The sequence below is a fragment of the Leptomonas pyrrhocoris genome (genome assembly GCF_001293395.1).
Source record: "Leptomonas pyrrhocoris isolate H10 chromosome Unknown, whole genome shotgun sequence".
Lineage (NCBI taxonomy): Eukaryota > Euglenozoa > Kinetoplastea > Trypanosomatida > Trypanosomatidae > Leptomonas > Leptomonas pyrrhocoris.
Window position 1 is genome coordinate 1 of NW_015438378.1, and position 127630 is coordinate 127630.

The 127630-nt window shown below is 56.1% G+C and overlaps 48 protein-coding genes across 74 annotated transcripts in view; 44 read left to right on the forward strand and 4 right to left on the reverse strand.

Moving 5' to 3' along the window:
* Positions 1–2177, reverse strand: ABB37_08041 (hypothetical protein; the record flags this gene model as incomplete). The annotated part of the gene is made up of 1 exon (XM_015806891.1): positions 1–2177. A coding segment is annotated over one exon (2177 nt), but the record flags the coding sequence as incomplete, so codon positions are not given.
* A 60-nt stretch (positions 2178–2237) lies between these two features.
* Positions 2238–2645, reverse strand: ABB37_08042 (hypothetical protein; the record flags this gene model as incomplete). The annotated part of the gene is made up of 1 exon (XM_015806892.1): positions 2238–2645. One exon carries the CDS (start codon positions 2643–2645, stop codon positions 2238–2240), a length of 408 nt encoding a protein of 135 aa, XP_015654287.1.
* A 1188-nt stretch (positions 2646–3833) lies between these two features.
* Positions 3834–4145, forward strand: ABB37_08043 (hypothetical protein; the record flags this gene model as incomplete). The annotated part of the gene is made up of 1 exon (XM_015806893.1): positions 3834–4145. One exon carries the CDS (start codon positions 3834–3836, stop codon positions 4143–4145), a length of 312 nt encoding a protein of 103 aa, XP_015654288.1.
* Positions 4146–4517: 372 nt separating this feature from the next.
* ABB37_08044 (hypothetical protein) lies at positions 4518–4946 on the forward strand (the record flags this gene model as incomplete). The annotated part of the gene is made up of 1 exon (XM_015806894.1): positions 4518–4946. One exon carries the CDS (start codon positions 4518–4520, stop codon positions 4944–4946), a length of 429 nt encoding a protein of 142 aa, XP_015654289.1.
* A 2528-nt stretch (positions 4947–7474) lies between these two features.
* Positions 7475–7819, reverse strand: ABB37_08045 (dynein heavy chain putativedynein heavy chain point mutation; the record flags this gene model as incomplete). Its single annotated transcript, XM_015806895.1, has 1 exon — positions 7475–7819. The coding sequence occupies one exon, from the start codon at positions 7817–7819 to the stop codon at positions 7475–7477; it is 345 nt and encodes a 114-aa protein (XP_015654290.1).
* Positions 7820–9626: 1807 nt separating this feature from the next.
* On the reverse strand, positions 9627–9956 carry ABB37_08046 (hypothetical protein; the record flags this gene model as incomplete). Its single annotated transcript, XM_015806896.1, has 1 exon — positions 9627–9956. The coding sequence occupies one exon, from the start codon at positions 9954–9956 to the stop codon at positions 9627–9629; it is 330 nt and encodes a 109-aa protein (XP_015654291.1).
* A 1347-nt stretch (positions 9957–11303) lies between these two features.
* Positions 11304–14665, forward strand: ABB37_08047 (hypothetical protein; the record flags this gene model as incomplete). The annotated part of the gene is made up of 1 exon (XM_015806897.1): positions 11304–14665. The coding sequence occupies exon 1, from the start codon at positions 11450–11452 to the stop codon at positions 14663–14665; it is 3216 nt and encodes a 1071-aa protein (XP_015654292.1). The 5' UTR covers positions 11304–11449.
* A 515-nt stretch (positions 14666–15180) lies between these two features.
* Positions 15181–18395, forward strand: ABB37_08048 (putative folate/biopterin transporter; the record flags this gene model as incomplete). 2 transcript variants are annotated; one of them, XM_015806898.1, is made up of 1 exon in its annotated part: positions 15181–18395. In XM_015806898.1, exon 1 carries the CDS (start codon positions 15498–15500, stop codon positions 18393–18395), a length of 2898 nt encoding a protein of 965 aa, XP_015654293.1. In that variant the 5' UTR covers positions 15181–15497. The 2 variants fall into 2 exon arrangements, with proteins under 2 accessions (XP_015654293.1, XP_015654294.1); XM_015806899.1 differs by having other exon boundaries at positions 15390–18395.
* A 401-nt stretch (positions 18396–18796) lies between these two features.
* Positions 18797–20064, forward strand: ABB37_08049 (thymidylate kinase-like protein; the record flags this gene model as incomplete). Its single annotated transcript, XM_015806900.1, has 1 exon — positions 18797–20064. Exon 1 carries the CDS (start codon positions 18979–18981, stop codon positions 20062–20064), a length of 1086 nt encoding a protein of 361 aa, XP_015654295.1. The 5' UTR covers positions 18797–18978.
* A 464-nt stretch (positions 20065–20528) lies between these two features.
* ABB37_08050 (putative mitochondrial ribosomal protein l35a) lies at positions 20529–20963 on the forward strand (the record flags this gene model as incomplete). Its single annotated transcript, XM_015806901.1, has 1 exon — positions 20529–20963. The coding sequence occupies one exon, from the start codon at positions 20529–20531 to the stop codon at positions 20961–20963; it is 435 nt and encodes a 144-aa protein (XP_015654296.1).
* A 413-nt stretch (positions 20964–21376) lies between these two features.
* ABB37_08051 (hypothetical protein) lies at positions 21377–22655 on the forward strand (the record flags this gene model as incomplete). The annotated part of the gene is made up of 1 exon (XM_015806902.1): positions 21377–22655. The coding sequence occupies exon 1, from the start codon at positions 21621–21623 to the stop codon at positions 22653–22655; it is 1035 nt and encodes a 344-aa protein (XP_015654297.1). The 5' UTR covers positions 21377–21620.
* Positions 22656–23147: 492 nt separating this feature from the next.
* ABB37_08052 (putative transmembrane protein) lies at positions 23148–23768 on the forward strand (the record flags this gene model as incomplete). The annotated part of the gene is made up of 1 exon (XM_015806903.1): positions 23148–23768. The coding sequence occupies exon 1, from the start codon at positions 23280–23282 to the stop codon at positions 23766–23768; it is 489 nt and encodes a 162-aa protein (XP_015654298.1). The 5' UTR covers positions 23148–23279.
* A 1133-nt stretch (positions 23769–24901) lies between these two features.
* Positions 24902–25479, forward strand: ABB37_08053 (putative transmembrane protein; the record flags this gene model as incomplete). The annotated part of the gene is made up of 1 exon (XM_015806904.1): positions 24902–25479. The coding sequence occupies exon 1, from the start codon at positions 24991–24993 to the stop codon at positions 25477–25479; it is 489 nt and encodes a 162-aa protein (XP_015654299.1). The 5' UTR covers positions 24902–24990.
* A 1487-nt stretch (positions 25480–26966) lies between these two features.
* Positions 26967–27544, forward strand: ABB37_08054 (putative transmembrane protein; the record flags this gene model as incomplete). The annotated part of the gene is made up of 1 exon (XM_015806905.1): positions 26967–27544. Exon 1 carries the CDS (start codon positions 27056–27058, stop codon positions 27542–27544), a length of 489 nt encoding a protein of 162 aa, XP_015654300.1. The 5' UTR covers positions 26967–27055.
* A 1427-nt stretch (positions 27545–28971) lies between these two features.
* On the forward strand, positions 28972–30784 carry ABB37_08055 (mutt/nudix family protein-like protein; the record flags this gene model as incomplete). Of its 3 annotated transcripts, none has more annotated exons than XM_015806906.1 (1): positions 28972–30784. In XM_015806906.1, the coding sequence occupies exon 1, from the start codon at positions 29789–29791 to the stop codon at positions 30782–30784; it is 996 nt and encodes a 331-aa protein (XP_015654301.1). In that variant the 5' UTR covers positions 28972–29788. The 3 variants fall into 3 exon arrangements, with proteins under 3 accessions (XP_015654301.1, XP_015654302.1, XP_015654303.1); XM_015806907.1 differs by having other exon boundaries at positions 29311–30784; XM_015806908.1 differs by having other exon boundaries at positions 29659–30784.
* Positions 30785–31320: 536 nt separating this feature from the next.
* On the forward strand, positions 31321–32437 carry ABB37_08056 (mutt/nudix family protein-like protein; the record flags this gene model as incomplete). 2 transcript variants are annotated; one of them, XM_015806909.1, is made up of 1 exon in its annotated part: positions 31321–32437. In XM_015806909.1, exon 1 carries the CDS (start codon positions 31442–31444, stop codon positions 32435–32437), a length of 996 nt encoding a protein of 331 aa, XP_015654304.1. In that variant the 5' UTR covers positions 31321–31441. The 2 variants fall into 2 exon arrangements, with proteins under 2 accessions (XP_015654304.1, XP_015654305.1); XM_015806910.1 differs by having other exon boundaries at positions 31329–32437.
* A 536-nt stretch (positions 32438–32973) lies between these two features.
* ABB37_08057 (mutt/nudix family protein-like protein) lies at positions 32974–34090 on the forward strand (the record flags this gene model as incomplete). Of its 2 annotated transcripts, none has more annotated exons than XM_015806911.1 (1): positions 32974–34090. In XM_015806911.1, exon 1 carries the CDS (start codon positions 33095–33097, stop codon positions 34088–34090), a length of 996 nt encoding a protein of 331 aa, XP_015654306.1. In that variant the 5' UTR covers positions 32974–33094. The 2 variants fall into 2 exon arrangements, with proteins under 2 accessions (XP_015654306.1, XP_015654307.1); XM_015806912.1 differs by having other exon boundaries at positions 32982–34090.
* A 536-nt stretch (positions 34091–34626) lies between these two features.
* ABB37_08058 (mutt/nudix family protein-like protein) lies at positions 34627–35743 on the forward strand (the record flags this gene model as incomplete). Of its 3 annotated transcripts, none has more annotated exons than XM_015806913.1 (1): positions 34627–35743. In XM_015806913.1, exon 1 carries the CDS (start codon positions 34748–34750, stop codon positions 35741–35743), a length of 996 nt encoding a protein of 331 aa, XP_015654308.1. In that variant the 5' UTR covers positions 34627–34747. The 3 variants fall into 3 exon arrangements, with proteins under 3 accessions (XP_015654308.1, XP_015654309.1, XP_015654310.1); XM_015806914.1 differs by having other exon boundaries at positions 34635–35743; XM_015806915.1 differs by having other exon boundaries at positions 34744–35743.
* Positions 35744–36287: 544 nt separating this feature from the next.
* On the forward strand, positions 36288–37396 carry ABB37_08059 (mutt/nudix family protein-like protein; the record flags this gene model as incomplete). Of its 2 annotated transcripts, none has more annotated exons than XM_015806916.1 (1): positions 36288–37396. In XM_015806916.1, exon 1 carries the CDS (start codon positions 36401–36403, stop codon positions 37394–37396), a length of 996 nt encoding a protein of 331 aa, XP_015654311.1. In that variant the 5' UTR covers positions 36288–36400. The 2 variants fall into 2 exon arrangements, with proteins under 2 accessions (XP_015654311.1, XP_015654312.1); XM_015806917.1 differs by having other exon boundaries at positions 36397–37396.
* A 544-nt stretch (positions 37397–37940) lies between these two features.
* On the forward strand, positions 37941–39049 carry ABB37_08060 (mutt/nudix family protein-like protein; the record flags this gene model as incomplete). Of its 2 annotated transcripts, none has more annotated exons than XM_015806918.1 (1): positions 37941–39049. In XM_015806918.1, the coding sequence occupies exon 1, from the start codon at positions 38054–38056 to the stop codon at positions 39047–39049; it is 996 nt and encodes a 331-aa protein (XP_015654313.1). In that variant the 5' UTR covers positions 37941–38053. The 2 variants fall into 2 exon arrangements, with proteins under 2 accessions (XP_015654313.1, XP_015654314.1); XM_015806919.1 differs by having other exon boundaries at positions 38050–39049.
* A 469-nt stretch (positions 39050–39518) lies between these two features.
* Positions 39519–40729, forward strand: ABB37_08061 (hypothetical protein; the record flags this gene model as incomplete). 2 transcript variants are annotated; one of them, XM_015806920.1, is made up of 1 exon in its annotated part: positions 39519–40729. In XM_015806920.1, exon 1 carries the CDS (start codon positions 39620–39622, stop codon positions 40727–40729), a length of 1110 nt encoding a protein of 369 aa, XP_015654315.1. In that variant the 5' UTR covers positions 39519–39619. The 2 variants fall into 2 exon arrangements, with proteins under 2 accessions (XP_015654315.1, XP_015654316.1); XM_015806921.1 differs by having other exon boundaries at positions 39552–40729.
* Positions 40730–41863: 1134 nt separating this feature from the next.
* Positions 41864–43279, forward strand: ABB37_08062 (dehydrogenase-like protein; the record flags this gene model as incomplete). The annotated part of the gene is made up of 1 exon (XM_015806922.1): positions 41864–43279. The coding sequence occupies exon 1, from the start codon at positions 42038–42040 to the stop codon at positions 43277–43279; it is 1242 nt and encodes a 413-aa protein (XP_015654317.1). The 5' UTR covers positions 41864–42037.
* A 747-nt stretch (positions 43280–44026) lies between these two features.
* ABB37_08063 (hypothetical protein) lies at positions 44027–44891 on the forward strand (the record flags this gene model as incomplete). Its single annotated transcript, XM_015806923.1, has 1 exon — positions 44027–44891. The coding sequence occupies exon 1, from the start codon at positions 44184–44186 to the stop codon at positions 44889–44891; it is 708 nt and encodes a 235-aa protein (XP_015654318.1). The 5' UTR covers positions 44027–44183.
* A 561-nt stretch (positions 44892–45452) lies between these two features.
* Positions 45453–46829, forward strand: ABB37_08064 (WD-repeat containing protein; the record flags this gene model as incomplete). Its single annotated transcript, XM_015806924.1, has 1 exon — positions 45453–46829. Exon 1 carries the CDS (start codon positions 45627–45629, stop codon positions 46827–46829), a length of 1203 nt encoding a protein of 400 aa, XP_015654319.1. The 5' UTR covers positions 45453–45626.
* A 569-nt stretch (positions 46830–47398) lies between these two features.
* On the forward strand, positions 47399–49197 carry ABB37_08065 (hypothetical protein; the record flags this gene model as incomplete). Of its 2 annotated transcripts, none has more annotated exons than XM_015806925.1 (1): positions 47399–49197. In XM_015806925.1, exon 1 carries the CDS (start codon positions 48103–48105, stop codon positions 49195–49197), a length of 1095 nt encoding a protein of 364 aa, XP_015654320.1. In that variant the 5' UTR covers positions 47399–48102. The 2 variants fall into 2 exon arrangements, with proteins under 2 accessions (XP_015654320.1, XP_015654321.1); XM_015806926.1 differs by having other exon boundaries at positions 47805–49197.
* Positions 49198–52167: 2970 nt separating this feature from the next.
* ABB37_08066 (hypothetical protein) lies at positions 52168–52605 on the forward strand (the record flags this gene model as incomplete). The annotated part of the gene is made up of 1 exon (XM_015806927.1): positions 52168–52605. One exon carries the CDS (start codon positions 52168–52170, stop codon positions 52603–52605), a length of 438 nt encoding a protein of 145 aa, XP_015654322.1.
* An 864-nt stretch (positions 52606–53469) lies between these two features.
* Positions 53470–55947, forward strand: ABB37_08067 (putative mitochondrial hypothetical protein; the record flags this gene model as incomplete). Of its 2 annotated transcripts, none has more annotated exons than XM_015806928.1 (1): positions 53470–55947. In XM_015806928.1, the coding sequence occupies exon 1, from the start codon at positions 53629–53631 to the stop codon at positions 55945–55947; it is 2319 nt and encodes a 772-aa protein (XP_015654323.1). In that variant the 5' UTR covers positions 53470–53628. The 2 variants fall into 2 exon arrangements, with proteins under 2 accessions (XP_015654323.1, XP_015654324.1); XM_015806929.1 differs by having other exon boundaries at positions 53488–55947.
* Positions 55948–56817: 870 nt separating this feature from the next.
* ABB37_08068 (putative mitochondrial DEAD/DEAH box helicase) lies at positions 56818–59436 on the forward strand (the record flags this gene model as incomplete). The annotated part of the gene is made up of 1 exon (XM_015806930.1): positions 56818–59436. Exon 1 carries the CDS (start codon positions 57031–57033, stop codon positions 59434–59436), a length of 2406 nt encoding a protein of 801 aa, XP_015654325.1. The 5' UTR covers positions 56818–57030.
* Positions 59437–60328: 892 nt separating this feature from the next.
* ABB37_08069 (hypothetical protein) lies at positions 60329–63655 on the forward strand (the record flags this gene model as incomplete). The annotated part of the gene is made up of 1 exon (XM_015806931.1): positions 60329–63655. The coding sequence occupies exon 1, from the start codon at positions 62534–62536 to the stop codon at positions 63653–63655; it is 1122 nt and encodes a 373-aa protein (XP_015654326.1). The 5' UTR covers positions 60329–62533.
* A 2687-nt stretch (positions 63656–66342) lies between these two features.
* On the forward strand, positions 66343–69778 carry ABB37_08070 (putative mitochondrial hypothetical protein; the record flags this gene model as incomplete). Its single annotated transcript, XM_015806932.1, has 1 exon — positions 66343–69778. The coding sequence occupies exon 1, from the start codon at positions 67529–67531 to the stop codon at positions 69776–69778; it is 2250 nt and encodes a 749-aa protein (XP_015654327.1). The 5' UTR covers positions 66343–67528.
* Positions 69779–71224: 1446 nt separating this feature from the next.
* On the forward strand, positions 71225–73878 carry ABB37_08071 (putative nucleoside phosphatase putativeguanosine diphosphatase; the record flags this gene model as incomplete). The annotated part of the gene is made up of 1 exon (XM_015806933.1): positions 71225–73878. The coding sequence occupies exon 1, from the start codon at positions 71779–71781 to the stop codon at positions 73876–73878; it is 2100 nt and encodes a 699-aa protein (XP_015654328.1). The 5' UTR covers positions 71225–71778.
* A 544-nt stretch (positions 73879–74422) lies between these two features.
* Positions 74423–75859, forward strand: ABB37_08072 (putative leucine-rich repeat protein; the record flags this gene model as incomplete). Of its 4 annotated transcripts, none has more annotated exons than XM_015806934.1 (1): positions 74423–75859. In XM_015806934.1, the coding sequence occupies exon 1, from the start codon at positions 75140–75142 to the stop codon at positions 75857–75859; it is 720 nt and encodes a 239-aa protein (XP_015654329.1). In that variant the 5' UTR covers positions 74423–75139. The 4 variants fall into 4 exon arrangements, with proteins under 4 accessions (XP_015654329.1, XP_015654330.1, XP_015654331.1 ...); XM_015806935.1 differs by having other exon boundaries at positions 74431–75859; XM_015806936.1 differs by having other exon boundaries at positions 74925–75859.
* Positions 75860–77361: 1502 nt separating this feature from the next.
* On the forward strand, positions 77362–79311 carry ABB37_08073 (hypothetical protein; the record flags this gene model as incomplete). The annotated part of the gene is made up of 1 exon (XM_015806938.1): positions 77362–79311. One exon carries the CDS (start codon positions 77362–77364, stop codon positions 79309–79311), a length of 1950 nt encoding a protein of 649 aa, XP_015654333.1.
* Positions 79312–79807: 496 nt separating this feature from the next.
* ABB37_08074 (hypothetical protein) lies at positions 79808–80674 on the forward strand (the record flags this gene model as incomplete). Of its 3 annotated transcripts, none has more annotated exons than XM_015806939.1 (1): positions 79808–80674. In XM_015806939.1, the coding sequence occupies exon 1, from the start codon at positions 79946–79948 to the stop codon at positions 80672–80674; it is 729 nt and encodes a 242-aa protein (XP_015654334.1). In that variant the 5' UTR covers positions 79808–79945. The 3 variants fall into 3 exon arrangements, with proteins under 3 accessions (XP_015654334.1, XP_015654335.1, XP_015654336.1); XM_015806940.1 differs by having other exon boundaries at positions 79823–80674; XM_015806941.1 differs by having other exon boundaries at positions 79829–80674.
* A 532-nt stretch (positions 80675–81206) lies between these two features.
* Positions 81207–83188, forward strand: ABB37_08075 (mitogen-activated protein kinase putative (MPK10); the record flags this gene model as incomplete). Of its 4 annotated transcripts, none has more annotated exons than XM_015806942.1 (1): positions 81207–83188. In XM_015806942.1, the coding sequence occupies exon 1, from the start codon at positions 81962–81964 to the stop codon at positions 83186–83188; it is 1227 nt and encodes a 408-aa protein (XP_015654337.1). In that variant the 5' UTR covers positions 81207–81961. The 4 variants fall into 4 exon arrangements, with proteins under 4 accessions (XP_015654337.1, XP_015654338.1, XP_015654339.1 ...); XM_015806943.1 differs by having other exon boundaries at positions 81215–83188; XM_015806944.1 differs by having other exon boundaries at positions 81309–83188.
* Positions 83189–85152: 1964 nt separating this feature from the next.
* Positions 85153–86585, forward strand: ABB37_08076 (putative phosphatidylinositol-4-phosphate 5-kinase; the record flags this gene model as incomplete). Its single annotated transcript, XM_015806946.1, has 1 exon — positions 85153–86585. The coding sequence occupies exon 1, from the start codon at positions 85461–85463 to the stop codon at positions 86583–86585; it is 1125 nt and encodes a 374-aa protein (XP_015654341.1). The 5' UTR covers positions 85153–85460.
* A 1361-nt stretch (positions 86586–87946) lies between these two features.
* Positions 87947–89632, forward strand: ABB37_08077 (putative nucleolar protein; the record flags this gene model as incomplete). Its single annotated transcript, XM_015806947.1, has 1 exon — positions 87947–89632. Exon 1 carries the CDS (start codon positions 88187–88189, stop codon positions 89630–89632), a length of 1446 nt encoding a protein of 481 aa, XP_015654342.1. The 5' UTR covers positions 87947–88186.
* Positions 89633–90832: 1200 nt separating this feature from the next.
* Positions 90833–93200, forward strand: ABB37_08078 (hypothetical protein; the record flags this gene model as incomplete). The annotated part of the gene is made up of 1 exon (XM_015806948.1): positions 90833–93200. The coding sequence occupies exon 1, from the start codon at positions 91854–91856 to the stop codon at positions 93198–93200; it is 1347 nt and encodes a 448-aa protein (XP_015654343.1). The 5' UTR covers positions 90833–91853.
* Positions 93201–93494: 294 nt separating this feature from the next.
* Positions 93495–94704, forward strand: ABB37_08079 (hypothetical protein; the record flags this gene model as incomplete). Of its 3 annotated transcripts, none has more annotated exons than XM_015806949.1 (1): positions 93495–94704. In XM_015806949.1, exon 1 carries the CDS (start codon positions 93805–93807, stop codon positions 94702–94704), a length of 900 nt encoding a protein of 299 aa, XP_015654344.1. In that variant the 5' UTR covers positions 93495–93804. The 3 variants fall into 3 exon arrangements, with proteins under 3 accessions (XP_015654344.1, XP_015654345.1, XP_015654346.1); XM_015806950.1 differs by having other exon boundaries at positions 93624–94704; XM_015806951.1 differs by having other exon boundaries at positions 93629–94704.
* A 1503-nt stretch (positions 94705–96207) lies between these two features.
* Positions 96208–98172, forward strand: ABB37_08080 (hypothetical protein; the record flags this gene model as incomplete). 2 transcript variants are annotated; one of them, XM_015806952.1, is made up of 1 exon in its annotated part: positions 96208–98172. In XM_015806952.1, the coding sequence occupies exon 1, from the start codon at positions 96538–96540 to the stop codon at positions 98170–98172; it is 1635 nt and encodes a 544-aa protein (XP_015654347.1). In that variant the 5' UTR covers positions 96208–96537. The 2 variants fall into 2 exon arrangements, with proteins under 2 accessions (XP_015654347.1, XP_015654348.1); XM_015806953.1 differs by having other exon boundaries at positions 96250–98172.
* A 2532-nt stretch (positions 98173–100704) lies between these two features.
* Positions 100705–102401, forward strand: ABB37_08081 (hypothetical protein; the record flags this gene model as incomplete). 2 transcript variants are annotated; one of them, XM_015806954.1, is made up of 1 exon in its annotated part: positions 100705–102401. In XM_015806954.1, the coding sequence occupies exon 1, from the start codon at positions 101082–101084 to the stop codon at positions 102399–102401; it is 1320 nt and encodes a 439-aa protein (XP_015654349.1). In that variant the 5' UTR covers positions 100705–101081. The 2 variants fall into 2 exon arrangements, with proteins under 2 accessions (XP_015654349.1, XP_015654350.1); XM_015806955.1 differs by having other exon boundaries at positions 100860–102401.
* Positions 102402–104861: 2460 nt separating this feature from the next.
* Positions 104862–107876, forward strand: ABB37_08082 (hypothetical protein; the record flags this gene model as incomplete). Its single annotated transcript, XM_015806956.1, has 1 exon — positions 104862–107876. The coding sequence occupies exon 1, from the start codon at positions 105414–105416 to the stop codon at positions 107874–107876; it is 2463 nt and encodes an 820-aa protein (XP_015654351.1). The 5' UTR covers positions 104862–105413.
* Positions 107877–108636: 760 nt separating this feature from the next.
* Positions 108637–109620, forward strand: ABB37_08083 (putative mitochondrial hypothetical protein; the record flags this gene model as incomplete). 2 transcript variants are annotated; one of them, XM_015806957.1, is made up of 1 exon in its annotated part: positions 108637–109620. In XM_015806957.1, the coding sequence occupies exon 1, from the start codon at positions 108715–108717 to the stop codon at positions 109618–109620; it is 906 nt and encodes a 301-aa protein (XP_015654352.1). In that variant the 5' UTR covers positions 108637–108714. The 2 variants fall into 2 exon arrangements, with proteins under 2 accessions (XP_015654352.1, XP_015654353.1); XM_015806958.1 differs by having other exon boundaries at positions 108661–109620.
* Positions 109621–110102: 482 nt separating this feature from the next.
* Positions 110103–110771, forward strand: ABB37_08084 (hypothetical protein; the record flags this gene model as incomplete). The annotated part of the gene is made up of 1 exon (XM_015806959.1): positions 110103–110771. The coding sequence occupies exon 1, from the start codon at positions 110379–110381 to the stop codon at positions 110769–110771; it is 393 nt and encodes a 130-aa protein (XP_015654354.1). The 5' UTR covers positions 110103–110378.
* An 866-nt stretch (positions 110772–111637) lies between these two features.
* Positions 111638–114799, forward strand: ABB37_08085 (hypothetical protein; the record flags this gene model as incomplete). The annotated part of the gene is made up of 1 exon (XM_015806960.1): positions 111638–114799. Exon 1 carries the CDS (start codon positions 111752–111754, stop codon positions 114797–114799), a length of 3048 nt encoding a protein of 1015 aa, XP_015654355.1. The 5' UTR covers positions 111638–111751.
* Positions 114800–115289: 490 nt separating this feature from the next.
* On the forward strand, positions 115290–122325 carry ABB37_08086 (hypothetical protein; the record flags this gene model as incomplete). Its single annotated transcript, XM_015806961.1, has 1 exon — positions 115290–122325. The coding sequence occupies exon 1, from the start codon at positions 115495–115497 to the stop codon at positions 122323–122325; it is 6831 nt and encodes a 2276-aa protein (XP_015654356.1). The 5' UTR covers positions 115290–115494.
* A 672-nt stretch (positions 122326–122997) lies between these two features.
* ABB37_08087 (putative mitochondrial Isocitrate dehydrogenase [NADP], mitochondrial precursor) lies at positions 122998–124474 on the forward strand (the record flags this gene model as incomplete). Its single annotated transcript, XM_015806962.1, has 1 exon — positions 122998–124474. Exon 1 carries the CDS (start codon positions 123167–123169, stop codon positions 124472–124474), a length of 1308 nt encoding a protein of 435 aa, XP_015654357.1. The 5' UTR covers positions 122998–123166.
* Positions 124475–125974: 1500 nt separating this feature from the next.
* The window catches only part of ABB37_08088 (hypothetical protein), a gene marked incomplete at its 3' end in the record, with an annotated part of 2789 nt that continues 1133 nt past the window's right edge, over positions 125975–127630 (forward strand). The window contains exon 1 of one of the 2 annotated variants that reach the window (XM_015806963.1): positions 125975–127630. This exon is cut by the window's right edge and continues 1133 nt beyond it. In XM_015806963.1, coding sequence (XP_015654358.1) covers positions 126604–127630 — 1027 coding nt within the window. In that variant the 5' untranslated portion in view covers positions 125975–126603. The other variant, XM_015806964.1, reaches the window with a different exon arrangement.

Sequence of the window (127630 nt, forward strand, 5' to 3'; positions counted from 1 at the left end):
GCATTGGCTGCAGCTGCCAGCTTCTGTAGCTCCGGGTCGCGGAACTGGGCGACGTTGATGGGCTCTGCCGTGACAGCCGCGGCGAGCCCGTCGGCCATGACGTGGTTTTCGACCTGCTCTACCTGAGCAGGCGGACGAAAGGCCACCGAGTGTTGACGAGCCTCCTTGGGGCTCTTGAGCGCTTCTTTGCGCTGGCGCATCCTTGGCGCCGGCCTCGAGACTCTGGCCACCTCCTCGCTGGAGGAGTGCAGGAAATCCATCACCTTTGCGAAAGGATTGCTGCTGGCCTTTTCCGGTGTCGTCAGAGGCTTCGGTACGACGCGTACCGCCGACTTCCATAAAGGAGGAGATGCCACCGTTGCGCTCTTTTGGGACTGAAGAAAACGTATCACTCCATCTATCGCGTCTTCCTCCCGAGGCACAGGAAGGCCGGGCGCTTCGCCACGGCAACGGCCACTTTGCCGCTGTTTTTGTTCTGGCACCACTCGGGTGCCCGAAACCTGTGCTCGCCGCCCTGGCAAGGGATCTCGACTCCGTACCGCGAGCGTTCCAGTCACGCTTTCTTGGAAGCCGGCGCGTTGCCGTTTTGACCGCTTGCGGAAAGTGGTCTGCTGCGCTATGGCGCGGTAATGGGTTGTGGTGGGCGCCGTCGTGCACCGCTCAACCAGAGCCGCCGCGGGGTCCTGCAACTGATCGCCGTACACTAAACGACGATATTCATTCAAGTTAAAACTATTTGGCCTACCTGAGAGGACCAAGTTTTCCCGGAAAAGATAGTAGAGCTCCCAACCTAGGAGCTCGAAACTATCTCGGGAGGGATTTTTTATCAAATCCCCGTAGTACGTGAGGATTCTCTGCATCCTCCGTACATTGAAATTGGGCTCGTGCTTGATGGTGCCCACCAGCTGGGCAATCGCCGCTCCTGGGGTTGACGCGGCTATCGTGCGAATAAACATCGGGTAGGTGCCCACCTCCCCGATGATGTCAGTCGAGGGACGACTCCCGGCCGGAAGGTCGTTCGTCATCCCGTGACGCCAGCGCCCGATCGGCGCAAACTGCAGCCCTGGTTCCGCCTCAACGTCCTCCCCATCGGACCACCGTTGCGGGGGCGGAAAGTTTGGGCCGGAGGAAAAACCGTGGGCAAAACCGCCTCGAGGGGCCTGTGAGGCCGCTGCGAAAACCCCTCGCTGCGGCTCAGGCTGCGGCACGCGCATTGGTGGGACTCCCGATTGGGGGCCAAAGGCAGACCGGAAACGACCCGTCGGTGGGGGGACTCCGCCAAAAACAGCTGAGCCCTCCACGGGCCGTTCAAATCGCGGAGGAGACCAGGAAGTTACCGAATGCGCAGGGGACGGCGGAGCCATAGGCGGAGCAGTAGGTGTCCGCTGTGGCCGCTGCCTCTCTAGTAGGTGCGGCGAAACAGGTGGAGTCAGCGGCTTGTTGCTTTCTCTGTTCAGCCGCCTCCTCAAGGCGATACCCACCGGCACTGAAGCCTCTGACACACTGCTCGTCTCTGAGTCGTGTGGAGATGATCGAACAGGGGAAGTGGGCTTAGACCTCTTAGCGAGTCCCTTCTGCAGAGCCGCTCGCTTCAGCAAGGCATTCTCGGCCTTTAAACCGGCGTTTGCTTCCTTGAGGTGCGCCAGAGAAACTTCTGTCTGAGTGCAACCAGCGGAGGCGACGCGCTCTTTCTCGTCGAGGGGGTCCCGCTCCTTCTGGAGCTTTTCGATCATCGCCTGCATCGACGTGATTTTCTCTTGCAGGATCTCGTTACGTTGCCGCTCGCTCCGACTGGCGTAGTTGGCCTCGGCGATCGCCTGGCGCGCCTCTGCAGCTGCAACGGCCGACTGCACCCTCAACTCGGCTTCCTGTCCGCGCAGGTCTGAACGACGCAAAGCGTCATTTACGTCCAGAGAAGCAGCCAGAGCGGCCATTTGTACACGCTGCCCCGCGTCATCGCTCCTCAGCTGTGCTTGTTGCCTGATCATCTCTGCGCGGCGATCCGCGTCGACCGTGTACAAGTAAGCCTCGCCCGTCTGTAGCCGCGCCTGCACCTCGGCATCTCGTATGCGCACCGATGCCGTCTGCTGGTTCAACGCGTCCAGCTCCGTGACACGATTGTAGGCATGAGCCACAGGAGCATCAGAGACGTATTTCTCCGCCGCGGCCCCTGCCATGCCCTCACGGTATGCGAGACTCACCTCGCGCTGGGCCAGTTGCCCAGCGTGCACGCGGCTCTACTGCGCCTGCTGTTGTAACTCGGCGAACGTATTACCGAGCGCCTGCGACCATTCGGTCATCTGCTGAGAGATTCTCCCGGTTACCTCAAGATGCGAAGACATATATGTGGCGACCAGCTGAAGGAACTCCACGCGTTCCGGTGGAATGAACTCGCCGGTTTCTGTCCGCAGATACTGAAAATAATGCGTCCCGCTAAGCATGTGACAGATGACGCTCCCAGAAGCGTCCAGACTCGTCTGCACCGTGAACGTTGAGTAGGCATCGCGCGCATCCTTGGCAGTAATCCTGATTTTGGCAGGGCCATACATACGGGTGAATTCGCGCAAGGCCTGCTCCCAAGCGTTCCACTCGGGCTTTGTGTAAATCTGCACCGGGCCGTTGGGGCCAATAGTCGTCATGGACATCTTTGTGAGAGTAGGTTAAAGAAGGAGGGGAAAACGAACAGAAGAGAGAACAAGGCGGAAGTCGAAGACTGTCCGTGGAAAAGGAGAAGAAAGTAGAAAGGAGTCCCCGAAGATGATATTCACTTAGATTCCATTCAAACCATACTTCACATTCAATCATTCCTTTCACAAGCTCCCAGAAAAGAAGACAACGTACGGCTTTCCATTCATCTCCCGACGTTTTTCTTTTGTTCTCTGGAGCTTGCGAATAGAATGACCTAGCCTGAAGAATTATTCCTCCTACCTCTCTTTTCTTCTTTTCCAACTGCTAGAATTCAGCAGTTCTTCCATCTTTTAGTTTTCCCCACCCGCCCAACCCTGAACTCCCCGCCCACCCAGCGGGGAAGCGTAAGGCGGGCTACCCACTTCGTAGAGTCTGTTGAATAGTTTGTTTTCTTTGCATGTATTTAACTATCGATATTTACAGTGTGTTGTAAAACCAAGAAAGATAAATTTATGTAATTCTCATGTAAAGGTTTGACCTGTTGGTAGGTGATGATTTGTAGGGTGTGGGTTATTCTGAGGCGCAAGCTTTCAGACAATGCCTCCGAATAGTTGCACTCGCGACACTGGTGACGCCGTATGAATGCAGTGAGAGTGGTTGAAGGCGACGGCCATTATTGTTGGGGTGCAGACCGTCACTGTTCGTGGTCAGCGCTTCATTGTGTTCATTCAGCACGCCCTTCTTTCAATCGAGGGCACTCTTGCAAAAAAATACATTGTGGCTGTTGTTTTCAAAGTGTTCCACCGTGAAATTTACAGATGCAGCCATGCCTCGTTCCGCTCTCAAAGCCATCACTCCCGCTGAGTTGCTTCAGCAGGTGATGCATGTAGAACCGGGTGCACCAAACGAGGTATCTTGTCTTAGGGAAGAAAAAACGTTTGAATCGTTGGAGCGGTGAGCTCCCCTTGGTCGGGAGACACCATGACGGAAACGTTAAGAGCATCCTCGTCGCATTTCACACGGACCCAGAGATACGTGCAGAGCTGGAAAACGACAGGCCGTTGGGGAGATATTCAAGGATTGACGGCGGAGGTTTTCTTGCTGGTGAGCCCGCAGTAAATTGTAAAACGCTTCACGCGGGAAAGACACTATCACGGAACCCTTACAAGGCTTACGCTCTAGTTGGGGTCGAGGACGCAAACGATATGGGGCGAATCGCTCAAATTCTCAGCAGCCGGAAAGCAGACAACCCAGCATCGACACGGTTCACAACAATGAATACGCATCAGATCATCCGCGAGCTGAAACAAGCAGACCTAACACTGATAGCGCACTCAATCAAACGAGGCGCGTTGAATTTCCTCACAGCATACGCCGCGCAGAATCAGCGCAAGCAAAAGTACATTCCGCTGTTAGCAAAGCATGGCGATGGCAAAGCCACAATGCACAACACGATTCGCTACATCACCGAACACGTGCCGTTAGCGAAAGTGATCGGAACCCAAAAGGCAACATGACTCTTACGAGTTATGAAGATGGAGAAGAGTGAGACGACCTTCTCAACATCGCGAAACGCATAGCATATCCCTTTTGGATAAGACACCGGTAAACACAAGAAAGGAACCTGTCAACTGATGAAAAAATAGACAGCGGCAACCCCGCAAGGCCAGCCACGGCACAACGCAATCAAGACCAGCTTTATCAGCTTGCAGACACATGCTATCATCTCTGCACGGCAATGAAGTACAAAGAAAGCGTGGCAGGTCGCGGCGGCTATCTCGGTCGAGGCGCATGGAGACTGAAGAAAGCAGCCATCACGGAAGAAGGCTTCCAACATCCGTGGTGCGTCGGAAGTTGCGCCTCTCAACTTTCAGAGAATTAGATCACGCATGCGACCAGAGATCCCCCAGTGTGTGGACGATCTCCTTCACCTCCTTGGAGCAGACTGCTTTGCACACAGCCTAAGCAAACAGCAAACATCAGTTTCTGATGTCAGGAAAAAGAGCAATGGCTATTCGGACGCACAAGGCTACCGCCCAGACGAGCCACTTCTACACGTTTCGATACACCTCGACGCAGTGAACGCCGAGATGGGTAGCGTACACGACCTGAGGGCCAGTTTCTTTCAGGTCGAGCTCCCAGAAAGAGATCAAGAAAGCTCCGTCTTACCAGATCCGAATAGCGGTACACAGTGGTGCTTGACGCGGCCTCCGATGGGACACTTGGCCTCACCGGAAATCGTGCAAATCCTCACGTCCACCGTGGCAGGCCGTCCGAAGTGTGCGGGCAAAAGGATCACCGTGAACGGCCAGCCCTGACCTCAATCGACGTTTGGATCGACAACATACGCTACGCAGACACGCGTCAAGCACTCCAAATCAGCATTTCAACAGGATGTGAACCACCGCGCAAGAGTTCCCAGTCTTTCTTCACACCGACGAGAGATACGCAAGAGAAGTCTCTGACTTCATAGGGGGTATATTTCAACCACGCAGCTCACAAAGTGGGAGCGGCAGATCACACGATCCAGAAGATTGATGGTCCGACGCCAAGCATGACGGGCGGTGACTTGGAGCGACTGTACGCACAACTCCTCCGCAGCTCGTCATTCCTACATATCCGCACCGCAGAGTTCTATTGGGCGTTGAAGCCCATTAGACAAAGGCGGTCTCCGCTCAGCCGGACACCTCTCCTGGTGAAAGAGCCGGCCTGCACACGCCCAACGGCGCATGCACAACTTAAATAGTGGTACGACCTGGCTCAGAAGAACCGCCCACGAGCGGTAGCGCCGGCCATGGCAACGAGAATGCCGACAATGACCCTCTACACCGGTGCCTCTGGAGTTGGTTGGGGAGCGGTGTTGATGCGGCACGAGTCCCAAGAAATCATGAGCGTTGGAGAAGCATGGTCCGCAGCAGAGCAGCATCACATAAACACGCTGGAGGGGAACACCGTGGTTCTCGCGGTAATATACTTGCGGCGATGGATTCCCGCAGGGTTGAACCTTCATATAAATATTGATAGCACGACGGCCTTAGCCGCCATCAAGAGAGAGCCGTATCGACAAAGGCGCCCAAGGACATTGCACTTCGCACAGAGAAAGCTCTCGCAAAAATTCAGATTTTTCCCCTCAGTAGAATAGGTTCCTTCCAAAGAAAACTTGGCTGAAGCGCCTTCACGCATCTTTTCCATGAAAAGTGGTCCATAAACTTGTCTCTTTTGTTCTTCTTTTTGGACGAGAAAACAAGTCACGAACGACTCTAAAGGATGCCTACAACACAACAGGCTAAAAAATATATTTTCTATTATTATTATTTTGCACCTCAGAAAACCCAAAACGATTCTCTTTTACTGTTTTACTCTCTTCATTCCTTCTTTTCTTCGATACCAGCTAAAAGGGTTCTGAAAAAGGCAGTCGAGGTAGGCTCCCGTAAAAAGCTGGCAGGAGACTATTTTCTTTTCCTTTCAGTTAACCTGTCTAGCTTGGATCCGCTGTCTGCCCTCATCGGCTCGAGTCAAAATGAAAAGGAGACCTTCTCTTCGGAAAGCCTTTCCGGAGCAACAGCTCTTCATGGAACTTATGAAAGGGTCGAAAAGGGAAACTATCCCTGCAATTAGTTGCGCTTCTCAAAAAAACGAAAATGCCTTTCAAAATTCTTCTCTTCTACATCCTTTTTTCTGTACCGTCCTCGTGCGTAAATGGAGAGTTCTAACCCTCACCCACACCTCTCTATTCTCCCCTTAACTCCATAACACAACTCAGGTGGAGACAGCAGATGGTGATTTGTCGTGCATAGGACGCCACTAGGAATCAGTTTTCTCGTTTGTGTGTTCCGTACAACCGGGAAGGCACTGGTACGGGTTGTGGGGGAGGACGCCTGAAGTCGGGTATCCCCTCGTGTGCGTGGAAGTGACCTCAGCTTCCTCTGTGTCGATGAAAACTTACGGAGCGAGACTTGCAAAACGGACGCTCCTGGGGACAGTTTAAGAAAGAGAAGCAAATCGGTCAACGCTAGACAGACCACACGTCACACGGGGAAAATAAGAGAGTCATTTAAAAACGTAATGTAGATGAAGCAAAAGACGCCGTTGCTCCTTAGTCGGAGAGGCGCGGCACAGACATGAAGCGCAGTACCGGCTGATACGCACTCCCCAGAAAGAGAGGCTGGAAAAGAACGGTGTGACCAAGTCCCTCGCCCAAGAGGCACCAAATACTAGGAACAACACATACTTGATATGAGTGCCCCTTCCCGGCTTGCAAAACAAACGCCGCCAAAGAAGCACATCGTCATAGCATACACAAGCACCTTCACAAAGAAATTAAAGAAAACAAAAGACGTGAAATGAAAGAGCAAGAGAGAGGTACAAAGATACATATGTCCTCCAAAAGTGGCAGATAAAGTGAAAACTAGAGACACCCAGGCAGAAAAAAAAGCTCGGTAAAACAACACAAGAAGAGAGTAGCGCGATACATAAAAAGAAGAATCCGCAGTCACTGGTCATCCCAGTTTCTCCAGTCATGCGAAAAGACGTGGTAGCTCAGGGAAGAAAGCTGGACACTCAGTTGCGCACTTTCTCTTCACTACTTCATGCAGGTAGTGTGACGTAGATTTACAAATAGAGCGCAGAGACTCTTCACTTCACAAGGAAGCATCTTCGTCAAGTCGCGCGACAATACTGGTGACCTCTCCAGCCGCCTCGCTAACGTGCAGCTCCACAAAAGCACACTCACAATAGTTGATTTCGTTAACAGTTGAACATCGTAGAGAAGAAGAAAACACAGAATGCACATCGTACTTTTGATTTACATCGTACCCATCGTTAAGGTAGAAAGGAACAACGAGACTCAGTATTCCAACTGGGTGAAGAGTGCAGTGCCACGCAGCACCCAGTGGTTCTCCGATTGTTGCGGATCCCGTGGGAGATTCACGGTGAGGATGAAGTTTGTGGAGTGTCCCGTCGTGGAGAGCACGCCTTTTCGGTCGGTTGTCTTGTAGCATGGGCAGGCGTACACAGGACACTGTATCGCGTTGTCCGGCACCAAGGGCACCAGCTTCATCACAGGAAACGAAATGAAGAGCTCCTTGGGTTCGCTCTCGGTAAGCACGCCGCTAGCCCAGTCCACAGCCTCCAAGTAGAGCCCGTTGACGTAGCAGCCGTCCTCCAGGCCTTCGGTGAGAAAGCTCCGCATCCGCGACCGGTTCGGACAGGGAGGACTGCAACAGGTTTCTCTTGAGTCCTTTCGGTGGTTCCTGCATCAGTTTCACGACGTTCTGCAAAATGGCAATCGGGAAAACGTCACTCGGTAGCGACGTCAGCCACAGGCGGTAGTTGCGGTGCAGTCACTTCTGGACCGCCGCATCGCTGTAGTCCTCGATCCTGCGCGACAGACGCGGCATGAAGTCGGCGTAGAGGTGGCAGTTTTGCAAAAACACCCAATGTCCTTCCTTCGTCCCGTATCCATCATCTCACAGGCAGGCACGTCTTGGCCCTGGCCGCGCGAGAGCTTGAACAGCTTGCTTTGCGCCATGCCTCGCAGCTCTGCGACACGGTCCAGCTCCGCATTCGGGTCTGCGCCGGGCGAGAGCACGAGGATAGTCGGCACCGAAGGGTCGTAGGAGAGCTCGTCCACCACCGTCTCCAACGCGTAGAGCGGCGGCTCGACAAAGTACTCGCCAAGCGTCTCGCTGACGTAGTTGCGGATGGCTGGCACCACCACTTTCACCCCTCGCCGTTCCCCTCCGCCCTCCCCCCCCCTCTTTCTTTATTTCATACGCGCAGTTCTATTTTTGACTTCATCTGAGCAGGTAATAACTGAAGCAGCGACTTCAACGAGCTGAGGAAGATAGCAGGACAAAAAGGTGGAGACTAGCGCTGGCTTTCACAGACGACTGTACATCTCTAAATTGCCATCTTGAAGGCCAGCTTCTCTCTTCGTCTGCAGAATAACAGAGAGCGCTCTGTTTTTGTTCGAAAGCCGGAAACTGAGGCGAAATTCAGTGCCTATGCGTGTTTTACTCGTTCACGCTGCCGAAGCAATTAGAGGGAAACTGTTAACACCGCCTTTTTGTTTGTTTCGACGACTCGTCTGTTGGTGCAATTGTATGAAAATTGGAAGAAGACACAGTTTTCTTTTCTATCTTCGTGGCAGTCGGAACTCCTTACCTATTGTAACATGCTCGCCTTTTCTTTGTTCCCTGCAGGATTCGAGTGACTATTTGCGTATCTGAGTTAGCAATGAGTAAAGGAGCTTTTTTGCCACGCTAACAACAGAGGAGTTTAGAGCGAATCTGTGAAGCGTCTTGGTTTTTTTTTTTTACCTCTTCCGGTTAGGTAATTCGCAGCGATCTATGTTCTCTTTCAGTGTTCTTGTTGAAGCAAGTATTGTTATGCAGCTGTTCTCGGTCCCACCAGCGTGCCTGCAATAGGGCAACGTTCCTCACGGAGATAGGCGCTTAGCAACAAGTAAACACGACATCACCATTTCCTTCTAATGCTGTGATGTTTTTCTAAGCAGATTTCTTGGTGTTGTGCTTCCTGTTCTACTGAATTCAGTTTATGTTAACAAAAGAGAGAAATGGTGTCGTTCGCTTGTGGTATTCGCAGGCACTGTTGAGGAGAAGCATATTTTGTTGTAGAGATGAGGTGCTTTCACAAATGATTTGCTCGTAGTCGTCCTCAGTGTCTCCTGTAAGTAATGAAAATGCACAGTCTTTGAAGAACCTTTGCGAGTATTGCAAACCACTCAAGATGATAGTTGTGTTTCCTTCTATAGGCCTGAAGCAATTTCAGAAATGCGGGTAAGAGTAGTGCCCTGTTAATGCAGGCGGCTTCATATTATTATTCTTGAGAAAAGAGACAATTTCTACTATTCTCTCTGGTGCTGGCATTGTGGTTGCATTGTTTTCTAACCGTAGAATAGAAAATCCGTCGACTATGTACGTTTACAGTTCGTATTGTAGCGTTCTGGTCTCAACGCGGTTGACTTCTTGTCGTGTTCAACGTCTTGTAATCTTTTGTTGCTGTCTTCGACGAAGTGCAAAATAGGTGAAGGAGATGAAATGAAAATGAACAAATAGTTTATCGTGTGTCATTCTGGGTGTACGACTGCATTGGAGACGACAGTAAGGCAAACTGATGAAAAGTATACCGTGATAAAAGGCGCTTTTCGTTTTGGACGCGTGCAACTCTCTCTGTATATGTACATTTGTTCTTCTCTCTATTGGGGGCTCGTGGTTCTGGGTTGAATGTGCTTTATCTGATCTCTGATTGCAACGTTGTCGACGACATTGCAGATTGTTATCTTCACTCTCGGATCTTGTCAACATCGTATAGTTTACTAAAGCGTTAATGTGGTCTTGGACAATGAATGTCCGTGTGTCTAAAAACGGCCTCTTTGTAAGCCTCTCATACTTGAAGAATGTGAACTCTTTTTCTGTCCAAAGCTTCGATTCTGTGTTCGTGTAGCAAAGCAATGGTTCGGAACACCAGTATGTTTTTGTAGTGGTTGTTGTGCTGACGTGGAACGTACTTACTGTGAAGATGCTTCCCTGAGGCGCCTTTATTTTTTTCAATTGTTGTGTTAAACTGTGTGTTGCACGATTACACAACGTAGTCGTGCATGCTTATTGAACGAGTATCACCTGGATATACGCAGTGTTGTGGGTTGCAACATTCCCATTCTTTTTCGGGCTCTCTCAGCCCAAGGCTTTGTCGTAGCACCCCATTGAAACTGTGATCTCTCTCTCTTTCATGTGTTTTGTTTCACCATTTAAAATGACCCTAACCCTCTTTCACAAGGCAAATTGTCAACTTGAAATCTTCAACACGTTTGTGTGTTTGTTGTTCGTTTTGCTGCTTTTTTAGCGTCTGATTCTGTTTTGGATACTGAGTTCTGGCCCATGCATTCTTATCAGCTGCGCTTTTATGAAGCCATCGGTACTGTATCTGTGTGTTTTCCGTAAAAAGCGTCTGAAAGCGATAAGAACTGTCAAGGCGAATTCAGTGAATGACGTTCTTCTGTGAGAAGGGTTTCTTTTTTTTTTGTCGTGATCTGTGCTTTGAGACTATTCATCACTGGTTATAGGTAGCTTTTGCTTTGGATTTAAGGTTTTCCTGATCTATTTTAAATATGCAAATAAGCGTCTGATCTGCACTGTTGTTCTTAGAATGATAATGGCGTTCTTTGTTGTTGTTGCTGTTAGCGAGCACTCGTTAATAGCGCATTATTTGGGAAGTTAACGTGTTGATGCTGTGTTCACGGCATTTTTGTTGGTGTTCAGAATGCATTCGGGAAAACGATTAGAATGACACGGGAAATGTAGGCAAATTACCAGTAAATTCAGCAACAGCAATTATTAATATTTTCTGCTCGTATCTTGCAGCAAGAAAACAAAAGAAGTCGTTTCGTGCACTGACATTATTTCTTTTTTTCTTATTATCAAACTGATGTCGTTGCTACCTTCTCTTGTTTCTTTTCGTCAGTGGGAAATGAAAATGAAGTCTTGTATCCGCCTTTTACTGTGTCATATACGCATATTATCAACCCTTCTCTGTGTTGCCTTCTCCAACCTTCCTGTTCTTTCTCCTTCTACTTTTTATGACTTGCTGTGTTTGGTTGTGCTCAAAACTGTGTTCCGTCACACACCTTTAAAAATTGTATATCTCACCTAAAAAGTCCGTCGCTCACTACGTAGACGCTAATATTTACTACGTGTGGTGCATGGCCCTTAGCGCGTGAAGGATTCTGCACTCCTTATTATTTTTGAAAGCTGCTATTCTTGACTTACTTCTTCTTTTTCTGTTTCCCCTACTTAACGCAATGAACTTTCTCAGCTCCGTGTATAACGACCAAAGCTACCGCACGTACTTGGACACAGGTCCGAGGTTTTGTGTGGTAGCGGTTTCGGAGTCAATGGAGGTTGCAGAGAAAATAGCTCAAGTAATTATGCAAGTTTCCCCACGAGTCAACATTGTCTGTACAGACAAAGTTGTGAAGACTGTGAACGAAACGAAGTTTCCGCACGCTGATACGTTTCGCCTTTTGCGGAGCAACTGGTGTGTCAAGCATCAAACAAGTGTGTTCAGCTGCGCGCTTTTGATTTGCTTTGTTGATAGACTTGAGAGCGGTGCAGACGCATTTAAAATTGCCAAGGATCTTGTATCACGCCTCGGTACACCGACTGAAACGCTTCGCCACTTCGTTATTTTTGTGCCGTACTCTGATTACGCCGGGAATCCGAGATCGGCGCTTTGTGACGAAATTGAGAAGCATCTCCGTGGCCTGGTTGGCAATCGCTTTGTCGGTACGGCTCTTCAAACGGACCAGGACTCGGTTTGGCGAGGAATTGCAGCACTGCAAAAAATGGGCGCGGACGCGTGTGTTGCGTATCACACGGATGAGGTGCAGCGGCTTCGTGGCAGAAAGAACGCGGCCTCCCTCGATCCGGAGCAGGAGCGGCTGGTTCCTCGCCTCCACTTTAAACTGGGATGGCATTACCTCGTTTTGCACGATTTTTCCAATGCAAGACGGCAGATGCTGTCAGGATTGCGCAAACTCAAAAGCATGTTTCCTATGTTTCCGTCCTTCCAGTTCCGCATGTGTGGGTCCATATTTTTGTATCACTTTTTGTCTTGTGTGTCCTCATGTGGGGGTCACATGAGCAGCTCGTCAGAAGTGTTCCAGGAGGTGCGCCGCTACGTCGATTGGATCGGTTCAGCATATGGCGGCAGCGTCTGCGATGAGTGCCAAACCGTTACGTCCGTTCTCACGAAATTGCTAGAGGCAGAGTGGCTGGAGTTTTTGGCACGCAAAACCGAAAACCTCGATACGCGGAGCTGCTGTGACTACCTGATGGCTGCAGCGCAGGCTTTGCAAGAGTGCATGGCGTTCCTGCCGTCGCGCCATGATGGCGACACTGTCTGCGCGCCATCACACATTGGAGAAGAGGAACTGTTAGACGAGCACGCGGCGGATCTGTGGAAGTGCTGCGACAAGGTTGCCGTTCGAAAGCGAATCGTGCGCCTTCTCGGCGAAGCCAAGTCACAGACATCGTGTCGAGAAACGGAGGTGAACTACCTCAACTTCCTCGCGAGCAACGATGTACTTGATGAAGCGCCTGATATGCATCTTGTTGACGAGATTGTCACGAAGGCCAGCTGTCCCATCATCTCGCGTCTGGCGGAAGTGGCGTGCGGGGCGTTGAATATGTGGAAGTCTATCTCGCCGCCTCTGACCGCGGCACTGCTCCTCAACGGTTGCGTCGATCCAGTCAATTACGTGGAGCAAGAGAAGTTTCAACACCGCCTGCACGAACTGGAGGGGTGTCTAGGGAGCGACACCGTGTTACAGTACCCGAAAGGCCAGCTCTTGGCTCCTTTCACCGCGATCGCCTATTTTGATGAGGAAAGGGAAAAAGTTGTCGGAGAGCGCGCTAGAGTGGTGGTAGTGCTCTTTTCCACTTCGACAAGAGTGGTGGAAATTGATATGCACACACTGACATTCAGCTCCTCCAGTGTCAAAGGGTCACCCGAAACGCACCTGCCGCTCACACCGGCGCGGCGCGTAAAGCTCAGCGCCGCAACACCGCAGCGAATCCTCGTGGAAGTACCGCTGGCGCACGCGGGAAGATTCTCATGTAGCAGCGTGACGGCAGACGTGCGCATTGCGGGCTTTACGGTGACCGTGCGGTGGCACTTTGATGCCGCGCACTCGATGACAGCACATCCTATTAGCAGCAAAACCAGAGATGCGATCTTGCCGCAGAGATCGCGGACGGTACTGGAGGTGGCCAACCCCTCTACTGTCTTCAGAATCGAGTGCCCCTCTCTCATCCAGGCTGTGGAAGGGGAATGCGCGGAGTGCGAGATTCGGGTGTCCTGTGCGGTGTTGGAGGTGACCGGTGCCTTCATGACGATCCCGCACGAGCCAAAGCTCTTCCGTGTGGTATGCTGGAACGGCTCAAACGAGACACTCCTCGCCACGAATGAGGACGGTGAGATCCACTTCGCCCTGCCGGACCTCTCTCCCAACTCGTCAGTTCGGCTGATCATGAGCGTCGGCTGCATCCGGAGCTCCGAGTTCCGCCTTCCGGTATCCTTCCGCTGCCTGACAGAGCGTTACGGAGAACTGCGCTGCTCGAAATCTCTTCACATCTCCGTTTACCCCCCGTTCAATGTGGAGCACGCTTTCATTGGCAGTAATCTGTGGGGTGACGGCGAGGCAGCGCTGCAGTTACCCTCGGTGAGCCCGTCGTACGTGCAGTACGACAACAGCATGCTCGTGAAGGCATCTGACATTTTTCGGTCGCCTTTGATCACAAACTGGAAAGACGACTGCGCGCTCTACTTTTTCACAAAAGTGGCCACGGCCGAGCAGTTCGTGTTCACCGCACAGGACACGATCACACTGAGCTGCACGTTCCGCTGCACCGCCAGCAAAGGACTCACCATTGTGAAAGCAGACGTCATTGGGGGCGAGGACGTGGAGTTGCTATCGTGTTGCGGCTGCGACCAGAACTCATTTCTGGAGGAAGGCGAGTGTGCAACGGTCGTGACGCGCTTCCGTGCACGGCGGTTGGGCCGTCTCACGCCCGGCTTCATTCGGGTTTTCTTCTCCCCACAGCATTCCTCTGCCCGGTTGTACTCTGATGTGTACATCCCAGCTGTACAAATCGAAGACTCTGGGATTAAGATCTCGGTTCATTACCCGCTCGTCACGTCGCGCGGCTCTGCGCTTCGGTTGGAGGTGACTGTCTACAACAACACCTCGTCCCCTTTCCTCGGAGAGCTGCTTCTGAACACGCAACAGGACGACTTCGCGTGCACAGCTGCGGCACGTCAAACGCTTCAGATAGGCCCAGAGGGGCGGAGTGTTTCTCGTTACCTTTTGTCGCCGTTGCGTGTGGGGGAGTTGATGGTGCCGGCAATCAAAGTTCGATCGGCAGCCACATCACGCACCGTTGCAAATGGCGAGGGTGGATACGTCGTTCACGTACTTCCTGACGGGCAGGCGTCGCTGGTAGAGGACCCGAAGTAGCCAAGGGCAGATGCAGAAAGGTCGTTCGACGCCTCTCACGCACAGACGCACGTGCGATGGTTACGTTGGGGGGCTTCCATCAGTTGACTGCTTGCAGGCCGGCCAAGTATTTGCGCGCCTCATGTACTTTTGTTTTTCTTCTCCTGTGTGCGCTTGCTGTTCCCTACTTCCGCTCTTTGCTTTCTTTCTTCGAGAGGCACCTTTTGATCCACAATTTCTGCTCGCAACACTTTTGCTTAGCTGCGTGCTAGATGAAGAACAATTGTGTTGTCGCGCCGCCTCTTTTCTTCTCCCAAGAAAACAATTGCATTCTCCAGTGGCAGAGAAAAAAAAAGTTGCGCAGCGGCAGCGCCCACGAGATAGAGAGAGAAGAGACTGCAAATACCTTAAAAGCAGCTTTATTGCGTCCCTTCTTATGCGGCACTGTCCTCGTCTCCGTCTCTCTTCCAGCTCTGGAAGCCTTCCTGACAACAAATTCTCGGCTCTCTCTCTCTACATATATATGTGTGTACGAAAGTGGCCATTCTAGTTACTTTCCTGGTGGCGCTTCTAGGCATTGAATCCTCCCCGTACGCATCAAAACTCGCGTACCAACGTCTTGCGGGTTGTAGGCAACGTCTCAAGTTTTGCAACGGCTTTTCGCACAACGCTGCTCTCTCGCTAACTTGTGCCCACAAATTCTACCGCCACCACAACGTTCCCTTCTCTCGCGATTCAACGGCACAGGTCTTTCTCCTTCGAAATAACCGCATTCGTCCTCTTCCACACACACCAAACGAGCAATTCCTTTTTTAATAGTACTCAAAGACTGCATGATAAAGAGAGCTGAACTATGGCGTCGTTAGGCATTGAGGCGTGCATCTCACAGGCAATGACGGCGGACGGCACTGCACCGGCCGAGGTGAAGGACGAGCTGTGCTCCTACTCCCTTTTAACGATTTGCACGGCGATGAAGGAGTATTTGTGCGACGTGGAGAAGGTGCAGCCAGCAATGCGACTGTTGGCCTCCACCGCCGTTGATCGGGAGGATCTTAGCGAGACAGATGTTCAACTCCTCTTCGCATTTTTCTCAGAAAAGCTTTCGCAGTTGGAGAACCAGACGGCGGCTCTCAGTTGTCTGGCGCTGCTTATTTCCAACATTTGCACCCGCCACCGGTGCACCACGGCGTGGTTCAACACAGTCGCGCTTCCCTTCATCCAGCATGTACGAGTGCAGCAGCTGCCGTTGAACTGCCGCAAGCAGTGCTTCTGCATAATGACGTTTCTTTTCACCGAGGCGACGCTGCCCGCGTGCGGAAGCGACCCCCTCGGCGCTCTTCTTGAACTTTTGGATGGGGAGAGCGACCCCGAACTGGTGCTGCAGACCTTCGACCTGCACGTAATCATCGCAACCCACGCTACCCATGAGGCCTTCTCGCCTGTTCGTGACGATTACTTTGAGAGCGTCTCCAGCTACTTCCCCGTGGTCTTCTCGCAGCCGCCAAACTGCAAAGTGACGAAGGCGGACTTGCGCAACCACTTAAAGCGGTGTCTCTGCCTCGCGGTGTACAGCGAGTGCTGCGTGCCTTTTATGCTAGGCAAGCTGGCCTCACCATCTATCGCGGTCAAGGAGGACGTCATCGATGCGCTGCTCACGTGCTTTGACACCTACCAACATGGCGTGATGGCGCCTTTTTACTCGTCGCTGGTGGTGCACATGAAGAATGAGGTGGTGAAGCTGTCGTCCTTCTCTGACCGCGCATCGAGTCCGACGCTAACTAAATGCATCTGCATGTGCTGCGAGATTCTGGGGCGAATCAGCAAGGTTTTCGGGGCGAAGAACCAAGCGGAGGCGCTCCAAATCTTCGGTCCTGTTTTGGAGGGTTTTTTATCCGCCCTCTCCGCCGACACGTCCATCAGCTCTGCGTACGCCACCATGGTCTTCCACGTCCTCACAGGGTCGTGGAACTGCTGCATCTTCGTCGCGGCCTACCTGTTCTCCATGCTTTCCATGTCACTCTCCGACGCGGAGCTGCCGGCTAACGCGTACATATTGTTTGCTGCCCTGGTGACGGGCATGCTGGACGCGTTGGCGGCGTTTCCGAGCGATGATCACGTGGAGAGCATGCGCGCCTGCATCGAGCGGTCCACGCCGTCGGTCGCAGAGGCGGTGCGTCAGTGCACGTCGAAGTGGGGCCTGCCACCCTCCTCCCCCTCGTCGTTCAGCGATAGTCTCGATGATTTCTCTGTTGTGTGCGGCTGTGAGTTTGTCGTGGCGGTGTTGAAGCTCTCCCTCCGACTGCGCCCGTGGCTGACCCCAGATGTCGTCCGCGACGGCATCGATGCGCTGGTGTGGGCCGCCCTTTTTCGATCCACCGAGGCGTCCGCGAAGGTGTGTAAGCTGCTGCGTGAATTTGCAGAGCAGGACGGCAGGGGTGTGCGGGACGCCTTGGCCCGACTCCTGGCCGCCACTGATGTCCCCGCCGAGACCGGCCTTGTGCTGGTGTGCGAGTTGGCGTGCTCCTGCACCGATGCGCTGCTGCTCGCCTACGAGGAGGGCTTTCTGGCGTCGAGGTGCCCGTGGATGAGTCCCATCGCACCCGCCAAAAAGGCGCAGGCGTTGCAGAAGGCACTCGATCACTTTGGCGACGCGTTGCAGGCGAGTGAGGCGGGGCGCATGACGGCCATCTTAACCCGCAGCGACGTGCCTCCCGACTACTTCCAGTGTGCGTGCTTCGTCGCACGAAATCTGAGCGGCGCGGCGTGTGCACGTTTGGCAGCCGATGACGTCACCATGTCGCAGCTGGGCGTTGCGGCGGTGCTGGCCAGCCGTGTGGAGGTTCCAGACGCAGGGCCGCGGTGGTGCGCCGCACTCGCGCAACTCGTAATGCTGACAAAGAGCGACGTTGCTGTCTGGCGCCGCGTGGGGATGGAGGGGATAACAGGGGCCGTCCTTCACGGTGTCGCCGGCGATGTTCGCACGACGGTGAAGACGCTCCCCTCTGAGGCACGTCTGCTGGTGGATGCTGCAGCGTTGTGGGGCGGTCTTCTCGCACACAACAGCAACAACGACGACGAAGGCAGCACCAGCTCGCGGCACACCGAACTCGTCTCGTCGTTCGCACTGGAATACATGCAGGGCGACGATGTCACTGATGGCGTTGGCGTTGACAGCGTCGTGGAGGCGTTCACCTACTTCCCGTTCTCCGCACAGCACAGCACGTCGCGACCTTCACTCTTGCACTTACTGCTCAAGACGGGTGCGGGTTCCTCGTGGCACTCGAGCACGACGTTCTGCACGGCCATTCAATGTCTGGTGGAAAGTGAGACGGACGAGCAGGTGCGTACGTGTCTTGCAGACCTCTTGGGTGTACTGAATAGTCTCACGCAGAGCCGCGGCGCTGAGAAGGGCGCGCTTGCTCGAGCGTTGCTCTTCAGCATTAATTCGAAGTGCGGCGGCGACCCGTCCCTCGCCCGCTCCGTTCTCTTCTGCGACTCGACGATGCGTGTGCTGCTTGAGGGTGTCTCCGACGCTGCGCTGGCGACGCGGCAACACAGCCTACAGCTTCTCACCTCTCTTGCCCGTGGTGCCGCTGCTGTGACGGGCGACTGCGCGCGGGAGGAGAAAGCAACTCTGGATGGTGTGCGCGCTCGAGTCCTGGACACTGTCAAGCAGGCGTTGGGCGACCACAAGCGGAAGGTGCGCCAAGCAGCGGGCGCATGCGGCCATGAGTGGTACAAAGTGCGGTGATCGCCACTAGAAGAGGCGCAAGCTCTACACTGGTCCGTCCGTTTTATTATTATACTAGTCGTCCTGTTTGCAAATCATACATTATTATTCACATGTGACATGCCAGCTTTAATAGTTTTTCGTGGGCGGTTTAATAGCTTTGTAATGTCACTCGTTTCTCGGAGAACTGGTCAACAACTTCAAGTTTATGCCCGACTAAGATGGCCTTCGCGTGTGTGTATACGATCATCATCACTTTCGCTTGTATCACCTTTCCCACGTGTACGTAGGTTGTGCACAGAGCTTCGCAGCGCTGTGCAGAACGCATTGCGTTGATGTATACGTCAACACTTTCTGACTTCGATTAGTATTATTATTTTTCTGTCATTACAACTGTTTCTGCTCCCGCTCTCCTTTTTTTTAGGTTTTTGCTAAGCGGCGATCCACCGGACTCGTCGTTGCACCGAAAGATTGACACATGGAAAGGAATCTGCTGTTCTCCCCTTGTAAAAACGGCCAAATCCTGCGCATCCAAAGCTGGTTCGGCATATACGTACGTTGATGTTTACCATAGAAGAAGAATAATTTGTCAAAGTTGTTTCCTATGAGCGCAGTTGTGTTTGTCGACCTTGCGTGCGCACAGCTGCGGGAGCGCCTTCAAGAAATTGTGGGCCAGGTCTACGACACCGTGGACCTCATCGACGTCTCTGGCTGTGACAGCAGTGCCTTCATTACGGCCTGGCACGAGCGATATGGCGGTGCGGTGCAGCCTTCTCCAAAGCGACAAAGCGAGCTGGACGATGTTCCGCACTGCCTCGTGTGTTACGTGACGGAGTCCAAGACGGTTGCCCACGCGGACGTCGCCTACGCCGTCTTCGTGGCGGAAATCCCCACCCTGACCGTGACACCGTCCGAACCGCTGTCCCCTCTTCTTCATTCCGCGGTGGGCGATACTATTGAAGCACAGGTGGAGTCTCTGCAGCGCTTCTTTGCCGGCCCCTCCTCATCCAACGCACCGGAGGTGATTGTGATGGAGGGCGGTGATGGGGCTGGGAAGCAGACGCAGACGGCACTGCTCGTGCAGCGCATCAAGGAGGCCAACCGCGAGGTGCACACGCTCGACTTTCCACATGACAGCAGCCTCTACGGCGGTCTTGTGCGCGTGGTGCTCTCCGGCAAAAAAGGCTCCATCAGCGAGTTGGACCCGCAGCTCTTCAGCTTCCTGTACTCCCTCAACCGCTTTGGGTGCGCGCGGCTGATGCGCTTTTGGCTACGTCGCGGGAGTGCGGTGGTGCTAGACCGGTACTACACCGCCAACTTCGGCCACCAAGCCTCCAAGCTGCCGCCGGCACAACGTGAGGCGTTCATTGAGGAGTTGGAGTTTACAGAGGTGAACTGGCTCAAGTTGCCCAAGGCGACGGCGGTGCTGTACCTAGATCTGCCACCGGCGGCCGCGCTGGAGGCGATGCGTCGCGACACGACTCGAAAGCAGCTTGACATTCACGAGACCGCCGGTGGCGACTACAAGGAGAAGGTGCGGCAGACGTACAGGTGGTGCTGCGACCGCCTTCCGGGCTGGCACCGGGTCGTGTGCTTCGACAAAAGCGGGTGCCGCCTCACCCGAGAAGAGGTGCATGCCTCCGTTGTCACATACCTACGGAGTGTACACTCGCAAGCGGTGCGCGACTGAGTTTACACGGGAATTGTAGCTTCAAACGGGTGGAATGGTGGCGATAAAGAAACATAGAAACGGCAGTGCGGGTGAGGCATGTATGGACTGTATCTCGCGTGAGCGTCTTGCGTTTTAAAAAGGAGGTGAGCAGAACCACTTCCATGCTTTCACAAGCAGCGAAGAGAGATGATGAGCCAGTCGATAGATTAGCCAAAAAAAAACTCGTTTTTTTTCTCTGATCCTTATTATTGTTTTGTTGTTGGAACTGTCAATTCCGCGCAGACGCGACGGAAGGCATCAGTAAGCGTAGAAGCGTTGGAGAGCAAAGATTTATATAGGCGAATGTGTCTCAAGCCGCGCTCGTCTTCCACCTTCCCTTCTGCGCACCTCTCCTTTTCTCTCACTTTCTCTTCTTCTACCCCACAAAAACTTCACCAATTTGCACACATGAACATGAACGCACCCACACGTGACAGAGCAGAATGACAACCTCGAAGGTCCACGCCCAGCGCAGCAAGAAGCTGCACCAGCTGTCCGCCAAGACAAGCCGGGTGAACCGCAACCGCAAGGCACCCCGCCTGTACATGAAGGGCACGCTGGCGGGCTACACACGCGGCCTGTACGGACAGACGAAGAAGACGGCTCTCGTGCGCGTTGAGAACGTGAACACCCGCGAGGACGCCAAGTGGTACGTCGGCAAGCGCATCTGCTACGTCTACCACGGCAAGAAGGTCAAGCGCTGTGTCCGCTGGAGCAAGGCGCCGGCCCGCCGCAGCACCGCCCGCGCGCTGTGGGGCCGCGTGACCCGCCCGCACGGTAACGCCGGTATGGTGCGTGTGAAGTTCAACGGCGCCTCGGTACCGGCTTCCGCCATCGGCCGCCGCATCCGCGTATACTTGTACCCGAGCCAGATCTAAGGTGGTCGTTCCATGATCTCACTCTTTTCTTTGTAGTTTTTCTTGTTACTCTTTCATTTCAAATCAACAATAAAAAGAGATGCGTAAAAGCAGAGTGCGTACCGCACGAGCACACGCGTTGCAGCGCGCAGATGCTCCGGTCTCGGGAAGATGATCGCCTGTGTTAAACTCCCTTTTCTGGAAGGAAAATAATATGCGGTACCGATGTGATAAGGCATCGCTGAGATGCGGTGTTGTTGCTCTACGTCACCGCTTCCTCTCCACGAACCTGTCACTCCTCTTGTGGAGTGGGCTGCGGTCTTTCTTCTCCTTCATATTAAAGCCACTTTCTTTAACGTGTCATCGGTGTCCCTCTCGTCCCCTCCTTTTCGTTGCTCCCACTTTTGATCGTTCTCGTGTCCGTTCCGTAACGCAGGCAGCCCCGCGACAACTCTGCTTTCACGGTTTGGCTCATTTCAGAAACGCACACGGAGACTTCAAAAAGAGTTTTTTTTTTCTTCACATCCCCAACAAGCGGCATCGCATCGGATGTTTTCTTTCCTTTCTGTTTCCACGTTCTAATTTTTACTTGTAGAAACGCCGCCGCAGCAAAGAAGAAGAAAAGGAATTGGAGGAGCGCGGCACGACGCGGTGCGCGGAAGGTGACGGGCGACGAGCATGTCGAAGGACTGCGACGTGTTCTACGACGCCTTCGGCTGCATCATCACGAAAAGCGTCGGCTATCAGTCGCCGTTTCCAATCATGCGCCTGAGCAACGGGCAAGCGGCATTAGATGCGGACAGGGCGACGGTGCAAGGAGTGTGCTTCGCCTCCTCCCTGGCAGATCCAAATGCAGCGCATGGCCGCCTTCTCACCCTCGATTTCTCCGCCGGGGACGCCTGCGTTTCGTTTCTGCAGTTAATGAGCGGGGCGCGGAAGCCGCTCGAGCTGGATCAGAAAATCGATTTTGTAAAGAAAATTGAGATGAGCGACGCAACGTCCGTTGTCGTCACGCGCAGCGAGGGCAATCGGTGGAACACGTCGATGTACACTGGCGCAGGGGAGAGCGGCCAGCGTCCGTTCTGTTCGCGGGTGTTCTTCCGCTGCATCTCCGCTGCCTCTCTGCGCGACGCGGGGCTGTGGCTGGTCGAGATGGCGAGGGGGGAGAGCGACACCCGACCGCTGCACTACGGCCATGTCGACGCCGCGGTGTCCGGTACGCTGTCCGACACCTTCCACATTGGCGAGGCGCTGAAGCGGCCGCTGGACGTGGTGGCGCTGACGGCGGACACGGCGGTAGTGTTGGGCACCGGGGGATTGGCACTGGCGGACCGCCGTCGCGCCGAGGTGCACACCGTAGCCACGGCCCCTATCGCGAACGGCGGTGTGGCCGGCGGGGACAAAATGGTGACGTTTGGCGAGGACTATGTTCTGCGTGTGTTTGACATGCGGAAGGCCGCCGCGGCTCTGATGGAAACTTCAGTTTCGTCCTATGTGTGCGTTAAATCTGTCGTGGGCTGCCGTGCGGTTCTTCTGATGGCGGGTGACGTAACGGGGATATTGGATGTGCAGACGCTTACCGCCACTGCGTCCCTACAGCACTCTGGTGATCAAGTTCTGGATGCAACGCTGCTTCCTCACCAACGCGGAGGAGTTCGCATTTGCACGAGCACGGAAAGCGGTATGGTATACGACTGGACCGTGGCAATGTGATTGCGTTGAGACGGGTTTTTTTTTTTCTGTTCCTCATCTGCTTTTGGTTTCTTCTCGTTCGTTCACGTCGGTGCGGCTCAGTGGGTGCGCGGTGGAACATGCACGACGACCGCCACATGCTCGTGGAGAACTGAGCGTGATGGGTCTCTTCTACTCTGCTTTAAATGTTTTTCTCCATTTTTCTTTGAGCTGACGTGCTCCAGCAGAAATCAAGTACACCTAGTCGATTGATGAGGTGTCATCGAGATAGTGAGACGCCTTCAGCTCCAATTCACCACCCAGAGTAATCCCCATGAATCTGTCAAGCAAGCGGATGCCCACGCGCGTCTCACCACCTGCGAGTCTTGCGGACAACACGATGTCCACCACGAGCTTCGTCTCCATTTTTATCTTCCTCTTTCAGCTGGGCAATCAAGAATGTTCACTTTTCATTTACCTTCTTCCTTTTTTGCGTTGTGCCTCGTCGTTTCCTCTTGTTGTCGGTTGCTGCGCAGTGGACTAAAACAGAGCTTCACCACTTGCCTCGGCGCAAAACTCCCAAAGTTTCACAACCACCTTTCAGCCACGCAACTTGAAGCGCAGGTCGCGTTACTCCCATAGCCGTAACGGTGACGCCTTGCGAAAATGTCGAACGACGCCGATAAGGAGCCGACGAAGGAGTCCAGCGGTGGTGTGTCTGGACTTCTGGGCATTGACCAGATAGACTGGGGAGGTGAGGCAGGCAAGTTCTACGAGTGCTGGAAGATCAACCCCTGCTGCGGTTCTCCGGATGCGAAGAAAATGCTGTGCTGTCTCTTCTGCTGGTGCTGCTGCAGCTGCTGCTCCATGTCGAAGCTGTTCGCGTCCAGCGTGGACCAGGAGTGCGCGCTGGTGCCGCATTGCTTGATGGCGTGCTTCCTGCCGTGCATCACGGCGATCTGTGTCCGCACGAACCTCCGCAACCGCCTGGGCGTACAGGGTAACATGGTTGGTGACTGCATCTGCGTGTGGTGCTGCGGCTGCTGTTCACAATGCCAGGAGCTTCGCTCCGTGACGACCGAGGAGTGGAACCTGCTGGAGCCCGCCTGGAAGACGCCCGAGGTATCCGCTCCAGAGATCATCTTCCTCAAGTAGAGATCTGTGCGGCCTGTGATCACAACGAACTCAGCAGATTCTCACGAATGACAAATGATAGGGGAAACTGCAAGGTGCAGCGACCCTCCGTGAAACATATTTTCCCTTTTTCCCACTTCTTTTTTTTTTTGGCTTCCAAACAGAATCAAAAAACAACAAGAACACAAAAACACGATGCTGTATTTAACGTACGGTATCATTTTCCTGTATCGCTGATTTTCTCCATCTCGCAAGCGTACGAGTGAAAAACCTTATTATTTTTATTTTCAATTAATCGTCCGATTTTTTCCCTTTCTTTCCCTTTCTTTCCCTTTTCGTCCCCTTCTTCCGCATCAATGTTCCCCGTTGAGGAGCACGCGGCTTCGATTGAAGGCAAGATCAATGCCGATTGGGTCGGATAGTCAAGACGGTTGTTAAAAGCTTTTGCCTTCTGTCTTGCGCTACGTGGAGGCACACTGAGCTCATTCCACGATGTCATTTTTTTCCGTTTGCTGCTTCTTTCACACCGTTTGACACGACCGATTCGATCGACGTAGGCCATTTTCATTTGCTGTCCTTCCTTTTGTAAGCATCTGCGGCTCAACGCTTAGCGTTGGTGCTTGCTCTTCTTCCGTCTCCGGCTTCCTCTTTTTTTGTATTTGTGATTCGATTTCTTTATTTCCCTTTGGAAGTTGTGCCGTTGTTACTGGACACTAGCTCTCCTTCAAGTGAAAGTGTTGGAAAGAAAGAGAGAAAGGCGTTTGCTGGTATCGTGGCGTCTGTATGGAGAGACAGTCTTATCGATGCTGTTGTTGTTTCGCGCAATAGAGCAACTGTTTCCCCTTTCCGAGGCATTCAGCGGCTCTTATTATTGTTTTTTATATTACCGCTGGCACGTCAACGAACGGACAGCAGCGAAGCGATGATACTACTGCAGGTGTTTTGTACTGCGTGGCGCGTGCGCGCGGTCTATTTAGGTCGGCGCAGTTGCAACTCCGCAACTTCGACACGAGGACCACCCGCTGCCTCGTCCATAATGCCGTGGATCTCCACTTCTCTTCTGTTCTTCTCACCGTCATTTGTACCTGCTACGTTACGGCTTCGCTGTGCAAATTTTTTTTCCAAAAACTCATATGTTTGTAAATGCACTACAAAGGAAAAAGAGAATCCACAAAAGCCCCTCTTGCGTCACATCAACTACTCATATCCATCTACAATCGAACTAACTGTATTTCTCGCATAAATGCCGAATGACACCGATAAAGAAGTGGACCAGGTGTCCAGCGGTGGTGTGTCTGGACTTCTGGGCATTGACCAGATAGACTGGGGAGGTGAGGCAGGCAAGTTCTACGAGTGCTGGAAGATCAACCCCTGCTGCGGTTCTCCGGATGCGAAGAAAATGCTGTGCTGTCTCTTCTGCTGGTGCTGCTGCAGCTGCTGCTCCATGTCGAAGCTGTTCGCGTCCAGCGTGGACCAGGAGTGCGCGCTGGTGCCGCATTGCTTGATGGCGTGCTTCCTGCCGTGCATCACGGCGATCTGTGTCCGCACGAACCTCCGCAACCGCCTGGGCGTACAGGGTAACATGGTTGGTGACTGCATCTGCGTGTGGTGCTGCGGCTGCTGTTCACAATGCCAGGAGCTTCGCTCCGTGACGACCGAGGAGTGGAACCTGCTGGAGCCCGCCTGGAAGACGCCCGAGGTATCCGCTCCAGAGATCATCTTCCTCAAGTAGAGATCTGTGCGGCCTGTGATCACAACAAATCTGGTAAAACCGTACAAAACACTTTCGTCCTTCGTGCCAATATATACACAAGTTTGAAGGTCTCACGTCGCGGGTAAAGGATTCATTACGGCTTATGCTTACATTGAGCGGAAGGTTTTTTTTTAATGTTTTGCTTTAAAAGCAGTCAACAGCGTTTTAGCGATATTTATTTTTCTCTTCAAGTCCCCTGAATTGTCTTTCGCCGAGAAGCGTGGTGACGTTAGCACAAAACTTACAAACCCCAACTCGTGTTCACAAACCCGCTTGCGTTTCCTCTGTAGTGTACTTTTTTCTTCTTCCTATTTTAGCATTTTCATTTTTATTTTTTCACTACTATTATTTATAGCTTCGCACCGCTTGCCTTCTACCCTTGGTTTTGTTCCGAGACTGAAAGCGCGGTAAACAACGAAAACGTGTACCTTCTGATACACCGTTATCACCTCCTTCGGAAAAGATGGCCCTTTCTGTGCGTCTTTGCTCGTTTGCTGCTTCCGTTTTCCCCTTTTTATTGTGGAATTGTAGAAACAGATGGAAGAAAGCAGCGAGACAAAGTAGAAAATATATATATATATATATATATTCGAAGCCTGCGCCAGGAATGATGTCATGTTGGAATGGTAGGATGTTGAAATGTACCTTAGTACCCCGTTTTCCTCTTTTCTAACCTTGCGACAGTCTTCGACTTCCGCCTTGTTCTCTCTTCTGTTCGTTTTCCCGCCCACCCAGGCCCACTCCGCCCCGCTTTGAGGGCGGACTAATCTTGTTTTGAAGTCTGCCACTGCGTTAGTCTTGGTTCCCGTTCCACGTGAAAAAGATACTAATAAATAAATCAATATGATATGTTTCTATCTTTCGAAAACTAATGTTGTTGTAAATGACCCCGAGTGATCGTGAGGGTCGTGGTTTATCCCTGTACTGAACGTAGAAGTTAATGGAGAGGAAAAAACAAAACGCCATTCTTCTACCTCGTTTCTTTCTACTAACTTTTATCTCTCCCCCTTCTCCATCTCAGCCTACAAACATAAACAATTATTCTTGGAAAGGAAAGAAAGAGAGAAAGGCGTTTGCTGGTATCGTGGCGTCTGTATGGAGAGACAGTCTTATCGATGCTGTTGTTGTTTCGCGCAATAGAGCAACTGTTTCCCCTTTCCGAGGCATTCAGCGGCTCTTATTATTGTTTTTTATATTACCGCTGGCACGTCAACGAACGGACAGCAGCGAAGCGATGATACTACTGCAGGTGTTTTGTACTGCGTGGCGCGTGCGCGCGGTCTATTTAGGTCGGCGCAGTTGCAACTCCGCAACTTCGACACGAGGACCACCCGCTGCCTCGTCCATAATGCCGTGGATCTCCACTTCTCTTCTGTTCTTCTCACCGTCATTTGTACCTGCTACGTTACGGCTTCGCTGTGCAAATTTTTTTTCCAAAAACTCATATGTTTGTAAATGCACTACAAAGGAAAAAGAGAATCCACAAAAGCCCCTCTTGCGTCACATCAACTACTCATATCCATCTACAATCGAACTAACTGTATTTCTCGCATAAATGCCGAATGACACCGATAAAGAAGTGGACCAGGTGTCCAGCGGTGGTGTGTCTGGACTTCTGGGCATTGACCAGATAGACTGGGGAGGTGAGGCAGGCAAGTTCTACGAGTGCTGGAAGATCAACCCCTGCTGCGGTTCTCCGGATGCGAAGAAAATGCTGTGCTGTCTCTTCTGCTGGTGCTGCTGCAGCTGCTGCTCCATGTCGAAGCTGTTCGCGTCCAGCGTGGACCAGGAGTGCGCGCTGGTGCCGCATTGCTTGATGGCGTGCTTCCTGCCGTGCATCACGGCGATCTGTGTCCGCACGAACCTCCGCAACCGCCTGGGCGTACAGGGTAACATGGTTGGTGACTGCATCTGCGTGTGGTGCTGCGGCTGCTGTTCACAATGCCAGGAGCTTCGCTCCGTGACGACCGAGGAGTGGAACCTGCTGGAGCCCGCCTGGAAGACGCCCGAGGTATCCGCTCCAGAGATCATCTTCCTCAAGTAGAGATCTGTGCGGCCTGTGATCACAACAAATCTGGTAAAACCGTACAAAACACTTTCGTCCTTCGTGCCAATATATACACAAGTTTGAAGGTCTCACGTCGCGGGTAAAGGATTCATTACGGCTTATGCTTACATTGAGCGGAAGGTTTTTTTTTAATGTTTTGCTTTAAAAGCAGTCAACAGCGTTTTAGCGATATTTATTTTTCTCTTCAAGTCCCCTGAATTGTCTTTCGCCGAGAAGCGTGGTGACGTTAGCACAAAACTTACAAACCCCAACTCGTGTTCACAAACCCGCTTGCGTTTCCTCTGTAGTGTACTTTTTTCTTCTTCCTATTTTAGCATTTTCATTTTTATTTTTTCACTACTATTATTTATAGCTTCGCACCGCTTGCCTTCTACCCTTGGTTTTGTTCCGAGACTGAAAGCGCGGTAAACAACGAAAACGTGTACCTTCTGATACACCGTTATCACCTCCTTCGGAAAAGATGGCCCTTTCTGTGCGTCTTTGCTCGTTTGCTGCTTCCGTTTTCCCCTTTTTATTGTGGAATTGTAGAAACAGATGGAAGAAAGCAGCGAGACAAAGTAGAAAATATATATATATGCGCTTCGCAATTTGACTAAAGTAAGAACACCCACAGCAATTTTACGCATTCGATCGAGGTGGAAAGGGTCTTTTATATATATACACCCTTGACGTAGTTACACGAGTTTTATTCCAAATCTTTGTTGTTTTCCTTTTCTTTTCTGATGACATCGGAGAGCAGTTTGGTGTAGCGGAGACGCAGTTGCTATCGTCGTTGTGTCGTTGGCAGGACCCGAAATGGAGCCGAGGCACACAGCACCACGTCCGGAGTGTCGAATCCACATCAACCTATGGCCTTTCTTTACCAAGTCCTTCCCTTTTTTTTTCTCAGAGCTTGCGAGGGGAATAGAAGGAACGGAAACAAGAAAGAAGAGATGGTCAGCGGATGGGATCGGTGATCTCAGTCATTTGGGAAATGCATGATACTCTCCTTTACTTATATCGCCTGTTGGTCTTGACTCTCCTGTTTCTGTGGGTTTTGCATCCTGGGTATATTGTCCGCCAGTGTGAAGTCTCCGGTCTTCCAAAAATTCCACCCGCCCGCCCCCGGTCCCTACCACGACAGGGACCCATGGGATCTCCGGAAGGATCCTTGAGTTGGGTAATGTTTCCTATGCACTTCGTAATGCGATGATATCTTTGAGATTTGGCCGGGGCCAGGAAAAAAGCGAAAACATTGAATAAACTTGAGGGCATTATCAGAGGGTGTCTGATAAGCAAAGGAGGGTGAGGTTCCTAGAAGGCAGTGGTGGATTAGGACTCGCGAGTTACGCATTACACAAATGTCGTGACATTTCTTCCACTCTTGACTTCCAAACCTTCCTATTCCGTGTTTCTATATTGTCAGTTCACGTCCAGCCGTAGATGTTGTTTGTGAGTTCTTGGCCACCGTGGTTGTTGGGATTTTTGGACAATTTTTTTCGCTCGATGCGTTCTTCGTGCACGACTGACTTCTTTGAGAGCTAAAACGAAATAATGAAAAGAAAAGGAATGTTTCGTTTCGAAATTTACATCCGAGGTATTGTTCTTCTTCTTTTTTTTCTTTCTCTTTTAGGCGGGCTGGGGCTGCGTGCCTTTCAGTGCCTTTACGCGAATATCATGACGACAAGAGTTCCGTAGAAAGGAAACCAATTTTTCCTCGAGCTGTTCATGCGTCTCTTCTCTTCTCTTCTTTTTTTTTTGGTAGAAAAGCGCCCAAGCAATTGTAAAGCGCGGTTTGGATTAGTGTGGAAAGGCCGTCGCTCATACGCATCCATCTTTAAACCGTGCGTCGCCACGAATTCAGCAGGAGAGAAGATGAGCACAGTCGGAGGACAAATGACGCATCGCCCCTCAGTGAAGTGCGCCTCCGTGTGTCTTGTCAGGTGTGCCCCCACGCTGAATCCGCAGCTCAACAGGGGGACGGCGTTTGCTTTCCCTCCCGTCACGACGGGGCGTGTCTGCAACGGCATGCACCAAGGTCCGCTTCCGTCACTTTTTTTGCCTTTTTTCCTCCTGAGCCTCCCTTTCATTCGACGCTCGCGCGAGTGAATAGCAGCATCACAATTTTGAACCTGCCGTCATCTAGGCGCTGCTTGTTGCAGCGGGTCGGTTTATTCAAAGCAGCACGCCTACATTTGCTATTTTCTTTCCTCTTCTTTCTGCCGTTGCGCCACGGCACACATGGAAAAAGTGCTGGCGAGGTCCTCGCTGCTGTCTTTCCCGCTGGGGCACACTCTCGTGCGGCTGCATGAAAAGGAGCGGCACGCGGCGGCCTTTTTCGCACGGTGCGTCGCACCGGCAGCAAAGCCGTGTGCAGCTGTGTGCAAAGAGGATGGCAGCGGTGTTTTGGTGAACGGTGCGGTGGCCAACTGGTTGCACCCCATCCCGTTACATGGCGGTAGTTCTTTCTTGACTGTGCCGCTTTCACAGACTGTGTACGTCGGCGAGGACACGACGCAGCCGCGCAATGTGTTCGTGGTGGGCTCGCAGGAGGTGGAGAGCGACTACGCGGAGCACCGTGACTGGGTCGCTCCCATGTCGGTGTTTCCCGCGTTGAGCGCCGCCGAGCAGTCCCTCCTGAGTCTGGCGCTGTCGCTGAAGCAGTGGGCTGCGCTGACTCCGTTTTGTGCGCGCTGCGGCAGCTCGATGCACTCGACGGACTACGGTCTGACGCGTGCCTGCACGGGCTGCAAAAATCGCATTTACCCCCCGGTGGTGCCGGCGATGATTGTGGCGGTGCTGGACGGCAAAGGCAGCGTCATCATGTCGCAGCGTCTTCGGCCTCACAAGGATGCGCGCGGTAAGCCGATGCGTACGGTGCTGTCGGGCTTTGTGGCCCAGGGAGAATCGATGGAGGAGACGGTTGTGCGCGAGGTGCTGGAGGAGACGGGTGCGAGGGTGACAAGTCTGCGGTACGTCGGCTCGCAGCCGTGGCCCACGCCCTACGAGCTCATGACATGCTACTACGCGGTGGCGGAGGACAGCCCAAATATTACTGCGGACGCAGACGAGCTGACGAGTGTGCATTGGGTGCCCAAGGCAGAGGTGCGACAGGCTTTGGCAGGCCAGCACCCCGACTATGCCGTTGTGCCCGACTTTACGGCGGCGCACGTGCTACTTTCCAAATGGGCGAACGGAGAGGTGGATGACCGCGGCCAGCCGACGCGCAAGGAGTAGGCACTGCTGCTTCTTTCTTTTGCCTCCCGAGGGTACGGCACGTCGCGTCGACTGGCGGCCTCGTCTCCAGTGAGCACTGTGCGAAAGGACACGTAGAAATTTCAGCGCGTAGCCAAGCTGTCTCCACTCTGCCGCGACCGTTGCGATTATTATTGCTAGTACGGCTTCTTATTCGTCTTGCGTGGGCACACTTCCGCATGCTGCACAGACGCTTTCTTTCTTGTTGTTGTTGTTTGCGCAGCTCAAAAAGCGCTGGACAAGACTTCACGCATCAACGGATTCGCATCGCTCTCGTATGCGAGACGCGGCGTCGACTGCAGACGTCACCCTCTGCGAAGCAGCTATAATGCGAACGGTATCGGGGCAGGCTTTTTGACGGTATTGAACGGTTTTGTGCCGTACTCCTAGCTGCCGGGGTGTGGTCCACATCCATCATACACCGTCTTACATCGTCGCTACAGCTTGTCATCGGGTGTGCGTGGCCCTGCCGACTCTTCTCGTTTGCTGGTCTTTATTGTTGTTGACTTTCTGTGTTGAGGTGCGAAGGGACGCACCTTCACTTTCGCACACGCACTGTCGTTGGCTATTTAACGCGGCAGCGCAACAACTTTTCTTCTGCTGCTGAACCGATCTATTCTATTTGAGTAATTATTAGAAATGCGCAGCGTGCTGGCGAAGTCCTCGTTGCTGTCCTTCCCGCTCGCGGACGTTGCTGTAAATCGATACGAGAAGGAGCGCCGCGAGGACGGCTTTATCCAGCGCCGCGTCTGCGCAGGTGCGAACCCGTGTGTGGTGGTGTGCAAGGAGGACGGCTCGAAGGTGCTGCTGAACGGCGGCCCGACCAGCTGGCTGCACGCGGTGACGGAACCGAGCAGCGAGTCTTTTCTGAAGATTGCGTTGACGGACGCCGTGTACGTCGGCGAGGACACGACGCAGCCGCGCAATGTGTTCGTGGTGGGCTCGCAGGAGGTGGAGAGCGACTACGCGGAGCACCGTGACTGGGTCGCTCCCATGTCGGTGTTTCCCGCGTTGAGCGCCGCCGAGCAGTCCCTCCTGAGTCTGGCGCTGTCGCTGAAGCAGTGGGCTGCGCTGACTCCGTTTTGTGCGCGCTGCGGCAGCTCGATGCACTCGACGGACTACGGTCTGACGCGTGCCTGCACGGGCTGCAAAAATCGCATTTACCCCCCGGTGGTGCCGGCGATGATTGTGGCGGTGCTGGACGGCAAAGGCAGCGTCATCATGTCGCAGCGTCTTCGGCCTCACAAGGATGCGCGCGGTAAGCCGATGCGTACGGTGCTGTCGGGCTTTGTGGCCCAGGGAGAATCGATGGAGGAGACGGTTGTGCGCGAGGTGCTGGAGGAGACGGGTGCGAGGGTGACAAGTCTGCGGTACGTCGGCTCGCAGCCGTGGCCCACGCCCTACGAGCTCATGACATGCTACTACGCGGTGGCGGAGGACAGCCCAAATATTACTGCGGACGCAGACGAGCTGACGAGTGTGCATTGGGTGCCCAAGGCAGAGGTGCGACAGGCTTTGGCAGGCCAGCACCCCGACTATGCCGTTGTGCCCGACTTTACGGCGGCGCACGTGCTACTTTCCAAATGGGCGAACGGAGAGGTGGATGACCGCGGCCAGCCGACGCGCAAGGAGTAGGCACTGCTGCTTCTTTCTTTTGCCTCCCGAGGGTACGGCACGTCGCGTCGACTGGCGGCCTCGTCTCCAGTGAGCACTGTGCGAAAGGACACGTAGAAATTTCAGCGCGTAGCCAAGCTGTCTCCACTCTGCCGCGACCGTTGCGATTATTATTGCTAGTACGGCTTCTTATTCGTCTTGCGTGGGCACACTTCCGCATGCTGCACAGACGCTTTCTTTCTTGTTGTTGTTGTTTGCGCAGCTCAAAAAGCGCTGGACAAGACTTCACGCATCAACGGATTCGCATCGCTCTCGTATGCGAGACGCGGCGTCGACTGCAGACGTCACCCTCTGCGAAGCAGCTATAATGCGAACGGTATCGGGGCAGGCTTTTTGACGGTATTGAACGGTTTTGTGCCGTACTCCTAGCTGCCGGGGTGTGGTCCACATCCATCATACACCGTCTTACATCGTCGCTACAGCTTGTCATCGGGTGTGCGTGGCCCTGCCGACTCTTCTCGTTTGCTGGTCTTTATTGTTGTTGACTTTCTGTGTTGAGGTGCGAAGGGACGCACCTTCACTTTCGCACACGCACTGTCGTTGGCTATTTAACGCGGCAGCGCAACAACTTTTCTTCTGCTGCTGAACCGATCTATTCTATTTGAGTAATTATTAGAAATGCGCAGCGTGCTGGCGAAGTCCTCGTTGCTGTCCTTCCCGCTCGCGGACGTTGCTGTAAATCGATACGAGAAGGAGCGCCGCGAGGACGGCTTTATCCAGCGCCGCGTCTGCGCAGGTGCGAACCCGTGTGTGGTGGTGTGCAAGGAGGACGGCTCGAAGGTGCTGCTGAACGGCGGCCCGACCAGCTGGCTGCACGCGGTGACGGAACCGAGCAGCGAGTCTTTTCTGAAGATTGCGTTGACGGACGCCGTGTACGTCGGCGAGGACACGACGCAGCCGCGCAATGTGTTCGTGGTGGGCTCGCAGGAGGTGGAGAGCGACTACGCGGAGCACCGTGACTGGGTCGCTCCCATGTCGGTGTTTCCCGCGTTGAGCGCCGCCGAGCAGTCCCTCCTGAGTCTGGCGCTGTCGCTGAAGCAGTGGGCTGCGCTGACTCCGTTTTGTGCGCGCTGCGGCAGCTCGATGCACTCGACGGACTACGGTCTGACGCGTGCCTGCACGGGCTGCAAAAATCGCATTTACCCCCCGGTGGTGCCGGCGATGATTGTGGCGGTGCTGGACGGCAAAGGCAGCGTCATCATGTCGCAGCGTCTTCGGCCTCACAAGGATGCGCGCGGTAAGCCGATGCGTACGGTGCTGTCGGGCTTTGTGGCCCAGGGAGAATCGATGGAGGAGACGGTTGTGCGCGAGGTGCTGGAGGAGACGGGTGCGAGGGTGACAAGTCTGCGGTACGTCGGCTCGCAGCCGTGGCCCACGCCCTACGAGCTCATGACATGCTACTACGCGGTGGCGGAGGACAGCCCAAATATTACTGCGGACGCAGACGAGCTGACGAGTGTGCATTGGGTGCCCAAGGCAGAGGTGCGACAGGCTTTGGCAGGCCAGCACCCCGACTATGCCGTTGTGCCCGACTTTACGGCGGCGCACGTGCTACTTTCCAAATGGGCGAACGGAGAGGTGGATGACCGCGGCCAGCCGACGCGCAAGGAGTAGGCACTGCTGCTTCTTTCTTTTGCCTCCCGAGGGTACGGCACGTCGCGTCGACTGGCGGCCTCGTCTCCAGTGAGCACTGTGCGAAAGGACACGTAGAAATTTCAGCGCGTAGCCAAGCTGTCTCCACTCTGCCGCGACCGTTGCGATTATTATTGCTAGTACGGCTTCTTATTCGTCTTGCGTGGGCACACTTCCGCATGCTGCACAGACGCTTTCTTTCTTGTTGTTGTTGTTTGCGCAGCTCAAAAAGCGCTGGACAAGACTTCACGCATCAACGGATTCGCATCGCTCTCGTATGCGAGACGCGGCGTCGACTGCAGACGTCACCCTCTGCGAAGCAGCTATAATGCGAACGGTATCGGGGCAGGCTTTTTGACGGTATTGAACGGTTTTGTGCCGTACTCCTAGCTGCCGGGGTGTGGTCCACATCCATCATACACCGTCTTACATCGTCGCTACAGCTTGTCATCGGGTGTGCGTGGCCCTGCCGACTCTTCTCGTTTGCTGGTCTTTATTGTTGTTGACTTTCTGTGTTGAGGTGCGAAGGGACGCACCTTCACTTTCGCACACGCACTGTCGTTGGCTATTTAACGCGGCAGCGCAACAACTTTTCTTCTGCTGCTGAACCGATCTATTCTATTTGAGTAATTATTAGAAATGCGCAGCGTGCTGGCGAAGTCCTCGTTGCTGTCCTTCCCGCTCGCGGACGTTGCTGTAAATCGATACGAGAAGGAGCGCCGCGAGGACGGCTTTATCCAGCGCCGCGTCTGCGCAGGTGCGAACCCGTGTGTGGTGGTGTGCAAGGAGGACGGCTCGAAGGTGCTGCTGAACGGCGGCCCGACCAGCTGGCTGCACGCGGTGACGGAACCGAGCAGCGAGTCTTTTCTGAAGATTGCGTTGACGGACGCCGTGTACGTCGGCGAGGACACGACGCAGCCGCGCAATGTGTTCGTGGTGGGCTCGCAGGAGGTGGAGAGCGACTACGCGGAGCACCGTGACTGGGTCGCTCCCATGTCGGTGTTTCCCGCGTTGAGCGCCGCCGAGCAGTCCCTCCTGAGTCTGGCGCTGTCGCTGAAGCAGTGGGCTGCGCTGACTCCGTTTTGTGCGCGCTGCGGCAGCTCGATGCACTCGACGGACTACGGTCTGACGCGTGCCTGCACGGGCTGCAAAAATCGCATTTACCCCCCGGTGGTGCCGGCGATGATTGTGGCGGTGCTGGACGGCAAAGGCAGCGTCATCATGTCGCAGCGTCTTCGGCCTCACAAGGATGCGCGCGGTAAGCCGATGCGTACGGTGCTGTCGGGCTTTGTGGCCCAGGGAGAATCGATGGAGGAGACGGTTGTGCGCGAGGTGCTGGAGGAGACGGGTGCGAGGGTGACAAGTCTGCGGTACGTCGGCTCGCAGCCGTGGCCCACGCCCTACGAGCTCATGACATGCTACTACGCGGTGGCGGAGGACAGCCCAAATATTACTGCGGACGCAGACGAGCTGACGAGTGTGCATTGGGTGCCCAAGGCAGAGGTGCGACAGGCTTTGGCAGGCCAGCACCCCGACTATGCCGTTGTGCCCGACTTTACGGCGGCGCACGTGCTACTTTCCAAATGGGCGAACGGAGAGGTGGATGACCGCGGCCAGCCGACGCGCAAGGAGTAGGCACTGCTGCTTCTTTCTTTTGCCTCCCGAGGGTACGGCACGTCGCGTCGACTGGCGGCCTCGTCTCCAGTGAGCACTGTGCGAAAGGACACGTAGAAATTTCAGCGCGTAGCCAAGCTGTCTCCACTCTGCCGCGACCGTTGCGATTATTATTGCTAGTACGGCTTCTTATTCGTCTTGCGTGGGCACACTTCCGCATGCTGCACAGACGCTTTCTTTCTTGTTGTTGTTGTTTGCGCAGCTCAAAAAGCGCTGGACAAGACTTCACGCATCAACGGATTCGCATCGCTCTCGTATGCGAGACGCGGCGTCGACTGCAGACGTCACCCTCTGCGAAGCAGCTATAATGCGAACGGTATCGGGGCAGGCTTTTTGACGGTATTGAACGGTTTTGTGCCGTACTCCTAGCTGCCGGGGTGTGGTCCACATCCATCATACACCGTCTTACATCGTCGCTACAGCTTGTCATCGGGTGTGCGTGGCCCTGCCGACTCTTCTCGTTTGCTGGTCTTTATTGTTGTTGACTTTCTGTGTTGAGGTGCGAAGGGACGCACCTTCACTTTCGCACACGCACTGTCGTTGGCTATTTAACGCGGCAGCGCAACAACTTTTCTTCTGCTGCTGAACCGATCTATTCTATTTGAGTAATTATTAGAAATGCGCAGCGTGCTGGCGAAGTCCTCGTTGCTGTCCTTCCCGCTCGCGGACGTTGCTGTAAATCGATACGAGAAGGAGCGCCGCGAGGACGGCTTTATCCAGCGCCGCGTCTGCGCAGGTGCGAACCCGTGTGTGGTGGTGTGCAAGGAGGACGGCTCGAAGGTGCTGCTGAACGGCGGCCCGACCAGCTGGCTGCACGCGGTGACGGAACCGAGCAGCGAGTCTTTTCTGAAGATTGCGTTGACGGACGCCGTGTACGTCGGCGAGGACACGACGCAGCCGCGCAATGTGTTCGTGGTGGGCTCGCAGGAGGTGGAGAGCGACTACGCGGAGCACCGTGACTGGGTCGCTCCCATGTCGGTGTTTCCCGCGTTGAGCGCCGCCGAGCAGTCCCTCCTGAGTCTGGCGCTGTCGCTGAAGCAGTGGGCTGCGCTGACTCCGTTTTGTGCGCGCTGCGGCAGCTCGATGCACTCGACGGACTACGGTCTGACGCGTGCCTGCACGGGCTGCAAAAATCGCATTTACCCCCCGGTGGTGCCGGCGATGATTGTGGCGGTGCTGGACGGCAAAGGCAGCGTCATCATGTCGCAGCGTCTTCGGCCTCACAAGGATGCGCGCGGTAAGCCGATGCGTACGGTGCTGTCGGGCTTTGTGGCCCAGGGAGAATCGATGGAGGAGACGGTTGTGCGCGAGGTGCTGGAGGAGACGGGTGCGAGGGTGACAAGTCTGCGGTACGTCGGCTCGCAGCCGTGGCCCACGCCCTACGAGCTCATGACATGCTACTACGCGGTGGCGGAGGACAGCCCAAATATTACTGCGGACGCAGACGAGCTGACGAGTGTGCATTGGGTGCCCAAGGCAGAGGTGCGACAGGCTTTGGCAGGCCAGCACCCCGACTATGCCGTTGTGCCCGACTTTACGGCGGCGCACGTGCTACTTTCCAAATGGGCGAACGGAGAGGTGGATGACCGCGGCCAGCCGACGCGCAAGGAGTAGGCACTGCTGCTTCTTTCTTTTGCCTCCCGAGGGTACGGCACGTCGCGTCGACTGGCGGCCTCGTCTCCAGTGAGCACTGTGCGAAAGGACACGTAGAAATTTCAGCGCGTAGCCAAGCTGTCTCCACTCTGCCGCGACCGTTGCGATTATTATTGCTAGTACGGCTTCTTATTCGTCTTGCGTGGGCACACTTCCGCATGCTGCACAGACGCTTTCTTTCTTGTTGTTGTTGTTTGCGCAGCTCAAAAAGCGCTGGACAAGACTTCACGCATCAACGGATTCGCATCGCTCTCGTATGCGAGACGCGGCGTCGACTGCAGACGTCACCCTCTGCGAAGCAGCTATAATGCGAACGGTATCGGGGCAGGCTTTTTGACGGTATTGAACGGTTTTGTGCCGTACTCCTAGCTGCCGGGGTGTGGTCCACATCCATCATACACCGTCTTACATCGTCGCTACAGCTTGTCATCGGGTGTGCGTGGCCCTGCCGACTCTTCTCGTTTGCTGGTCTTTATTGTTGTTGACTTTCTGTGTTGAGGTGCGAAGGGACGCACCTTCACTTTCGCACACGCACTGTCGTTGGCTATTTAACGCGGCAGCGCAACAACTTTTCTTCTGCTGCTGAACCGATCTATTCTATTTGAGTAATTATTAGAAATGCGCAGCGTGCTGGCGAAGTCCTCGTTGCTGTCCTTCCCGCTCGCGGACGTTGCTGTAAATCGATACGAGAAGGAGCGCCGCGAGGACGGCTTTATCCAGCGCCGCGTCTGCGCAGGTGCGAACCCGTGTGTGGTGGTGTGCAAGGAGGACGGCTCGAAGGTGCTGCTGAACGGCGGCCCGACCAGCTGGCTGCACGCGGTGACGGAACCGAGCAGCGAGTCTTTTCTGAAGATTGCGTTGACGGACGCCGTGTACGTCGGCGAGGACACGACGCAGCCGCGCAATGTGTTCGTGGTGGGCTCGCAGGAGGTGGAGAGCGACTACGCGGAGCACCGTGACTGGGTCGCTCCCATGTCGGTGTTTCCCGCGTTGAGCGCCGCCGAGCAGTCCCTCCTGAGTCTGGCGCTGTCGCTGAAGCAGTGGGCTGCGCTGACTCCGTTTTGTGCGCGCTGCGGCAGCTCGATGCACTCGACGGACTACGGTCTGACGCGTGCCTGCACGGGCTGCAAAAATCGCATTTACCCCCCGGTGGTGCCGGCGATGATTGTGGCGGTGCTGGACGGCAAAGGCAGCGTCATCATGTCGCAGCGTCTTCGGCCTCACAAGGATGCGCGCGGTAAGCCGATGCGTACGGTGCTGTCGGGCTTTGTGGCCCAGGGAGAATCGATGGAGGAGACGGTTGTGCGCGAGGTGCTGGAGGAGACGGGTGCGAGGGTGACAAGTCTGCGGTACGTCGGCTCGCAGCCGTGGCCCACGCCCTACGAGCTCATGACATGCTACTACGCGGTGGCGGAGGACAGCCCAAATCTGGTAGCCGAGAGGGAGGAGTTGGTGCAGGTGCGATGGATGGCGAAGAGAGAGGTGGCGCTGATGCTCGCTGGAAAGCACCCCGAGTTTGTGACGTCGGCGCCGACCACCGCCACTTTTCCGCTGCTGGAGGCCTGGGTCACTGGTAGAGTGGACGACGACGGCCAGCCAACACCTCGCCTGTGACACTGCACCGTAGAGAGCAGCTTTCATTCTGTCGCATTCCCCGGTCCTCGTATCGCTTCGAGAGACGATGCCGGACTATTGAGGCCGTCGGCGCCTACCGCGCTTTGGCTGCTTTCCCTATATTTCTTTCGCTATATTTCTTTCTCTTTTTTGCTTACGGGTTTCGTTCCCCAACGGCGGGTTTTACCGCCCCTATAGTTGTAAAAAAACGTAGAATGTAGGTGACGCTTTGGGTGCTCAAGAAGCACGCACTGGTCCTTCTTTGCGTGAACCGCTGGTCCGCAACGTGACGACCGGGCTACACGCCGCTGGAGATGTAATGAACGCTTTTTATCTTGTTTGGCAATGCGCAGGTCCGCGTGCATGTGTGTTAAAGCAGCGTAGCTCCGCATGTGTTGTGCAGCACGCACACTGTTTCCTACGGAGGCCTCTCAATTTTTTTCGTAATCCCTTCTTTTTCCATTGACATAGCGTTTATGCCTTTTTCCGACACATCTCGGATAGATTAACACGAAGAGGCTCTTCACGCAGCAACAGTGCCGCGCCCACACGCATCATCGAAGCAAAGGGATGGACAACAACGGCAACGGCAACATGAATAACAGCGTAGGCGGCTACGTGCCTGCCCAGCAAGGAGGCGAGGGAGGGGCGGGGACGGATCAGAACTACTACTACTACTACGAAATGCCAGACGGATCCATCGGCTACATCACGGCCGATGAATACAACCAAATGTACACCCCGTCCGAGCAGCGAGGAGCTGGAGAGGCGGGGCCGCAGCCGGCGGGTTACGTGGAGCCCACGTACGGCCAGGGGACCGCCTACGCGCCGGCACAAGAACAGTACGTCGATCCGTCGCAGCTGAACGCAAACAACAGCAATTACTACAACTCCAATAATAATAGTGCTTTGAATAACAACAAAAATAGTACCAACATTTATTATAGCGAAGACAGCAGAAATGCCTACTATGGGAACGCGTCAACAGCAGCGGCCCCGCAGCGGGCCGCCCCGTGGCAACCCTCTCCACAGCAGCAGCCCGCCTACCCCCAGCAAGTGGTGTACACGATGCCGCAAGGGGCGCAGCAAGCGAACGGAGAAGCTGCGGAGGCAATGACGGCCGCGCCGCAACCAGCGCTTCCCCACGAGACCGCAAGCGGCGGATGGTACGCGCCGCCGCCCACGTTTGCAACGATGCGGGACTGGAAAGGCGAGCAAAAGTGGTACACCTCGCTGGCCCGCTCGTGCTGCAACGAGCCGTGCTTCTGCCTTGGCGCCTGCCTGGCTCCGTGGTGTGTCGTGGCGGCACACCGAAAGCGCCTCCTCGAGAAGGACTACACAAAGTATCGCTGCTGCGCCGGTGTGTGTGGCCGAGGGGATGCGTGCGAGTGCTGCGGTGACTGCCCTCGCTGCAACTTGTTTTGGGAGGTGCTCTTATGTCTGCCCTGCGCCTGCCATGCGAATCGGTATATGCTGATGCAGCGCTACAACTTGAAAAAGTCATGCTGGGACAGCACCGTCCTCGGGCTCGGCTGCTTCTGCGCGCCGTGTCACTGGTGCGGCGAGTGCACGTGCTGGTTTCCTGAGTCGATGTGGGACTGGCTGTACGTGGTGCTGTACGCGTGTATGCTCACGCAGCACCACAGGGAGCTCGACGCACACGAGAAGGCGGGTGTCTGAAAACAAAACTGGCGGGAAAGAAGAATATACGCAAGCCGCGCCGCCGCTTTTCTTGTCTTTGCCGCTGCCGTTGGCGGCCAGACGGGCAACGAGGCACGTGGACACACGCACAGATACAAACAATGAGTGCAGAAATGCCGGTGCTGTCGTCGGTCAGCGTGAAGCGGGCCGTCCCGAAGCAACTCAGCCCTCCCTGACGCACGGGCTCTCTCTTCGGACGGGTTCAACGGCGGTGGAAAAATAAAACCAGAAGTATGCGGCCACTGTATGCTCGCCGTCTTCCTCCTCTTCACGCAACGCGTCCGAGCGCTGTGGATTGTTCGAGTCGTAGCAGCTGGGGCGGGAGCACCTCTGCATCCGCAAGCAAACGAAACTAAAAAAGAGATGGCTGTCGTGTCAACCTGGACTGCCTTTTTTTTTTCTCAAAACAACGTTTTTTCCCCCTTTACCTTTTTTGTTGTTGCTACCATTACAATTTTTCTTTTGCGACCGCCATACACCTTTGACAGCGATGTCTGGTCATTTCTTTTTCATTTCTCTATTTTTCCAGGAGCCATTGATGATGTCTCTCTTGTTGCCGTTGCTGTCGCTTCGCATTATTCCCTTCTTTGCTTGTTTTCCCTCTCAGCTGGACTTCGCGCTCGAGCGAACGGCAAAGAAAGAAATGTATATATTTCTACGTGCATGCAGCTTATAAGCTGTGTAATTTCTCTCTCCCACTATTCGCGCAATGCCCCCGAGGCTCCGTGTTTATCAACTCTTCTGTTGTCTCCGGCGGTTCTTGTACTTGTACGCAATGATATCAAAAGCGAAGACTGTGGTTAACCCACCATTTATCAGGAGTCTTTAATGTTATTATTCTCTACCACTATTACATCAGTTTGTTTTCCCTGATCCGTATGTGCTATACAAAGGAGACATATGTTACTTTGGTGCTCACGATGTCCATCGCAGCTTGATCTTCTGCGCAAGTGGGTTGGGCGGTAAAAAGCGGTGCGTTTAGATTGCTGCGGCATCATTATTCGGCTTTGCAGTGCTCTTGACGCGCCCAATACTTTAAAAGAAACCTCACAGTACTTTTCTTTGTGTTTCTCACCTCATCTGGCCTCGATTTTCCTTTTATTGTTTTACGTCAGCGGTTCTTTGACGTTTGCCACACAGCAACGGCTGCGCGCACCTGCGTCTGTGAAAGTGAGCTCTGCACCCGCACATCAGGTGTGCGCCTTTCCCCTCATCTACAGAGAGGAGAGCCGTTTGCTGGCTTTTCTCGTTTGCTTATTTCTCCATTTTTATCACAGCTTGTGCGTCATGCTTCACGTTTTCAACTGTTATGTTCCGTGGGGAGTCTTCACGCTGGCGGAGCTGCGGGCGGGGCTGTGCCACGTCGTTTTGCTGATCCCGTGGGGACTGCTGTTTTTGCGCTTAGACCGTCGCAGCTGGTGGAACTGCGTTCTCTTTCTCGGCTACACCGCCGGCATGTTCTTCTTTCAACGGCGTCTTGCCTCCGGCCTCCCACTGCGCTTTGCATCGCTGCGATCGTGGCGCACCTCGCCAGACAACTATCGCAAGACGTCAAGTTTCTTACGAAGCATCAAAGCCAAACAGTGTCCCGCGAAGGGGGTCTCGGCGGAGGGTTATGGTGAGCGCCCGGTGGTGGTCATCACCGGTGGTGAGCGTGGGATTGGTCGACAGGTAGTGGAGCAGCTCCTGCGAGAGAAGATGGACGTGATCCTCTGCTGCCCCTTTGAGGCGGTGGCGCAGCAGACCATACAGAAACTGAAGGCACGCATCCCTGGCGCAGTCATCACGTTCCTCAAGCTGAACCTAAACGATGAAGACAGCGTGCGGGAGAGCGCGGCGAGTATCCTGCGCATGACGCCGCGCATCGATGTGCTCATCAACAACGCTGGCATGGTGAACATCGCCGGCTACAAGGCGAACAGGCGTGGGAATGAGGTGGTGCTCGCCATCAACTTCCTCGGCCACGTGCTCTTGACGGAGTTGCTGCTCGATCGCGTGCAAGCGAGCGGGCCGTCGCGCATCGTCAACGTGGCCTCGCTGATGCAGCTGAACGCGTGCATCCCCGGACCGTGCAGGACGCCGCTGGATGCCCTCGTCGCCAACTGCGATCCAAACTCGGCCTATCACACCAGCAATTACAGCCTGTCGAAGCTGCTCTTTATTTGCTACACGCGTGATCTTGCGCGGCGCTTGCAGGGAACTTCCACCAAGGTCGTGTCGCTGCACCCTGGCGTGGTGCTGACCAACATTTATTCCTTTGGCGCCATCTTTATGAAACTGCTGCTGCGGACCGTATTTAAGTTTCCTGGAGAAGGCGCCGAGGTGGTGCTTTGCTGTGCGTTGGCGCCCAACATCGAAAGCGGGTCCTTCTATGCGGACTTCCAACAGTATGACAGCGTCCTCTCTCCTTTGGCCCTCGACGATGCGCACAACGAACGCCTGCGTCGTGTGCTGCTGCGCTACTTTGGGCTCGATCACGCGCCGTTGTCCACCATGTCCCTGTCGGAGGTGGCTGCGGCAACGCCGTGAAGCAAGGGAACCGGAGCGCCACCGTCAACATCACAGTCGAAGAAATTTAGCCTATTTTAAAAATGTAGACACACACACCCGAATGTCTCCCCTGCAGCCCCCCAACTACCAATCGTTCTTCGACACACACACAAACACACACACACAGACACGGAGACCATCACACGGGGGACAGGCAGTTATGTGCACAGCTTTTTACTCTTGCCTTCTTTGAATCTCCGATTAAGGGTGATATTTTTTTTTTCTATTTCCCCAGCAGCGTTCACCGTTCATGTGCATTCTTCTTTTCTTCATATTCAGCCCACACTCACACGTGCTCACACACTCGTCCTGTGCGTCATCGGTGGCGGTGCATGCGTCTGCGTTGTTCGGATGCGTGTACTTCAAATCTTGTCTCATCGACTGAGGAGGGTTCTCGTCCGAAAGGGCAAATAGAAGAGTGCTCCTTTTCTTTCCGTCTACTATCTGCGCGGCAGACGCACAGCATCTGCGGAGTTCATTGCCGTGCTCGTCGCGCATCTCTGGCGACTCTTGCACTACTGAAGCGGTGTGGTGTCCTAAGTGAGTGTAGTGAAGAAGAAGTATATATATATATTTCTTTCTGCAGCGCTGCGGCACCGGATTTCGTGCTCGTCACCTCTTATGCCTGCTTTATGGCCTTTCTCGTACTCGCGCTTCTCCTTTATAACACAACTTTGCTTTCTACGTACACGGCGTTGTTCGCCTTCGACTCATGAAACCCGACGGAGACACAACACGGCTGTGCAAGGTAGATTCGCACACTATCCTCTCTTCCTCAAGTGTGTCTTCTCGCTGCAGCATCCTCTGCATTACCCGAGCCACTCCCTCACGGTACACAAAGCACAAATCCCTCTTACACAAGCCGTCACGTGTGCTGGTTAGAATGTCGCAGGCGGTGAACCACCTCGTCGGCGAGTACCTCGCGCAGGAGTACCCATCTGTCGCCAAGGTCTTCAAGAAGGAGGCGTTCTCGGCCGCTGCCCCACGCCGCCCTCCCTTCGGGGAGAAGGGTCTCGCAGAAATTGTGTTAACCTACCGCACGGAGAAGCCCGCATCGCGCAAGGCGTCGCCAAAGGTGGCGGCGAAGAAGGCGCCCATCCCAGACTCCAGCTCCGACGACGACGAGCCAGTGAAGAAGCCCGCATCGCGCAAGGCGTCGCCAAAGGTGGCGGCGAAGAAAACTGCGACGGACAGCGACAGCTCCGACGACGAGGAAGCACCGGTGAAGAAGTCGGCGTCCACGAAGCCGGCGGCTCGTCCGGTCGAGGACTCCGACGATGATGAGGTGCCAAAGAAAAAGGCCTTCAAGACGGAAGCGCCTGCACGTCGCAGCCCACATAATTTGAACGATGACGGCACCTACCGCCGCTTCCAGCGCATTGATCCCAGCAAGGTGACTTTCCACGCCGACGTCCTGCGAGACAACCGGCCTGCCGAGGAGCACCTGACGCTGCGCCAAAACCAGGAGATGATGCGCACCAAAGGTAAGGGTTTTAATAAGCTGAAGCAGAAGAACAAGGGCAAGTTTTACGGCGCAGGCGTCGACCTCACCGTGCGTGCGTACCAGTTCCCGGACAGTGATGATGAATAGCACCTCCTTTGTGCGTGCATTTGCGCATCGGACACATCGTTGTTTCTTTTAAAACCCTCTTTCTTCGAAATGCAGCGGCACGGGGGAGGGGAAACGGTGTGAGAAGCCGAAGGCACTTTTCTTTTGGTAAGTTACTTAAGTTTCCGTACTTTACGGTCTGCCGTTAACGCCGTGTAAGTTGTACAACGAAGAGTATGATGAACCGTCTTTGTTGGCTGCTGCGCTCACCCACTCATGGAGCGATGCAACGCAGCGAGAGCCGTAACTGCGAGCACTGCTCGAGCAGCCGAACGGGCTACCTGAGAAGGATTTGAGACGCTTCCTGCCACATCGCAATGGCAGCGCACCTTGCAGCGTGTGGCAGCCTAGCTCCTTCTTCCTGTTTGCCCTTCTCCTTTCCCCAGTGTGCGATGAGCACGTGCGTGTATTCGAGAAGGCGGCAGAGAAATCTGTGCGCACGTCACTTCTCTCTGTTCTTCTTCACTTGTGTGTCTGTGTACGTACCGTCGGTTCTCCTCCCTCTGTGTCTTCACTTCAACGCTGTCCTCCGCTGATGGGACCAGCCGAACACGCAACGCGCGACTACACCCGCCACAGCGCAAAGAAACTGGCCCCGTGCTTGACAGGTCGACGAGCAGCAGCAACAACCAGGAAAAGCATCGCCCACGTTAGTCGTACCCTTTTGCTTTGCTTTTCGTTCTTATTATTGTACTCTCCCGTTCTACAGAATCCGCAATGGCGACGACGGCGGCGACTGCCTCTGCGGCTCCGCTGCGGTTGCCCCCCGCTGCTCCGCCGAATGTGCCCGTGCGCCGAGTAGCGACGCTGAAGGGGCATCAGGACCGCGTGTGGTGTGTGCGGTGGTGCCCCACGGCGGCCGTGCTGGCCTCCTGCTCGGGCGATGCCACCGTCCGCTTTTGGAGTCGCCGGCCCGACGCTGCGAAGAGTAAAGGAGGCAGCAGCGGGAGTGCGGAAGAGGAGGAGTGGGCCTGCATTGGCACGCTGGAGGGGGAGCACAGTCGCACCGTTCGCCACATCAGCTGGAGCCCTAGCGGGGAGTACATCGCGTGTGCCTCCTTCGATCACACCGCCACGGTGTGGCGCCGCGACGTGGACAGCGGCGCCTTCGCCTTCGAGATTGAGGGCGTACTGGATGGCCACGAGAGCGAGGTGAAGTGCGTGGAGTGGGCCACGGACAGCATGCTCATTACGAGCTCTCGCGATCACACGGCGTGGATTTGGGAGCGCGTCGACGAGGGGGAGTATGAGTGTGGCGGTGTCCTCACCGGACACGTGCAGGACGTAAAGCACTGCCAATTCATTTTGCCGTCTAACGACCACGACGTGCCGCTGGCGGTGACGTGCGGGTACGACAACACGGTAAAGATATGGTCCGAAGGGCATCATCAAGATGACTGGCAGTGCACGCAGACGCTGACGGCGCACGAGGCGACGGTGTGGGCCACCGCCCTGCAGAAGCTCGAAGTCCCGATGGACGAGGTGCGAGTGGCACACGAAGTGCAGGCATTGCTGCCGCAGCCGCTGCTGTGCAGCTGCTCGGATGACCTCTCAGTTATTTTCTGGAAGCGCAATGCGGAGGGTCGCTTCGTGGAAGTGAGCCGTGCGTCAGGCTTTGCGGAGCGGTCGCTTTTCGACTTGGACTGGGCCCCGCACAACGCCTCCGTAGTGGCATGCGCGAGTGGCGACAACAGCTTCACGCTGCTCGGCGTGTACGCCGCCGACGATGGCGTGCACTCCTGCATCGTGGCTCGCGTAGCGGACGCCCATTTGTCTGACGTGAACTCCGTCAACTTTGCCTCGCACGGCAGCCTTTATGCGTCTGCGAAGGACGCCGATGGAGAGGGCGGTGTGCTGCTGGCGTCAGGTGGTGATGACCGGGTCATTCACCTCTGGCGGGTGCATGCGGATGCGGAGTAATGAAGTCGCAGCTTTCGATTTGTGGAAAATGAAAAAGAGGGAGAAAATAAACAGACCGGTTTCTGTGTCCGTTGGGTGTATGTGACGAGGACTACGGGTAAGAGGCACCGACCACGGTCTTCTTTCAATCTTGTCTGCGCTGTCCTGCTGATCGCCACCTTCGGGGGCCTTTCTTGGCGTCTCGTGTCCCACCTGTCTTCTTGTATTTGTTGTTGTGCGTGGGTGCGGCGTGGCATCTCCCTTCTACTTAAACCTTCTCTCACGTTTCATACATGAAGATGTGAACGATATCGTAAAAGACGAACTGAATTCTCTGAAACTGACGGGCGAGAGTACACGCGCAAACGAAGAGACACTTCACATGGGCTTTGTTCTTCGCTTGTCGTTGGCGTTGTTTTGTGCACTTCACCTGCTGCCGAAGACGCCCTGCCAGAGCGTGGCAACGAGTGTTGATTTGCCTTTCCTATTGCGGCGCGTTGGTTCTCCCTCTCTTTCTCTCTCTTGATGTGACTCTTTCCCCCTCCCCTCCTCCCTCGAACGCTGTCTTCGTTGCGCTTTCCACGCATCTCAGTCGTTTGCTACTCCGAAAGAAGAAAGATAGAAAATACCTCTCATCGTCTCTCACCCTTCACAAGCAACACTCAGCTGTTACCATTTTCCCTGCTTTAGCTTTTGCGCCACCGTGCTCGCTCTGCTTGCTTGACCATAAACTTTCTTTTCCTTTCTCCTCTCTATTCGCTGCAATTTTTCGCCTTTCAGAGAACGCGAAGAGCTCCTTTGTTGTTGCTCTACCTATAAAGCAGACAACCAACACGTTCGTTTATCCGCTCAAGGACAGCGAACACCATAGAACAGCATCATTAACTCACCTCCTCCCTCTCCCTTTCTATCTTCTACTAAAAATATATATATTGCCTCTCGGTGCACGTTCTCTTTCTCGGTGTTACTTTCGTTTGTCCCCCCTCCCCTTTGGGAAGCCTTACGTGAGCCGCCTCACTTGAACGGAGCAACGAGCGCACGTGCAGTCTCCTTCGACGCCATACATCTAAACTATCGGGCACACCGCTGCATCGACGCCAGTGCCGCGGCTTCTTCGTGGATCGACTGCGTTTCATCACTTGCTGCGGTGTAGCACGACGACGATCACCGCCGAAGCGTTCTTGTGAGTTCTTTTTCTGTTTTTTTTCTCTGTCCCCCTCCCCTCTACAAAAAGGGAAAGGAAATGGCTCACACTTCTCCTCTGACGGACTGCACGCGGGACACGATCCAGGCCATGAACCGCACCGCCGGTGTCAACGCCAGCAGCTCCCTCTCCAAGTCGGCCAAGTTGCGGCGGCACAACCCGTACGCCAGCCGCCTCCTGGCCCCAGAGGACTCCGTGGAGTTCAACAACAGCATTCTGAACTCCCCCCTCTCTGCCCGGCACTCCCCGCTGAACTGGGAGGCGCGCGCCTTCGATCCGACCTTCATGTACAGCAGAATCAGCACTCCTTACATTGGCCAGTCCTTCTCCAGCCTGAACTCGGATGCGCAGGTGCGCCGCAGCCTCTTCGGGGACAGCCCGGCGGCGCTGGCCGTCAACCACTGTGCGGAGGCGCCGGCGGTGGAGCACAGCAGCAACAACATTCACATCAGCGTGAACGTTGCCCCGACCCCCGTCAAGTCCGCCGGCGCGGCGAGGAAGGCCATTGGAAAGATATACGTGGGGGGTCGCCCCGTCGTGGTGCCGCGCTACGACAACGAGGTCAGCGTGCAGCTGCGCAGCGGGGAGACCACCTTTGTGATTCATGATATTTACAGCCTGCTGGTCCTGGAGGAGGAGACGCGCGACTTGGTGGGCCTCTCCGTGATGGTGGAGGGCGACCGTGGTGAGGACCTGGGCGTCGTTACCGCGTTGCTGAAGGCGGAGAGTGCCACGGCGCCTGCCACACCGTCCAAGACGGAGGCAGAGGAAAAGGACAAGGCTTCCTCTCACTCCGCCAAGTCCCTCCCACGCGTGCTGCGCGTTGCGTCGTCCGCTGAGCTACAGCAGAACGAGGCCCTGCCGCAGCTGGAGGCCGAGGCCCTCGCGTACTGCCACGCCTGCCTCGCCGAAGTGCAGCTCGCCGTGCCGATTGCTGTGGAGGGCGTCTTCTTCCAGTTTGACCGCAAGAAGCTCACGGTGCGCTACACCAGCGACGCCTACGTTGACTTCAACGACGTGACACGGCTGCTCCACAAGAAGTTCAACTGCCGTATTTGGATGGATCAGCTGAACCGCGAGGTCGTCAGCAGCACCGAGAAGCGCAGTCGTCGGGCGGAGCATGGTGGCAAGAAGTCCGGCGGGGGCAACCAGCGCAGGAACGCGCAGAAGCGCAACGACTCGTAGTCGCCGTCTGCCGTCTGCCGTAGCCCCTTTGCGCCTCATACCTCCTTTCGTTCTTACCGGGCAGCGCCGTGGACACGCCTATTCATAGCGTTGCTCGCTGGACGTGATGAAGGCGTCTTCGATCTCTTCTTGATACACAACAGCGAGAAGAGAGAAAAAGGACGGCCCACAACTCTTCTTTCCCTTTTCCTCTTTTACGTACCTTCTTCCTTTGTAATATCCGTCTTCGCTTTTGACGAGGACAAAGGAAAGAAGGAAAAACAATCGAGTGCCTTCAACCTCGCATGTATTCAGCGATCACATGTCGGTGACACCTCTGCTTGAGCATACATTATACCCAACTCGTTTCAATAAATATGCCAATGGAGTGTTTCACTAAAAATTGAGGTGCAGAGGACAAAAAAAAGCTGTAGTAAGTAAATAATAATAAAAAGGAGATTAACTGTGCTGCTTTGAATGTTTTTAGCTAGCGTGTGTGTGTGTGTGTGTGAGTTTGTTATTGCTGCGGTTGCTGTTTTTGTTTGTTTCTTAATATATATTTTTTCTCTCTAACGTCCCTTTCTCGTCGTTTTTCATTTTTTCCCTTTTCTGTAGTGATGCACGCACACCCCTCCATAGAACGCAAATTGAATGTATTCTGTGTTTACTTGCTTGGCACCTTTCTTCATTGTTTTTCCCTTCTGTCCTGCTTGTTGCTTTGCCTTGTCTTATTTCTTTTTTTTGCGGAAAATGAAATCAAAACTACTGTTACTCTACGACGATGATGGCGTTCGATGAATGAGTCGTTTGTTCTTCTTTTGGATATTCCTCTTTTTTCTTCTCTCACCACAAACGACTGGGAGCGAGTGGCTCGTATATTGCTCCTGTCCCGTGCCCCTGTCTTTTCTTCTTTTGCTGGTGTTGGTTGCTGTTTGCTCTCTTCCCTTGCTGCTCTCCGTGGCATCTGTCGGTATCGTTGTTCTCCACTTCAATCGGGGCAAATTCGCATCGTTTTTGAGGGCTCGTATATAGTTCGTTTCGTCTTCTTTTTTGCTGCCTTTTCCCCCCTCTGTTCTAGTCTCTTTGTCTCATTTAAGTCTTATGTTCTTGATTCTCTCTCTCTCTCTATATATATATATCAATTTTGTTTTGTGGTCTTTTACGCTTTACTGGTGTTTGCGCTCTGTGCCTTCTACTTGCTTCATCGCTGTGACTTCGCTCTTATCAGAGAGCCACGAGCGCACGCAAGCGCGCGTGTCACAGGCGGACCGGTGGAGGGAGCAGCCGCAACGCAGCAACGCTGTCGCTATAGCTATACGTTATCTTCCTTTGTTGTTTGCTTTCATCTCATTTTCTTTCATTTCTGTAGGACTTCATTTCTCCTTTCTTTAGGCAGACACGCCCAAGCCCATGAGTACTATATTACGTTGTCATCGGCGACCGGCCGCGGTGATGGCGTTCATCTGCCGCACCCATGTTCGCGCCCTCTGCGCTGTCTCATCGCATTGCGGCACCTAGTAGAGAAGCTACTCTTGACAATCGTTAGCTTCCTTATTAGTATTATTATCACTACTCCTATGATTTTGATACGCAGATGTACGCTTTCTATTGTTTTTTACCTCTTCTTCTTTTTCCTTTCTGGTCTTTTGCGGACTTATCAAAAAACGAAGACTTTGAAAGAAAAACTTTCCCCTTTCTTTTCTGTGCCACTGCCGCTTTCGGTAGCGAAGTGGAAGGCCGCTTCTATACATCGTCATGTATACGTAGAGCTGTATTCCATGAAAGCACATCGACCGTTCTTCATGGGTTCCACTGTTGCAGCGTGGAGCAAGCGAATGCTTTTCTGCAAAAGAAAAGAAAAACAAATAAAAAAAGCTGATGCAAGTTTGATGCTTACGTGCTTCTTCTCGTGGGGATTTTTCTGTGAGCCTGCGAGGGGAATGGAAGGGACGGAAAAAATGAGTTGAATGTGATTGGCAGCGGAGAGATTGGCGGATCTCGGTCATTTAGGGTAATGCTCTAAACTATCTTCTCCTTTTCTATTACCTCCTGAATCCTGGTTCTTCCGTATTCTGGTTTGCCTGGCACAGTTGTTTTCAGCATCGAGAGAAACTCCGGTTTTTCGCTGAAATCCACCCGCCCACCCCCGGTCCCTCCCACGACAGGGACCCATGGGATCCTTAAAAAGATCCATGATTTTTGTTTTCCTTGCACTTCGTAAAGCGATACTCTCTGAGAAAAAGTCCGACGACAAACACGACAGATAAAGAAGAACGGAATTGGGGCAGATACTAGATAGTGAAGAAACAATGAGTAGCCTTGATGGGGACATTGATGCCAGGTACTCGCTAGTTATGTATTTCCCTAAATGCCGTGCAATCACTTCGACTCTTGACTTCCTATCCTTCTTTTTCGCCCTTCTTTTGGTTTCCAGGTCTCTGGGCACGCGCGCCTCGGCGACATCTCTTTTCCTTCTCTGCGCGCGCAAACCGAAAGTTCGCGCCGTGTAAAAGAAAGCTTAAAGACAAACATATCGGATGGGAAGGATGCTCTCGGTGCCGCGTGATTTGACCGCCGACTCATTTTCTGATTATTTTCTTCTGTGTTGTGTTCTTCTTCTTTGAAAAGAAGATGAATTTTTAGCGTGTAGTTTTTGTTTTAATTGTATCAGCGTCTGCACAGTCGCATGAGGTGTAGCACGCTTGCGAGAAGACGTGCATGCTTTCATTCTGTTTCTTCTTTCCCTTCCCCCTGTGTGTGTAACCTGCTGAGTGAGTGGTGAACACCTTCCTCGCAGCTGTATTGGCCGGAGGTGTACGGTAGCCACATTCGCAGATTCTCATTGCTGATTTCTTCTTTTCTTTTCCGTTTTCTCCCGAGCACGAATATACACATTCTTGTTCTTCTCTTTGTTGTCATAATTATTTAACCTGCAGTACCTCCCTTGTTCTGCTTTTGCGCGGTGCAGAACAGTAAATAAGTAAACTACAAATGATCGTGAGGGTAACGCACGCACGCACAAGGAGACAGGTGCTTCAACTCCACACCCGAGACAGAACTCAAGTGAACATCAGCAACGCTAGCAGTGTGGGGCACGCGGAAAGCGGGATAAGAGCTGGCGCAGAGCAAGCGCCTCTGGTTTTTGCCTTTTCGGCAGCGCTTTCTCCGTGTCGCTGCTCCTGTTGGCTTTTGTTTCTTTTTCAATCCCTGCTGGTGGGTTTGCGGGAGAGGAAACAAAGCCAGCGAAGGATGTCTGGGGTGCTGGCGTGGAGTCTCCTTCTTCCATCTCTTATCATTGCTATACGCCTCTCTTCAAGTTTGTTCTCCCCCTCCTTCTGGAACTCAACGACATATGCTTATGTTTTCTTCTCACCTTTGCCTTCCGTTTCTATTTCTTCAAAAAACAAAACTCCCTTTTTCTTTCATTAGCGGTGGCGTCGCAAAGAGTTTTCTTGTATTATTAAAAAAAGTCAAGAACTATCGTGAAGAAAAGGCATCGTCGCCAGCTAACGGAAACCGTGTCTACTTAACGGATGCTGACATTTAAACGGAACTAGTCTTCTCCTTCTTTTTTCTTCTTTTTCTTTCTGATGTACGCACGGATTGGCTAGCGAGTAACCGCACGTTTCACAGCGGCTGTGTCTCTTCCTTCCTCTCCCTGTCTTCCGTCATTTCCTTCTGTTCTCCTCCTTCAAAACCGTAGCGAAGGGTCGCGTTCTTCTTTGCGTATGGTCTAATTCCTTCTTTGTTTCTGTTTACGTACTATACACCGACTTGCCTAAACGCCTTTCATGCTTCCTCATTGATCAGCGGAAAAAATAACATGTGTCTACCTTTGTCCACTTTGCAGTGGTGAAGCTCTTGTAGTTCAAAAAAAAAAATAAACAAGAAGAAACGAAAATGGAATCACGAAGAAAGAGAACTGGCGCCTGTAAGCGAGGTATTGCTGTCCTCACTGTTGGGGAGACCGGCGCAATTGACGCCTGCTTCCTCTGTACGTGACGCTGGTTTAAGAGTTAGTCGTCGATACAATAAGCATTTATATATATATGTGTTTATACACTTTCAACCTTGGACAGCACCCCCTGCGCACCTGTGTACACGGCATCATCGCTGTACTCGTTCGATAAAGAAGGTAAGCGTCGTTGCTGTAAAGCGCATGAACTGTGTAGTTTGTGTGTGCGTGTGTGAGAGTTTGTTCGGTGGCCGCCCCACCGTATGTCCAACGCTACTGCATTGGGTGCTTTCAATGGAAACCTCCCACTTCTCTCCTCCGTCCTCGCCTGCACGTTAAGTCGACCCTTCATCGTTAGTTGCGTAGAGCACCGCAAAATATTTTTCTTTTCTTATTGCCTGTAGCGTCTTGGCGTTTGTTGCTTGTTGTTGCTCGCTATATCTTTTCCTTTCTTCTTTCTTCTTGGAAATTTATAGACTCTAAAGCAAACAAAGAGAATGCCGCGCGACACGCACATCCTGCGTTTCAAGGTGGTGACGGTGGAGTGCTCCTCGCTGCCCAACGGCCAGCAGTACACCATCATGTACCACCGCGGCAGCACCAACCGATCCACCCCGTGCTACTCCGCCCAGAACGGCGTCATCAACTTCGCGGCCATGCCGGAGGGCGCGGCCGTGGTGCACTTCAAATCGGGCCACAGCGGCACCCGCTTCGCCCCCAAATATATCCGCTTCATGATTGAGGAGTACACGCGCGGTATGCCGCGACGTCTCGTGGGGGAAACGGAGCTGGACGCGACGCAGGTGTTGAAGGGGTTCTCGAACGTCGGGGCGGGCATCCTGACAGTGGTCTTCCGCCTGTACGGCACTACCGCGAAGATGAAGGTGGCCGTCCTCGTCTACCCCGACCATGCCCCGCCGCTCTCCTTCGACGGCCTCATCGACCCTGCCGACGTGGCGGCCCCGGAGGCGCCGCAGACGGTGAAGGTCATGAACCGTGGCGAGGCGATGATGATTCTGATGGGCCTCGAGACGTTGCTGGAGCGGCAGCGCACGATGGAGGCGGCAGGCAAGAGGCCCCCGCAGTCGCGCGAGGAGAAGAAGTTGGTAGAGTTGGAGGAGCGGCGGAAGGCCCTCGTCGGCTCGGAGGGCCTAGCGACGGAGGTGGTGAAGACGCGCTGCGAGGAGGTGGTGGCGGTGCAGTTCACTGCCCTCGCGCGGAAGCACCGCAACAACTTCGTCGGCGAGACGGCCGCGTACTTGCGCGAGATGGCGCTGCGCAGCGGGGAGGAGTTCGCCAGCGAGGACGCCGACAAGCACGATGCAGCCACCACGCAGGAGCAGCTCAACCGCGTCAACCGCAGCATCGACGACGTGGACGCGCAGCGGAAGAAGTTGGAGGAAGAGCAGGTCGCCCTCGGCCGCATTCAGCACAAGGTGGACGTCACGCAGGAGCTCTGCGCGAACCTCGACAAGGTCGGCCAGCTCGACGCGAAGCTGAAGCTGCTAGAGCAGTCCCGCGACGCACTCGCGGCGGCTCTGCTGAGGCACGCGGAGAAGAAGGACACGGAGCTGTCGAGGGAGGTGGCGGCGATCAAGGCGCGCATCGCGGCCCTGCAAGGCGAGCAGCAGCAAATGCGGAGCAAAGTAACGCACATGGTGGGCGTCGCTGCGGGGCACGTCGTGAAGTGGGCGCGGAGCAAGAACCCACCGGAGCCAGAAGTGTCGACGGGTCTGCGCACCGGCTCGCGGCCGACCGCCGCCTCCCCGCGCAACGTCGTGGACGACTTGTTCAGCAACGCCGACAAGCCGGAGCGCTCGAAAGAGGCACAGATGCTCGACGATGTGCAGCGGCGTCAGGTGATGGGTGCGCTGAAAGGGATGCGCGCCTCCGCACCGCCGCCGACGGCCCACTCGCCCACGTCGGACTCCTCCAGCTCGGGTCACCGCACCCCGCGCGACCTCTTCGCCGGTCAGGAGGGCCTGCCGTCCATGGGCGACTTCAGCTCTGCCGCCGACAAACAGAAGAAGGAAGCCGAGGAGGCCGCGGCGGCCAAGAAGAAGGACGCGGAGAAAGCGGCAGCGAAGAAGCCCGTGAATGAAGACCCGTTGAAGCCGTCGGGACTCGGCATAGACATGTTCTCCGCACCACCGCCCTCCGCGTCCTCCAGTTCGCCGAAGGGGATGCCGTCGACGAACGACTACACCCGGCCCTCCTTCGCCGCGAGCCAGCCGGAGGTGCAGCCGATGTTCGACCTCAGCGCCATGGGCCAGTCCGAGACGTCACGCCGCACCGGCATGGCCAGCCAGGACGCGGGCCCGGGCTTCGTGCTGGAGCCACAGCGGCCGGAGCCGACCCGGACGGGCCCGCCAGCGCCGCCCGCCGTCACCGTGTCACCCGCCTACAACAGGAAGGACGACCCGTACTACGACGAGATGGACGACTTCACCGTACCGCCGGACAACGACAACAACGCGTACGCCGCCGTCGAGTTCACGGGTGGGTTTCCCGGTTTTGGCGATGACACGACGTCGTCGCCGCTGCGCGCCAACGCGGCTGCCTCGTCAAGTCCCGCGACGGCGGCCGGCTACACCGTGACGCGGCCTACGTTCGACTTTGGTCCAAGTGGCGGCTTCAACGACGACGTCGGCACGATGGGCGGCGGCGGCGGTGCCTCCATGAACCCGCCTGCGCCGGCCGCCTTCTTCGGCGGCGGCAGCAGCGAGGAGCCCTCGACGACGAACCGCAGCGCGGAGGACAGGAACAACCCCTACAGCGGAATCAGCAACCTGCCCAACTACAATTTCGGGAGTTAAAGGGGGAAAAGAGAAGACGAATGCGCTTCTTGTTTGCCGGTGAGTATTCCCGCTGCGCACAACTATCTGTCTCTCCATCTATCTATATATTCATTTATTGGATTCCGTTTCTTTCCATTGATTTGGCTTAGATATATCTAAGCTTTCTCTTCCTTCTTTGCGTCGTGTGAATTGACACCCGGCGTATTACGGCCGAGCTCGAACGGAAGGGAAAGGATAGTGTCTCGATTTCTGTTGTCTTCGGTATTTCTTCCTTATTGCTGGTCTGTCGTTCTGCTCTTTTCTGTCTTGTCTTCTGGTTGGAAAGGAACTTTTTCGATGCTGCACGGATTTTTATTTCTCCCGTGCTTTGCGTGTTTTGCGTGGGTAGTGTCACTTTCTTTCGTTGGGGGTGTGCGTGCGCTTGTGTGTTATTATAGCTCCTCTTCTTCTTCTCTCTCTTGCTGCACTTGTTGTTCATGCATATCGAATCAGAAAGCTAGAGGTGGCATTGATGTCGCCGTGGCCGAATCGATGGTGGACCTCCAACTTTTGTGTTCCCCTAGGAGAACAAGCACGAGAGCAGCTGACAGATCACCATGGACGTCGTCGTCTTCTCTCTCCATATTTTCTTCGGATGTGACGCACGCTGTGGGAGTCAGCAAATGCGAAGAAGCCTGCTGGGAAAAAGCCGTGGGAACACCTCTCTCTCCCTCTCGCATGCATACACCCACATTAGAGCGCGTTGTGATGGATGGTCCGAGCTGATGCAGTTTGGTATTCCCGTCGAGCTGTTGTTACTGTCGTTTTAGTGCCGTTCCCACTCTCATCATCTCGACCTCCGTCCTCGTCGCTGTCGCTCCTCCGCTCCTCTGCGCGATGCCATTTTGTAGGTGTGTGGTGCCAACAAACGAAAGAGTCGCGTAGAGACATCGTTGGAGTTTTGTTGTTCCCGAAGCAAACCGCTCAGCACCGCAGTCCCCCACACGCTTGTGCGCATCGGTATACGTCCACGCCGCGTCGAGGAGGCAGCGTCTGCTGATTGGCTCACATTCTTCTTCTGTTGTTTTATTTCTTCTTCTCTTCTTGTGGTGTTGTGCGGAGATGCGAGCGCGTGTTTGCCTCAGCGTACGGTCTGCGCTGCGCCGCCCACGCGGCCCGGCCGCCCAAACCGCTGCCCTCGTAGCCGTCATTGCCCGCCGCACCTTCGTGGACACGCCGATGCCGGACGAGGCCGTCGTCTCCGGCATGTCGATGCCCAACGTCGCGGCCCCGCCGGCCACACCGATGGGCGACCCTTCCTCTGACTCCGCGGACGGCCTTGGCTCCTCCTACGCCTACCCGCTCGACGTGTCCAACGCGGCGTTCAAGCTGTACGGCGAGCCGAATACCTTCGGCGCCGGCGACGCTAACCGCATCTTCTCCTCCGCGAAGATCCACAGCTACGATCCAACGATCCTCTTCAACGACCTCCGGCTGCAGGACGTGCGGAGTACAGAGGTGAACGGCACCGGCGGCTTCAGCGGTGCCGGCGGCGGCGGCAGCGGCGGCGCTGACACCGCGTCAACGGCCGCCGTCGACGCGGAAGCCGCGACCCGCCAGGCCGAAGATGAAGCGAACAATGCGGAAATGCGCTCGGGGCGCAACAAGCAGGTGGCGGGTGGTGCGGCGGCCATGGCGGCGGCCATGCTCGACTCACGCCGCGCCGTCGACGGCATCGCTCTTGTGCCGGGTCACCCGCTGCCGGTCGTCTTCCCGCGGCCGGACGGGCTGCCGCCGCCGCTGCGCTTTGTGAAGAAGTTCGGCCCCGGCGGCGCCCAAAAAACACGCGCCGGCAAGCGTCTTCGGCAGGCGAAGGCGGAGAGCGAGGAGGACACGGACGCGGCGATGTACGGCGAGGTGATGGAGAGCGAGGGCCGCGTGGAGTCCACGAGCCTGCAGCACAGCATTGCGTGGAAGGTGCAGGTGCTCGACGAGCATCACAAGCCCGCACCCGTGAAGCCCTTCCAGCACTTTCGCGAGGCGGCCGATGTGCTGCCGCACCGCGTGATGCAAGGGCTCGAGGACTCGGGTTTCTCGCGGCCGACGCTGCTACAGTCCGCCGCCATCCCGCAGCTCATGCGCGGACGCGACGTCGTCGGCGTATCGCCGAACGGCAGCGGCACCACCGTCGCCTACGCCGTTCCCTCCATCGCGGTGTTGGTGAAGGTGAAGGCGGCAGAGAAGGGCGACACGGCGGTCGCTGACAAGGCAAAGTCTTCTTCTCCGGGTGGCGACGCAGCAGCGGGAGGTTCGTCCACCGTCGCACAAGAGCAGCCGGAGGAGCCGGCGGCTGCGGTGGTGGCCCACCCCATAGTCGTTGTGCTCTGCCCCACCCGTCAAACCGTCATGCGCACCGCCGCCATGTACGTCAGCCTCACCGGCGAGGACGTGCGTCTTATCACGGCCTACCGCTCCACCGCGGAGGAGGAGGAGAAGCAGCGGGCGGCCATTCAGAAGAAGAACGGCTGCGACGTGCTCGTGAGCACCCCCGCACGTCTGCACGCCCTCCTGCGGGATGGTGTGGTGGATGTGGACAACACCCACGTGATGGCCGTCGACAAAGCAAACGAGATCCTCGAGGCGGCCCCAACGCCGGACGGTGTGTCCATGCGGGAGCACCTGGAATTTGTGCTCAAGAAGACGAAGGACAACAGGGTGGCGCATCAGCTGTCCGTCTGGTGCAGTGAGGTGGTGCCGGCGGTGGAGTCGATGGTGCACCGCTACATGTCCCCGCTCGCCGTGACCGTCATGGTGACCCGCGAGGAGCACACGAACGTGAACGTGCGCCAGATTTTGTACGCGCTGCCCAGCAAGGAGGACCGCATCAAGGCGATCCAGCGCCTGTACGACACACGGGCCATCTTGAAGCGCCATCAAGTCGTCGTCTTCTGCGCCTACCGCGAGACGGCGGAGCAGGTGGCCGCCGATCTGATCAAGGCGCTCGCGGCGCCGTCGTCGATGGTGAAGTTCGTGCACAGCGGGCTGCGGGCGCGGCGACGCAACGAGGTGCTGAAGTCCTTCCAGCACGGTGACATCCGCATTTTGGTGGGCACCGACGTTGCCACGAAGCGGCTGGACGTGGAAGAGCTGGAGCACGTCATCCACTACGACCTGCCGGCGTCGACGGAGATCTATATGCAGCGCGTCAGCCAGGTCGGTCGATCCGGCCGCCAAGGGACGTCGCACACGTTCCTCACCGCGGGGGATGCGCGGGTGCCGCTCATCGCGAAGTTTGTGGAGAAGCAGACGGGCCACGCGTTGAGTGAGGAAACTCGAGCGATGATCCGCGACATCGAGGCGTCCGGCGGAGAGGACAGCTGGGACACGCCGGTGCTGCGCCTGCAGAATCACGCCGCGTCGAACACGAAGTGGCGCGTCCGTGGCCGTCGCGAGATGCGGCAGCAGGTGGAGTCCCTCTCGGGGTTTCTGTCCGAGTCGGACAAGAAGCCGCTGGGGACATCGTCCTAGAGAGGAAGGGAGTGGCGCCCACCGCCATGAGAAGAAGGGGCGGGGGTGTTGCCGTTGCTGCAAGAGCCGCGCCAACGACAAAGCGGTGATGTATGGTTCGCAGTGCTGAGTCTCTGCGGTGCGTGTTGTGTACGAGGCGCGTCAGCGCTGCGGGCGTACGGGGCGGCGGCCCACCAAAACAAACCAAAAAAGGGCAGCTGCTTTTTTTTTTAGCGTTCCGTCAGAGGAAACAATCAAATGGTAAAACTTGTGCGCGGTAACGACAAGGACGCAGCGCACCTTTCTCTTCCTTTATCTTCCTCCTCTTTTTTCTTTTTTTGAAGTAAACGAAGTTTGTTGTGGCGACGTAACTAAGGAAGCGATGGGAGACAAGCCGTGGGGATGTGGAGAAGGCCACGCGGTTGCGCAGGCAACACCGCACCTCCTTTCTTTCCTATTATTGAAGAAAAAGAAAATGCTTTCGTTCATTTGCGCAACCGAAAGCCCTCGGTTATTGTCACTTTCCGTTTTTTCTTTTTGGCGACGCAGTAACGCAGCTGCATTCCATCAAAACGAAGAGAGAAAGAGAGAGAAGGAAAAGCTGAGCTGCCGAAATGAGATGCGTGCTGTCCACCTCCGGGTAACGCTGCCGTATTTTGCCTCCGTGGCGTGCGCTGGCAGGGCGAACCGCAACGGGCGCCTTGTTGTTGTTGTTTTCCCACTACGGATGGGCAACACGCGGGCGGTGTCTCGTGTCTCATCATAATAAGAATAAAGAAAATGGAGCGCGTTGTTGGTGCATAAGCTCTCTGTCTCCTTTCTCTGCTCGCCTTTACCCCTCCTTCCTCTTCTCTTTTCCACTACGCCTCTTAATAATACTAATACTAATACACCGATGCCTCTCTGCGTTTCCAGGGATGTGTACATGGCAGTTCACGTAAGCAGAATTATTTCGTCACTTACACAGACTTCTTAGGAAAAAGAAAGAAACACAGAATTGTTTTTTTATTTATAGTCCCTCCTCTTCCGTTTTATTCGTGTTGACCAGAAAAGAGAAGAGACAGGCAGCGCGGCGTCCAACTGCTACCACGCGCCGTTGTCCACTGTGAAGGGGGAGGAGAAAAAGGAGGATACACTTCTCTTGGATTCCTTTCCCCCCCCCCCCGACTAAAGCCTTCTTCGGAGGTTTTCGTTGGTGTTTTTCGTTTGGTTTTTGATTAGTGTGGTGATTCCTTTCGTGCGTTCGCATATATATACTTTATTGTTTTCTTCCCCCTCCCTCCTCTTGAACCCGTTCACCGTCGTCCTCTTCTCTCTTTCATTAAGGGTGCTGTGGGACTGACCTCGCCTCGTCACGCACACGCACACGCACACGCGCGTACCTGCACGCACGCATCCACGCGGGAAAGGAAAGAAGGAAAAGACGCGTCGCACTCGTCTGGTTTTTCTTTTTTCAGTAAAGCGTCATCCTTTTCGTGTTTTGCTTTCTTCTCCTTTTCTGGCAGGGAGCAGTAGTGCCGCGGTTTGACGCCTCGTTCTTCGCCAATTTCTCGCTCCCTCCCTTCCACTTCTTCGAACTGCGGAGAAGAGTTGTGGTGGCACGCCGGACACGCCGAGTGGAGCCAAACACCGTAAAAGCAGCAGGCAACTCAATACGAGGTGGGCTTACGTAACACTCGAAAACAAAGGTGCATTTCTCATTACAGTGCTTTTTCGTTCTTTTTCATATATAAAAAGAATTATAGATAACTCATTAAGGGAAAAATAATTCGAATAATCGACTTGGTTTAAAGGTTTAAAAGGCATAAGAAAAGGTTTATAATCTCGTTCTGCGTCCGCGTGCAAACGTGTGGGCTCCGAGGCAGCAGAAAGCGATCAAAGGGCTTTGAAGAAAGAAAGAAAGAAAGAAAGAGGAAGAAGACGCACCGCAACCGAACTGCTCACTCGAGATCCTCCCTGTTTTTATTTTCTTTTGTAGTTTGTTTGACTTGTCAAATCGTCTTAACCACCTTTTTATATATGCTTTATTTTTCTTCCTGTTATCTATTCTGATTTAGTGTATTTAAGAAAGGAATAAAGAACAGCAACAGAAACGGCAGTGTCAGCGACCTTTTTTTTTCTTGTTTTCATCGTTGATCGAAACGGCAAAGTCAAGAATACTGTTCTTCACATTTGTTAGGCTTTGTGCCCGTACATTCCCTCGCCCCTTCTTCTCTGTCTTCAACGCTGTTTCTCTTCCAACGCATATTCCAAAACGATCTCAATATTCCGCTTCATCTCTTTGTTTCTTCTATTTTCCTTCCTTGACTTGTATTGACGCACCTTCCTTTTTTCTATATATACACTTTTTGTATTTGCAAGAGTCAGTGCCTTCGTATGGGTGAAGAAATATAGTTATAGAGGAAAGTGCGTGTTTTGGTATTTGTTGACTATTTTCTCCACCTTCTTTACTCTGGCGTGCGTGTACGACCCTGTGTCTTGCTCTATTTACTGCGTAACTCGTGCGAGAAGCAAAGGGATCCGTCGTGTTAGGTTCTCCTCATCATTGTTCAACGCTCTCCGTCTCTCTCTCTTTTTGTTTGTTTCTCTTGCCTTTGTTGTTGTTGTTGTTGTGACGCAGCTGGAAAGGTGCGGCGGCAACGTCTTTTGTTGTTTGTTTGTTTGTTCGCTTCCAAAGCCGGTCCCGTTATCGGCGTGTTTCTTTCTTTTTCTCTTGTTTCACGCGTTCTTCCGTCGCCTTTCGGACTGCGACGTGCGGTGTCAACTTGAAGGAGGAAAAATTTTATTCTTTTTTTGTTCTTTCCCCCGCTGAACGGCCGGAGCGGGGAGAGAAGAAAGGAAGGTGTTGGTGCGCATGATAGCCGTAAATAGCGTAAAAAGAGAAGAAAAAACTTCCTTTTCTGAATCCCGGCTCAGAGCTGCCTCGTACGTGGCGCGTCGTGCGTGATTTCCTTAAACTCAAAGGAAGGAAGAGCTCGGCTAAGGTGCGACGTAAATCGTACTGGCATTCGTTTTATCTCGGATTGCTTGTTTACTGTTTTTGGTTTTATTTCTGTTAACGACGTAAAACTCCCTTCTTTTTTTTCATTCCTCCGTAAAGAAGAGAATAAAGTTAAAGATGGGGGACTTTGAATTGCAGATGCGGGCCCTGCAGTACTCCGCCGAGGCCGGCCCGGCGTCGCACGTGAACGAGGACGCCTTCTCCACCAACGTGGACGCGGTCCACGGCGCAGACAGCGGCGTCGCGGCCCTCGCGGGGCGGCCGACCTTCTTCCCCGGCCTCACCGCCGAGGACGACGACGACGACGAGGAGAACCCGAACGATGTGCTGCTGCGCCTGCTGAATGAGGTGCGCGCGGTGGACAGCGACGTGGAGGCGGACAGCGGCCGCGGCGGCGTCATCGACCGCAGCTCCGACGAGAACGCGGCCGGGGTGCTCTTCTCCGTGACGGACAGCAGCGGTGGGGCGAAGGGGTTCGCCGCGATGTACGGCGGCGCCATTCGCTCGTCAGCGACGGCCACCGCTACGGCGGCGGGCGGCGGCTTCACCGTGGAGGGCAACGCGTCCTACTCCTCGGCGGCCAGCCTGCCGCCACCGCCGCCGCCGCCACCGCCGGCGTACGGCACGCCCAGCACTGCCCCCCGCAGCCCGTTTGTGAACTGCTACTCCGGCATCCCGCACCTAGCCACCACGCCGGCCTCCATCAAGCCGCCACCGCCGTCGTTTGCGGAGGCGATGGCGAAATCTCACGGCACCCCCGTCTCCCTGCCGGGCCGACCCTCGCCGTCGCAGGAGCGCTCACCGGCGATGGCGACGTACGTGCCTCCGATGCCGGCGGCTCCGCAGGAAACGGTGCTGCTGCGCAACGGCAACGGCATCTTCTTACTGCAGCCGCTGTCGAAGCTCACGCCGCCATACACGCCGCCGGCGGGGTGCAACTCGCCGCCGGTGTCGCCGCTGCCGAGGTACTCGCTGCCGCCGGCGGCCGGCATGGCGGGGCCGAACTCGTCCATCACCAGCAACACCTTCCTCGGCACCTCTGTCGCGCAGGTCGGCACCGGGCGGACGGGAGCAGCGGCTGCGGGGCCGGTCAGCGAACCACCGCACTACGCCTCCTACAGCGTCGCAGGCGGGAGCTCCTTCATTGCGTCGGCGCCGCCATTTGTCTCGGCGGTGAGCTCGCTGCGCGGCACGCCGTCGTTTGCTGCGGCGCCGCCGCCGTACACGGGCGGGCTGTGAAGCGGGGAGAGAACGCAAGAAAGCAGAAGAAAATCAAGCTCCCCAAGGTGGGACGCTGGATGTACGTGCACACAGCACTGTGTGCGTGTGTGTGTGGAATACATATTTGGCACGGTGACACGTGAGGTGCGGAGAGAGGGCCACCGCCGTCGCGCCACCTTGCGTGGAAACAAACGCGTTGTTGCCTTCTTTCTTTTACATGCATTTTTTCTTTGTCTTCTTCGTCTTCACTGCTTTTGCTCTTCTGTTTCTCTTTTGTTTTACTGTTGTTCTTGTGTTTTGGGTTTCTTTGTCACGAGCGACTTCATCCGAAAATGAGGTCACTCGCTCTCTCTCTCTCTCTCTCTCTCTCTCTCTCTTCGTTCTTTTCCTTTCCATTCCCGTCTATTTCTCGTTGGTGGTCACACGCAGCTGCTGTCCGCCAATTCTATTTGCGCTGCTGGCGTGCGAGTAAATCCCGTTGCTCTCTCGCCCTCCTCTTCGTGACGCTCGTCGACAAGAGGGAAGAAAAAAGAAAGAGTCAACAAGGGCAACAAAGGAAAAAAAAAACAGCACAATTGGACAGTACGCTTTCCTTCTCTTTCTTGCGTGTGATCACACATAACGTATGTTTCTTTGATGACAGCTGCCGCTATTCATGTATCTGCTTTCTACACACATTTTGGTTTATTTATTCCCACTTCTCTACGCTTTTTTATTGTTAAGTAAGCGGAAGTGCACGGCTTCTGTGCTGGGGAGTCGAAACTTTGTTTTGTTCAGTTTTCTGACTCCACCGTCTCCCTCGTTTTCTAAAAAGAAAAAATATTTGTTTACTGTTACCACCCTCTCTTTTCCTGCGTCCTCTCTCTCCGTTGATGATCTTTTCTTTTGCTTTCTTCGTTTTCCCTCTGTTTGAATATCTCCTGGCGATTGCCAGCACAGTGACTTGGTGCGTTAGTGCATGTGGTGGTGGTGGTGCTCCTCTTAGAACAGACACGGCCATTTAAGCAGTACACATAGGTGTGATTGTGTGTCTGTGTCTGTCTGTGTCTGTCCATGTCCGTCTCTGCGCGTGTGAGGAGGGCAACGGCGTGTGCTGTCTCGGTTTTTCCCTTTTTCTCTTGTTATGTTTCTCCCTTGTTGCCGCTGCGATCGTCGATGTTTTTCTTCTCCTCCTTTTTTCATGGAGGACACGACAGAAAGAAACGTTCCTCCACGCCGTCGTTCTCTCTCCCTCTCTCTGCCTCTCGAACATTGTTTCAAAAGGAAAAACGGAAATGAAGATGTGTGGGACCGCTGGTCCTATCCACTGCAAATCGTTTGCTTGTTTGGTTCTGGTTTGCTGCAGCTGCTGCTGTTGGTGGTCGTTTCAATTCCATGTTCTTTAAGTGTTTTTTTGTAGAGGTCTAAACATGCGTTGACATGAAATCTGTTCCCCCCTCCCCTCGCTTGCTCCTCTCCCTTTCTTTTCCTTTTCTTTCTTCTATTCACCTCCCTGTCCGATGTCGCGTCCGGCTCGAACTGACTCGGTGAGGAGGGGGGTGGGTGGTGGCCCAGCTGAGATGGAGGGCAGCGCCATCATGCAAGCATGGTTTCAATGTTAGCCGTACGAAGAACAGAGGAAGACGGAGACAGGTATGAGGAAGGGGGGGGGGGGGGGGAAAACTGAAGACGACGGCAGAGTTTTAAAAAAAAGAAGCCTATTGCCCACGTACGTTGTTATGATTTCGCTCTCTCTTCTCTTTTCATTTCTATTTTCTGTTATTGTCAGATCGTTTGGATATATCTTCTGTAAACTGTGTGGCGTACGTGTGACGCCTGTGAATACCCAGCGCACGCCTCTTCTTTATTATAATCACCATTTTTTTCTTCTCCGTTGTTTTTTTTAAAGCCTTCCGCCCATTGCGACTTGATTGGGATATCAAAAGAGAAAACAAACAAACATGCATATCTATCTATCTATCTATCTATCTATCTATCTATATATATATATATATATATATATATATATATATATATATATATATATATATATATATATATATATATATATATATATATATATATATATATATATATATATATATATATATATATATATATATATATATATATATATATATATATATATATATATATATATATATATATATATATATATATATATATATATATATATATATATATATATATATATATATATATATATATATATATATATATATACTACAATGATGGTATTAAAGTGTACTAATCCAATGACTTGTGCGTTTAATAATAATAACAGTAAACTCCATCTCCGTAAAAAGAACAGCGTCGAAGCGTTACGCGTTGCGAGGGGCGCTGCGCTCAGCCTACACAACAACAATGCAGAGGAAAAATAGTTCTTTCTTTCCGATTCACGTCTCCTTTTTTTTTTTGAATGAGACAGGGTGAACATCGAACGAGCGTACGAAGACGGTCCAACCCCGAGGTATGTGGTGTGTGCGTGTGCTTCCATTGGAGCAGTATGTGTGGTTTTGCTGTTCTCCTTTGCCATTTGGTATGGCGACAGGACTGCTCTCCATTTACCATCTACAACCTCCATCTTCCTCCTCCTCCTCTCACGCGGGGCGTACGACATCACCATAAACGCGTATACGCGTCTGGGTGTATTTGACTTCTGCCGCGCACCGCCTACACTGCGCATGTGAACTCACCCGATGCTCAGCACAAGAGAGTCAGTAGCGCATGCATACGTGGCTCGCTGCATCGCCCACCCCTACATTCACACATCTCACACAATATATATATATATAGTGAAGAGCGATCTTCATCTCCTTCACGGAACCTTAAGGGCACACACACACAACTTTTTTTTTCTTTTTGCAAGCGCACTTCGTTGTACGTACGCTCTTCGCCTCAAGCAACGTAGATACAACTATATATATTTATATCCATCTTGTTGTTTCGTTGCTCCAGCTGCTGTTTTCCCTCTTCTTTGTTTTGTTTTGATCTTGATGGGCCCAAACCTTTACGCCGGTGCACCGCTGTGATTTTTTCCCCCATCGCTGATCGTAATTTGAAAACAAAAACTTTCTTTTTCTCTTTTTTCTCTTTTCTTTCCAGGTGTGCTTGAAACATTATTTTGTCAGATTCTGGAGATTTTGCTTCCTGCGTGGTGTGTGCGTTGCTCTTCTTATTTTGGGTGAGTCTTCTCTTCTCCTCTCATAACCTGCTCCGTGCGACGCGCATCCCACGGCGGTTCCTCGCCCCAACAACTTATTATTGTCATCATCATTTCAGTCGCCGAGGTTTTTTTTCCTTTTGGCTCCTGCGCTGTCGGAGCGCGCTGACTTCGTCGCCATTCTTTATTATTTTACTGCTCGATTCAATTCCTCCTCTTCTTCTGTTTTACGTGACGTCGCTCCCGCTCTGCCCCGCTGCCCGACATCGCCGCCAGTGAAGGGCCTCGGAATCACGTGAGCGCAGACACACTCACGCACACATACACAGACATTCACAGAAGGAAGAAGGAAAGAAGGATAATACAGACCGTCGCAGGGCGCGGCGTAGCAGGTTGCTCTTTCTCCCATTCAAAAGACGCAGAAAAAGGATTATTTCTGCTGCGGAGGTCGCTGCTGTCAACGCGTGCGAGACGGGTTCCGTTAAAAGATAGAAAACGAAAGGAAGCGTAGTTCGTATCGCCGTCTGCCGCTGCAGCGCTGGTGGGGCGCCTGAGCACATTTTTAGTTTCGTTTTTTCCCCCTCTTTTTCCTGCTGTTGCTTTAGCTGGAAGAGCGCCACGACCGATTTATATTTTTCTCTCCTTCCCTCACCGCGTTCTCCGTAGCAGCATTTGCAGGCCGGCGCTGCTGTTTGAGAGAGCACCAACAGCCAAAGCACGAGCGCGTGATGGAGGCCGCTGCGCCGTTGGCGGGGCCCACCGCGCCGCACTCCCGCACCGCTTCCAAAACCACCATCATCTCCGCCAATTTCACCAGCGTCGGCGAGGCGAACTTGGTCACCGCCGCGGCGAACGCTGTCGCCGGTGAGAAGCCGGTCCCGCTTCACGATAGTACACCACGGCGTCGGCCTTCTTTCATGGACCCGCAGCAGCAGCCGACGCCGCGCGGGTCTCTGCAGTGGCCCTCCAGCCACCGCTCCTTCTCGAGCGCCGCCGCCACCCGCGACAGCTCGCGCCACTCGCAGGCCACGGACCGCGTCAACGCAGGGGGCGGCTTCAACGTGTCGGCGACGGCCAGCGTGCGGGGCCGGGCACCGAGCAGCACTTGCCACACACCAATGTCTTCACGCGACGACCAAAGCGACAACCGTGCCTCGGCCTTGAGCGGCGCCGGTCGTACCGGCACGCGGTGCGGTCGTAGCCTCGGCGCCCTCCCCACCGCCCCTCCGCTGGTGGATGTGGGGGACTCGCCCTCGCAGGGCCCGCAGAGCGCCTCGCACAGCCTCTACACGACCGGCTTCTGCACCCCGCGGGACAGCGCGACGGCCCCCGGTCACGGCCGACATCCGTCGCCCTTCAGCGGGCACAGCATCAGCGCGACGGTGAGCATCGGCGCCGCGAACCTCTCTACGCCGGCGCCGCCGCCTCCGCTGGACGACTTCGAGGGGGAGGCGGCGACCCTCACCCGGGCGGTGCTGGAGGAGAAGGTGGACCAGATGCGCGGCGAAAACCTAGTCCTGCGCACGGCGGTCTTACGTCTGCGGGAGGCGCTGGCCACCTTGCAGGAGGGCCTGCGCGCGAACTACGCCGACATCGAGCGTCGACAGGACAGCATCGCGAATATGCTACTGCGGCGGCTCGAGGCAACGAAGCGGCACCGCGCCAAGCTGGTCGCCCACCTGCGCAACATGGAGCTGGAGAAGGCCTCCCAGGAGAAGAAGCTGCACGACACGAAGCAGAGCATCAAGGATCTGTCGAAGCACCTAAAGCGAGAGGAGCAGGAGATCGCGGAGCGGCTGCAGGGGCGGCTGCAGAAACTACACACCCAACGCGAGCAGCTCGACCGCGTGCTCGCGGAGCAGACGAGCTCCCTGCAGCAGCTGGAGCAGCTCGTGCAGGAGGTGGAGGATATGGGTCTGGGCGAGGGCACGGCGGAGGGCGGCAGTAGCGTGATGGCAACAACCCCGTCTGCGCTGACCACCGCGGATGCATCAACGGTATCGGCAGTACCAGCACCTGCGGCTGCGGTGCCTTCCCTCGCACACGTGGGAGGCGGCGTCTTGGCCACGACGTTCCACGAGCGCAGCAGCAGCCGGGTCAGCGGCGCGAGCTCCAACACGGCCACCACCACCGCCGCCGACGCCGCCTACGACCCGAACGCGATGATCCGCTACCTGCGCGAGGAGATTGCCGCGGCGGAGAGCCTGCGGTCCGATGCGCTGAGCCAAGCTGACCAGTATGTGGCCACTCGCGAGCGGTTAGAGCGTCGACTGAAGCGGGAGAAGGAGCACAAGGCGGAGCAGGAGTCCCGTGCGGAGGCCCTGCGGCAGGAACTGAAGAATGCAAGCACTGCCGTAAATGAGAAGGTTGCGTCGCAGGAGACGGCGCTGGAGATGGAGCTGGACCGGCTCTTGAACAGCTCCCGCATCGGTGGCGACATCATCTCCAGCGCCAGCAGCACCTGCGCAACGCCGAAGTTTCGGGCAGTGAGCGCCGTCGCGAGTCGTGGAAATTCCATCTCCCCGTACATCGGGGGGCTGGCCACACCGGCCGCTGCTGGGGCTGGGGCTGGTGGCAGTGTTCCAGGTGCGGGTGCGGGAGACGACGACATGCGGGCACTACCGCAGCACCCCCCCGACCCCTTCCTGCTGCCCAGCAGCGGTGCGCCTGTGTCGTTCGCGGGGCATATCGATCTGGCCGGCCCGGCCATCCCCTCCTCTGCCGCCGCCTGCCCCATTGGCATGGTAATCGGCGATGGAGCGGCTCTCCGCGCCTCCTCCTCCATCCACATGAACACCTCCCTGAGTCGTGACGAGACGACGGCCTCGTCGGAGGGCACACCGCACGCGACGCGGCTGCTGGTGCAGGACACCGCGCGCATGGTGGCCCCGCGGCCTGTTACGTCGTCGGAGAGTACACCGCGACGGACACCGCTGACCACGCCGCAGCTGAGCACGTCGCACAGTCCGGCGGCGTAAAGCGAAGTTGTTGCTTCTTCTTTTACTATCTCTCTCTTCTTCAATGCGTACGAATGCGCTCACGCACGTGCATGTGTGTGTGGTTTCATTCGGTGTTGGTGGGGGATCGGTGAGAGGGGGTAGCGCCAAATGGCTTTGTTTTACCTCCCTCGTCTCTTCGCCCTTCCCCGTCTTCTTGACTGTGCTGGGCGACAAAGAGCAGTCGCAAAAGGAAGAAGAGGGAGACTTGTGTATAGAGACGGGACACACACACACACAATCAACGGCTCTTAGTAAACGCAGCCGTTCTTGTTATCTTTCCTGTTTCCGCATCGTTCACTGCACACACGCACACCCACACACACAGATGCACAAAAGCGACTTCCTTCTTCTTAACTCCTCTTGCGATCGACTCCTTATTCGGTTTTCTTTTTTCCTTCTTAACGAAGTCGTCGCTAGTGTGCTCGTGCGCGGACCTATCGCCTTTCATTTGTTTTCTCGATACCCGTGCGTGTTTTGTGCGGGTTTCTTTGCCTTCTTCTCTTCTCGTTTTGGCGGCGTTGGTGTATGTTTTCAGCGGTGGTTCGACGAGTGTGCGGAACCCGTTGGTCGCGTCACTGCTTTCTCCAGTGTTGTTGCTGTCGCGGAGGGTGAGGGTGGGGGGAGGGGAGAGCGCAGCGAAGTCGCACGCGCGCCATCCGCATTGCGGCCAGCTTGTGTTTCTTTTGGAAAGAAATGGTCTTCATGCGCGTGCGTGCGTGCGCGAAGATGATGTTAACTTTTCCTCTTCTCCTCCTGACCGTTCCTTTTCTTTTTTTTAAAGTTCTTCTTCGCATTCTTATGTTGTTATTGTTGTTGTTATTTGCTGGCGGTGGGCGTAGATTCCTGCGCGTGTGCCGTGACACGGGGGGACTGGACTCGCTCGATTCTGTGATGAAAGGAAAGAAAGAAAAGGAAAGAGAAGAAACACAAACAGTCGTAAATGTGCCTTCGCGGTGGGATCTCAAAAAAGGAGGTGCTCAAGGGGGGTAAATTTCTTATCACCGAGGTCTACCCTCGAAATGTGCTGTCTCGTGTCAGCGCCGTCGGTGGCACCGAGTACAGCGTTGGTTCACCTCTTGCGAATGAGACGCAAAGAGGAAAACGCAAAGGCGCTTCTGCAAACATGAGCCGTCGCCTTCATGCGCTGCGAAGCGCACTGAGCGCGCCTCCGGACTGTCTCTTTTGTTTGTTTCCTTCTTCTTTTCTTCGTTGAGGTTGCAGCGGAACACCGCGATCTCCTGTTGTTATTGATATGTCGCTTTCTGTTCTTCTTTTGTTTCCTACGCCACATCCACCTCTTCTCTCTCTCCCCCCTCCCCACCTCTCTCTCTCTCTTCTCTCTCGCCTTCATTATTATTATTATTATTTTCTTCTCGTCCATTACAACGACATATCTGCTTCGATGACGCGCCGCTCTCGTTGAACAGTCCCCTCCTCTGCATGCCCTCCCTCCTTTCTCCCTCTCTTCGTGTACTTACCCTCTGCTCTACATTTGGTTTGTTTGTGTGTTGAGAGAGGAGTAATGAGTGGGTGAGCAGAGTACGTCGCGTTGTTTCTCTGTTCTCTCTTGCGTTCCGTACGCCCACAGCACAGCACGACTCAACTCAGCAGCGTTGTTTCCCGACAGCGTCGGCTGCCGTCGTCGGTCACCGGACATCACGCAGTTTCAATAAGTCAACTCGTTTCTTTTTCCTCCGTTTAACATCCGCGCGAACACGTCTTCGGCATAGATTTTGCTGCGATTACTTCTGTTAGTTGATCGACGAGAGATTCATTTCTTTCAGTTGTCTGCATCTGTAGTGTGTGTGTGTGCGTGTTACGACTGTTCACTCCTCATTGACTTTGTTCGCATTGAAGCCCTAACTTGTCTTGTGAGGTTGGGCCGCGCGGCGTCTCGCTCCACTTCTTTCTTTCCATTTCATTTCCGTTTTTTTTTTCATTGTTATTGCTGTGGAGATTGTTGTTTAGACGCGCTCACCATGAAGGGACACATCAGCGTGCGCAAGACTGTCGGCGGCGTCAGCCGTCTCGCGCTCGCCGTGTGCCTCGTCGTGCTCGTGATCGTCTTCGTGACCGCCTACGGTGTGGGCACCAGCACCGCCAACCCACGCAAAGCTCGCCTAATGAGCACGAACATTCGTGTGCTGAACCAGAACAAGGTGGAGTTGGAGAAGTGTGATCAGATGCGAAAAACATACTTAAACGGCGACAAGCTCACCAACGCGCAGCTCATTGCGAGTCTGCAGGAGCGAGAGGTGGCGGCGAAGGAGGCGCTCAAAATGGAGAAGGAGCGGGAGGCCTCGATACGCTCGGTGGTGCAGCGGTGCACCGATGACGTTGATACGCTACGCAAGAAGGCCTTCGGCGCGACGGCGAAGAACATCACGGCCTACCTCGCCGAACTCGAAACGAGGCGGGTGGGGCTGCTAGATCAGCTAGAGTCCCTCACCAACCTAAAGGAGATGCACCGCCGCAGCGACCTGATAACGCTGGAGAAGGCGTTGGTGCAACAGTTGACGGAGGTGAACCGACAGCAGCTCGTCACAGACCGCGTGTCGGCGTGTGCGAAGTCGCCCGTGAAGTTCTCCGTCGTCTTTGACATCGGCAGCTCCGGCAACCGCGTGCACGTCTACAAGTACTCAGTCAACGCGGCCACGCAGGACGCGACGACGGCGACGCCGTCGGTGAACGCGCTGGCGACGCTCCCCACCACGACGAGGCCGCGTGACATACTCAACGAAATAAAATTGGACGAGGAGCTCTTCCGGTACAACTACGACGCGTTGACGAAGCTGCCGAACCCGGTCGCGGACGCACCGCGTGCACTGCGGAAGCTCTTCGACGCGGCCAAGGCGTTCGTGCCGCAGGAGCAGCACGTCTGCACACCGGTGGAGTTCAAAGCCACCGCCGGCCTGCGCAGCGTCGGCGCCGATACGGCGACAGCGACGTTAAGTGCGATTCGACAGGCGTTCCTTAATGAGTCTTTTTGGCTGCGCGGCAGCGCCCCGGTGCGCATGCTGGACGGCAAGGAGGAAGGGCCGATGGCGTGGCTCACAGTAAATTTTCTTTTGGGTTCGTTTGACGGGCACCGCAGCGGCGGCAGCCGCAGCAACTCCACCGTCGCCGTCATCGATCTAGGTGGAGGCTCGACGCAGGTGGTGTTTGAGCCGCACGAGGCAGCGTTTAACACCGTGCCGAGCCATCAGCAGTTCACCGCACAGTTCGGCAGCCGTCCGGTCCGGGCCTACCAGCACTGCTACGAAGGCTTCGGCCTGCACGCCGCCACCCGCGCGCTGCTGTACAGCATTCAAGGCAAGTTGCCGGCCAAGCCGTCGACGACGACCACCACCGCGGCACCCACTGAACAGCAGCAGCAGCACGGTGACATGTTCAACGCTCTATTCGGCGGCGGTGGCGGAGCGGGGGAGCGAAACGACGGCAACGGAAAAAGGACGGAGCGCGACGGCGACGACGGCGCGATCGAGGAAGCCAAAACCGGCCCGTCGCCGGACCCGATCGCGGTGGTGGCCTTTCCGTGCTTCGCCGCCGGCTACACCGACCCGCTTGGCGTGTCGAACACAAAGCCATCGACAACGGTGGAGGGGACACCGGTGTCGGGCCCGAACTTCACTGCCTGTGCGAACTTGTTCCGCGATCGGCTGCTGAGGCCCGTGGGGGAGTCGTGTCCGACGGCACACTGCGGGATCGGCCGAACCCACCAGCCCCCGCTCGAGCAGTTTGCCGGCGACATCTACGTCATCTCGTTCGTTTTTGATCTGCTCGAGGCCGCCAATGCCACCTCGCTCGCCGTGTCGCCCGATGAGTTCGCGGTGAGGCTGGCGGACGTGGAGCAGATCGGCGTCCGTCGTTGCGCGGCGCTCACGTTGGACAGCATAAAAACGGCGACGGTTCGCAGCAGCCTCCAGCCGGTCTACGACTGCATGTACTACGCGTACAGCTACGCTTTGCTGAAGTACGGCTACGGCATTCCGCAGGACCGCTCGCTGCATGTGGTGAAGAGAATACAAGGCTACGAGATGGCGTGGACGTTGGGTGCGTCGTTGATCTCCATCGCCTAGTCATCGACGTGACCTTGAATGTGCGCATTGTAGTTGTTGTTGCCGCTGCTGCTCATTGATCGTCGTCGCTGTTTACCGCTGGAGTTCTTTTATATCTAAAACTGTATACGTAAGGCATCGCACCTCTGTGCGGGTTTTCATTTCCCTTTCTTTTCTTGCTCTCGGCGCTCTCCGCCCGGTGACGCCGCCCACTCCCGAGTCGCATCGACGTCAAAAAGCGCGCCTGATATTCTAAAGCGAACTCACAGTAAATGTTGTTACTGCCATAATAATTATTATACTCGAAATCGGAACGTATTCCATTCGCCTCGATTGGGTCCCGCGACTTTCTGCAGGTGCGTAGAACAATGGCGACGGGCTCGCCTTCTTTGTTGTTGATGTCTGTTTTTTCCCCTCTCTCTTTCTCGATCTCTCTTTCGAATGCCGTTGCTGGATTGGCGCTGGATGTGACGGCGCCCGCCGCTGCGCAAGACCCCTTTCTCATCTCCGTTGCTCCCCTCTCAACTCTCACGATTGCCTTTTCTGAACTACCACCCTTCGTACAAGCACTACAGCTTTCTCCCCTTGAAATCAAACACAGCCATATATATATATATACGCACGAACGCAAACAAACACAGATCGCTGTCTTTCGCCGTAGCATCACGAGCTCAACCCCACACAGCCCGCACGACACACTATTGGATTGACGGGCGACCCTGTTCCGCAGCGCTGCTCTCTTTGTTGCTGGCACTCACGCACGCGTATCGAAGTACATTGAAGTGTTTCGAGTACCCGTGCTGCTTACCGCCGTTGACGTCACAGAGCCGGTTCAAGAAACGCGTTCTCAAGTTGTCTCTTCGGTATTCTTTATATTCTTGATGTTTTGTTGTTGTTGTTCTCTCCATTTCTGATCACCACAGTAGAGGACTGAACGAGAGAGAGAGAGCGAGCGAGCGAGAAGGTTGTATCGCTTCCCATACAGCGCCAGTGTGTTAGTTAAACCTGCCTTTTTCTGTTTTATTATTATTGTATTCCTCCCTTCTCCCGCGTCTCTTTTTGCGTGCAGTGAAATCTCCGAGTGACCAGCCAAGGTCCCCGCGCCTTTTCTTTTCCCGCCATCTTTATTCTTCTTCTTGTTTTTTGGCAGTTGTCTCTCTGCCTTTTACTCCTCCTTGCTACCCTGGACGTGTGAACCTTTCCCTTCACCGTACTGACCTCCCTCCCCTCCCTACTTTTGCTGTTGTAGCTCTCCCCTTCGGTACTTGTTTGCCTCCTCACGATGCTCGTCGCCCCCTGCCCCGCCGACACCTTGCTGGAGGGAGCAGACTCGGTGGACCTGGCCATCGAGCAGGCCCTTGAAGACGGCTCCAACACCTTCTTTCTGAGTCACCGGCACGAAGGTGGTGACGTGCCGGCGAACATCAGCCTCCTGCGCAACCAGCTGGAGGTTCTCCACGTGGACAACAACTACAATCTAGCGGCCATCTCACCCCGTATTACGGCGCTGTCGCGGCTGCGCTGGTTGAATGCGTGCTACGGCGCCGTGACCAGCATCGACCCCACCATCAGCCGCCTCTCTAAGCTGCAGCGACTCACGTTAAACAACAACCGCCTGACGTGGCTGCCACTGGAGATGTGGCAGCTGAAGGAGCTGGAGGAGCTGGACCTGGGCAACAACAAGTTGCGTGTCCTTCCTGGCTGTCTCTTGTTTCTACCGAATCTGCGCGTCGTGACGCTGGAGAACAACCCGCTGCTGAAGCGCGAGGAGGTGGAGGGGGGCGCGGCCGCCATGTTCGTCCCACCGCAGCGCAGCGTCGACTGCAGCGGGTGCTGTGCGCGCACCAGGCACTACGAGGTGTTCATCACGTTCCACAAATTCCTCGGTGAGCGGGAGCTACCTTTTGTGCACTTCGCGTGCTCCAGCGAGTGTGCGAGCCACGTGCGTACCCGCCTGCAGCGCTACGACGCATCGCATGTCCAAGCGAACTCCAGCGAGTAAGACAGGTTGTTGGTTTTGCTGCCGGCGTCTCATCACGTCCGTGATACCTCTGTGTGCCTGTGTGAGTGTCGGAGAGGGCCACCCGATGTTAAATTCTTCTTCCTCTTGTTATCTCGTCCTCACTGTATATGGAACAGACTCCATTTATCTTTACTTTTTTTTTCCCTCTCGCTCTGTCAACCGTGGATAGCGCGTCCCCTCAACAGGTCCCGCGCCAAGTCGCTTCCCCACGTAAACTCTGTATGTAGCGATGTATTCTACAACTTGGAAACCGTCACGTGCGCTGTATCTTCTCTTTCGCGTTTCTTCTTCATGAAAAACAAAAATTTCTCCTTTGTGTATGTCTCTGGCGTCTCTGTGTGTGTGTGTGTGTCGGGCGGCTACGCCGTGACTCTGCTGCAATTCGCTTTCTTTCTTTCTTGTTTTCTTCCTTTACGCCGCGAGAGACCCCGGCTGGAGCGCGTACATCGGAGTCGCCGTGCGTGGCGTCGCTTGGTTTTCGTTTTCTCTCTGGTATTCCTACCATTGTCATCCTCCCGAGCGTGCTGCTGCGCGTGCTGGAGCCGCTGTGGGAAATCTTATGTATCATAATCAGGAACGAAGGAACGTACAATGAAGAAAATGGATGAAGAGGACGAGAGACGATGCTTTCTTTTTTTTTTTACGGTAACGTGCGTAGTAAAAGCAAAGCCTGCCTTGCTGCGAGATGGCAATTACTATTATTATTATTGTTACTATTGTTGTTATTACCGAGAAGTCATCGCCTTCTTTTGCATGGAGCAACGGAAAGGAAACCGACAACGGCGCTCGCCACTTTGAGGCCCATCAGGAATCAGACATTTCTTCCTGGGCCTGATTTGTTGCTGCTGCTGCTCCGGCGCATAAGTCCGCTTTTCTCTTTTCCTCTGCTGCTCTGTTTCTCTCTCTCTCTGTCCTTCTCTGTGCGATGTCGGCGTTTGCATGTGTTATCCACCTCCCTCTCTTGTATTCTGTCTTCCCCCATCCGGCGCTGTACTCGGCTCTCCACGCGCGCCGACCGCACTCGATAGACAGCGCCTCCCCTCCCATAGAAGCGTCACAGAGAAGCCCCATCGCCTTCTCTTTCTGTTGTTGTTGTTTTTGTGGGTGTTCTTTGGTAGATGATGAATGCGGATGAGAGAGGAGCGAGAGAGAGTCGGTACAGCCACACTGCACTTAAGCGCCTACTCATTCGCATATATATAACACTGATCGTGGCTACTTGTGATTCTTCTTCCTGAACTTAAAAAAGAAACGTAGAAAGTTGGGAAAAAGGATGAGCGCGCCGGTGACGGAGAATGAGCTCTTCACCGCCTTGCGCGGTTACGCCTCCACGCTCGAGGTGCAGTTCATGATCGAGGAAGGACTGAAGAAGTTCCAAGAGAAGACGCTGCCACGGCTGCTGGGCAATGCGGTGGGCTGCGCCGGCGCCAGTGCCGAACAACGCCAGGAGCAGAGCCTCTCTCATACAAGTGCGAGCGGAAATGCGAAGCCTCACGACGAGTCCGCCCCTACGAGCTCCCTTCTCACTTCAACCGCCACTTCTTCCTCACATCCTGCTGCTGCACAGCCGCTCTCCTCCGGTGTCCAGACACGCCGCAGCACCGGACACGGAGTGGGTCCAGACGTTCCTCAAGGCGCACGTCGACGACACGGTGGCACGTCGGCTGCCCACGATGATCGCACAGGAGGTGCGGCGACAGCTGCGGGGCGTCCACCCGGTGGCGGTCGCCGCTTCTTCTTCTTTTTCGCCTTCGCCTTCGCCGTCTTCCTCGCCACCGAGGGACGGTGGGCGGGTGAGGGCCGCCAGCACTGCGACTGGCACCATCAGCAGTAGTGGCAGTAACGGCGGTGGTGCGGTGGACTTGCGCGCCGCGGTAGGGCTGCCGCCTCTCCCTCCTCCACCGCCGCCCGCAAACGCACTCGACGACGAGATTGCGGAGAAGAGAGCAGCGTCGTCATCTCCATCCTCCCATATTCCCTCCCCGGCGGACGAGGCACGGCGCCAGCGGGCGCAGATCCTGTCCGCCATCGAGGACATTGAGCGACAGGTAAACGCACTGCAGCGCACCGTCGATCAGGCGGCAGACGACGGCGATCTTCGACGACGCCGGTGGGCGTGCCTCTGTGCGGCCCTCGACACGAGAATGAAGGCGTCGCTACGAGCGGACCGCAGCAAGGAGGTGGCGGGCAGCCCCGTAGTTGCGGCAGAGCAGGCGGAGCTGCCCTTCCACCTCCGACTGGAACACTTGCTAGACCTCAAAGAAGAAACGGCGCTGTTGAGCACGCTGGAGCGGGTAGTGGGGTGTCTACTGCCAGCAACAGCAACTTCAGCAGCAAATGAAGGCGGTGCCTCTGCGACCGCACGGCGCAACCCCGTGACGTCGCCGGTCAACACGGACCCGATGCACCGACCTGTGCGATCTCTCTCTCACTTTTACGGTGAAGGGGCCACCGCCTCTCCGGTGTTGCCGACACAGCAGCTGAACTACGCCGAACAGCATCCGCATCCGCAGCAGCAGTTTTCTTCTCTGTCGCCGTCGATGCCGTCACCCATCGGACCTGCGCCGCCGAGCAGCGGTGAGCCGCCGTCTCCGCAGCCCGTCGCACCGTCCGGCGCCACACGCGGCCTTCACCCTCGGGTTGTGCCCCCCAAGCCGGAAGCAACGTCGACCGCGACAGCGGTCCTCTCCGAACCACAACCGCGGCCACCACTACAGCATGGGAATGTGAGCAGAGGTGTTCGATCCATCACCACCAAAGGCGCCGTCGTCGCCGCCTCTCCGCCCTCCGCGCCCTCCAACGTGAAGAGCCCCTCGACGTACGCGAGCGACGCCCCAGCCAACGTATCCTCGATTTCCGACTTCGACGGCAGCACGCGTCCGAACGGGCTCGGTGGCACCGCCGTGCGCCGGCCGGTGCTGGCACCGTACGAGTGTGTGGACTCGACAACAACGCGCGACGGCACCGGACGGGTGCAGACGGACGACCGCCACCGCGCAAGACGAACGGCTTCGGCCGGTGCCTCCCTCGCCCCTCGCACAGCAGGGACGGCGGGACCTCCCGCACAGCCGTCCGCGCACCGCGAAGCGACGACGTTGCACCAAGGTCCACTGGCATCGTCGCACGCGACGGCGGCTACACGGAGCATCACGCTCGGGATCGATGCCGTGAACGTCCCCGCCGGGGTGCTGCCCGACGCGTTGGACCGGCACGGCGCCGTTCGCGTGCAGTCCGTTGCGCCTCATCAGCTCGCTGAGAAGGCCGGTTTGTGCCGCGGTGACATTCTGCTGTCGGTTGACCGTCGAGGCATACAGAGTTGTGAGCAGCTGCGTGATGTGCTGACGGCGGTGCCGCCCACACAAAGCAGTCTTGCCGTAGAGCTCTACCGCCACACCGCACACCAGATCATCACAGTGCTGCTGAAGCTCTAAAAAAAAAGGAAAATACTGAAGAAAGAGAGAGAGGTGGAGGGAAGGGGCCTGCCGCTTCTCTGACCGCCGTGGCTTAGACACAAGGGAAACTTGTTATCGGTCACACTAGTAGGGGAAAGATTCGCAAGGCATGGGCACATGTAAAGGAGGAGGGGGTGCGTCTTACCTAGCATTGCTGTCAACTACTCATACGCAATCCCAACATCACCGGCAACGGCAAAGAAATCGTCTGCGTTTCTCGTGTAACCGCTCTGTTGTGCGCGTATCGTCGCACGGTTGTTGAGCGCCGCTTCAACTGTCGCCGTGCCGGTGGAGCAGCGGAGGTGTGCCTGAAGCAATCGAGGGAGGCACCACAACTGCTGAATCGATGGGCTGATGCTGACCTCTTCAACTTACCTCCCATCTGTTTTCCTTTCATCGGTCCCTTGCTCATGGATCTCTCTCTCTTATGTCTATGTATGTATACTCTCTCTTCCTCCCTCCCCATCGCTCCGGTAGAGGTCCACACGACAGCAACAGCACAACCGAAGGACAGGAAATTGTCGTTCGCCGCATCGATCATCGCGCCGAGCGCACACCTCACACCTCACAGATCACAGATCACAGACACACACACGCACAAAGACTGGCAGCCATGCCAGTGGCGAAGAAGGAGGTAAAGCCCGAGGAGCCCCTCTTCGTGGATGAGATGGGCAGCTACGTGCACGAGGCAGAGCAGGCGAAGTACAAAGGCGGCGTCCGTCGCTACACCCAGGCCGACGGCGGCGGCAGTCCGCCAAACCCGCGCTCGAACTCCCCCTCCTCGAGCCTCAAGGCCGCTGGTGGGTCTCCGTCATCGATGCTGTCTGGCACCTTACGGAACGGCTCCGCTGCGGCGGCCGCTTTGTCCGGCAGTCAATCCACAGCGGCACCGGGCAGCAACAGCGTGGCTGCCGGTGCTGGCGGCCCGCTGTTGTACCGCCACGGCCGGGGCACCTACACCTGTCCGTACTTCATCTACGAGGGAGATTGGGAGGAGGACGAAATGCACGGCATGGGCCAGCTCACCTTCGCCGCCTCGGGCAACACCTACACCGGCGCCTTCTCGCACGGCTGCTTCTCCGGCCAGGGTGTCTACCGGTGGCGCGACGGGTCGGTGTATGAGGGGCAGTGGCGGGCCAACCGCATGCACGGCGCCGGCGTGTACACGGACGCGCAGGGCCACATCTGGAAGGGCAAGTACTTCAGCGGCACCGGGCCTGGTCTGGTTCGGCTGTACCCAACGCTGGAGCGCGTCGACGGCGTAGCAGCGGTGGAGGCCACCGCAGCGGTCACGACAGCCGGCGGTGCAACCGATGGTCGTGTTGTCAGCATTTCTGTATAGCGGTGCTCCGTATAGTGGGAAACAACAATGTTCGTTTTTTCTTCTTATTCGCCGTTGATGTACATCGTAGGGCGGGCTGTGCGGCGCAGCACCGGACCGAGACCAATTCCAAAAGACCAAGGAGAGATAACTTAGTGGGGCAGTAAGGATGACAAACAAAAAGGTACGGTTTGTCCAGCCGCACGCAGTCCTCACACGAGACCGCTTTCCAACTCGCACACGCGTAAGAAAGCGCCGTTGATGGCGATACGGTTGCTGCGGTGTGTGTGTGTGTGTGTGTGCCCCATGGGTTCATTTTGTGTGTACCATTGTTCTCTGGGGCACTCCCGTGCTTCTCCTTTCCTTCACCGCTCTTCCTGTCCCCGTCGTTCCTTTGGTGGGCTCTCTTGCTTCAACCCGGCGCGAAAGCACCGGACTTGGAAAAGCGCAACGTCATCTCTCTTCTTTTGATCTCCACTCTGTTTTATTTCGTGTTTACTACGGGGTGCGCCAACGGCGTTTGATTCACCGCCTCGCTGGCATTCGCAATTCAAGAAGAAAAGGTAAAGCGGGTTAGCAAACGACGCCCTCCCTCCCTTCTACCCTTCCACTTCTCTCTCGCTCGTGACTTCACATAAATTTCGGTACTTCCTTTAGCTTTACGACGCCGCCTATTACTATTACTATTATTATTGTTGTTGTTACTACGAATCCTATTGAGGTGAAAGTTTCTATTCCTCTTTGCGAACGATTTCCAGCCGAGTGTATCGAGAGCCTGACTGAGCCACAAAAACCCCAGAGCATAAAACTCTAACAACAACAACAAACCCGTTATACGGTGCCCTCGGCATTCCATCAAGAAAAAGAGAGGGACGTGATATTAGATGCTGGATTGCTGTCGAGCAAGTAAGTAAACACGCCACGCACCCACCTACGCACGCGCACACACACACACGGTCACTCGTACGCATTCATTTCATAAAAGAGAAAACACTTAAAGCTTTGCTGCTTTCTTTTCTGTCTTTGCCTCTCTCCTCACATAGCCGCACTGTTGTGTTGAGGGCCTAGTTCAAGAGCTATTATTGAATCTATCTATATATATATATTTCCTTATCATATACACCGTCTATATTGTTATCATTATCTGCAGATCACGTCCACGCTCCCATCGATCTATTCAAGCTCTCTTCGCTGTTCTTGTTCTCTCTTGCGTTGCAGCCCACACGCACGCACCGCAGCCACAAAGCCCCAAACAGCAATAGCAAAAAAAAAAAGAGAGAGAAGCGAGCTAAAGCCGCAACAGCCGCAATGCAGGCCAAAGGCGAAGCCGCGATGCGCGACTTGATCGCGGAGCTGCACGCGATGCACTCCCCCTACACCGCCCAGCGCTTTATCAGCAGCGGCAGCTACGGGGCGGTCTGCGCCGGTGTTGATCGCGATGGTCTGCCGGTCGCCATCAAGCGGGTCTTCAATACCGTCTCGGACGGCCGCACGGTGAACATCCTCTCCGACTCCTTCCTGTGCAAGCGCGTCCTGCGCGAAATTCGCCTGCTGAATCACTTCCGCCACCCCAACATTTTAGGCCTGCGCGACATCTTCGTCCACTTTCAGGAGCCGGCGCTGCACAAGCTGTACCTCGTCACGGAGCTGATGCGGACAGACTTGGCACAGGTGATTCACGACCAGCGCATCGTCATCTCGCCGCAACACATTCAGTACTTTATGTATCACATCCTCCTCGGCCTGCATGTCCTGCACGAAGCCGGCGTGGTCCACCGCGACCTGCACCCCGGCAACATCCTGCTGGCAGATAATAACGATATCACAATCTGCGATTTCAACCTCGCTCGCGAGGACACGGCGGATGCTAACAAAACGCACTACGTCACGCACCGCTGGTACCGCGCACCCGAGTTGGTGATGCAGTTCAAGGGCTTCACAAAGCTCGTCGACATCTGGTCCGCCGGCTGCGTCATGGCGGAAATGTTCAACCGCAAGGCGCTTTTCCGCGGCTCCACCTTCTACAACCAGCTGAATAAAATTGTCGAGGTGGTCGGCACCCCGAAGATGGAGGACGTCACGATGTTCAGCTCGCCCAGCGCACGCGATTACCTGCGCAACTCACTCTCAAACGTCCCCACGCAGGCGTGGACCTCCGTCGTGCCCACCGCCGACCCCGTCGCGCTCGACCTCATCGCGAGGATGCTAGAGTTCAACCCCGGCAAGCGCATCAACACGGAGCAGGCGCTGCGGCACCCCTACTTCGAGTCCCTCTTCGACCCGCTCGACCTGACCGAGGGCCTCAGCGAGCACTTCCACTTCGACGAGTCGGTGACGGATGTGCGGGACATGCACGTGATGTTCATCGCGGAGGTGGATCGCTTTAACGCGCTTCGGCAGCAGCGCGATCAGGTGGCGCGCGAGCGGGCGGCGGCGGCGGCGCAGCATCAGGGCGAGGGCGTGCTCGGTGCTGACCACATGCCCCGCACGCACAGCCTGATGGAGGTGGCGGGCAGCGCACCCCCGCCAGCGTAACGAAAGAAAACGGAAAGGAAAAGAAGCGGAATGACGCTCTGGTAGGATCTTCTCCTTTCCTTTGTTGCCTTTGTCGCTGTCGTTCTGCAGTTCAACAGAGGTGTGTGTGCCCACGCGGTACAACAGTTCAAATTCGCGCTGCTTTCTTCTGTGGAGTGGAGGAAAAGAAAACGTGGTGGCGCAACTCCGAAGGGGGTGTGTGGACCGCGAAGAAACAGGCATCTGGACCTCTCTGCCGGCTTTGTTTGTTTGTTTGTTTTGATTGTTTCTACCTCGTTCGCTCTCTTTCTTTTTTCTTCTTTTTTTAGATAGGAGGATAGATCGGCTCGCTTATGCATTTCCACTATCTGCTTGCCACGCTTAATGACCCCCCCCCCCGTCCGTCCTCTTCTCCCTCTTCTTCGCTTCTCTCTTCGATCTCACAGTTTTTTGTGTTGTGCTAAGCTGGTTTTTCTCCTGTTTTTTTTTCTTCTTCTTCCTGCTTAGCCGATACGCGTTGTTACCCGTTGAGTCGTGCTGCCCGCACTGCGGATGCTTGCTGCGCGTGATGTGCCTCCACTTTCCTTTCCGGGACTTCTTAAAGTCGCACGCACCATTCGAAGCTCCCTTTGCTGTCTCAGCTCCTTCTCTTTCTCTTCTTTCGCCTCTTTGACTTTGTTTCCCTCCCACTGTGGCCGCTACTCCTCCACTGCGCACGTGTGCCTCTTCACTGATAGCGATTATGGTAATAAACTGGTTTTTTAATCTCTTCTCAAGACAACAGGCGAAAAATGTACATGTATTTTGTGTTCCGCAACGTTGAGGTGCGTTCTGTTGTTTACCATATTTTTTTCTTTGTTTTTTGCTTTAGTACTTACAGAGCACGCGTGTCAGCCGAGGATGCAGGAGAGCGATCGCACAGGTATCTATTGTTGTTATTATTGGGGTGGGTTGACCCATGTTGCTGTATGGGATGATGCGTGGAGGAAGTGGGAGAGAGTGTGTGTGTGTGAAGGAGAAGAATGGAGGGAGGCGCCTGACGAAGCGAGAGGACCCCGCAGCGATGTGGAGCGCGTATCTTGCCGAACGAATATACATCTCTGCTTTCCAGCGCTTCTCTTGCTATCGTGTGTGTGTGTGTGTGTGTGTGCGCATCTCAGTCAATTTACATACATACACATACATGTCTTTCAGGTTTCGATCTTTCCATTCCTTCTTTCGTTAGCTTTTTTTGTCTTCTATTCTTAGCGGCTTTTTTCTCTTGTCAGTTCTGTTTGTTTTGCGTATGTGGGTGTGGGTGGGTGGGTTCCTCGACGGATTCGCTGGACTCACGTGTATTCGTGTCTGCCGTCTCGCGCGGGTAACAAACGGACACGCAGTTGGACGGAGTGCCCTTCTCCCCTCGACGAGGTGAGACGACAGACTCCATTGCTGCCTCAAAAACGAAAGCAAAAATGTGTAGAAGTCGCGCCTTCACGACACACAAGGTGCGACGCGCGCCCCTCCAAAAAAAGAGAAAGGAAAAGAAGATAGTAGACGTGAAGCGAAAAGAAAGAAGCGGTGTAACACGTTTTCTGCTGTTGCGCGCTATCGAGGGCTTTTTGACACCGCCGCCCACGTGCTTCTCCGCCACTGCACAGGTGCAGATACATATATCTTCTTCTTCTGTTGCTGCTGCTGCTCGTACCTACACAGAGTGACCATCGTTGCTTTGCCCTGGTTGTGGATGTGCTTCCGATGCCTTCGTCACGCCCGCGTACCACGCACCGACAGGAGAAGAAAGGGGAAAGGGGAAGGCCCATCGCGGCGGTTTTTGCCCCGCTCGCACTGGCACACTCGCACCTACGCGCATTACACGGAGGAGGAGGGGGAAGAAGCGGAAATGCAGCGTCTTCATTTTATTTACCTTTATTGCGCTCTCTTTCTACTGCCCTTTCTCTGTTCGTGTGGCACTCCGAACCCCCCCCCCCTCCACCGCATTCCTCAGTCCGAGCTCGCGCACGTTACGCCAGCTACCAGATTATACTCAAACCACACAAGACACATAGGAATTGCTTCTTCTTCTCGTTTTCCGGTTGTTGTTATACCCGTCACATCACAAGAAACAATCATACCTTTGGCTTTAGCATATTTATACATACTCTCGTGTACTTCCACTTGCAACTACAGCAGACAAACGGAAAAGAAAAGGAGGTTTCATAGTGTACACAACCACTTCTTGTTGCTTCTTCCTTTTTCCGCTCTCTTCTCGATTCAAATACCCGTTTCAAATACAATACAGGAAAGGAACATCATGTCGGACATCGTCGCAGACCTCGCAGTGCCAAAGGACGCGCACCATGGCGACGCCGCGATGGAGACGACGAGCAGCGACGCGTCCTCCGTGTCCGACGTGGTCGGGGAGGTCACCGCCTCCCCGCGCAATCCGGCCCCCGCCGCGTCTGCCGCGCCGAAGGCACCGGACACCTCCGTGATGGAGCTGCACGAAGATGAGACGCAGCCGCCACCGCCGACCCAACCGCTCGCCACGGCGGCCAGCACGGCGCAGTTGGAGACGCCAAACAGCGGCATCTGCTGTCAGTGCGGGCAGCCAATGGGCAGCACCAAGGGCGCCACGACGAGGGACGGACCTTTGCACCCGCAGTGCATCGCCGAGTACAAGTTCCTGCACCAGCCGCGGTGCAGCTACTGCAACATTCGCTTTCACGATGATGAGATGCAGACCTTCGTGAAGGACCCAGTGACGGGCGCGCTCTACCACCCGGACTGCCGCGCCCGCGCGGAGGCCGGCACGCCGTACGTGCTGCCCACCAAGGAGGGCGAAGTGCGCAAGTTCGCGATTGCGCGGTCGCGTCTGTCGCGGCACAACTGGAAGTCGCGGTACTTCGTTCTCTCCCCGGCCAACGGCGGCATTCGCTACTACGCCAACCAAGCTTCGGCGACAAATGGAGGCGGCGGCGGCGGGAGCAAGAAGGGCGGCGATGCGGAGAGTGACGGCAGTGCCAGCTACGACGCCGACGCAGACCCCGACCGCGAGGCGCACGAGGCGAAGCGCGCGAAAGGTTTCGTGCCACTCAACCGCCGCAGCCGCCTGCTGACGCGGCCGGACATGTCCAACTACAAACCCTCCTCCTCCGCCGCGTCGGCGATCGACATTGGTATTATCTTCTTCGAGTCGCCGGAGAGCAAGAAGGAGCTGCGACTCGTTTTTAAATGCGACAGCGTCGAGGAGCGCAGCGCGTGGATTAAGGCGTTGGAGGCGTACATCGACACCGTGGATGATCCGGCCGACTACACGAACGCCAGGGCTGCCGTGAGGGAGAAGGAAAAGGCGAAGGAGGCGAAGGAGGCGAAGGAGGAGGCGAAGGAGGAGAAGGAGAAGGAGAAGGAGGAGAAGAAAGAAAAGGCGAAGAAGTAACGGAAAAAAGAAGGGCGATCTCAAATGAGTTGTTTTGAGCAATGAAGCCCCTCCCAATTACTTCGCCTTTTTCTCTTTTTCTTCTCTTCCCCCCCTTAAAACTGGCGAAAGCGTCTCTTTGCGCGCCCAACGGGTGTGAAGGTGACAACTTCGTGCGAGAATGGAAATATATATAAGGGAGGCGGAACGAGAAGTGTGTACGGTGGGCGACGCACAGCTGCCTCTCTCCTCTCTGCGACGTTGTGGAACACCTGCTGCTCCTACAAAGGAAAACGGAAACACTTCTTTTGAAGAAAAAAAAACTGCCTTTCCTGTTTTTGTATATTCGTGCGGATCCGCACTCGTTGACTTCTTCTTTTCCTTGCCATTTTAAGCCTTTTATCTATTTGCGTTTTATTCGTTTTCATTTCCCCGCCCTCCGTGACGAGATGTCCGGTTTGGTTAAAACGCGAGTTGTACGTGTGCGGAAGGGCAGTGTGTTTTCCTTTCTATGTTCTTTCTCTCTCTTTGTTTTGTCTTCGTGTTTCCCCCCTTCCCGCATTTGCGTCTCCTCTTTGCCTCCTTTTGTGATTTAATTGCTCCACCCTTCCTCTGCGTTGTTTCTCTTTTTGGAGGAGGAGGGGGAGGGGAGGAGGGTTCGCGTCTCCGTCTCCCCCCCCCCCCTCCCTCCTCCTCGTGGTTGTGCACCGCTGATCGTCCTCTCCTCTTCTGACGAAGAGACTTTCTTTTCCTTTTTTTTCTAGATAGCTATATATATTCGCGTACACGCTGTTGCTTACGTAGTGCCTTTAAAAAAAAAAAAGAAGGAATACGGAATGCAACGGGTCGGAACGGCGCGTGAGCTACTTACAGACGCGTATAAGCAGGTTTGCGTGTCTGCTCCGGCTCTCCCTCGTTCACCTCTTCACAGTACATACAAGAACTGGTGGACGTTGTGGGGGTACATCGCGCCGTAAATCAACACAAACAGCAACCAAAGAAAGAGAAAGAAATATAATTTTAAATTGGTTTCGAATACTGCGCGAGGCGCACACGTTACTCGATCGGGAAGGCAATGACAAAGGCTGACCGCAGGTGCTTTTGTTATTGGCTGGAGGAGGAAAAACCTGGTGGTGGTAGCTGGGAGTACTCATCGTGTGACGGTATGAGGTGCGTGTCGTGAGATGCGCTGCCCGACCTGCAAAGCTGCCGATGCGGGCTGCTGCTGTGGGGTTTCGATTGTTTGGCGGAATGCCCTCTACGGATATATATTTCTTTGTAATCATAATGACTTCTGCCCTCCCTTCCCTTCTCTTTTTCTCTCTTATTGCGATGCCGAACCGCACCCGTGCACCCACCTCACCTCACACACTTCCGTGCGCAGAAGGAGTACTCTTTGCTGCCTTTTTGCGGTATTGCATTCAGCGACGCACGCCTCACGGTGTCTCCCGTTTTCTCTCTGCGTTTCGTGGTAGGAATTTAAGGAAAGAAAGAAAAATAGAAAGGCTGCTCTGCGCTAATTGTGCGTTGCAATTACTAACCTAACATCTTTAACAAAAGGAAAAATACCTGCCTCGCGATTCGGAAAAGTCAAAGTATCAGCAAGCATCGTCATTATCACCATGTCCAAGACTCTCTTCACTCTCTACGAGGCCCCCACCGGGTACGCCATCTTCAAGGTGCGCACCACCGAGGAGATCGGCGCCGGCGACGTCGCGCTGCAGAAGGAGCTGCAGAACTTCAGCACCTTCTCGCCGTGGGTGAAGCTCGTGTCCTTTGCGCCCTTTGAGTCGCCTGAAAACGCGCTAGAGGACGCCGTGTGCATCTCCGAGAACGTCATCTCGACCTTCCTGAACAACTTCCTCACCGCCGCTTTTGCGAAGAAGCTCGGCAAGGAGGAGGCGAATTGGGAGTTGGGTGTGCAGGACCCGAAGCTCGGCAGCGCCATCCACGATGAGCTGAACATCCCCGTCGTGTGCAACGAGAGCGTGGGGGAGATCTCCCGCTGCATCCGCCTGCACGCCGAGAAGCTGCTGCCGGAGCACAGCGAGGGCGACATCCCACGTGCGCAGTGCGGTCTGGGCCACGCCTTCTCGCGCAACAAGGTGAAGTTCAACGTGCACCGCAGCGACAACATGATCATCCAGGCCTCGGCCCTGATGGAGCACATGGACAAGGGCGTGAACTTGCTCGGCATGCGTGTGAAGGAGTGGTACGGGTGGCACTTCCCCGAGCTGGCGAAGGAGGTGCCGGAGCCGCTCAAGTACGCGAACGTGGTGCTGCTGCTCGGCAACCGCAGCTCGCTGGAGGGCGCTGATGAAGACGAGATCAAATCGAAGCTGAGCGACATCCTCGAGGGTGACGAGGCCGTCGCCGCGCGTGTGTACGAGAAGGCGGTCACGTCGATGGGCGGGGACATGGCGGAGGTGGACTGGGACTGCATCCGCACCTTCGCGACGCGCGTCGCCTCGCTCGGCCAGTACCGTGTGTCGCTGGCGCAGTACCTGGTGGACAAGATGATGCTCGTGGCGCCAAACCTGACTCAGCTGATGGGGCAGACGATCGGCGCGAAGCTGATATCCAAGGCGGGCTCGCTGACGAACCTCGCCAAGGCCCCCGCTAGCACGATCCAGATCCTCGGCGCGGAGAAGGCGCTCTTCCGGGCCCTCAAGAAGAAGAAGGGCAACACACCCAAGTACGGCCTCATCTTTCACTCGACCTTCATTCAGCGGGCCGCGAAGGAGCACCGCGGCAAGATCTCGCGCTACCTCGCCAACAAGGCTGCGCTGGCCTGCCGCATCGACTGCTTCATGGACGCGCCGCCGACCGTCTTTGGCGAGAAGCTGCGTGAGCAGGTCGAGGCCCGGCTGAACTTCTTCGACACGGGCAACAAGCCCCCGAGCAACAAGGCAGCGATGGCCGAGGCGCTGGAGCAATACCAGCGCATTCTGAAGAAGCGCGATCGCAAGCGTGGTGCGGAGGACGACGCGGAGGAAGCCGCGGAGGTCGTCGAGGCCCCGAAGGCGAAGAAGAGCCGCAAGGAGGTGGTCGCCTCCGATTCGGACTAAGAAATGGAAAGATGAAAAGCGGGAGAAGGCGCTGGATTGTAGCAAAGACGTGTGCTGCTGCGCGTATGCGTAGGAGTGACCACACACACCCACTCACAGCTTTTATGCACGATCTGTCTTCTTTCCTTTTCTCTTGCCTTTGCTTGATGTTGTCGTCGCTGGGTGACGCAGGCCAACGTAGCCGCGTTGCCGTTTTGGGTGGTGGTGGTGGGAGTTTTGTTCGCGTGTTCGGGAAAGCTTCGCAGTCAAGCTCATGTTCTTAAAAAATGGTATTTAAATCTAAACGAAGGTTGCGAAGTGCTCTCAAGACAAGTAATGCGGTGACGCCTTTCTTGTTTTTCCCCTTGTTAATCAGCCGAGGTGTGTATGTTGTGTGTGTGTGTGTTGTCCCTCTGGCTCTTGTGTGTCGTGGGGCCCTGCCCTTTCCTCTCTCCTTCCCTCGCTCTCTTTGGTGCCATCGCGATGATGATTGCCGGGTCAACGGAGGGATGCTCGGACAGCCGTGCGACCGAACACCCGACGCACAGCCCCACTCCGCAAAAACGGCGATCGGTGCACCCGGGGGAGGGTGGAAATAAACAGCAGGGGGGGGGGTGAGGCGGAGCCGGTGGAGCCGTACGCGAATAAAATACTTAAGTGATCTTCTGTTCTTCTCTTTTCACCTTACGATAATGAAAGAAAAGTAAAACAAAAAATGCAAGGCTGTGTTGCGGACAGCGCAGATGGCGGGCAGCGGTTTCTGCAACATGCCTTCCTTTCTCTCATCGCTTCTTGGTATTTACTTGTGTTTTTGGTGATGAGAGAGTGAGAGTGCGACAGAGGCCGTTGGGGGGTTTTTTTTTTGAGGATGAGAACCGACTCCTCCCTCTTCACTCCCATCGGGCACAGCCATTCTTTTGACCGTGGACGTCGCTGCTGTCTCAGGCGTTTTTGTGTTGTCAGGTCGGGCCCACGCTAGCCGATCCGTAGAGGCGGGGTGCGACACGGGCGTCTGCTGCTGAGGAGGGACGGCGGGTGTACTTCTTAGCGCTGAGCCTAGAGGTCGCGTTTTTGTTGTCCCTCCCCCAGCGCTACCTAAATACGATGGTTGATCCGTGAAGAGTCATCTCCGTGCCTTCCACACGCACACCCACACTTGCCGTCGCCCTCTCTCTCTCTCTCTCTGCTCTTCCTCGCGACCGCTTCATTCGTCATCGACGCAGGCTCGAATTGAGGGTCGCGTTCACTCCTCTAGAGGAGAAAGGGGAAAAGTACTCCCTCACTGCCATCTCACCACATCGTTGAGCACGTCCACCAAAACCGTCCTTTCGAAAAAGAAAGCTGCAAAATATCAATTCAGAAGCCAAAAATAAAAGAAGAGTTTTTTGTCAAGGAAGGACAAATGTTCCGCGCCTCCTTGACCCTTTCTCCCGCCACCGACGCGGGCCACCGCGCGGCCCAACTGCGCAGCACACCTGCACACGCGCCTCCTCCCTCTCCCTCTGTAGAGTTGCTCCGTGATGTCTACGTGTGTGCTTCGAGTCCTGCGGTGACGGAGGAGTGGGAGGGCTGGCCGCACGCACCGTCCGCGGTCACGTCGCTTGCATCGCTCCTGCGTGTCTACAACGCCGGTCCGATGCAGGTAGGCGGCACCGCGGTGCAAGTTTTAGCCATTGGCGCGCACTGCGGCCTCTCCTGCGAGGCGAAGGCGATGGTGGCCGGAGCCGTTGTGGCGGCCCTGCGTGCACACCTCTCAACGCTTTTACGAGGTCACTGCGTGAAGGACGGAGATGAAGGGCCGAGGAGCGGCAGGACAGCCGCAGCACCGTTGACGCTGCGAGAGACGCTGCGGAAGTGCTGTCGCTTCTCGGCTAGCTCGTCGTCGCCTTCGACAAGGCCAGCGACAAGCACCAATGATGATGGTGATGCGTGTGAAGGTGCAAACGAAGGCGGAACGTGGCGTGTAACGTGGTCATCGGAGCTACTCACACGTGTGGCATCTTCCTTGGCGCAGCACAGCATGGAAGATGCCACCACCCTGACGGTTTGTCAGTGCAGGAGTGTGCTGAGCACGTCGGTTGAAGTCGGTGTGCGAGCCCGTCTGCAACGCGACGACCAACGCGCCTCCTCCGGCTGCTCGGATTTGGCAGGGGCCTTCCCCGACACGTTGCGCTGCCCCACGCAACAAGACAAGAGCAGCGGCAGCAGTAGTGGTAGAAAGGGCACTGACTTGTGTGACACCATGCTCGTACAGCTGAGGAGCTGCGCACCGGTCCGCACGCACCCTCTCAGCGTTCGGCACGCCATACACCTCGGCTGTCTGCTGTACCGCTCGCATGTCTGCTCTGCGCAGGAGCACGCAGAGGACGGCACGGAGGCCTTCAAGGAGGTGTTGATGCTGGCGGAAGCAATGCGCCATCGCCGCAGCAACAACTGCAGCAAAAAAGGAAACGAAGAAGACATTGGCTTGACACGGCTCTGGCAGCGCGCTCTCACGTCGTACCACGACAGCGCAGCGGCGGCGCAGGACGGAGTATTATTCCTCCTCACGCACAACATCGCGGTGCACGGCGGGGCACCCCTCATTCCGCTGCGCGCCGCCGAAGAAGACGCGTTCGTGCAGGTGGCGGTAGCGGCCCAGCAGGCGCAGAGCCATGCGGAGCTCGGTGGGACGGTGGCTGTGGGGGAGGCGGTGCTGGCCTCGATGCGCCTCCGCGGCAGCAGCGGTGCCTACTTCAACCACGTCTTGCTGACGCAGCAGTGGGACACGTCTCTGTGCGAAGGGCAGAGCGCCGTCATGCAGACGGTGAAGGCGGTGGAGGGCGGTGATGCGACCCTGGCGCCCGCACGTGCGGCACTGCGATGGCGTACGTTCCTGGGTAGCCGGCAGGATAGGCAGCCGCACGCCGGGGTGGGGGCCGATGCAGCGTTCAATGTTGCCACCACCCTGCAGCCAACACCGCTTCAGTGGATCCTTTACACCCTGCGCCGACAGCTCATCGTGGCCGTCGCGAACACCGCGCAGGTGATGCTGACTGGTCAGCGCTTGCATCTCGATGGCACTTCTTCCTCTTCCTTTTCTTTGTCATCGAATCCACCTACCCCGCCGTTGTCCGTCTCGTGTCTGCGGGCACACGCAACGAGCTGCGTCAAGGCACAGGCGCTGCTGCGAGGACTCATCCGGTGGCACTGCCCCTACCCAGTCCCGTTGCCGCTCCTGCATCACCACAACAGCCGCAACGGCAAGGTCATCGCGTCCGCTACAGACGTGGTGCAGCAAGACGCAGCCGAGGAGCTGCTTTGGTGCCTCCGTCTAATGGCGAAGCTGCACTTCCGCGCCGCAGCCTTGTACGGCGCTGCGGGCGATGTCTCCCGTCAGCAGGAACAGCTGCGCCGGTGGCAGGACCAGCTGCAGCGGTGGAACAGTCGCCGCGCTGCGCACTTACCGGAAGGGCGCGAGGAGACGAGCAGGGGTGACACGGCGGTGTCGTGGAGCACGTCGGTCGAGGACGTCGCGGGTCACGTGGAGGCGGCGGCGTGGGCGGTGTTCGCGAAGGAGGCCTCTACGGGCCTGCCGGTGGCTCGGTGAGGGAATCCGTTTCTGCTGCTTTGCGAAGTTTAATATATATTCCAATGTATACGAAGAAGCACGAACGAACTGTTTGAGACGGTGCTAACGTTGACGAGCATCTGTGCCTTGCGATGGATGAAAGAGCAAATAATGTTAAAGAAAAAGGGGGAGGGAGCGATCGTGAAAACGCCGACAACCGGTGCAGAACCGCACATTTACTCTCTGCCTCTCTCACTCTACCGTAATCGATACCTCTGTCTCCATCTTGATGCTCCTCCGCCTCATCCGTGCCAAATATATATGTATGTACATAGCACCCACCTCCTTTTTCTCTTCTTCGCCACTTTCGTCTTCGGCTACTTCGGATACTCCACATCCACATCCACACACACACGCACACACCGCCAAATAAAACACACGCTGCCTTCCTCTGCATTGTCGAGGACAGTAATAACTTCTACTACTTCAATTTTTACTCCCTTTCCTCTTCATAGTGATTGCTTGCTCTTTTTATCGGAGTTGTTGTTGCTTGAACCTTGCATTGCGACCGTCACCGTCCTGCTTAGAATACACCGTGCTGCACCCACCACCACCACCACCATCCGTGTTCTTGAAGGAAAGGATGACCGCCTTCTCTGCAGCCTCGCGGATCGCCGCCGTAGCCGCGGTACTCCTCCTCGCCGTTGCCGCCCTCGCCTCCGCCGCAACGGACGGGCAGACGTGTGCGGCCTCTACAGAGAACCCGCTCGCCAACCTCAACTACACCGACCCGAACGTGCAACAGTGCGTGCGAGTGCGCTGCATCGCCTCGACCGGCCTCGCGCCGACCACCTTCGCCAACGGCTACTGCAACGGCAACGCAGCCGCGGAGTCTGCCGTAGCGTGCCTGCGGCTTTACCGGGCGTACAACGAGTACTACAGCTGCGTGATGCGGGCGCTGGCGGGGTCGACAGGGGCCGGACCGGACGCGCTCGTCGCGCAGGTGAACGTCTTCATGAACACTCCGGGCTACCCTTACCACCTCTCCCCGCTCGGCTGCTACGCGTGCAATCACTTCCGCGAGACGGTCCACGCCGCGATCGGTACGACGTGCAACAACTGGACCTGCGACGCCGTCTCCTCGCAAAGCGCGGCGGCGAGCTGGTACGGCCAGCCGGGCAAGGGCTACAACCACCAGCTGTGCGGCACCGGCTGCATCGCGGTGATGATGCTGACCATTCCCTTTGCGATCGTCTCCGCCTCGATGATCATCGCGTGCAGCTGCTGCTGGCCGTCGCCGTCGCTCAAGACGACCTACGCGGAGGTGATGAAGGAGGAAGAGGAGGAGAAGCACCGCGTCCGGTCCGACGACGAGGAAGAAGAGGAGGACGAGGAAGACAGCGATGCGGACCGTGCCAACCGTGAGCCGGTGGAGGGCGACAACACGAACGGGCCGCATGAGCCGGTGGTGGCAGACAACAACGTCAACCATCCCGACGAGGAGGAGGAGGCGCACCCCGATGAGTACGTCAACCTCCGCTAAAAAGAAATGGAGATGGAGGGAGGGATGGATAGAGAGAGGCGGTAGAAAACTCCCTCTTTTCCTTTCTGTTGTTGTACTTTTATTATCATTATTTGTTTTCCTTTTAGTCGCGCGCATGCGTACCGGCGTCTCAGCTTTCATCGTTTTCACTTACCATTGATGGAGTGTCTCTTGTTCTCTTTCTCCCTCTCTCGGTCACGCAGTTCACGTCGCACTCGCACATCGTACTCGGCTCTCATCGCCGCTTGTCGTCCTCTCTTGTTTCGTGTTTAAGAGGTGGCCCACCAGTCGAGTCAGGAGTATGAGACTTCCTACATATACGTATATAGAGGATTACGACGGTGCTGTCCTTTTCTTTCCTTCTTCATTGCTGCACGAGGTGCGGCATCGGCGCAGCTGACATAAGCGTGCCATCTCGTCGGTGGAGAGAACCAGACGGGCTTTTTGTTTGTTTGTTGTTGTGGAAGAAAGCAAAGTGGAGGGAGTGACTTGATAAGGTGAAGTAAAAGAACAGCACAAAGAACGCGGCAGAGTATGAACCTCGCTCTTCTATTCTTATAAATATATCACCATTATTATTGTTGTTGTTGCTGCTTGTCCTGCACATTGCTCCTGCGAAGCCGGATGGAAGTGGGCTTTGCTCCTGTGCCGACGCGCAGCAGCGCCGATTGCATATCCAGTGTGCCCTCCTTTTCTCTTTTTTTGATTGTTTGTTTGCTGCTGCGTGCTTGCTGGTGTCACCTTGTGTTAGAGGGGACGGTGCTCGTTGTGCTGTGGTGTTGTTGTCGTCATGGTCGACTGCGTACTGTGTTCGGCGTATATTTATATGCGCCGTTGTCTGTAGATTTGCTGATGCTTGCTCATTTTACGTGTTTTACGTTATTTCTATTATTATTATTATTATTATTATTTCCTTCATTGCTCTTTCAACGGCCTCCGTTCATGTTTGTGGGTCGGTGACGGGTCAGACACCCTCCACACGCACATACGCACGCACACGGTGTAGGTGGGTACGTCGCCCACGTTTGTACGTCGATGTGAAACCAGAAGGAAAAGAAAGGAAAGGAAAAGCGCATCTCCATCTCCTCAGCTGCCAGAACGAATGGAAGTGCAAGAAAAAGGAGAGATACATGAAAGATCATTACGGCTCTAAAGATCGCTGCGGGTACGACACATCAGCGCTTTTTTTCATCGTTCGAGGTGGCGGTGGAGTTCGGCGTTACCTGTTTGTCTCCTTCCTGATTCATAGTAGTGTTTCTGTTTTTGTTTTGCTCTCTCGCTACGAGGCTCATGTCATACGCACGTAGGCGTGCTGTTCGGCATATCATCAACAGACGCCAATACCAACGGACGGGACCTGTTGCCTCTCTCTCTCTCTCGTGAGCCTTACCGGGCTATGTGCTGACGCTGTTGTTTTCTTGTCTATCGTCTCTCTCTCTATCTCTATCTCGCTCCTCCCCCCGTCTGCTCTCTGCTGTCAACTATAACTGGCACACACACACGAGCTACGTTTCTATTATTATTCTCTTGTCTGTTTTAAATTGAAGTACATTTTGGGGGGTACCCTCTTCATCGCCTCACTCAACTCTTTCTTTGCTTGTTCACGTTTATTCATACTGTTGTTGCTGTTTGTTATTCTTTTTATTATTATTGGCAGCATCGTTGCCCGCTAGCCGTCTCATTGATTATCATTAGTACTTGACGCAGCTGCTGCGGTTTTTTCGAACTCGCCTCTTTCTTGTTTTCCAATATATATTTCTTGAAACCACAAAGAGTTAACTCCCCACCGCAACCACAGCAGAGAGAGAGTGTGTGTGTCTGCAGCGCTCCATCATGCAGTCCGGCACACCCAAGGCGAAGCCCGCCACTCCGCACGGAAGCGGCGGCGGCGGCGACGTCGAGTTCCAGCAGAATCGTGAAGGCAACGAGCCGAAGGGAGCGGACGACGAGCACGAGGAGCCCTCCGGCTACCGCGAGCCGGAGCGGCACAGCGACAACGAACCGGCTGCCGGCCGCGTTGCTGAAGAACAGCAAGAAGGGGGAGCGACAGCCGCGGCGAAGCCAAACGAGCCCGTGGACGAAATAACTGAAGAGGACATGACGCGTGACTTCGATGCGGAGGTGCTGGACCTGGCGAAAGACAAGTCGCTCAGTCGGAAGGAGCGCTCCAAGAAGAAGAAGGCGCTGTTGGCGCGGCAAGCCGTGGTGCAGAAGGAGAAGGAGCGCCGCGCCGTGATTGAGCTGGACGCGAAGCTGCCGCGGCCGGACTGGTACACCAGCGACGACGACGAGGACTCCGTCTTCTCGGACGTGGAGAAGACGGAGGTGTCGGAGATGAAGGCGCAGCCGCCGGATGGGCAGGGGCAGCTGTTTCTGATTCTCTACACCGTCCTTTCCTTCGTTGCCTTCGTCTTCCACCTCGCCAGCTCCTGCCCGATTCCGTGGATGCGCGGACACGGCCGGCAGTACGGCGTGTGGCGGGCGAAAGGCGGCGGCCTGCCGGTGCTGAAGGTAAACAACATACACGACTGCTCCAACGAGATGCAGTACTGGCAGGCCGCGGCGGCCCTCTCCGTCATCTGCACCGTCGTCTCCTGCGGGGCGTGGATCAGCGGTGTGCTGCTGTGCGTGAACAAGGGCCACATGGGTGCCTCCTTTGCCCTCACCTTCTACTGCGCGGTCTTCTCCCTCGCCTCGTGGGCCCTCGTTGTCGCGCTGTACCACTACTTCCGCTGTGGCAAGGGCGTCTTGGCGAACATCGGCGTCCACCTCGATGCCGGCTTTGCGCTGACGCTGATTGCGTGGGTCTTTCATCTCGTCGCCTTCGCCCTGCTGGGTCTCCACTTCCTGCGCTACTGGACCCGCTCCGTGCACAGCGGGGAGATGCACCCGATGCGCTTCCTCTACGTGGCCTGTCTGCTCATCACCATGCTCTTCTACTGCGTCGGCATGGCGTACAACATGTGGAGCAAAGACTTCCCTCTCGTGAAGGCCTCCGTCACGATGTGGCACATCGAGGTTTACGACAAGACCACGCACCTCCACACCTTCTTGAACCGGCAGACATACAAATGCACCACCATCACCCGCCGCATGAAGGTGGTCGCTGCGTTTATTATTATGAGTCTCATTTGGATGTTCTTCGCCACCATCTTCGCCACCGGCGCGTGCTACGACGCCCGCTACATCCCCAACTCGCTCTTCTTCGGCTACCTCTGCAGCGTGTTTGCCTTGGTTGGCTGGATCACGCTCATCGCAACGCGCCACGGACACCTCTGCACCGGGGCTACGCCGGCGGGTGCGTCGGCCTGGGTGGACCTCGGCTACAACGGAATCCCCAGCGGCATCGAGAACGCGCAGATCAACTTTGACGGCTACAAGCTGAAGGAGGGCTTTGGCCTCTTGGTGGCGGGGTGGGCACTGAGCACCGTCGCCGTGGTGCTGAACACCTTCCTCCACAGCAGCTAAACATTGAAGGAATGAACATGCCAGCAAAGGCGATACATGCACACCTCCAACGCTTCTTCATCATTATTATTATTATTCGTTGACGTATGTCGCGCGTGCCTATCTCTTCTGTTAGTCCCGTCTGCAACGCTGAAGAAAGCCGGAGGAACAACAAAGTGTTGGCCGTCACGGAAGCCCCCGGTTGTGGGAGTAGACTCAAGGGAGTAGGAAAGATCCGCAATATTCCCTCTCTCTCTCTCTGTACCTTTTTTTTTTTGAAGGGGAGGGTTCGATGATAATATCTATTTGTCTTCCCTTCGCTTTCTCCGCAAAGGTGCAACGCGAAGGACCACGAAGTGCGTCGCCACGTGCGCGTTTAACTTTTTCTCTCGTTTATCGGAGGTGCCGTCATTGTTTACTATTATTTTCGCTTACTTGATTCTTATGTATCTTCTATATTGAATGGGTTGCGTAGATAAGCGCGCGCACACACACACACGCTGACGAGTCAAGGATGCGCAAAACAGACAAAGAAGACACGATGAAATGTGGTAGACACCCCCTAACCCGCCCCCCGCCCCCCCCCCCTCCTCTCCCTCCCTCGACACCCTCCACCGTATGCTGGCTGCTTCACACAGTTATCTTTGCTCTTGAGATCGGCTTCTCTGCCGCGCGCTCGCCTTGTGCTCCTCCCTTCTTTTTTCGCCCTTCACGTGCCTCCCTCCTCCCTCTTGAATAACGACCTCAAGCTTTTCCATTACACACGTGCTGTGGAGAAGGGGGGAGGTGGCGCTGTGTGTGTGTGTGTTTAGTATAACGGATACCATTGTCTTGGCAGTGGCGCATATGCCTTTGCTGCTGGTGTTTCTTTCTTTGGTCGTGTGTGCGTGTGTGTGTGTGTGTGTGTGTGTGTGTGGCTAATGGACGGTAGGAAGACATGAACTGTGCGTTAGGTGTCTTCGCTGCTGGGTTGATGTTTGGCATATACTGGCCGATGAGGTGGGATGGAAATAGCAGAAGGAAAGGTTTGCCGGGCGAAGAAAGAAAAAGAACGCGAGAGAGGAGGAGAGGAGGGAGGTGTGAATGTGGACAGAATCGCGGAGGCAACGCTAGATGTGGCTTCCACTCGAAGGAGCAGCGAAGCAATCTATCATGGTTTTATTATTATTATTATTATTATTATTATTATTATTATTATTATTATTGATGCTCCCCCGTCGTTGTATCGTCGACGTTCTCCCTCACCGTCGCGCGTGATTTCTCTCGTTTCCTTTATTTCTTTTATGTTTGGTTTTTGTTTCTCATACTCCTCGTTCAACCAGTCATGGCACGCCACTTGAAAGAAAGAGGCAAACAAGTCGGAGTAGAAGGGGGAGGTCTCTTCTTGCCTCTCTGCTGTTTTTAAATGCGTATATATCTATATATATAGATATAGATATATAGATATAGATATATATATATTCCCTCATCGTTATCATTGACGGAGCAGACGTGTTTTTTTTGTTTGTTTGTTTGTTTTCCCTCTTCTGTGGCTTTATTCATTTTTGCTCTCCCTGCTGTTGGCGTGTGTATATCAATGGGTGGCTGTTGTGGTATACAGAGGAGATTCGCGGCTGCGTGTGCGCGCGTGCATCCTCCTTTGCGGTTTTTGTATTTAACCTTTGTTTTTGTTTGTTTTACGTTCCTCTTGATGTTCCTATTGCTGTTATTAGTGGTATTGCTATTGAGAGGGTGTGGTGTGCTTGTTGGCCCGTCGATGTCAGCGAGAGAGGTACTCCCCCGCGGGGCTCCCGTAGAGAAGCGACAACTGCCAGTGGATGCGCAAGTGCGCAGAGTCAACAGAGATCAATACTATCGAGGTAGATGTTGGCTTGCTGCACCTTGTGGTGGTTGCTGTGCTTCGGTGATCTCGCTTTTCCTTTTTCTCTTTCTTCTGTGCGCCTTTACACGGAAAGCACCTCCGTTCTCCGTCGACGCACGCGTTTCATTCGTGTGTGTGCGTACTCCCATTTAAAAACAACAACAACACTAAGGAAACGAAAAGAACAGAACAGATGTGAGAAAGCAATGCTGTGCTTGCACGACGAAGTACTCCTCACGAAGTGGACGGAAGACACGCCCTACGACTACGACGTTGCTGTGTACTGCAGAGAAGCCGCGCGTTACTGCGCTGAATACGAAGACGAATGAAAATTGATTGATGGTACTCTTGTTCGTATTGAGGGGTGGACGTTTCTTTTTTCTCTTTCCCCTGCTGTTCTTGAGATGTGTGTCCCCTCCTTACGCACGAGTGTCCCGTGATGGACGGCCCGGGAAAGACTCTCGCGGGTGCGCGTGTGGTCTAGGTTGTGCGTCCGTTCGTGCCGCCGTCGATGGGACTCCATACGGTCCGCCCCTCCCCTTCCCCTTCCTCCTCTCTCTCTCTCTCTCTTTACGTCGTCTCACCAACCTTTTTTTTTCTTTCTCTCCTTCATGTTTGGCGCTGGCGCTTCCGCCGGCGTTCTGCCAACCTCCACCATCTCCATACGCTGTTCAACGAATCTTCTCCGCGGAAGCTTTAAAGAAGAAAGAGAAGAACCCTCAAGCCACTGCAAGCACCTCAACCCCGCTCACGCACACGCACCTCAACATTTTGTGTTTGGTGTCCCATACCCAATTTTATCTTTGCTTTCCCCCCTCCCCCTCCCGTTATATCGTTTCCTTCGTGAAGGCGTGCTTCTTTGCTGCTCGGTGCGTTTCCTTCTCGAATTCACAGAACCAGGGAAGGCACATACGCGGCGAAAGGAAGCGGCAGGTTGACGGCTCCCTCCCCTCTTTTGGTCACGGCGAGAAGAGAACAAAGCGAAGAGAAGGCACCGAGGCCTATTTATTTTATTTTTTTGCTATTTATACACGTTCTTGCGCATCGAGCCACCCGAGGTCACGGCAAGATGTCTGACAAGAAGGATTACCCGACCGAGGATGAGAAGGCATATCCCACGGAGGACAAGAAGGAATCTCCGGCCGAGGAAAAGAATGAATATCCCACCGAGGAGCAGCAGCCGCAGCGCGAGAACCACGAACCGCACGACGAAGACGGGGAAGAAGAGGCGAGTGTGTGCTCCTCCGCGGCGCAAGATCGCAAGGATTTGGAGGAGTGCCCGGGCGTGGACCTGCGTGCTGTACCGGAGGAACACTCCGGCAAGGTGGTGCTGATCTTCTACGTCATCTTCGCCTTCATCAGCTTCGTCTTTATGCTGACGGCGTCGTGCCCCATCCCGTGGCTGAACGACGGCAAGGGCCGCAAGTGGACGGTCTGGAAGGACGTGAGCGGCACCAAGTGGAAGGACTACCCGTGCGACCACAAGCGGGCGATGTTCCAAGGCATGGAGGCCTTCGCCATCTCCGGCTGCGTCCTGTCGCTTATCTGCTTCATCGTCGGTCTCCTGCAGCTCCTCGGCATGGGCCACATGGGCGTCACCCTTCTCTTCTCCTTTATCGATGTGATGGTGCTGCTGACGGACTGGTCGCTGCTGGTCAACCAATACCACAAGTACAGCTGCCCTGGTGAGGAGGCCTACGTGGCGCGCATTAACCGCCTCAACGCCGGCTTTGCGCTCGTCTTCTGCTCCTTTGGCCTGATGTTCATCGGCACGGTAGCGCTGATGTACTGGATGAACGAAACCTTCAGCATGTCCGAGATCCACCACGACAAGTACCGCAGCGGGGCGCTCCTTAGCACCCTCGTCACGGGTGCCGTACTGACCATCGCCACCGTCGGCACCGCGCAGACGATGTTCGAGCAGTACTATGCGAACTACACGCTGAAGGTTACCTTCTGGCACGTCGAGTTCTATCAGCGCACGACGGGCTTGTCGGAGTACTGGGGCCTCGATGCGTATCACTGCTCGAAGTTCAAGAACCAAATGCACGCGGGTGCGGCCTTCAGCATCATCAGCGACGCCTTCCTCTTCATCACACTTCTCTGCTCCGTCGCTGCCGTCTTCAACCGCTGCTGCAAGTGGCTCGCCATCGGCTTCGGTATCGCCTCCTGGGTCTTCCTGCTCATCTGCTGGGCCATCGTTGTCGGCGCACGCTACAAGACCTTCTGCTCGAGCGGCGTCGCCCCACCGCTTGTCGGCGTTCCGCTGAACACGGTCGAGCAGCGCGTGTCCTTCGAGGGCTTCGTCATCACCGAGGGTCTGGGCATGATCATCAGCGCGTGGTGCGCGATGACGCTGAACATCATCTACCTCGGCGTGCGAGGGTAAGACCAAGGCGCGTGTGTGCGTGTGAACGTGAGTTATTCTTCTCTCCCGTAGACTTCACACCACCACTAGAAGAGCACGAGAGGAGAGAGAAAGAAGGGAAAATAGAAATCGGCGCGTGGGACACACAACGAAGGTGGCCTGACGGAGGGACCTCCTTTCGCCGCGCTGCAGTAAGCAACGCAGCAGCATCGGCGCGACGGGTGAAACGGTAAGCAAAATAGAATAAGAAACAAACATCGGGCCAGGTCACCAACTGCGGTGGCACCTCCGCCTAGTAGAGCGATAACGATGCCGTTCTTTGGTTCCTCCCCCCCCCCCTCCCTCCCTCCCCTCAATGTACACACACAGACATGCCGTTTATATACACTACGTGCGTGTGTGTGTATGCTTTGGGGGGAGGGGGGCCACTGCCTTTTTTAATGTCGAGCGTTTCCACCGTCGCCGTCGATCGTTGCATGTCGTTCTCTTCTTCTTCCTTTGTGTTGTTTCCCTTGGCTTTCCTCTTCGTCTGTGGCCAAGATTGAAGGGCAGCTTCCTTTTTTCACAGATTCCCTCGAGGAATAAGTTTGTTTCTGTTGTTCCCTTTCTTTCTTTTACAGAAAAATAATTAGATGAAAAAAGAATTTCTCCTCATTTCTTCGTTTGTTAGGAATTAAGGTGAAACCGAACTTTTTCAGGAAAGGAGGAAAGAACGAAAAGCCTTCGTAAGGTTGGCGTCTTGACAGCGTGTTTGCTTTATTGTTATTATTTGCATGTGTCTGTGTGTGTGTGTGTGGTATCTGTCACCGAGGATTTTATATTTCCCCCCCATTGGTTTGCAGAGAAGAGAAGGCACCGCTGGAAGACGTGTCTTTGCTTTTCTTTTCTTTACCGCACACACACACACGCGCGCGCGCACGTCCTCCAGAGGCCAAGCAGGAGACCGGAGACGCACGCACACGGATACAAACGTAATGGGAAAAAGTCAGAACCAGTACACAGACGTACACGTAGAATTGATCAGCAGCTGGAAGACGACGGCAAAAAGGAATTCGGAGAAGGAAGAGCTTTGGACGTGTGTTTGATGTTGCTGCCTCGCAAGGGACATCGGAGGCAGCCGCGCGGTGAAGGTGTCTGGGGAGGGACGTCACAACGTTTTCCCGCCCGCGGGATACTACCGTCCGGGTGCGACACACCTCTCGCGGTTGCGTGAACTCCGGCAGAACACACACACGTGCGCGCGCTCACACGAGGAGATCTCCGCACAAAAACGCCATGTTTCGGCCTTCTTCTGTTTTTTTACCCTTTTTTTCGAATTCCGTTGTCTATCATCGTTTTGTTTTCTCGTCCAGTTTGTTCCTCGCTCTTTGTAACTTCTTTTATCATCATCATTATTATTTTTCCTCTGCCTTGTTGCGCACGCAGCGACTTCCTCGGCGAGGATGCCAAGTCCGGTGTGTGAGAGCAACCGTACTGGTATTGCTATTATATATATATATATATATTTATTTATTTATTTATTTGCTTGTTTATGTGTTTCTTCATTCGTTCTACGTTTCTATAGTGTGCTGTGGAGGCGCTTCTCCCGTGCGCGCTCTCCCCCCTCCCCTCCTCCTTCTCGGAAGTGTGTCGACTGCCCGTTTCTTTCTTTATTATGCGGCTTTCCCTACTTTCGAGCCGTGCTGCCTTCCATGAGGGATACTCATTGTCCTCTCCGTAGATGAAAAGGGAAAGACGAGCCGGGGAGGGGGGGGGGGAAGCAGCACAAAGAGGGAGGGTTCTTCCTTCCACGGCGAGTCAAACATACGTGCCACTTAACGCTGCCAGACGTGTTACACGCAGACCCAAAAAGAAAATTTCAAAGTGCGCGCAGCAACAACAACAATCACCTCCCTCCCAAATAGAAAGACAAATAAGAGATCCTTCAAAAGGAAATGGACTTTTTTGGAAAAGGAAAAGAGGCGAACGAACGCGCTTCGTTTCTCTATCTCGACAACATCACCAGCGAACGTGGTTTATTATTATTATTATTACTATTTCAGGGAGAGGAGAAAACTGTGAGGGCTCCCATGCCCGTGTCTCACGGAAAGAACCACACGCACGGCTGTTGAAGGCGTATGTGTTGGAGCGTGGGGGCACAGCGATGTTGCGGACGCAGCATGGCAGGATGATGGTATGATGGTATGAACCGCGGATGGAAAGCCTCCTTTTCCATTATTGTTCTTCATATCCGTTGCCCTCCAACCGCTACGCGCCGCATGGGGGAAAAAGAAGGGAAAGTCTCTCGCAATATCAAAAAAAGGGAAAAAAATAGGAACAGCAGCAGCTACGTCCTCTCGACTGTATATGACAGCACCTTCGACCCATTCGCGTGATAGCTTTTGTTTTGCGCCTCCTTTGTACCTCCCTCTCTTTCCATCCCTCGCGCTTTCTCTCTTTTCTTTTATTATTATTATTATTATTATTATTATTATTATTGTTAGTGCTTTCCACTGTGAAACTCTGTTCGGTTGGTGTTTCACGTGCACGTTCAACTCACTATCTTCTGTTTTGCTTCGCTGATCGTATCTCTCTCCTCCTCCCGCTCCCCCTCCCCCCTCATCGAAGCACTTCCGCCCTCTCAAGGACGGTCGTTTGCTCCTTCACCACGAGCGACGTACACGCCACTCGTGCGACCTTTGTATGGCTACTATCGTTATCTCTTCTTGATATTACTTTCCTCCTTTCGCCGCCGGCACGTGTTTATCGCCGCATACTTACCCCCTTTTTCTCTGTTGCTGTTTACTACTATTACCACCACTACTACTGTTATTATTGTTACCCTCCCTTCGCCGAGGGAGCCAAAATAAGAAAAATAAGGAAAAACACAAGTGAAGCCGAGTGTGTGCGCCATTATCTACACCTTTTCTGTTGTTGTTGTTCTTGTGTTGTACACGCTGACTTCGTGTTGCCTCTCCTCCTCCCTCCCCCTCCCCCTCCCCCCCATCCTTTAAAGCAAGCGAGAAAGTACATCGTTGTTTTCTTCCTGTTTGTATGTCCCACAGAGTGGACGGACACCCCAACGCGGCGGCGGTGGCCCCGTCATCCTCCTCCGCGGGTCCGGCCAGCACGGCGGTGGCCTTCCCGGAGGAAAGTGCCATTGTCATGGACAAGTGGCTGATGGACGTGTGCGGCGAGGAGGACCTCCAGTTCCCGTCCCACCGCCGCGCGCAGTACCCGGCGTACATCGCTCGCCTCCGCCGTGTGGCGAACACGAAGCAGTTCATGGCGAACACCTTCGACTACCCCGCCCGCTCCGGCACACGCGAGGTCCTCGTGCTGCAGAAGACGCTGGAGGCTCTTGGCGGGGAGGAGGAAAGCCTACGGCAGGAGATCAGCTGGGTGCAAGAGAACCTGACGCAGCTGCGGCGTGTACTCGATGAACGCACCATGGGAGCGTCGAGCATCGTGGAAGAGGAGAAGGCGCAGGCGGCGAAGTTGGCGGAGATGAAAGCGGAGGAAAAGAAGGCTGCGGCTGCGGCAGCAATGGCGAAACAGTCCAGCGCTCCGCCCCCACCGATGAACGCGAGCACGCAGGCGCAGATGGCTGCCCGCCAACAAGGCTACGCCCCGCTGAGTGCGTCGACGCCTGCCGTCCTGATCGCGCCTTCGCGGCCAGCGAATGCAACCACTACCACCACGTCCGCCTCTACTGTTGCTGCGTCGCGTGTGGCCGGCACGCCGCTGCCGATGCATGACGCGGACGACGGCGCATCCGTGGGGAGCAGCGCCGTCTCCTCGCGATCCGCGGCGGAGAGCAACACGTTTTCCGCGGTGGCCCGGGCTGCCCGGCGGGCCGACTACGAGAAGAAGAAGGCGCTCTCGCTGCGATACATGGCGGAGGTGCAGAGCAAGACACAGGCGACGGCGGCGCAGCGCAAAGAAGTCGAAGAGCGCCACGCCGGCCTGCTGAGGGAAAAGGATCAGTTAGACAAGGAGTACGCCGCGCTGCAGACGACGGAGGCGCTGGTGGTGGCCCGGCATGAGGAGGCAGAGGCGCACGCGCATGAAGAGACCGCGCAGCTCACGGCGGAGGCCGCGGCGTACGCGGGGGCGGAGGCGGCATTCGCCTCCGTGTGGGATGAAATGGAGATGGAAGCAACGACGGCGGAGGCACCAACAGCCACCACCGCAGCAACTCCAGCTGCAGAGGGGGAGGAGGAGCGTTCAAGCGACCCACCACCGCTGCCGGAAACTGCAGTGCCGGGCCAAGGCGATGAAGAGGAGCAGGCGTTCCTCGCCGTCTCTCCGTCCGACGGCGGCGCGGCCGCCGACGCCGCCGCCACTGCCACCGCCTCCGCCTCTCTCGCCCCGGCCGAGCACGACGAGTCGCCGCCGGAGGTGACGCTGCACACGCACGGCCCTCCCTCGCACGGCTCCCAGTCCGTGGTCTCTTCGTCGGCGTCCTCTGCCCCACCAACGCCGCGCTCCCCGCCGCCGGTGGAGCGTGTCTTGCTGACCGACGGCGACAACGCGGAGGCAGCAGAAGAGGAGGACACACACGTCGAAACGACGGTGCAGGAGACGCGCGCGTCAGCCAGCCAACCAGCGCAAGGCTCATCCTCAACAACAGCAGCAGCGGCGGCGATGCCCACCGCGAGGGCCGACAACGAGGCTCGGCGCGTCTACTTAGAGGAACTGCGTCACCGCCTGTCGGAGCTCGGCGCGGCGGCGCAGGCGTGCCGCCGCCAGCTGCTCAACACGAGCCAGACCCACATGGGTCGCTTCCGGCAATCCCAACAGCGGCTCCGGGACTGGCAGGACATGGCGGCGCAGGCCAGGACGACCGAGGAGCAGCTCCGAGGGCAGGTGGAGGTCATCACCACCGTCCTGCAAGACGGCGCGGCGCGGCTCGACATGGGCAGCGCCGAGAGCACCTACGCGGCGCAGCTGGCAAGGCTGAATCAGCTGCTGAAGGAGCGCTTGTACGAGACGTTCCAGTACTACGTCGGCGGGGGCGAGGAGGCCGCGGTGGCGATGATGTACGACGCCAACGCGGAGGAGGAGCTGCGGGGACTGCATCGGCCCTCGCCCTCAGCGGCAGCGGGCGGCATGACGCCCCTCCGCGGTGTTGGCGGCGCCTCCTCCTCCTCCGCGGTGTCCTCGGTCACGCCGACGCGTGAAAGTTCGGTCTCGAGCGCGTATCATACTCCTGGAGGGACACACATGACGGGCGCGTCTACCAGTGCGGTGCCGCCGACGTCGATGAATAGCGGCTTCGATTCCCCGCATAAACACCGCAGCCGCTACGAACTCGTGCGTCACCTGCAGCGCTGGGAGGCCGCGCTCTTGGCGGATCGGCTCGCTATCTTGAAAGCCGCGAGTATGGTGCCCGGGCCCTTCAGCGGGGCCGGCGCCAACACGCGAAAAACAAGGGGGTTCACAGCCGCGCGGTGCTATCAGGAGTTGCGGCACCTGCTGCTTCAGCCGAAGCCTGCAAATGGATCAAAGGCGTAATCGAGTGATGCTGTCTTCTGCTATTGTGGTTTTTTTTTCTTTTAGAATCATAACAAATATGTCTGCAGATTTACTAACGTGAGGATTACTGTGTTGATCCCCCCGCTGCCGCGCATTGTGGAACCTACGCGCCTGCGAGATTCACTTGTCTTCTTTGGCAAGGGCAGGGGGAGTTGTTGCTGCGCTCCGTTGGTAAGCAACTACTGTTGCTCACTTCGCGAAGAGTTTTCTTTCATGAGTGTGAGGCCGTCATACACGATTGGGTTGTTTTGTTTTATCTTTTTGCTGATGACGTTGTAGTAATCGCCGGTGTCGCCTCTCATCCACATGTGAAGTGGGTGTCCGCGTGCGTGCATGCGGGTGTGTGTGTGTGTGTGTGTGTGTGCGTGTGATTGGCGTAGACAACATGGTTTGCTTCTTTTCTTTCCTCCCTTTTTCTTGTTTGTGTTGTCCGACGTCATCTCCGTTATTCGCCGCTTTTCGAGAATCGATATACATCAAAGAAGTAAATAAAAGAATAGGAACACGAATACAGTACGAGGCGGCTTTGCTGGACTCAGGTGCCCTTCTCGTTGTTGCAGCGGCCAGCGGTGTTGTGAAGATCGTCCACAGTGGCTAAACACGAAAGCAAATACACGCGACTCGTACCGTAGGTCAGAGGAGAGCCCGTCCCTTCACTCCCTGGACGTGTTACCGCAGCAGTGGATCATGACGCACCTTAACTTCCGTCAAATCTATCTCCTTTGATCTACTCTTTCGTAGTTTCGGAAAAAGCAACTCGAATAGCAGTAGGAGCTACAGTGAAGGACCAAAACACATTCACACAGCGATAAGAAGCATGCCGATCCCCGCGGCATCCTCCCGCGTGTCCATGGGCGCGTCCCACCGTGTCCGTCCGTCGGTCCTGCCTGCCCTGCGCCGCTTCGCCGCTGCCGCGCCGCCTCGCACCGTGTCCGCCGTCACGCCCTTCGTCGCACCTGCGTTATCGCTCCAGCGGTCGTGCAAGGGCGACTACGGCTTCAACGTCTTTCATAACTCAAACCCGCAGCACGGCGGCAGCTACGCGCGACACGAACGGCGCATGCGCGATGACGAGGTCGAGGACTTCTTGAAGTCTGTGAAGCATTGGACACCGGTGTACGACAGCCTCGCCGAAAGCGATCGCTTGGATGGCAGCCCTGTCCACACGGACGGGGTGGAGGCGGCAGCGGAGGAGAACCAAAGCGAGGACGCCGCTGCATCACCGTCACCGTCGCTGCACATGGGCGAGGAGGCCATCACCCGCACCTTCACCTTCGAAACCTTTCGCGACGCCTACCTCTTCATGGGTCGTGTCTGGGCCTTCTGCTACGGCAGCGACAAGTACCCGCACGTCACCTGGGCGGGCACGTCTATCACCGTCTACCTTTACTCGCCGTCGTTTCGCGGGTTGAGCAAGCGGGAGGCGCGGGTGGCCGCCTTCCTGAACGATCAGTACAACATGGCTCGCAAGAGCAAGCAGCAGCAGCGGCGCATCATCGACGGCGTCGTGCAGACGGCGGCGGTGGGGGAAATGGTGGGGGAGGAGGTGGCGCAGGCGCTGGCGCGGCGGCACGCCCGACGCACAGCACCGCTGAGGGAGGTGGTGGAGGGGCCGGCGAAGTGGAGGGCCTTGATGGCCCGTGAGCCGCCTGTAGGGAAGGCGACGGAGGACGAGTTTCCTGTCCAGCCGGCTGGCCGTCACCGTCACGATGGTGACGCGTAGAGGACGAAAGAAAATGCATGTTTTCCAAGTTTTCAATGGCACGTCTTTTTGGTGGAAAAGACAAGGAGGAAGAGCGGCCTGGCCTCCGATGCGCTCTTGCTGCGGTATGTGACAGTTATCGACCTATCTTTCTTTCTTCTAATCGCATACATACTCTCCCTCTGTGTGGGTGTGGGTGTGGCTGCTGAAGTGCGCTTTGATGCTCTCACGCACGCATACAACAAATACACATGTATATATATATAAAGGGACAACGGTGTCAGTCTGATTTAGCCGACGGCCGCACGAGAAGACAGTCGCAGAGAGAAACTCTTACTGGATCTTCTACATGAAAAGAATTCGCGGGCTGTGACCGAAATCGCTTTCACGGACGTGGTCGCCGCAGCATCCTCGGGTCTTGCCTCAACGGCCGTTGGCACTCCTTGTACTTGCGTTTCTTTCGTCTCTCCCTCCTTCTCTTTCTTCTCGCTGCCGCACCACAAAGGTCGTTCATTTATTTATTGGTATTTCTTTGTAGTATTTCTTTAAGTTATCGAGGTCCGGTGCGTGTTTTCGTGAACGCCCTCGCCACAGTGAAAGAGAGCGTCGTGGAATCACAGCAGTCGGCTGCGTGTCCGCTATCGTTTTCCCTTTATTCCTATAATTTATACATCGCCGCCGCCGCAGCAGCAGCAGCAGCTTGCACCGCCAACACCTACTCACTAGCATTCTGCTCCAGCAACTTACTGAGCAAAACGATAAAAGGCACGAGAGCAAAGATGGTCCACGCTCCCAACTGCGATGACTTGGTGCACAGCCGCCCCTTCCCCCTCATTCTCAAAGTTCTGAATATCATCGGTGCCTTCGGCTGCGGCACCTACGCCCTCTTTCTTTTCATCCAGCACAGGTGGGACAGCATCCGCTTCTTCGTGGCGCTCATTTACCTCCTGGCCTTCTCCATCGTGATCCCGGCGGCGGAGGCGGGTCTGATGAAGCACCCCCTGCTCTCCTTCTTCGCCCGCTTCCTCGTCTCCCCGATTGGGCGCGCCTTCCTCTACATCTTTATGGGCGGCGTGATCCTCGGCAACGGGATTGGCGGGTGGGTGATCGGCATTTACCTCCTCGCCATCGGCGTGTTGAACGTCGTTGCGGCGTGCTTCCTTCGTGAATAACTGCAGTTTCTTGCGCATAGAGACGGTGTCATTGTCACTCGGGGTTCGAGAACTTAAGAAAGAAAAATTCGTTCAGAGAACTCGTCTGCTTCGTTCGTTTGCGTGTTGTTGTTTTTTAGAGAACAAGAGACAGCTGTGAGACTCTTTGAGGGGGCACCTTAACGGAAGAGAATGCTTCGGCGAAGAGGCGAAAAGCTCCTCCTAGGTATCGTCGCTGTGGGAGGGAGGGAGGGAGGGGAACCTGTTGCCTCCGTCAGCGTTGCCGCCTTCTCTGTTTCGCATGCGTGACTGGGAGTCGTTTCCTCTTCTTCTTTTCTTCATGCGCCGTACTCCCCCGTCGGGGAGTGTTTCCACTTCATATTTTCCTTATTCCCTTTGCTTTGCGTTGTGTTGCTGGCAACCTATGAAAAAAAAAGTTGAAGCTTCAAATTGCCTTCACGCGCATCGACGGCCCCAGCGCCAAGGAAGGGAACGCCGATCCCATCTTCTGCTTTGTTGTTGTCGTAGGAGGCAGAGGAGACCTGAAGGCGGTTCTGAGAGCAGTCATGTTTCGCATTCCTGAGACGTACGGCATATATACATACATTTGTATTGTATGTACGGCCGAGCTACGGGCACGTGGTCGCTGACGTTGTTGTCCGCCGGTCAACATCAGCAAATGTACAGCAGCGGGGAGGGTGTATATATGCATATGTATATGCATTTCCTCTCTCATGCAGCAGAACGAGATCATGACGACAACGACAAAAGAGAAAGGCCTCGTCTTCAGCGGTCGAGCAAACAAACGGCGACGCCCACACTCATCGTGCTTCTCTCTTACCTTCCTTTTTCTACAACTTTCTTACCGGCATTATAACGCACGCCCAAGTGTTTTTATTCATATGATTGTTGTCTGTAAAACCGTAACTTTAAAAGAAGAAATAACCGTTTAAAAGAAACAGAACTTCTAAGACATATAATTGCGTCTGTGTACCCCAACAATGTCATCGCCTCCACAGAATGCGCTGGAGCACCAAAGCAGCAAACGCCGACGACGCGGCAGCCGCTCCCTCTCCTGCTCGCGTGACGCGCACGCGGAGCGCGCAACAACACCGCAGCAATCACCGGCACTGCGGCCTGCCGCCGCGGCAGCCGCCACCGCATCACCGCCGCTGGCGCCTCGTCCCTCCATGTCTTCTTCCCATTCTTCGCGGAGTGCGTCCGTGTCCCTGCGCCCATCGCGTACGTCTCAGCCATCTGCTGAGGCCACCTCCGGCAGGAAGCGAAGGAACCGACACAAGGAGGCCCGTCAAGAGGAGACGGCGAAGAAATCGCTGCCAACTGCAGCTGCCCCTCATCTCGCCGATCAGAAAACTCATGCGGCACCGCACAGCCTGCTGGAGCGGCTGTCCGAAGTGGAAGTTCAACTGCAACTCGAGCAAGACCGCGCCAGGCGCACCACCCTCGCCCCCCGCGACATTGCCAACTTCATCCTGTGGAGTGTGCCGGCCCCGGTACCGCTGATCGAATCACCGCGCATCTTCTTCATTCGCAATAAATCACACGTCCGCAACGTGGTGGTCATCTACGTGAATGGGTGGTCCTACGATGAGCTGCTGTGCACGGGCGTTGGACTGCCGAGACCGGCGTCATCGGCGAGTACGAGCGACACGTCGCAAGGAGAAATGAACGGCGTAAAGCGCAGCAGTTTTGCTGGTGAAGACGAGAGCGAGGAAGGCCACGGCCACGACGCTGCGTGGGATAAGCAGCTCTGCAGTTCCATGCTCCGTGCGGTGCGCGAGGGTCGCTGCTGGGCTCGCCCCGGTCGTGGCTCCGGCTGCGCCGGCGGTGTTCAGTACTGCCCCCTCCTCATCCCAAGCACGCGGAATGAGATGGAGAAGGACTTGTGGTGGCGCAACGACGCGCCGCGTCGCGCAGGTGGCGGAAGCGGTGGCGGCGCTGCAGCTGGTAGTTCCTCCTCGACGGACGTGCCTCCGAAGGCGTATCATCGAGCGGAGCACACCGACAGCGACGGGGTTGCGCGGCACCACGTCAACACTCCCACGAGTGCAGCCCAGGGTGTGGGGAGCTTGTTTCACCGTGCGTTGCAGGCGCACGCACTGGGCACAGGCAACAGGAAAGTGACGGAGGAGGAGGACGGGGCGACGACTGCTGCTGATGCTGCTTCCGCTGCGTCTTCACCAACGTCGATGACGACGTCCGACGCATTTCGTGAGCATCAGCACCTCTGGCAGGACGAGGCGTTGCTGATGCGGTACGCGTTGAAGCTGCCGGCGCACGCGACGGAGTTGACGGAGCTGGGGTTTACATTGACACCTCCTCCCTCTCTCCCTGCTCCTTCGTCGGGGGAAGCAGAGACCCGGCGCTCACGGGACAGCGAGGTGGAGGAGGGCACGACGAGCCAAAATGCCGTCAACGCCACGGAAGCGTGGACCTGTTGTGACGCGCCGTCTTCCTTGTTGAAGGACACGCTGGCAAACGGAGATGGTGTTGATGATGAAAAGGAGGAGGGCGCCGCTCTACAGCGTCCGCAGGGCCGCCGTCGCCCGAAGGTTTTTGCGCTGGATTGTGAGATGGTGCAGGTGGAAGGCGGCGAGAGCGCCTTGGCGCGGGCCACGCTGGTGGACGTGCTCACCGGGCAGGTGGTCCTCGACCTCCTCGTCAAGCCGCAGCAGCGCATTACGGACTACCTGACTCGGTTTAGCGGCATCGATAAGGCGATGCTCGACCCCGTCGTCACGACCCTGGCGGACTGTCAAGAGCAGATGAAGCGGTACATTGACAGCGACACGTTCGTGGTAGGGCATAGCCTGGAGAACGACTTCAAGGCATGTAAGCTAGTGCCGAACTGCAGCGTGCTGGACACGGCGTGGCTCTTCCCGCACCCCGCCGGGCTGCCTTACAAGAACGCCTTGCGCTTTCTCGCGCAGAAGTATTTGAACCGTCGCATCCAGCAGGGCTCGCACGACAGCGCTATCGACGCGCTGGTGAGCGCGGAGCTGGTGCAGTTGAAGCTACTGCACGGGCCGTCGTTTGGGGTGCGTCCTCGGGTAAGTGTGCTCGGCCTGATCACATCAGCGGCCGGTGACGGTGCAGAAGCGGCGGAGAACAGCGTAGCAGCCCGCAAAGGGCCCGTGTTGGATGTGCAGGTGCGTCTCTTCGAAGACGCCGCCATACTCACGTCGCTTCTCCCCGCCGCGCCGACGGCCCCCTCACACGGCTCGCACCCGCCCACCCCAGCAACAGCCGCATCCGCGTCTTCTCCTCCTCTTCCCTCGTCGTCTCCGCTGTCGTCTGTACCAAACGCGCAGGTGGGCCGCATTGACGCGGTGCCCGTCCGACACGACGAGGACGCCATGCGCAAGGTCGTGCGTGCGCTGCAGCACCGTGCCCGACAACTGCACGTCGAAAGGCAACGTCAGCAGCAGATGGAGAGGTGTGTTGACGGTGCGCAGACGGCCGAAGAGGAAGAGCAGGCAGAGGAAGCAGCAAAGGTGCCGCCGAGCTTCGGCCTCTATTGGGTACAGCTGGCCCAAACGAAGGTGGACGTCGTGCTTCGGGGCCGCCAAACAGCTGGCGACGCATCAGCAGCGCCTGCGTCGTCACCCGACAACGCACATCTCGAAGAGCAGGATCAGCAGCAAGAGGATACGAATAACAGTGTCGATCCTTCTTCCACTGCACCAGTGAAGATGCCCACGCCACAGCAGCACACCGCGGCGCAGTACCGCGTCGTGCACGACACGAATCGCCGCGTGCTGCGCATCATCGAGGCCTGCCCAGACGAGACGCTTGTCTTCGTGCTTACCGGACGCTGCACCGGAGCAGCCGGCGGCAATCACTTCTCGCGTGCGCAGGGCGCCTGCTTTGCTTTTGTGAAGGACAGCACGGCGACGGGACCTCGCGAGGAGGAGCTAACACGGAAGCCGGAAGAGGGCGACGGGCGCGAGCCGGAGAAGACACCCCGTGCAGAAGCCGAGGTCGCGCTGCACGACAACACCACGCCGCCTGCGTGCCAGCCGCAATGAAGACAGAAAGAGGCGTATGTTCATTCTGCCGGCGTTGTTTGTTTCCTCTGCGGCAATGAGGAGAAGCGCCTCTGCGAAAGAGGGAAGGAAGAAGCGGCCTACGCGCAATACGTTTAAAATATAACGAGAAAGGGAAATTGTGAAATGGCTCAACAGCAGCAGCAGCAGGGGCGGCAAAAGAAGGAGAAGAAGCCCAGAGACGGCACGAGGAAAGTACTCCAACGTGCCAACCGACATCGTTTGATTGCCTCACCTCTCTTCTGGGTTTCTGCTTCTTTCTTTATGAGCAGTTTCTGTTGGGGTGTAATGCTGTACTCGCGCCGCATTGGCCGCCGTCGTGGACACGGGCACGCCCCTGAGAGCTCTTCACTGCGCATCACGCCTCACTTTGATTTTTACTTTCTCTCAAACCGCCTCTTCCTTCTCCCTTTGCCGGTCACACGAAACGGGCTGAACTCGGCCTTCTTCACCCTCTGCTTTTCCACGCACCAGCGCTCACGTATGAAGGCTGTATCTCACGCCATTTCAACTGCCCTCTTGTTGTTTTGCTTCTACATGTACACTATCTCCACAAAGCCATTTCTTATAACTACGTGCTCCTTGTGATTATCTTGTATTCATTATTTACTATCAGCAGTGCGGCCTGTGTAAATTTTATGTACGCAGGAGGCACAGCCGAGTCTCCGCAGTTCGCCATGCAGTCCACACCGGCCCCCTCCACGGCGGCCAACAAGTACACCTCCGCCGACGTACCCCGCAGCGAAGATGACGTAACTCAATACGTGCTCTACGATGGACTGCCGAAGTCGGGCCCGGCGGTGCGGCACGCCCGGGAGCGGCAGGCGCAGGCGTACGAGCGGTTTACGCACCGCATCCGCGAGCGGGTGGAGGCCGCGCACGCCATCGTGCTGTCCGCCAACCCCCTCTCGCTCTCTGTGATGGCCTCCCAGCTGCGCATGTACCGCTGGAAGGTGACGGAGGCGCAGACGCTGCTAGAGGCGACGGCGCTCTTGCAGGACTTCGTGTTGGACACGTCAAAGCACGGGTACCGGGTGCGACGACGACCCGCCGCGCCGCTGGGGCAGAGCCGCTACGCCTACGGTCGCGGAAAGCACGCCTTGATGCGCGTTGTCCAAGAGGAGCGGGAGAAGCTTGCAAAGGAGTCTGGGGGCCTCTTTGGCGCGTCGGCCACGTCCCCCACGGGGTCCAGCAGTCGCATAAGGGCAGACCTAAAAGACACCGCTGCTGCAGCGGCGGACATCATTGCTGCGTCCGCACGACACCCTACCACCGCAGCCGCTTTGCCAGAAGCCCACGACGATGATGACGGTGTCAGCGCACCAGACGAGGCAGGAGAGCTGTATGAGGAGCACGAGGAGGATCGGCTGCCGCTGCCGTCACCCGATGCGCTGCCCCGCCTCGTGCTGGTGGACAGCTTCACGCATGAGGACTTCGCCGACATCGCTCGCCACATCCGTTTTGTGGACAACGAGCATGGGCTGGAGCTGCTGCTCATCCTGCTGCTTCCAACCGATCCGGAGACGGCGGCCGTGGACACGCAGGGCGCCGGCTGCGTCATCACCCCCGCGTTTACGACAACGATGGACGAGGCGTACAAGGCGGGCTACGACCTGGTCTTGGCCCACAACATGGACAATCTTCTCGTGGGGATGCTGACCTCCGCCTTCGTCTCCTCCGTCGGGCGGTGGCGCAACGATGTCCGCTCCAAAGCGGCGGTCGGCAATTACATGAGTGTGCGCAACGTCCTCCTCGGTGGACTCGACACCGCCTCCCTGCAGCAACTCGTGTGGGACGACAAGGTTGATGATGCAGAGGTGCTGGAGCTGCTCGGGGCGCAGTCGCTGGCGATGCAGGGCGATGCGAAGCGCTACGGCGAGGCCAGCCGTCAACTGCTCGGTCAGCAGCAACAGCAACAGCAGCAGCAGCAGCTGCACCACACAGGAGGGAGCAGCAGCGGCGAGGACGAGGACGACGAGGACGGTACGGATAAGAAGCTAAAGCGAGTCGCCTCGTCCATGATGAGTCACGTGCCGCGGCTGCGCAGCCGCCCCACGAGCGTCGCCCACTTCGGCGTGCGTCTGCCGGCCGATCCGGAGCGCGCGCGGGGCCTGCTGGCCAACTTCGGGAGTACGAAGGACGTGTTGGGCGGTCTAATGGAGGCGCGTGGTGGACGCCGACGTCGTCAGTTCGACGGCGACGGCGTGGGCGAAAACGCAGACGAGGCCGATTACAGCATGGACGGCCTCGGCGAAGATCACCGGATGCTGCGCATCGCACTGGAGAAGGAGATGGGTCGGCTCTTGGCTGAAAACGAGGGGAAGCAGACCACGATTGATGAACTGCAGAAGGACGTGGAGACGCTGCACCGCACCGTCGATATTCTGAAGCAGCACTTACCGCGAAGCAGCGGCGGCGGCGGTGCAGGTGGCAGCGGCGTCGGTGGGGACCTTGGCAGCTTCAGCTCCCGCACCTACCCAGAGCGGCCGGACAGTGCGTCGATGATGCACCTAAGCAAGGAGCAGCAAATCTACATCTTGAAGGAGCGCCTCGAGGCGGCGAACGATCGCATTTCCGTCCTCTTGAAGGACAGCCACGGCGCGGAGCACTCATCCGACTCGACGGCGACGATGCCAGGCCGCGGTCGAGGCGGGACGGACCGCCGGGGACGTGTTGGGATTGGTGTGCGCGGGGGGTCGTCCTCCCCCGCATCCAGGCGTGCCACGGCCGGCGGCGCCGCACACTCCCGATCGCTGAACCTGTACCGACGCCGCGCCGGCGAAGCCTACCAGGCCGCCCGCGAGGCGGAGGTGATGGCGCTGCACGACGACGACGCCTATTACGCCAACATCACCCTCGGCGAGCTTCCACGGACGAGTCAAGGGGACACATACGGTGCTGGTGGCAACGGCGGTACGTGCCGGACAGAAACCCCGCTGGTGCAGCGTAAGGAGCGGGAGGCGACGGACAAGGTGATCAACTCGCTGCAGACGGAGCTGCGGCTTCTGCAGGGCCGCCTAGACGACCTGCCCGACGACGATGATGGTTATGATAGTAGTCGCAACGGCGACGTGCAAACGCGCATGGTGGCGCACCTGCAGTCGGCGGTGGAGCGGCTGGAGGTGGAGCGGCAGCGGGTGCGCCACCTGGAGGAGCTTCGCCAAACGGATCAGCTGCTGCTCACGCACGCCGTGCGCCTCAACGAGCATGCGAAGCGGCAGCTGAGTGCGGCGCGGCGGGCGGCAGCGGAGACTCGTCGGCAGGGATCTGCCGTTAGTGCTGGCGGTGAAAGTGCGGGTGCGGGTGCGGGTGCGGGTGCTGACACGGAAGGCATCGACAGCAGCAGTACGAGCGTGGGAAGACGAAGTCGCCGCACCGGAGACGGCGCAGCGCGCACCCGCTCTCGTAAAACAGAAGCCGCGGGAGGAGATGAAAGCGATGAGAAGGAGCGCGCAGGACCGCAAAAGGGCGGAGCGGCGCCGCCAAAGGCCAAAGGGAAGCGGCGGGGCCCGGCAGAGGCGAGCCTCCTGCAACCCGAGCAGGTGGAGGGCCTCATTGCGGCCGCCGTCACCGACGCCGTCACGGCGCGTAACCGCGTCTTTCGTCGCCAGCTTGGTGCGCTGGTGCAGACGTGCAGGGCGCAACTGACCCGCATCGTGCTGAAGCAGCAAAAACCCCGCACCGACGCGTACCTGCAGCTGCTGCGGGAAGAGCTAGAGCAGGCAAAGCGCGACCAGCGGGGTGCCGTCATGCGGCTGCAGTTCACGCTGAGTCATCTACGGCCCGACCAGTACGACACCGCCAGCATCCCGCGCAGCGAGAAACGCGGCCGCATGAGCTACGGCGGTGGTGCTGGCGTGAGGGGGGAAGCGGACGGCGCCGACGCAGAGGGCACGGATGGAGATCAGATGATCCCGCTGTGTGCCGTGACGGACGACGAGGTACGTCACGCTGCGGAGCGCATTGCACGTGAGCACGCCGCCTACGCCCTACGCGCGGCCTATATGACCAGCGAACTCCAACGCGTGCAGAGGGCCCCCGAGGTCGTACCGCCGACTGGTGCGGCTGCCCCGGGATCGCGTCCGACATCGGCCTCGCTTGCCTCCCGCGAGCAGCTTCATCGGGCTCTTCAAAAAGCCACACAGCAGGTGAAGGAAGTCGTTGACGGTGGGAGTCCGGTGCCGACCTACCTGGACGCGGTACGAGCCGAGATGGAGGCGGAGCAGCGCCTCAGCACGTGGTACGACGTGGACTGCGCACAGCTCTTCCGTGCGCCGCCGCCAGTGGTGCCGTCGTCGACTAGCTGCACCGTGCCACCGGCGCCGAATCTCGCGCTGGTGCCCACCAAAGTGCCGTCCGCAGAAGAAGGCGCGGTGCCGCTGCGCCTGGCGGACGTCGACGGCGGGGTGCGGGATGTGGCAAACTTGTACGCGACGGTGCTACGCAGTTTTATGGCGCTTGGCGAGGGCTGGGTCTTTGGGCTTAAGAGCAGCAGCAGCAGCAGCAGCAGCAGCAACGATGTCAGCGGCGGCATCGTCCGTAGCACGACTCGTGCGGCGGCGGCGGCGGCAGCGGTTGTGCGGCCGGCGCGTCCGGCGAAGGAGGGTAAATCGCGCAAGACGGGCAGCGCTGGCAAAAAGCGGCGTGAGAAGTCCATCGAAAGTGGCGCAGAGGAGGACTTCGATCTCGAAGGCACGGACGAGGACTCGAACCGACCGCTGACCGCGGCGATCAAGGAGCCCTTGTCCTTTCAGCAAGCACTGGCGCAGCTCCCGGTGGCGACGGGCGAGGCAGCGCAGTACGAGGGGCAGCTAAGCGAGCTTTACACCGCGGAGGTCCCGTACAGCGCGGCGCAGCAGCGGCTCTACGAGATTTTGCTCCGCGCGTACCAACAGCATTGCATCAACCCACTGCACATGGCAACGCTGGAGACGGCCGTGTTAACCGCCAGCGACGCTCCGTTGTCGGCCACCGAACCAGCAGCAGCCGCGGAGCACCAAAACCAACTCCTGCCATTGCGCCTGGCAACGGCACACGCACAACACCGAGAGGTGCTGGCGCTTCTCCAGCTCGTGGCCCCGACGGCCACACCGGCCCTGCGCCGTCTAACGCAGCAGGTGCGGCAGGCGCAGCGCCTCGTGGAGCAGGAGACGGCGTCCGCACCGCCACACACGTCGGCGGCCTTTTTGTCGGCTGTCGATGCGGCGCTGCTTGGGTGCGTCGTGGACGAGCTGCGCTGGCAGCAGCAGTGGCGGCGCGCCACGACGTCGACGGCAGCGGCGGCAGCGGAGGTGAACGGGGCCGCTGCCGCACCACCGGCGGAGAACCCCCAAGAGGTGCTGCGGAAGGCGTTGGTGACGGCCCGAACGGCGGGCACCCCCGCCCACCTCCTGCCTCTACCGTCGAGCGACCTCGATGAGGCGGCGCCGTCAGACGACGTGCGGTTGGTGGAGTACTACACGGCCTTCTGCGCCGCACGCGCGCGAGCGGCACACGCCGCTGGTGGGGCCGCAGGACTCTCTGGAAACGCTAACGGCGGCGGCGGCAACGATGACCTCTTCGACCTCAGCGGTCTCCCAGCTGTGCCGCTGAGCAGCGCGGAGGCCTACCAGCGCCTTGCCACCCTCCTGCCAGACCGCAACGCCTCAGCAGCAGCCGATGGCGCGGGGGGCGCCGGTGGTACAGTTGCTCGTGAACTCGCTGCGTACTTCAGCGCGCGTCGCCCCGCGGCCGGCAAGGCGGGCGACGGCACGGCAGCTTCGGCAGAGGACGACGCCGCCGCCTTCTTGACGGAGATCTACCTGGATGACGTGCGCGGTGGCCTCGACGGAGACGAGGGAGGTGATGGCGGCGCCGTGGAGGAAGAAGACGCGAACCTGCAGGCGATCCGCCGACTTCGCATGGAGCTGGAGTACATGGAGGTGATCAAGAAGCAGCGGATGGAGGAGCTCGCCTTGCGGTGCGACTGGCGCCTGCGCGGGCGGCTACACGGAGATGGCGGGGCGGACGCGTTGCCCTTCCCAGGCGGTGTCCCGGACGGTGCGGACGGCGGCGCGGCCTACCCTGCGGTGAACCCGGAGCGGCTGAACTTCATGGTAAAGTCCGGCACGGCGGCGTGGTACGGCATGGAGGCGGCGAAGCGAGTCCGTGCGATTCTGCGCCGGCGTGCCCGGCCAGATCAGATCATCGTGGGCGGTGGTCCCTACGGCGGCGGCGTCGGTGTGGAACTGAGTCGCCGCACGGCGCAGCCCCCCGTCATGCCAACATTACTCGGCAGCGACTCCCCTCGCACGGCGGCGGCGGTGGCGGCTGTCGCAGCCAAGACGCGAAAGAAGAACCATAACAGCAGTGGCGGTGGCGGTGGGGACGGCGGTAATGCTAATAGCAACGACTCCGGTGAAGACGAGAACGGTTACACGGTGGAGGATGAGGGCGATAGCCGAGCGCAGCGATACGAGCGCAGGGGATCGCCGTCGCCGCTGCCGCCGCTCTCCTCGTCCCTCCAGCACCAGCAACAGCAAAGTAAAGCATTTACCTCCCCTGGTGTAGTGCCGCTGCCGCTGCTGCCCCAAAATGGGATGCCTCGCAGTCAGCGGCAGCAGCAACAGCAGCAACGACCCGGTCCCCGCGCGAACTTCGCAACGTCGACGCCACCACCGCCGCAGCGGCAACAGCAATCGGACTTCGACGGTCCACCACCGCAGCCCTTCACTTACATGTCCCCGCGAGACGCGGTCAACCTCGGCGCCTTCACCAACCTTACGAGTGGCTACAACGGCGGCAGCAGCGCCTACCTACGCGGCTCGGCCGACGACCTCATCAGTCGCGTGACGGCCTACCGGGAAGAGCTGACGCGGGCGGCGGGTCGTGTCTCTCCGATGACCACGACCACCTACGCGAATGGTGCCCCGTTCTGTCTCCCCTTTGCGAGCCTGCCCGGCACGGGAGGGGCGGCAGCAGCGGGGGGAGGCGCTGGGGTCCGTCCGCGGCCTCCGCTGCCGCAGCAGACGTCATGGGTGTACGGCCTACCCGCCACGGCGGTGACCTCAATGGTGCACCAGCAGAGCACCGTCGACCCGCAGCAGCCACGCGACACAGTGCTCTTCATGCCGCGTCGCACGCGTTCCTCCATCGCCGAGGTGGCCGAGCGGGACCGGGCGGCTGCCGCGACGCAGCGGCACTTCTCTATGGGTGCTGTCGGTCTCTCTGCAGCCGGCGCCGTTGCACCGGACGTGTCGTACACGACGCCCGCGGCCATGGCGGCGCAGCGACTGCAGGCAATGCTGAGTGCCTCCATGGAGGACCCCTCGGTAGGAGGCGGTGCAGCCGTACCGTTGGCGGCGGCCATGCGAACCCACCAGTTAGCTGAGCAGCAACGCCGGCGGCAACTATCACACCGGGAGCAGGAAGAAGCAGAACCGCGTCTGCAAGGAGAGCAGCATGACCGTGCGTCTTCATCCGCCACGCCTCCGTCCCCTGCGGAGGCTGCCCCGCCACCACCTTCGTGAGTGTGCGTGTAGGTGGCCGCGAAGAAGAATTCTTGCTCTAAGGACTAGACAAGATAAGCGCCTCTGTTGGGTGTGTGTTTGTGTGGGTGTGGGTGTGCGCGATGTTTGGAAGGGCAGCAGCTGTGTTTTAACTCGCTGTTCTGGTTTACTGCTGTCTCTTCCGCACCTCTTCTTTGTTTTTTTCCTTCTTGATTTCTTCCGTGTGATGCCATTCAGAACTCTTTTCGTTCCTTTCTCTCCCTTTTTCTTTTGTTTTACTCATGTACAGCTTCCGTGGAAAACATCTAAGATGACGTGTCCTTACCCACCCCCACGCTGTCTCTTCGGGCACCCGTACTCAAAACGGCCAAAAGGGGGGTCTTGTGTTTTTTCCCTTTTATATGCACCACGACCACGTTGAGGACATCAGGAAGAAAATGTGTTACCGTTCATCGAGTGAGTCTCGCTTCAGCAACGAGCGCGGAAGAACGCGCTCCCTCCATTTCTTTTTGTGTGAGAGGTTTGCTTTTTGCCGAAGCGCACCGTCCCCCCCCCCCTCCCTCTTCTCCGTACTCTCCGTACTCTCTCTCTGCTCCAACGCTCTGCCCTTTCCTCGTCTACGACTCCCTCCCCTCCATCACCGCCCTCCCTCTCGCTCCGGCTCGGGTGCTCCTTCGAAATTAATAAATCGAAAGAAAGAAGATCTCCTCTTTCCTTTGTTGTTGTTGCTGTCGTCGCGGTTTCACCGTGCCCCCAAAGCCTACTTCTATTATTCGCATTTCAACCTCCTCCCGTCATACACACACACACACGCCAATACAATACAATACAAAGAAAAAGTAAGAACGTCACGAACGTCGCCATGCTTCGTCGCATCTCCGCTGCCTCGGCGAGCTGCATCTTCGCCGCCCGCGCCCTCTCCACCACCAACGTCTGCCTCGACAAACGCATTAAGGTGAAGAATGAAGTGGTGGACATGGACGGCGATGAGATGACCCGCATCATATGGTCCCTCATCAAGGAGAAGCTCATCCTGCCCTACGTCGACGTCCCGATCAACTACTTCGACCTCAGCGTCACCCACCGCGACGCGACGGCCGACAAGGTCACGGTGGACGCCGCGGAGGCCATCAAGCGGTGCAACGTCGGCATCAAGTGCGCCACCATCACCCCGGACGAGGCCCGCGTGAAGGAGTTCAACCTGCACAACATGTGGAAGAGCCCGAACGGGACCATCCGCAACATCCTCGGCGGCACCGTCTTTCGCGAGCCGATCATCATCTCCAACATCCCCCGCATCGTCCCGCAGTGGAGGGAGCCGATCGTCGTCGGCCGCCACGCCTTTGGCGATCAGTACAAGGCAACCGACGCCGTCTTCGGCCCGGGCAAGCTCCAGCTCGTGCACACACCCGCCGACGGCAGCGCGCCGACCGTGATGGACGTGTATGACTTCAAGGGCGAGGGCGTGGGCATGGCGATGTACAACACGAAGGAGAGCATCGAGGGCTTCGCGACGAGCTGCTTCCAGTACGCGCTGATGCGCAAGTACCCCCTCGTGCTGACGACCAAGAACACCATTCTGAAGAAGTACGATGGGATGTTCCTCAAGACCTTCCAGAAGATGTACGAGACGCAGTACAAGGCTGAGTTCGAGAAGGCCGGCATCGACTACCACCACCGCCTCATCGATGACCAGGTGGCGCAGATGATCAAGGGAGAGGGCGGCTTCGTCTGGGCCTGCAAGAACTACGACGGTGACGTGCAGAGCGACATCGTCGCGCAGGGCTTCGGCTCGCTTGGCCTCATGACGTCGGTGTTGATGTGCCCGGACGGCAAAACAATTGAGGCGGAGGCTGCGCACGGCACCGTCACCCGTCACTACCGCCAGCACCAGCAGGGCAAGGAGACGAGCACGAACTCTGTCGCGTCCATCTACGCCTGGACACGCGGCCTCGCCCACCGCGGCAAGCTCGACGGCAACAGCGACCTCGTGAAATTCTGCGAGACACTGGAGAAGGTCGTCATCCGGACAATCGAGGGCGGCCACATGACCAAGGACCTCGCGCTGTGTGTGCACGGCGCGAAGGGGCTGAAGCGCGAGCACTACGAAACGACGGAGCAGTTCCTTGACAGCGTTGACGCCGCGCTGAAGAAGGCCATGAGTGCGTGAAAACAGAAAGGAGTTGAAAGAAAGTAAGTAAGCGGCGAAGAGATAAGAGAAGTAAATGACTTTATTACGGTTTTTTTTGTTTTTTGGCAGCGGCAACGAGCACAACGCACCGCATCGGCGCGCATTGCCCCGGTGCCTGTTTTTGCTTTCTTTTTATAGCTGTAGAGTCTGTGTGGGTGTTGTTTGCTTTCACCGCAATGCTGGTCGTCGCACTCTATCAAAGGGCGTGGCTTTGCCTTCTGGCGTCTTCGTCTTCTTCTTCTTTCTTGAGGCCGTCACGCGGCCGTTTTCTTCTTCGTTTTGCTTCGACAACGTTTGTTGTTGTCGCTCTTACCCTTGCGCACTCCCTCCCTCTCTCTAATTTTATCACAATTCGTACACACACACACACGTGCTCCCCTGCCAATTCGACCGTGTCTATATTCTCAAATACATTTAACTATAGGTAGATGCTGTCGATGATGCGCTTCTTCTGCCTCTTTTATCGCCTCCTCTGTCTCACCTCCTCCCTCCCCCCTCGCTCCTCTTCCTCTCTCTCTCTTCGGAAGGGTGGTGTGTGTGTGTGGGTGGTTGTGTTAGTGAATTCGCCGGGTGAAGAGTACGTGTCATCGGCGGCGGTGCGGCCCTTTTTTTTTAGGGTCTTTTTTTTTTCTAGGCATTACGTAAGGCGAAGTCCAACCATCTGCGTCTCTGCGAACGCCATTCTATCGGGTGTGGTCTGAGAAGAATAGGATCATTATTGTTTGTTTCCTTTTTCGATGTTTGCAGATGGATGTGACCGCGAGAATGGTTGGCGTGGCAGCGACGACGGCGTCCTTCTCCCACCTTTTCATGTGGGGCTTTTCTTCTTTTGGTTTTTGCTTCTTACGTAGTCAGTGCTGTGAGGCGGTGTTTGCTTTTGCTGCGTTTCCATGTTTCCTCCTCGGGCCTCTATCCATTGGACAAAGAACGAAGGCCTCCTCCTTCCACGAACGATCGAACGAACGAACGACAATGATGCGGCAACTAAAAAAAAAAGGTTGCCGTCACCGACGCGCTTTACGTCACGCGTTGGGTGACATTAAAACTCTTAACAACGCAGATGGTAAATGAGGCGAGAAGGAAAGAAAGGCGCATTACGGAATTATGAAGACTGAAACGAGCCCTCAAGGAAAAGAGAAAAACTTTTTGTAGCGGAGCACGCAAGAGCTCTCGACAGTGCGCCAGCTCCATGCGAAGTGATGCACAACACAAACGAAGAGAAAGTGATTCGTGTTGAGCAGGAGCACCTCCCCCGCTCCCTTTTTTCTTTTCAATTCGCATGGAAGCTGGAAACAGAGTGTCCTGCCTGCACTTCGCACTGCGTGGAGAGCGAAGGTTCCATGTGCCACGTCGGTGCGCACACACGCCATCACCCAGACGGGATGAAACGCTCTCAATACATACATATATTCTTTATCCTTTCTGTGTTGTCACCCCCTTCCTCCCTCGATGTACTTGATTGCGCTCTATCAATTCAAAAGCACTCCACTTCGTTTTCTTTTGTCACGCCGTTCAGGTGGACCTCGCGGTGATGCTGCAGCGCATATAAACTAAAAGAAAGCATCTTCACAGCGCAAACGACAGAAAAGCACAGCACACCATCTTCTCCTCCTCCTAGCCGCGTTGACCGCCGTGACCACTGCGGTGCTGCAGCGTCGGTGCGCCAGAGAGAACCGTGCTGGATAGCGCAGACCAGCGCTGCCAAACACGGCCACCGTGTAAAATTCTTTGCGTTCAACGACATCACAATTTGTGCAGAGCCAGCTTTGCTTTTTCTCTTTTGTTTTCACTTCAAACCTCCAAAAAAAAAGGGAAGGAGGAGGAGAAGTCAAACAAAACAAATAGGCCCACTTACTTCCTTTAGACATTTAGAAATATACACAGACCCCAGCCCCTCCATAGACTTACAGCACCCCACTCTTCCGGCTTTTTCCTCTTCGTTCTCACTCCAATCGATAGACACCGCGCGAGAGCAACGTCGTTGCCCGGTGGGCAGCCGCACATAGGCCCAATCGCTCTCTCTCTCTCCTCGCTCTTCGCTGTTGTTGTTCTCATCATTATTGCTATTCATTGACAGTCTTAGAGAAAAGGGGAAAAAAATAGAGAAGATGAGCTCCGATGCGCAGGCGCTGGTGCGCCAACTCACAGAAAACCCCGACGTGCTTGAGAGCATGCAGCACATGCTGTCTCTGCTCCGCGCGAACCCGCCCAGGCCTGTGCTGGGTGCCGCCACAGAATCAAAACCAAGCACACAGCGGGTACGTCCGCCGCGGACAGGGTACGACGACAGCGATGTGCTGGTCAGCGCGGATCAACGCTTGGACCGTAACGCTGCCGCCGGCGTCAACCACAACGGCAACTATTACAGCCGCCATCGCACTGATGACGAAATCATCGGCGACGACGGCAAGGACGAAAGCGGCGCCTCCTCTCCATTGCCGTCGCTGGCGGATGTCGACCAACGTGGTGGTGGTGGTGGTGGTCGCGGTCGGGGCCGACCACCGCGCCGGTCCTCACAGCTGCAGCAGCAACAGCCACAACAGCAGCAGCAGTCATCGGCTCGGAGTGCGACAACGGCAGTGGCGGAGTCGGAGGAACTCCTCGCTACCTCCAAGAAGCTGAGCGACGCGCAGCGGCGCATAGCAGACCTCGAGCAGGCGCTCCAGCGCACGACGCAGCGCGTCGATCAGCTGCGCGAGGTGGTGGACAAGCAGAAGGGTGAACTACAGGAGGCGCAGGACCGGCACATGTTGGAGTTGGAGGAGATGCGCCACGCCTATGACGCTGTGGTGCAACGCAAGGACGAGGTGCAAGAAGCGGCGCTGCGGCAGCTGATGAAGTCACGCCAGTTGATGATGTCGGCAGCGAAATACGAGGCGGCCGTGGCTGCGAAGAAGAGAGAAAAGGAGAACCACAGGAGCGCAGCGCATACGCCGAGCTCCGCTGCTGCGGTGGGTCTCACGGCGAGTGCGACGGCCGTCAACACACGAAACTCGTCGCATTTGCTGGTCAGCGGTGTGAAGCGCGAGCGGCAGGAGGACGCGCCCGAAGAGCGCCACGACGAGGCCAAGCAAGACGTCTACTACTTCTACAACGAGCAGCCCCCACCACAGCAGCCGCGGCAGCAGGCGTTGA